The 138,502-nt window shown below is 38.0% G+C and overlaps 2 protein-coding genes across 6 annotated transcripts; both read right to left on the reverse strand.

Moving 5' to 3' along the window:
* Nucleotides 1-576: 576 nt before the first annotated feature.
* On the reverse strand, nt 577-68,766 carry Ubn2 (ubinuclein 2). Of its 3 annotated transcripts, XM_074062190.1 has the most exons (19): nt 67,956-68,118; nt 66,612-66,650; nt 62,660-62,752; nt 50,644-50,745; nt 42,536-42,673; nt 41,544-41,647; nt 38,624-39,113; nt 32,675-32,745; nt 28,923-29,052; nt 26,681-26,799; nt 25,984-26,097; nt 25,353-25,496; nt 24,424-24,474; nt 19,968-20,010; nt 16,957-17,007; nt 14,092-15,642; nt 7,710-7,941; nt 7,242-7,331; nt 577-5,175 (listed from the first exon to the last, which is right to left on the reverse strand). In XM_074062190.1, exons 3-19 carry the CDS (start codon nt 62,687-62,689, stop codon nt 5,126-5,128), a joined length of 3,510 nt encoding a protein of 1,169 aa, XP_073918291.1. In that variant the 5' UTR covers nt 62,690-62,752; nt 66,612-66,650; nt 67,956-68,118; the 3' UTR covers nt 577-5,125. The 3 variants fall into 3 exon arrangements, with proteins under 3 accessions (XP_073918291.1, XP_020016014.2, XP_020016028.2); XM_020160425.2 differs by lacking the exon at nt 66,612-66,650 and having other exon boundaries at nt 67,956-68,766; XM_020160439.2 differs by lacking the exons at nt 16,957-17,007; nt 66,612-66,650 and having other exon boundaries at nt 67,956-68,766.
* Nucleotides 68,767-87,131: 18,365 nt separating this feature from the next.
* Ift56 (intraflagellar transport 56) lies at nt 87,132-137,514 on the reverse strand. Of its 3 annotated transcripts, XM_020160450.2 has the most exons (18): nt 137,082-137,514; nt 136,531-136,668; nt 133,855-133,947; nt 131,828-131,942; nt 130,295-130,344; nt 124,263-124,408; nt 122,438-122,609; nt 113,508-113,582; nt 109,371-109,473; nt 102,965-103,020; nt 101,910-101,963; nt 100,679-100,742; nt 98,982-99,070; nt 98,683-98,766; nt 97,818-97,887; nt 96,305-96,411; nt 91,209-91,342; nt 87,132-89,343 (listed from the first exon to the last, which is right to left on the reverse strand). In XM_020160450.2, the coding sequence occupies exons 1-18, from the start codon at nt 137,082-137,084 to the stop codon at nt 89,232-89,234; spliced, it is 1,665 nt and encodes a 554-aa protein (XP_020016039.1). In that variant the 5' UTR covers nt 137,085-137,514; the 3' UTR covers nt 87,132-89,231. The 3 variants fall into 3 exon arrangements, with proteins under 3 accessions (XP_020016039.1, XP_020016046.1, XP_073918301.1); XM_020160457.2 differs by lacking the exon at nt 91,209-91,342; XM_074062200.1 differs by lacking the exon at nt 137,082-137,514 and having other exon boundaries at nt 131,828-131,991; nt 136,531-136,667.
* Nucleotides 137,515-138,502: the final 988 nt, after the last annotated feature.

Genomic DNA, 138,502 nt, shown 5'->3' on the forward strand with positions numbered 1-138,502 from the left:
AAATGTAATTATCTGGCAAACAAAAACAGAACTGAAAATCTCTGAAGTATGCTATAGATTATATGAGTGTTTTCCTCAGTATCTTAAGTCTTTCTACTTTTAAGTTTAATTATGTTGTAACAGATATGCAGCTCCATGATTTCTTAAGAAATCATTTTCTAGAAGGAAATACATTTTGAATGCTGACAGTTGCTGACTTCCTTAAATGTATTCAGATGCCACCCCATGACTCCAGTAGCCCTCCACGCATGTTTAGTCTTGTCTGCCCCAGTGCACCTTTATCAACTTAACCCAAAAGATACTCCTGTTATTCCAACGCTTTCTCCTATCTTACTTTCTGCCAAGTTTGAAGGTCACAAGGCAGTAGGTTACATCCAGGGATGGTCACTGAGTCTACTAAATTTATTTTACAACCTACATATATTTGTAACTTCTATAGATATTCAAAGGAGGAAGGTAGCATATTGTAAAAAGACTTTCCCAATTTGCTCATTTTAGTCAACTAAAAACAAGGCAGAAGTTTTGCAAATGTTGAGAGGGGAGTGTTTAGAAAGGATACAGTGGTACAGCAGCTACTAGCTTTATACATGTGCATGTATTTTACACACATATCCATAGATGCACAAAGAAGAGTATTACAGCATGATATGACGTTGGCAAGTTTGAGATTCTTCCTTCTGAATCCCCTGACTTATTAGTCTGTACTTGAGGATGTCTGAGAACAGTTTCAAAAGAAGGAAAAAAAGAAAGAAAAAAAAGGCACTTAACAAAGACAAAGGCCTGAATTGAATATGTTTTAGAGGAGTAATATAATCATTTTACCAAAGCTAAGAAATTATTTACAAAGAGTTAAACTTTCCCTTAAACTTTTATAGAATAAAATTGTGTAACATGCTTGTGATTATTCATCTACTACTGCACTTTTCTTCTGCTCCATTTTCACAAAGCCAAAGCCTCCCACAACAGCAAAACCCATACATGCACAATAAAGTAAAAGTGCCCCATGAGAGCATTAGGCCAGCAGAAATTATGATGCTAAAGCGCAGGGAAAGTTCTCAAGTTTGGCCTGATTATAGATTTTTCTTTCTTCTATTTTCAACTTGAAAAACAAAACAAAATGAAAACCACAAAGCAAAGCAAACAAATTCAAAACTTAAATGATAAAAACAATACAAGGACCAGTGTGCTTTTATGGTACACTACTAAAATAAAGTATCCTAATTCTACACATGGGTGAAATTATATGACAAAAACTCCTAGAAATAAAGAACTGTAAATTAAAGTCAACCAATACAGGCAAAGGTCATTTTACAAACATAGCAGCAAATACAGATAACTGGAGCTCTAGAGATGATCCCAAGGGACAGTTTCCCATCATCAATGGCAGTTTGAATAACAGCAGAATTTTCATTTTAGAAAATGTCTTGAACCACATAGAGGTGGAAAGGGGTGTGGGAGAGGACCACCAGAGAAGAGACTAGAGGTGCCTGCCCTTTCCATCCCTGGGTAGTAAACAATTTAGAACTGCTTTGGGAAAAAAATTTCCTGGGTTAAAAACCAGTTCCAATAAGTTGTTTTCACACAGATGTCAAACCCACAGTATTCAAAACATGTATGTGCCGGGTTCTTCCCCTTACCTTGGTGGTTCAATAAACCCTACACAGTGTTTATGACACAAAACAATGGAATTTGGGCTAACAACATCCATCAAAGGGGTGGTGGGCATAAAGGAATGTAGTTATACAATCTTCTTGATTTTCTCAAAGTATCAAGATGTTCTGACTACAAATTAACCTTCTTCTCCCAAAACCTTTTCTTCAGTCTGTTTTAAAATCAAGATTTCTTACCCTCTGTTCTCAGAAGCATATGAAAAAGAATTATAATTTAATTATAATGGAAATTATTGCTTGAATTTACTTTGGAGGCTCTGAATGAGCTTGACACTTTGCTCCCAAACAGTCTCCAACTGAGGTCTAGCACTGCTGTCTCAGAGGACAGCTCTACTGACCATTATTGCTTGTGAATACTGAGGAATACCTTGTATGTACAGTAACAGCTTATATATCAGAGAAGGCAATTTCAAACATAAGACAGTTGGAAACAAACGGCTTCATCTTCCTGAATCAAGATTCCCGCTGAGTGGGATGTAATTAAGTGTGCTGATTAATTTTGCATTTGGATGTTGCTAATGCTCTTTAGAAATAGACTACAAATATCCTTTCCAATTACTCACCATTTTAAAAAATAACATAATTTGATTTTAAGTGCAAAAATACAGTATGAGTCAAGTCTCTGTGTTAAAAAATAACCAACTTATGTTTGTGTTTTAGTAATAAAAGCTGTAAAGACAGATGGCCATAAAATATGGATACCATTGTCAATGTTATGATCTAGAAAAGAAATGCTTGTATTTACATGTAGAAACTCTCTGATCATACCTTAACAATGGAGAAAGACAAGGATTTTAACCCATTTGTACAACATAAAAAGAGGGTTTTTGATTGAAATGGCTGTAACTTGATCAGTGAAAATGGGGGGGGGAGAGGAATCATTGAGGTGGGGTCTGACAGCAGTCCTCACTCAAGGAATCAAGACTGAAGAGAATAGAATATAATCTCCATATCTTAGTCTCAGAGCCAAGGGCCTTTAAGAAAAATTTTTATCAAATGACATGGGGAGAGAATTAGTAATCCTATTCTTTTCTAATGATGACAGAGTTAGCAGGGATCTTCATATAGCATAATTCAGAATTGACGAATTTAAGAAATTACAATTATTATTCTTTTGATTTATACTAGTGATTTATATGAATATCTATATATGTAAGCACACATATACACACACAAACATGTGCACAGTTATCAGTAGATAGAGGGATTAATATGCACTTTTGACTTCTCTCCTGTTAAGGAAGTAAAGCAAAAGCTACCTTCCCAAAAGAAAACTCCCACCACCAACCCAGGTAGAATTAGCAAAGGCAAAAGCAAGAGGTCCCTTACAATGGTTGTGTAAGCTTCCCCAATTAAAAAACAAACGAGCCTTAATCAATGTACTAAATTCAAGTCAAATCTCTTTCCAACATCCCAGTTTCTTCCAATATATTTACTGGGGTTCATACATAAGCATACTCATCTCACTGGCAAATTAAATTCTTAGAATGAAGACATTATGTCGATGGGTTTTTTTTTGTTTGTTTAGTTTTTTTCAGACAGGGTTTTGCTATGTAGCCCAGGCTTGTCTGGAACTCAGTTATGTAGCCCAGCATGGCCTTGAACTTGGTATCCTCCTGCCTCAGCCTTCTGAGTGCTGAGATTACAGGTCTGGACCATCATACCCAGCTTCAATGATTCCTTTGAAATAATCATTTCCCTTTACTGTAACATGTTCTTGGAACATGGCTTGCTACAAAGCAAGCCAATATGACTTTGAAGTCGAGATACAGGCATATGGATCTGAACAGACCTGTGGTTATTTATTTATAGTCCTGTAAGATATTTGGGACTTTTGCTTATTAAAGGAAAAAAAAGAAGGCCTAGTTAACTCTCTTAATTGAATAAACTTAATAGCATAGGATTATATGTAATGAAAACAGGAACAAAATCTTGCTACAACCAGTCTAGTGCTGTTTTGGGGGTTAGTCTGTCATAAATAGACCACAGTTACACCACTTAGAGCTTATAACATCATCCTTGGGTATAGTTTGAAAATAATCAAAAGTTTAAATTTCAAGAGAAACAAGAATGATGATGAGGCAAAATAATATAAAATGTATTCAATGAAAATTATAACATTTCCCTTAACATCCTTTGTTGACTATATTTGCATACAGAATCTATAACCAAGGAATCTTATCTGGTTTACTCAAATATCAATACTCTGAGTAAATATTAGTAAAGCTTTAAGATTCCAAATGCTCCAATTTCACTACACTCAATACAAGGAACAAAACTATGTTATGATTGTTATAAAAGATAATCCCTTGTACACATAATGATCTTGATATAATTCCTCCCTTTAAAAATACCATCTTAAAAATTAAAAAAATTATATATATACTATTTAGATGACCAATGAAGAAACAAATGTAGCACACACTTCTGTCTGTTTACGCCATAGCTAATGATCACCTGAAGTACCACTACCTGACAGAACAGAAAGAGCAGTGTGACGTGAGGTGAACCAGGGAAAGATGTCGGTTCTTGCTGGCAGGCCTGCAAGGGCGAAGGCAGCAAAGCAGCAGCCCTGTAACAAAGACTCCCTTTTCTCCAGAGAAAAATGTGAACAGAGCCACATTTTAGCATCAAGACTAGAAATAAAAATTAACCAGTCAATACTGGATGCACAAACCACCTGAAGAAGAGTTAAGTACCTGCTTCTGAATGAAAGATGAATTTGACCCTTTTACAAAAAGGGGACATCTAAATTTTGTCTGTTAAGAGCAACAGGCTCAATTTCTTGACTTAAAAATCAAGATGATTTAGTAATATACATCACTGTGCTAAAATAACTTTCCTGAAGTATCTTTAGTCCACTGATTTACACCGGGAGTTGCTACATACTGGAGAAGATTCAAGTTTGCTCAGGATATTTGAGGGTACAGTATTTCTTCAGCTACTGTCTGTATCAGACATGGGGTCATTCTTTGTTTTGTAGCAAATTTGCTACATTGTCCACTTAAACAGATATGATAACTTCTGACAAACTGGCCTAATTCCAGATCTAATTGCTTTTATTAATGCAATTATGTCTAGAGTGCTCAGATCCAACCCCCAGGATGGATGACATTTACCCAAATCCTCTCAACTTCTTTCTTCCTCCCCCGGAAAAAAATCAAATTTGTACTTCTGTGGGTTTGACAGCTGAGTCTCTTTCAAGTCAGTTAACATGGTAACTTTATCTTTCATTAGAAAAGACCAAAGGTCACTAACTTTGCACAAAAGCATTTCTTCCTCCTGCACCTGCTTTGCTCAAGTAACATTTCTTTTCCTTTTCCTCCTCTCACCACAGTGCTTGGGACGAGAATGTAAACATCGACAGAAACAGCAGCCCCGAGACCACGTGAGGACTTTCCCGTCAGGTAGATCCCATCAGTCAGCTAAATACGTCATCTCTGCTTGCCGGGAAGTCACTGAGATTTCCGTGGTAACTTAGTGTCCCCTTTACTTTGGCCTCCATCTGAGAAAAAGAGATGTTATATTGGTATGGTTTGGTGTGTTATTAAAAAAAAAACAGATTAAAAAATTAAAATTAACTTTTAATTTTTATGTGAATGACATCTCTAAAAAGATAACCTTTAATATCTCACATTTGTATAGTATTATAGAGGTTGATTAAACATAAAGGAGATAAAACCAATGACTGATCCTCTTATCTCAAATGACTGTCTTTCTGCTGGCTTTCAGCCCTATGAAAACAACTTCAGCAAATGTTTACTATTTACCTCACAGCCAGCTGTGGGGATAAGAAAGGAATCAGAAGACATGATGCCCCATTTCAACGGCCCTCCCACACCTTCTGATTCCTTTGGGAGATAAGGTCAATGTTATCTTCTGATAAGTAAAATTATTATTATTATTTTGCCATGATAGAACCCCAGTTAAACCTTGGCTAAATCCTATGAAAGCTGGGTGAAGAAAGAAAAAAGTGGTATCTGGACAGGAGTAGGAACCAATGACCACGACAGCCAACAGAATACAGAGAAAGTCCCCAACAGAAGACATAGTAAGGAAAATGAAGCCCCAAAGACAACCCAGGCCTGGGAGAGAAAACAGATGGGAAGAGGCATGATTGGTAAAATAGATGAAAAGGAACAACTTACTACAGTACAATAACTGGACATTTTCTTTTCTTTAAATTTTTTTTCCCTTTCTTGTAGTACTGGGGTTTGAACTCAGGACCTCCTACGTGAGAGGCTGGGGCTCTACCACTTAAGTTATGCTCCCAGCTCATTTCATTTTTTAAATGAAAAAAATTTAATTTTTTAACTTCAGTTATTTAGAAAGCACTGAGTCACATTTCCTTTCTTATTCTGGAATTATGGCATTGACCATTCACACAAGAGCTGGAATACTAAGATCTTTTGAGCCACAAGAATCCTGTTGAATTCCTTGCAGGTGATCACATTCATGGTAATCTGCCCCATAAGCTCATGTCCTCGTCAGCTGGATTTAGGATACTAAACAGCTATCCACACTCAGGGCGTGCTACTTCAGGAACAGAGCAATAATGCATTTAAGCCTCATTAAGTTTAGGAAAATCAGGATTGCTGGTATGCTGCCCATTTTGCACAACTGGTTTACACCAATGAGTCTGGGACAGGTTAGCACAGGTCTTTTAGAAAATTACTGACAGTCTACTGCTACACAGCACCCTTGTGGTCAATAATGAACTGATTCAAAGATCACTCAATGCAATGGCCAGAAAGGATAGTGAGGTCCTAGTCAGTTTCCAAAGTTAAGAGGGTAGCTAAGCAGTTATTTCTCCTCAAAAGATCCTGAAGATGGCCTTCAGAAAGAACAGCTTATTAAAAGTCCATTGAGATCAAGTGCTGGTCTAAGCAAGGAAGAACCTGGAGGCTGACATGTGCCCATACTATCCAACATCAGATTTCAGAGAGGACTAGTTGGGATACTGTACATAATGCATAATTTGGACCATATTAACTTAATCACTGCTAGGTACAGAAAAGCTTAATGGCTAACACCACATAGGCTGACTGTGAGTGTAGCACAGTGGTAGAACACATGCATTATATGTGCAAAGCCCTGGGTTCAATCCCCATCACTAATATGTATATGCTTCCTGGGTTTGAATCTCAGATCAAACACTTACTTGACTCAATATTCTGATCAGTAAAATGGGGATTGTTACCTATCATTCATAGTATTGCTATAAGGATTCAATTAGCTAATACATATAATCAGTGGTAAGATTATATGGCACTTAGTAAACTTCCATAAATAAAAATTATAATTACATTACAGGACTTTTGAACTATCTATGCATCCTTTTCTTAGCCATCACTTTCATATAACAGAAACCTTCAAAATGGTTTAACAACAGATCTCATTTATCCATTTATTTTCTCTTAAAAGGAGCTTGTTGCTGGTGAGGATCCAGCCACATGAAAACTTCTTTTTCCCTATCTTTGTCATTCCATTCACATTGTTTTCCGAAAAGTATAATCTGTTTCTGTAAACATATATAAACACGAAGAGAAGAAGAAATAGGTGCTTTCTTACCATTAAACGTCTGCTGTAAATGTGTGGGCAGAGGTGAGTGGGAAAGTGTTGCTGAGTGCTGAGCTCCTGGCTGTAAACCCTTTAGTAAATCTGAGAAGAAAACAGACTTGTCAGTGATCTTGAAAGTAAGATTTGAACCCCCTTAGAGTAAACCAAAAAATGACTTATCTATTGCCAGCACAAGTACTGATTTCAAGGATCTTCTAAAAACTAGAGCATATAACATTTAAAAAATTTTACATATAAAATGTATGTACGTGTATGCAAAAGCACCCCAAACTTTGACTCCCTCTTCTACATTTCGTTAAGACATAAATGAGCTCATTTAAAAAATTGTAAATATACTTTGGCACCTATCAAAGTCAGTGCAAAGCCGTAATTTCAAACTCCAGTACCACCAAAAAAAAAAGTGAAAGGATCCAATAATTTGAGTAATAAACAGGCAAAGTAACAAAAGGCCCCACTTACTCTGAGTTAGGCTGTGGTGGAAAGCGGCTGAGGTAGATCCTGAGGTGCTTGTCACTCCAGCTGTGTCCGTTCCAAAGCCAAGTAGCTCCAAGGGAAACTGGAAGGGCATGGTCACTGGAACAAGGCCACCCAGCATCCCAAAAGGAGTCACATTTTGATTTGTTACAGACAAAGGTGATGTCATGAGAGTCAGAGGTGAGGCATTAGCCAATAATGATGCTCCTGCTGTGGACTGTGCAGAAACCAGGGGTCAAAATAGGTAAGAATAAAGTATTTCACCTAAATTGACTTATTTTCTTTAGGATCCCCATGGATACAAGACTGTGTCTTTTATCTGCTCTAACAAACTGTGAGACAGAAATTAAGACTGAAGTGAAAAACACAAAGAGCTTAGCAATACTGTTTTGAAAATCCACAAGTTACATCTGGAAATTTTTGTGTTCTTTACTTTCCTGATCCTTTAATTCCAAAACTTACATTTCTCCTTCTCCACTGTTTCTCCAAGCCCACAGACCTGAGTCACTAGGAAATAATTCCATGTGATTTCAGCTGGGACTAAAGACACTCATTTTCCTGTTTGTTACAACTGGTTTTGGCACAATACCGGCAGCCAGTACTCCTGGACTTACTCTTTCCAGCACCTACTCTACAGCCTTTAGTTTCATCACTACACCTTAAAGAGGCCATCGAGCTACTCTTCCTTATCCTTATCCTTCCCTGTCCCTTCCCAAAGCTAGCCCAGACCACCTGATCTATGCCACAAATCCGACCTAGTAGAACTTTCTTAAATGACAGCTAGTATTGCACATTTCCATTGCACAGAGACCTCTTATTCTTTTAATAACCATGCTGTTATTTCTAGATCTTTCCCAGCTCCTTAAAACAATCTAATAATATTTGTATTCCTTTTATTGTCAAACTTACTGAATGACAGCCTCCATTTTCCATATTGTTTACTGTCTCCGTAACCCTGAAAACTGGTTTCCATTTCACCACGTTTTGGAAATGAGACTCCTTAAGGTAAAAAGTCAATTAGAGAGCATTTTCATTCTCCTCCACCTGGGCCTGTCTGAGGCCCTGTTTATGAATAAAAGCACTTAAATCAGAAGTATGCTAACATTGATGAGATTTCATTGGGAAATTATACTCCTTAAGCTAATTTAATTCTTTCAACAATTTTCTACGCAGTAATTAAGTGATTTTTTTTCCCATTTTGACTTTTTTTTCTTTTTGATGTGCATTTATCAACAAAGATTTGATACCATCAAATTTTCTCAGTACCAGACATTAATACTACAGTTTCTGCTATTGTACGTTCTCTTTTGTAGCCTTATTTTTACCTAATCCAAACTTCCCGGCTCAAATATTTTTAGTTTTGGTCAGGAAAACTGAAATCTTTTTTTAATCAGCAATAAATTCTAGCTATGATTAATTTTATTTTACATTATTTCTACCCAAATACTGTATTAATAAAGGTCTGATGGCTTTTTTAAGACACAAGAAAAATGTAGGTAATTCCCCTACATACATGCCCATGCACTGCTAAACAAAAAGTGAAGAGCATCCTCCAGAAGCCTTCTCTTCCCGTTTCCCCACTCTCTCTAATTTCCTCCCCTCCATTGTTATCACTTATATTTACAACCACAATTCTAGCCTGCTAGCCGAACTTTAATCCTTATATATCCAAAGTTTGGTAAATAACCTTGAGTGGGTATCAGACACTCACAAACCTGACATGTCTAAAACTGGAATCACCTTCTGCAACCAGCACCCCCACACCCCCACCTTCTGCTGTGACTACTGGGGCTTACAACCTCAGATCTCAGGCCTCATAAAATGAAGGACAAGATGAACTCATAGTAAACAAACGTGTTCCTCTTTTTTTTTTTAAACCTTAACTTCTCTTACACTTAAGAACAAAATCATTTTATGCTTGGATTTGACAGCTTTTTATTTTTTACTTTTTAATTTGCCAGTCTTTTACTCTATGCCAACAAAGTAGTACACACAAAGTAAGTACATTTGGGAAAACATTATCAAATTAGAAATAATCATGTCTTAAAACAAGCAGAACAGAAAAGATCCTGCATCCATTTAAAAATTAGTAAGAGTATGTCAGACGCCAATGGCTAATGCCTGTAATCCTAGCTACTCAGGAGGCAGAGATCAGGAGGATCTCAGTTCCAAGCCAGCCTGGGCAAATAGTTCACGAGATGCTATTTTGAAAAAAATCCTTCAAAAAAGAAGGGCTGGTGGTGGAGTGGCTCAAGGTGTAGGCCTTGAGCTAAACTCCAGCACTACAAAAAAAAAGAAAAAAAAGCAAGAGTTTCTAATATACTTAAAAAGTTTATACTTTCTAAGAATTTACATATCTAATAGTTTATAAATGTAAACTGAACTGCCAGGTAATTTACATGTTACAAGGGCATTTATAAATTTCTCTATTCTAAGATAGAGACCTTTCAGAAGTGGAGAATTTCACTGTGGACAGAGAACATTTGGGAGCACAGAGAATAAGCTGTCATAGGAAGCAGTAACAGTTCAGGATAGCGCCCCCAAACCAAAAACATTTTCCATGATTGCTACACTTCATTTTCAGGGGAAAATATGAAGGGAAACCTTGCTCTTCCCATGTTGGGCATTAAATTTGTTAAACCACATTCAATTTTGGTGAATGCACCTGTCCTCCATTCTCCCGGACACTCAGAGTAATCTTTTCAAATGTAAATCAGACCACACCATCCCTCCTGTTAAGACCAATGGCTTCCTACTGCACACAGAATAAAGTCTTTATTGTGGCCCACCAGTTCCTCCTGGATACAGTTCTGTTCTCTTCCCACTGTTTGGCTAGGCAGGCTTTCATTTAAGGCACTTTCTCATGTCAGTGCCTGCTATTTCCTCTCCCCTGAATCGATTTTCCCCTCTTCTCTCTACGTGGCTGGCTCCTGTTTATTCGATCCTTAACACAAATATTACTTCCTCCAAGAGGCCTTCCGTAGTCCTCTATTTACCCTGCTTTATTTTGTTCACACGACTTACTGCATTCTTTCACACTTGTGTTTAATTTACCTTCATACCTGTTCCGTGAGACCAGAGACAGTGAATATGCTGTTCCCAGCACCTAGAAGAAGGCCTGGCACATAGCACACACTTAATAAACATTTATTTGATGAATGAATGGGTTTTGAAATTATAAAGTGGCAAAGACAGCATTCATAGAAAATCGGTAAGCTGAGGAGCAAGAAAGAAGAGGAAACCCCTAGGTGGAAAGTTATTAAATAGAAAGCAGGTAGCGTTAATAACTTGAACCCAAAAAGACTTCTGACTTCTGTCTTTGTTTAGATGACCTGTCATTTTCATTCTGTAAATGAACAGAGCTGCAGATGCCTTTCAGACAGGAGGCTAATGCTTCACAGGCACAGGTAGGAAATCTGCTGTCAGCATTAGGGTACAACAGACAGGATCTACAGTCTACATGGTAGCTGATAAGACTGCAATGAGATGCTATGCTCATATAAAAACAGTTAGGCTCACAAAAGGTAGAAACAACCTTATTCAATACAGAAATCTGCTGTCAGCATTAGGGTACAACAGACAGGATCTACAGTCTACATGGTAGCTGATAAGACTGCAATGAGATGCTATGCTCATATAAAAACACTGTTAGGCTCACAAAAGGTAGAAACGACCTTATTCAATACAGTAAAACCAGTAAGACAGAAAAGCAGATCAGATATGAAGGCAGGAAGACTGGGTTTCCAAATCATAAAGCCACTTAGGAGAGGAAGAAAACCAGGAGGGAAAGTCACTTATCACAAACACAAATTTTGCCACGTAGCTTGCTGACAGTGAACCAATTATTTGTTATGGGTTCTTTTGAGATAAATGATTGTAAAATACATGAAGGTCTGGGAAAATAAAGAACTCATAAAGAAAGATTTACCCTTAAGTTCAAAGAAAATGAAGGAAAAAAGAAAGAAAGAAAAAAGCAATTTCTAACTTCAGGACACTCCCCCCCCCACCAAATTTTAAATAAGCAAAATGAAACTACAGTTATGGTATCTAGCTCAACAGAGATATTTATGCCATTATAGATTTAACCAAAAACTGTGATTACTCTTTCAGAAAAATAGGACAGCTATAAGAAAAGTGTAAGTCATATTTTTCACAATGAAAAGTCAAATCATAACATAGTACTAAAACTGATAAAAGTAAGAGTTTTCCACTAATTATTCTTATTTAAAATACTGGGCAGAAAAAGCTGAGAGAGTTAAAGTATTGATGCCAAGGAGGGGATATGGGGTAGGAACTGCCTTTTCTCTTAGAATCCTTCCACTTTCCTTTGATCAAGTTAAAGATTCACTTAAAACAGAGTCAACCTTTTAGTAAATACAAATAGTAAGGAAGATTAATTCCCAGACCTCACCTATAATTAAAAATTTAACACAGAATCCCATTTTATTTGTTCTTTTATAGTGAGACCGGGTCTCACTAGCCTGGTCTGCCCAGGCTTGTCTTGAACTCCTGGGCTCAAGTGATTCTCCCACATCAGCTTCCAGAGCAGCTGGACTATAGGTGTGGCCACCTGCCTGGCTTTATTTTCTTATTTCTGATAAAAGTAAAATTACACAGATAAACACTGATTAATCTGAGATTTCAAGTAGTGAAGTACCAGTTAACTGAATTTGTTCTATATTAGAATTCTGGAACTATGTCATTCTTAAGCCTTCTTAAGTGGCAGAATGATGACTTACTTGGGTAGTAAATGTGTACTGAATACTGAATATAAAGGAACCTCTACAAACAGCAAAGGGAAAAATCTTTTCATCTTATGTTCCTATTCCACAAAAATATTTGAGGCAGTACAAAGTCTAAGACAGCACTTCCTTAGACAACACAATTCTTTAAGTCAATAAAAGTCACATTTTCAAAGAATATTTAGGAACTTAAGTACTTGCATATTGTAAAATGTCACATTCTTTAAAAAGCTGCTTATGAAATATAACATTATGGAAGATACAGTTTCTTAAAAACAATCTGAAAAGTACCTACACATAAAAACAGGGTTGGGATTAGGGTGATTTTTATTTTCTTTAAAATTGTCTAGTGATTAATGAAGCCAAATCACTAATGTGAAGGACCATCTGAGAAAGCCTCAGAATACAAACAAGGCAGAGAAATGAAAACAATAAACATAGAATATATGAATAATAAAGAGTTCTCAAAAAGCCTCGAGTAAGGCGGGGCATGGTGTTACACACTGGAGACTAGATAAGCCTGGGCTGCATGAAAAGACCCTTGTTTCAAACAAAGAAAACAATGAGGATAAGTGAATCAGAAACAATAATCAGACATAAAATAAAATATTCCTGAGCTTAAGAAATAGCCAAATCTGAGGTCAAAAGGCATTACTATGTTCTAGGTACAAAATGAATGAAAACTAGATAAACTCAGTCATAGTCTACAGACACTTGAATTTCAAGGAAAAAGAAAACTCTGATAGCATCTAGGTAGAGACAATACCTAGGAAATAAAGGGGAACAAAATTCAGTATGGCCTCAGACTTTTCTATAATCCTAAAAACTAAGCATGGGTCAGTAGAGCAGTATTTACAGTATTTGGAGTGGAAGAGTTAGTGACCCAAGAAGTCTATTCATACTCAAGTGTGACAGCACAGAAAGAAGTGATCAGGCATGCAAAAGTTTCTTGAACATATGTTTCTTGAACATATGTTAAATTTGTAAGTTACTACTTTGCTCTTGACTTTGTTGTTGTTGTTTGTTTTATTTCTCAAGATAGGGTCTCACTATGTAGCTCAGGCTGGCCTGGAACTTGGGATCCACCTGCCTTAGCCTCCTGAGTGCTGGAATTACAGTCATGCACCATCATGACTGGCGTTCGTGCCTTTTGTTGTTGTTGTTGTTGTTGTTCTTTGTTTTCCAGTGCTGAGGATCGAATCCAAGTTCTTATGTGTAGGAAGTGCTTGAACCCTGAGCTACTAACATCCTCTGTTTTTTTTTTTTTTTTTTTTTTTACTTTGAGACATATTCTAAGTTGCCTAGGCTGGCTTTGAACTTGAGATCCTCAAGCCTCAGTCTCTCATGTGGTAGGTACACCACCACACCCAGCCCAACATGTGAAACTGCTTAAGAACAACAACAAACCCCCCCAAAAAAACCCATATCCCAATAAAAACCTAATCCATAAGTGTGCCCACTGCTGTCATATCACCATCAGGAACATACCATGGCCATAACTGTAATCAGTCTACTATAAACATATAGCATATAAGTTGCATATATTATATGTAAGCTCATTAAAGTGACTCATAAGAAAGACTACAATCTTAAACTTATCACATGAATGTTCAGAACATACATACCTGCACACTGGCTGTTACCACTGAAGACCCTGAGGCAGAGGATGGTCTATGTGGAGTAGACAACGATTTAGTAGCACCCTGTGTTCCACTTCCTGTGCCCCCAGATAGACTAGTCCTATTCGGTCCGCTTGAGTTAAGGTTGCTACCTCTGCTGGCAGGTACATTCATTGCAATTCCACTCAAGCTATTCTTCCCAACGGTTCCAGTGGATGACGAGTTTGCTAGCTTTGAAGGGGCCTGAAGATTTTTTGTAGATGGAAGGCCTGAAGTACGATGGGAGGGCAATAAATTCAAGGTGGGAGACTGTCTGCTGATGTTCATTCCACTGGGTTGTTTATGGACTGGGTTGTTACTGGTGGAGTGGCTACTCTGGGCTACTAGTGCATTTGGACTGGAAGAACTTGGGCATACAGTAGGCTTGGGAGCTGGGTTGGATTTAGAAATCAGTTTAGTTGATACTGAAGGCTTAGCTGACAGAGAGGGCTTGGGTGAGGCAGAAGGCTTAGGTGAGGGTAAGGGTTTGGGAGATGTGGCAGGTTTCGGAGATGCGGCAAGTTTTGGGGATGCAGCCATTGAGAAGGGAGATTTGAAACCCTGCGTGGAGATTTGTGACACCATAGCCTTGGCTAAATAGTTACTAGAGGTAGTGGTGCTCGGTGCTGTCCTAGAAATCAGGGGGTGGGACCCCTGAGAACCATTTCCAGGTGAGGGGGTGGATAAAGGGAGGCGGTACATAAGTGGCTTATCTGAATTCTTAAGTAGTGGGGATGAACAGGAAAGTTGAGGGTTATTACTTAATTTCACCACCGGGTTGGTCTGTGATTTACTAATAGTTGCTTGTAATGGAGACACATAGTTCTGTTGGACAGCTGAATGCTGGTGCACCTTTGTTACTTGTGTTAATGAAGAAGCATCTTGGGTCTCTGATGTTCCCAGAGCATGAGAGGAGGCAGCAACCTGGGCTTGGGAAGAAGAGGAGACATGAGTCTGTGAAGAGGAAGAAGCATGAATCTGGCTTGACCTTTGCAGTCCTTGTTGAAGTAGCCTGGCTGGCAAAGGTTCTAAGGAAACTTTAGGGTTCTGAATTGAAGAACCAGCAATAAGGCCTGAAGAAATGCCAGTATGAGCTAAATCCTGGGGTTTCTTTGGTACTGGCCCTGTGTGACCAGCAATAAGACTTGATGAATGTGCAGTCTGAGTAGAATCTAGTTTTTTGGGAGTAGCCAGTGGCAGCTTACTCATGATGCTCGCTAATTTTTCTTCTCTCAGTCCTGGACGAGGTTTTGTAGTTGACATGCTTATCCTTGAACCAACTGTAGGGCCCTTGTTCCCATTGTTGATGACAGCTAAAGCTTCAGAGACAAGATCCAGGGAAGGTGAGTGGAAAGAAAGGTCTTCATCCAGTGAGTCGTCAAGGCAGATGGTTTCTCGGGCTGCTATGGAGCTGGAGCTGGCTGAGGCAACGACAGATGTGCTGGAGCTTGCAGAAGGACCACCAACTGAAGCCACCAAGGATGCAGGAGCTTTTGGGTCCTTTTTTGGACTACACTCCTAGCAGAAGTATCATTTTTATATTGGAAAAAAATAAATGATATATGAAAAAATTTCAATTTTAGTTTTTAAAGGACTAAGAAATTCTTATGACGACTAAAATTGTTATTCTACAGGAAATCTAGAGAGACTGCCAAAACCAAAATAATTTTTGAGGACAGAGCTCCTAATTGACCTGTCCTCACAAGGTAAAGTATCTGATATACTGTTTTGCCATACCCTAGTACACTATTCTTTTTTTAAATTATTGTATTACTGCTGTACTGGAGGTGCATTGTAACATTTACCAAAGTTCTTACAATACCTCATAGTTGAATTCACCCCCTCTACCATTCTCTTTATCCCCTGCTTCCCCCTACCTAGTACACTATTCTAAGATGACGACTGAAGACGAAGTCCAAGGAGCACTCACATGAAGTGACATTAAACACAACTTCAGATCCTACTCCAAATCCATCTGGTCTAGCACTTTATTCTTCTGGGCCTCAGGAGAAACTCTGCCTTTATATTGACTGTACAGCTCTCGTCCAATTAGGTTTGCTGGAAGGCTGACTCTTGGGTTCTCTGCTTCCTTGCACTTCTGCCACCTTGAAGGCCCTGTTCTGTGCCACCAACAGCCAGTATACATGGAAACTGCTATGCCAAACTGGCGCTTGAATCAGTCCAAGCACACACACATGCACGTGCATGCACACATGTGTAGGTGGGACTGGGTTTTGAACTCAGGGCTTCATGCTTATGAAGTAGCACTCTACCACTTGAGCTACATCTCTAGTCTATTTTCCTCTGGTTATTTTGGAGATAGAGTCTCTTGAACCATTTGCCCAGGCTAGCATTGAACTGTGATCCTCCTAATCTCAGCCTCCCAAGTAGCTAAGATTACAGGTGTGAGCCACCAGCCATTCTAAGAATTTCAAATCATATTTTCTACTCATTATGGTGGAAGTCATTTATAATTTATTCAATACGTATGCACAAGGTGCCCACTATGAGCAAGGCTCATAGAAAACAAGGGAATTAGAATTAAAACTGAATAAGAGAATATCATCTATTTTCTGAAAAACTTAACTTCCTTAAAATTTAAGGAAGAGATAAGAGAATTAGAATATAATTTAAAATATTTAAAGAGCAAAAGAAAATAATTTAAAAAACTAAAATGCAACTGTTTGTTAACAGAAGTATAAATATTTAACTCATTTTTAAGATTAAGAAAAAGCGATTACATAAATCTAAAGTCTCTACAATTAGTTCCTTAAAAAAAACCCAAGACCCAGTCACATATTATATACTGATTTATACCGCCACAGCACTTACCTTAAGCATAGTGGGGAAAGAGTGGAGAGGAAGGGTCTTTACCATCACCTCCTAAGGTATTACAGTAAGTAAGCTGTTAAGAATGCTGATATGCTCTAACTACCTTAGCATTTTTTCTAAGCTCTGTTTCTAAAGACCCCCAGCTGCAAACCTCACTGCCTATCAGAAGTATAGGATGCAAAAGTATTAGGGTCACAACTGTCTGCTACAAAGAATGGGGAATGTCTATGAGACACATGTTTGTTTTAACATGTCATCCAATTACATGATTAGTGAAAACACCATCATTATAAAGAGCCCAGAACTGAAGTGGGGGAAGATATCAGAATACTATTGTGTTATTAGTAAAAATTTCCATTTTAACTAACTTTATTAATATTTTTTCTTTATAAAAACAATGCTAAATCTACCCAATAAAATACTGTTTAGATTTACAGTGACAGAGAAAGCTGTTCAGGAATATATAACTGATTTATAAAAAAGGTTAACCCACTTATATAGAATATTCCTATTATTAATTTAATGAATGCCTGATTGGAGTAACGGAGGGAGTGAGGGAGGGAGGTCCAGAAGGGAGGACAAAAGTATACCAAAGAGTTGAGTTTTTAAGTCTGAGAAGAAATTTCTTACATACTTTTACTTTCCTCCTTCCTACTTTGTGTTATTTGCATTTTCTATTGCAAGCACTTCCTTATATTACCTTTACAACAAAAAAAAGTATGGTGGGGCCCACACAAGAGATTTAATGAGTGGCTGGGTGCAGTGAATAGCTATAATCTGAGCTACTAAGGAGGCAGAGAGCTGAAGAATCACGGTTTAAGGCCAGCCCAAGCTCATCTCACCCAATAACCTGGGAGTGGCGGAGTACCTCTATAATCCCAGCCACAAAGGAGGCATGGGAAGGAAGATTTCAATCTGATGCTGGCTTGGGTAAAACTGCGAGACCCTGTTTGAAAAATAACTATAGCAAAAAGGGCTGAGGGTGTGGTAGAATGCCTGCCCAGCAAATGCAAGGCTCTAAATTCAAACCCCAGTCCAGATAGAGAGGTAATGAAAAAGTGGCTCGATATTATACACATTGGAAAGCAAAGTAGGTAACTAGGAAAGAAAGGACTATTTGCTTTATATTCAAAGAGGCTCTAGAACCAAAAGCTGAAAAGGTCACAGAGCAATAAACACTGACTTCTGCCCTTCACCTTACATGCAAAAAAGACCATCCATTCAAAGAGATGAAGGCTATGGAGAAAAGTCTGAAATCTAAAAAGTGTGCATTGGCTTTCATTAAAATTACATTTTTAATTCTGGAGGTTATATTTCTCTTTAAAATGTACTTTATTTTTCTGTTACTGTTTTGCTTGTTTGAATCATTCCAGGGTCTCTCTGGCCTCAAACTTGAAGTCCTCCTGTCTCAGCTGAGTGCTGGGATTACTAGCATGAGCCACCGTGCCTGGCTACATGGTCTTTTTTTTTTTTGTGTGGTGGTACTGGGTAGCAAGCCTAGGGCTTTGCACATACTAGGCAAGCACTCTACCATCGAGGACAAACCTAGCCTTTTTTTTTTAAATCTTTTGTTTTAAGACAGGCTCTTGCTAAATTGCCCAGGCTGACCTTGAACTTATGATCTCCTTCCTTAGCCTTCCAAGTAGCTGGAATTATAGGCATGAGTCATCCCACACAACTATTCTGCCCATTTTAGAAGTATATTTTTATTATCTTTTCTACTTTAAGTGTTAAAAAAACTAATTTTATGTTCTAGATCAATAAATCCACCACTTGTCTCCCCCCCAACCCCCCGTTGGCAATAGCAGGGTTTGAACTAAGGACCTCATACTTGCTAGGCAGGCATTCTACCACTTGAGCCACTCCACCAGATCCACCACTTGCTTTTCGTAGGGACCTGACTTTGTTGTTCGCTGTGTCTGTTAACTCCCACTCATAGTAATGTATTCCCCCATATATTCTGTATTTCAGACTATAAGGTGGATTTTTTGTTGTTGATGTTCACTGGGGGTTTTTTGGTTTTTTTGGTGGTGATGGGATTGAACCAGGGCCTCATGCATGTCAAATGCTTGCTCTACCTAAGCCCTGGCTCATGTTGGACATGTTTTATAAGTGGTAAGCCTAGAACCATACATTATACTATAAAAAATTTGCTTTTTCCAGTTGCCTTGTGTCACTAGTAACCCAGTAACTTTAAGTTACTCTAGTATCTTGGGATTTTCTCCAGATTGGGCAGGTAATGTAAATTAAATTCCTAAACCAGGAGAAATATTCAGGGGGGGTTGGGGGTGGCGGAAGGGACTTTCTTTCTCTAATCTAGAATCCAGGCCAAGATAGAAAAAAATTCTTTTGATTTTTTGAGACAGGGCCTTGCTATGCATCCTAGGCTGGCCCCAAACTTCTGATCGGATTCCTAGCCTCAGCTCTGAGTACCAGGATTATAAGCCTGTGTTACAGACCAGTCAGAAAATGGTCTTAATCTCTTTGCTGGTGGGTGACTTTTTCCTAGTTCTTTGTTTTTCTAAAGACGGTACTGTTCGAGAGCCCATCTTCATGCAAATTTCTTTCCAATTTTTGAGCTGTACAGGTCCATGAAAGGCCTATCTGCTATATTCTGAGAAGAAAAGTAGAAAGAAACCACAACGTGACAGATAACAGTTCCAAGGGCAAGCAAGGTTCAGCAATAGATTATTACCCGGCTGTTCCTCCTTTGCTTTTGGCCTTGGAATTTCTCTTATATATTTCCAATCTTAGCTATGTCTTTAAATGACGTTTGTAATATTTTATCCAATATTTCTAAGTAGAATTTTTTTTTTTTTTTGGTAGGACTGGGGTTTGAATTCAGGGCTATGAGCTTGCAAAGTAGGCACTTGCAAAGCAGGCATTTTACCATTTGAGCTACATCTTCAGGCCTCTAAGTAGAATTAAGTTAAACATTATGCATATTTTTTGCCTTTGACATGCATTTCAACTTTGAACTATAACTAACCACCGATTTGGTAGATTCTTACCTTCACTTTGGGTTTGGGTGCAGGAATCACCTTTTTCTTTGCCCTAAAATAAAAGATTGAAATGGAGGCCATTTCAGTAGCAGTTATATCACTTACTAGGAAATTATAGCATATAACCTTGTAAATATGTGGGCAATAATTCCTTCCACTATTTGGGAAGTTCTTTGCAGGAAGTACTCAGTGTATGGATATATTCAGCAACATTGTCCCCCAATTCAGATTAACTAGAAGACCAAATGATTAGTAAAATATAAAATGCTGATGCAATTTTTTTGGTGGTACTGGGGTTTTTAACTTCAGGGCTTTGTGCTTGCAAAGCAGGCACTCTGCCACTTGAGCCACACCTCCAGTACACTTTGCTCTGGTTATTTTGGAGATGGGAAGGTCTCATGAACTATCTGCCCAGGCTGGCTTTGAACCACAATCCTTCTGATCTCTGTTTCCCAAGTAGCTAGGATCAAGGCATGAGCCACCAAGCCAGGTAATGATAAATTTAAAAAGAAAAAAAATGTAAATACATAAAATAACTCAAAACAGGTAAATAAAGCTGCCTAACTTCAAAGAACTGACAAGAATTTACAATTATTTAGAGGAAAAGAAGGGCAAGGAAATCCAAGCTCACATTGAACCACAACAAAGAGGCATAAATGACACTTTGCTTCAAAAAAAAAAAAAAGTCAAGTTTTATAGAAAATTATTTTTTAAATGTAACAAATCCAAATTAAAAAAAGTGAGAATGACAGCAAAACAGAGGGGGTGGGGAGGCAAGAAAAATACTGTAGAACCTTTGGGAACCAATGTAAGAAAAGTTTGAAGATTCAAAAAAATTTTATGGATCTCATAATAAAGTAGGCAAATGTTTGTTGAATAAAGGGCCGACAAGCTAAAACACCTCATCTCATCCAAATGCTAAAATAAAGATAACAAATATACTGAAATTACAAATACATTCATTAAAATTGTCAATATACAGCTTCATAAATGTAATAGTGAGAGTAATGGTTGGTGTATCACAAACCTGATGTCAGATTATATTACAAAACCATAGTAACAAAAACAACATGGTAGCCAGAAGTTAGTGGTTCATACCAGTAATCATAGCTATTTGTGGTTTGAAGCCAGCCTGGGCAAATAGTTAGAGAGACTCTATCTTGAAAATACTCAACACAAAAAATGGCTGGTGGAGTGGCCCAAGTGGTACAGGGTCTGCCTAGCAAGCATGAAGCCCTGAGTTCAAACCCCAGTACTGCCAAAAAAGAAAAAACCCACCCATGGTACAACATAAAAACAGACACGAAGACCCATGGAATGGAATAGAGGACCAAGAAATAAGCCCACAATTACAGCCACCTGATGTTTGATAAAGGTGCAAAAACATAACTTGGAGAAGACAGCTTCTTCAACAAATGGAGTTGGGAAAACTGAATATTCACATGTAGAAGACTAAAATTAAATTCCTATCTTTCACCATGCACAAAAATCACTTCAAAAATGAATCAAAGTCCTTAATGTAAAACCTGAACATTTGCAACTACTATTTGAAGACATAGGTGTAGGCAGGACTCTAATAGCTGAGGAAATAAGAGCAGGACCTGACAAATGGGATTTCATGAAGTTAAAAGACACAACTGTCAGACTGAAGAGACACTCCACAAAACGAGAGAAAAATCTTTGTCAGCTAGTCCTTGGACAAGGGATGAACATTCAGAATATATAAAGTGCTTAAAAAAATTGAACACAAAAAGAATAAATAATCTAATTAATAAACAGGCAAATAAAATGACCAGACAGTTCTCAAAGGAAGTACAAATGAACACCTGAAGAAATGTTCAACATTCTTAGAAATAAAGGAAATGCAAATCAAAACGACACTGAGATTCCATCTCACCCCACTGAGAATGGCTATCATCAAGAAAAAAACACAACAACAAATACTGGTGAGGGTGGTATCCTCCACTATGGGAATGTAAACCAGTAGAGCCACTATGGAAATCAATATGGAAGTTCCTCAAAAACTCAAAGTAGAACAGTTATATGGTCCTGGGCACATATCTGAAAGAATGTAAGTCAGCATACAACAGAGATACCTGTGCACCCATGTTTACTGCAGCAGTCTTCACAATAATTAAGCTATGAAATCAGCTGTAGGGGAAGGAAAATATGGTATATATCCATAATGGAGTATTCGGCCATAAAGAAGAACAAAATTATGTCATTTGCAGGTAAATGGACAGAGGTGGAGAACATCATGTTAAGCAAAATCAGCCAGATTCAGAAAGACATATATCACATTTTTGCTCATACACAGAATCTAGACTAAAAAAGTCAAAACAAAACAAAAATAAAGACATGAATATAAAAGAGGGACTGTGTTTTGGAGGGTGAAAGGAGAGGGTGATGGGAGGTGAATATAACTGAAGTATATTATATACATGTATGAAACAACTGACATTAAAAATAGTAAAAAAAAAAAGATGGGGAGGACTTCTTAAACTTAAAAAAATAGTAAAAAAAAAAAAGGGAGGGGTGAGGTAAGAAAGTAACAAAGGGGTGAATATGATCAAAATACTTAAGATGCATCTGTGGAAATATCACAATGGAACCTATTGTACAATTAAAAAAACAAGTATTTTTTAAAAGGTAGGGAAGAAAAACATTTTTTTAAAAGGCAATGAGAATTTTTTAAGTTTTTTGTTGAAATCACTGGAACAAAAGACCTTTCCAATCACCTATCATATAGATTCCTACTTTCTAGTGCAAAATAAAACAAAACACAAAATTAGCAATAATAATGGAGCTTTTTTTTCTCGTGGAGATTGAACTCAGGGTCTCATGCTTATTAGGCAAGCACCTGCCACTTGAGCCACACCCTAGTCCTTTGCTTTTTATTTTGTTTTTAAATTAGGGGTCTTGGTAACTTTTACTTCGACTGACCTTGAAATTCTATCCCCCTAACTTCCACCTAAGTAGCTGAATCACAAGTGTGCACCGCTACGCCCATTCATAGTGGAGTTATTTTTAAAAAGCTGAAAGGACCGGGCCATGCTGGTACACAGCTGTAGTCCCAGCTACTCAGAAGGCCGAGGAAGAAGGCTCAGGAGTTCCAAGCCAGTGTAGGCAACATGGTGAGATCCTGTGTCAAAAAAAAAAAAAACCCAAACAAAAAACTCCAAAAATGATGAGGGAGAGGACCTAATGTAAACACTTTTAGAATGAAAGGCACTGAGTCATTTATACCTGAATTGTAATATATATGTGGTTTTAGAACTAAAAAAAAAAAAAAAAGGAGCTAGAAGTCTATAGTTCTAGTTAGTACTCAGGAAGCTGAGGCAGAAGGCTCACTTGAGGCAAGCAATCTGAGACCAGCCTGGAAACAAAATAAGACCCACACCTCAAAACACGAAACAGAAACAAACAATACAAGAATATTAAGAACTGAAAACTACAACTAATTTAATTAGACTCCTGTTGATACACTAACTTTCCTAAACACTAAAAATTTCCATCTATTATAACTGCATCCAAGGAAAAGGAAGAATTTTGTAGTGTTGCCCAAAAGATGATAATCAGGCATCTCAGCAGAATATTGAATTACAGTGCTCGGTAAGTTTTGTCTTAATGACTCTTTAGTACTATAGGTTACAGAGAATTAGCCTTAAGTTGTAATTAAAAATGAAATTCTTGTGGAGCTGACCAATATTCACCAAAACAGCAACACAGACAAAGATGTTTAACAGCAATTTCACTGGGCTGTGGGTGTGTATCCGAGGCCCTGAGTTCCACCCCCAGAACAGGAAATCACTAGGTCAATATGTAGTTTTGAACAGAGTAAAGGAGACTAAGAGTAGGCTAATCAACCATGCAGAATGATGTGGAACCCTCTGCAGGGCCAGGCAGGTTAGGGATGCTCATGGGAGTCCCGGGAAGCTCAGGACAGCAATGAAAAGGCCCAGCAACAAAGGAGACTCCCCGAGCATTTGGCTGCACAGCTCCCTTATGCCAGAACCTCAGGTAGTATGCAGCACAATCTATACTCAGGAGGCTTTGAAGAGTAGCCTCAGAATTATTCCAATAGATGTGGACTACGTTCCAAATAGGTAACAGTCAAAATGAGTATTTCTTATTGTGGTGGTACTGGGATTTGAACTCAGGGCCAAGCTCTTGCTAAGCAAGTGCTCTACCACTTGAGCCACATCTCCAGTCCTCATGATGATCTTTAAAAAAAGATGGTGGTGCATCCTTGTAATCCCAGCACTCAGGAGGCTGTGGTAGGAGGATCTTGAGTTCTAGACTAGTATGGGCTACACAGTGAGACCGTCTCAAAAAAACAAAAAAACAAAAAAAAAGGAGATTGCCTAGAGGTATTTTTAAGCCCTATTTCCACTAACATTTAATAAATGATACTTTTTGTTTAACTAAAAATACATGAAGAAATCTGCAGTCTGTGTTTACTCACGGAGCAGAAGTAAGATGGTTATGTACACTCCGGCTTTCCTTAAAAAGCATTCTGGAAAAATCAGAAAGACACAATTATTTTTTTTAATAGCAAATAAAAACATGATAATGTCTTTACTCTTTTTTTTTTTTTTTTTTGAGACAGGGTCTTGCCAGATAGCCCAAGCTGGCTTCGACCTTGTAATTCTCCTACCTCAGCCTCCAGAGTGCTGGGATTACAGACATGCACCCCCACACCTGGCTTCACTTTTTTTTTTTTTTTTCCCTCTCTTTTCTAAATCATTTGATTTTCAATAGGATGTTACTTATTTATTTATCAAGTAAAAGTTGTAATGGCACAATACACTCAATAGTAAATTTTAGGAAGTGTTTTATAACACCTCTGTTTACTTAGAGTTCTTAACACATTGACAGAAAAGATGGCGTCTGTTGATTTAAGATGGAGTATTTATGATGGCTTTATTAATTTTTACACTCTTTAACTTAAAGTTCTTGAGATTTTAAACATGTCTACTCTTTATTTCTGAGACATCCCTCTATATTGACCATTTTTAATAGAACCTAAGTCTGTTTCTTTTTCCCTATGCTTTAAATCCCATATTCAGTTCCTTATCTACATATTGCCCACATTTACTCTTCTAAAGTTTATAGCCATCTTCCCCACCCCCTTTTTCTCTACTAGCAAATTCAGGTACAAAAAAAAGAAAAGGTAATTAAAAAAACCAAAAAACAAATCTCTATGCCTATCTCTTTATCTCTGTGACCCCATGATTAATTGCTTTATCTTTTAAATGCTTGAAGTTTTTAAAGCATAGGATGTTGAATATACTAGGTTCTTAGCAAAATCAATTTCATATGTGTGTGCATGTCTATCTTTAATAACAGCAAAATAGGAAAACAAAATATAATCCAGAAAGTCACATTTCTTACCGTGCCTGCATCCAGCCCTTAGGCCACAATGGCTTCACCTCTGTTTCCATGAAGGATTTGAGATAATCCTCAGCAGACTGGCTTTTATTTGGCTCTAACTCATAACATCCCAACTTGATCTCAACAAGGTTACATAACAAAGTTCTAACAAATAAAAAACATATATTTAGATATCAACCTGGCTGCAAAAGTGTAGAAAACTAGGTCTGAGACTTTTTTTTTAAGACAGCAGTAATACAGACTATTAGTTGAAGAAGTGAGTCAACGACATGAAAATGCTTTCTGACATTCATTACTCACTGCACTATAGTAACCCAGCATGAGCAATTTTCCATGACACCTTTATGTAAGGACCCCTCAAAACACTAAAAGGGGTAGTTCTCTATGTGGGGTATAGAAAAACTGGTAAGAAAGATGGTTGACTTACACAAGGAAACCAGTATGACTTACTCCACTATTATGAAAATAAAACTGCTAATGCTTTAAGGATATTTGAACCAGGTGAATGTTCTCTTGAATATAGCTTTCCTATACGCTAATCTTTGGTTGCTTCCAATCTATTATTGTATTTGCCGCGGATCCTTTGCTGCATGACGTATTTGGTGAAAGGCGAAGACTGGCTAAATCTTACCTAATAGTGTCATCCCAGTGAAATTTCTTTCTTGGTCCTATAACACGTTTCCCTGGTCTCTCCTCATCATCTTCCTCGGATCCATTTTTTTCTCGTTCTTCATCTGTTTGCAACCTAAAAAACAAAAAAGTTTTAACCCAACCTTATCTACAAAATGCTCTATAAACACGTGAATTACTTAAGTAAACGCTAAAACAGAGTAAATGTGGAACCTATCTTTCCTCACAATACTTTGAATTTGGGATGAGGTAGCTTGATAAATAAAGTCCTCAAACTATAATATAAAGATACAAATGTTCATATTTTAGGTCAGAAAATATTTGTGTCCAGCCCCAAATAGTCAAGTTGGTCAACATATGAAATGTCTGACCAGTGTTAGCTCTTGCTTTTAGACAGGGTCTCACTATTTAGTCCAGGTTGGCCTCAAACTCTTAAATTTTCCTGGCTTAGCCTCCCAAGTGCTGGTATTACAGACATGCACCAACACACTAGCTGCAGCTCTTGCTTAGATCACATCTATTAACTAAACCAAAACAAATGAGTGGGAAGTGACATGTCATTTAGAAGATACTCAATGACATTAGCTTAGTGGTATATGTGGGTTTCTACTTGAGGATAAGGACCACTGAAGACCAACCCTTGACAGCTGAAAGTATTGCTCTAATGCCAAAGCCAGTCCATAAAAAGAGGTACATACTTGGCACACTTTGCTTGACTACGAGCCTGGCAGTCTTCCTGGTATTTAAATAGCTGTTCAGGCATAACATTGCTAACAGCCAGTTTCAGTTTTTGCAGAGGTTCTCTTAATCGATCATCCTGAGGAAAAAACATACCAGGTAAGTTTTTTCAAGCATCTTAACAATTTATTACATAAGCAGATTCTCAATAAGTGAAATTTATGTTTCACAAATTGATACAGATTTGAAATGTTAGAGTATCTAAATATGGACATTTCTTCTATGCATTGTCTTTTAAAAGGCACATTTGGACATAAAATTAGGATGATTCCCATTTCCTAGTTTGTCAACAAGAGTCTAGTTTGCCTACTGCCCTACTATAATTATTAGTTTAATTACTGTTTACATTCTTAAAAATTCTCTACATTTCGACCAATAAATTCTATGGACATCTTATAATGATTAAATGATTAAAAACAGAATGAAACCTACATGGTCTGGACTACTGGTTTAGGGCTAGAGAGTGGCTGAAGTGGTAAGAGCACAAGGCTACCAGGCATGAGGCCTGAGTTCAAACCCCAGTATTGCCAAAACAAAACAGAATAGACTGCTGGTTTATTTCCACTATAGTGGTGAAGTGATATCAAAAGAGGACACTGCTCTGGAATACTAGAACACATAATCTGGTTTGGGTAACTACCAACAGGATACTGGCATCCTGTTCTCACAGTTATTGTCAGTAATTGTGACTTCTGCTGAAAGCAAAAATCCAAGCTCAAGGCCAAAGTGAAAGAGGAAATTGGGAAACTTATCCATATGGGTTCAGGGTAAAAAGGAAAGCAAGTAGGTTTATATTTGACAGTTCTAATCAACTGACTTATTTTTATCTTGCAACTAACAAATATGTAGCTATTTAAAACATACTTTTATCACTATTTTATGTGCAGAAATATCACAAGACTTTTTCTTCTCTGAAACAACAGGGTTTTTTTTTTTCTTTTATTGCTGTTCTTTTCCCTAGTGTTGGGGATTGAAACAGGCCCTCACATATACTAAGCAAGTGCTCTACTACTGAGTTATAGCCCCAGTCCCAAAACAACTGAGTTTTTAAAATGAGATTCTTGGCAAAAAGGATTTTTTAGAATATGTGTATTATTACTAATAAGCAGTTTAACCTATTCTATGCATTAATTGATAAAATTAATAAATATTAAGCACAATATAGTGCCTGTTGGAATAACCCATTTTTAAAAATGTTAACATTCAGTATCATCTTCCTGTTCATTTTTTCCTTTTTTTTTTTTTTGTGGTATATAGGGGTTTGAACTCAGAGCTTCGTTCTTGCTAGGCTCTTCAGCTTGAGCCATGTCTCCAGGCCTCATGTTCCTGAATGATCACTTCTGAGGAATTCTGTAGATAACACATGTGCCTGCAAATAACCCAAATATCTACCAGAATAAAACAGTCAATTAGCTGACAGAATCCACGCAACAGAAGACTGAATATGGAGCAGTGACTCTCCACTACACCTAAACATAATTAATCTGAAGCATGTAACACTGAGTAGTAGAAAGCAGGTTGCAGAAGAGATGACAGTATTGTCTCTATTTATATGAAGCTCAAAAAAATGCAAACTAAACAACATCATGTTTAGGAATACAAGATATGTGATAAGAACTATATAAAGAAAAGTAAGGAATTTTAATCAGGCATTCTTATCTAATGGAAGAGTGTTTATAAATTTCTTGTACATAGCACATAGTCAGAATACTTCCACAAAAGCTTATTTAAGGAAAAAGAATAACTGCCTTTCAAGACTGAAACAGACCATTTTTATTATTTGTTCCTCAATTTCTGCTTATCACTGCTAAGACAAAAATATTGCCATTAACTTGCACATCAGAGCAAAATGTTTCTTTTTAAAACAAAATCATTTTTTAAAGATGATGACTTTTAAAGGTCATGTTGGTAAACTGAGTAATGATATTTATCTTTCAAATAAAATGATGTAAAAAAGTGGAAAAAAAAAAAAAAAAGAAGAAAGAAAAGCAAGTAAGGAACTGGGTTGCTCAAACTCCAGTAAGTTTCAATTGTCGAAGAAGTAACTTTTTCAGGGAATCCAAAATGCCTTCAATAACTTCCTATGGTTTTTGAAGACTCAGAATCTCAAAATAAATGCAAAGACCCTAAACAAAAACAATTCTCTCACAAGTTGTGAAATACTTAGCTGCAGATATTATTAATTATTACTCTTCCACTTACCTGGACATTGAGATGTAACTTCTTCAGACGTTTTACCAATGTTTCTTTATTGCATGGCACAAAAGCTTCAAGATGGGAATAGACACCACTACGAATGATAGGGCCTAGTTCTTGCAGCTGTAACTCAATGCTGACCAAAAAAAAAAAACCCCAATAATAAACAGCACAGAATTTGTTTTAGGTGACATCAAAGCAAGGCAGAAAAGGCAGATAATTCTTGTCCTCAATTTATGTTTCCATGATTTCCCAGGTAGTAGTATCTTTTTATAGGAACAACTCCCTCCACCCCCAATGAACAATAATGCTACAGAAAATATTCTATGATGAAGAGTAGAATTTATATGACCACAACAAGTTGACAATACTTTGTGGTGATGGGAAAAAGTCTATTTTTGTGTAGAGCACAGGAACTCCATTTTAACTGACAACTCATTTCTTGGAAGAGATACAGCATCTCTCCACCTGCTGGCAACTGGACAGTCATACAATTTTACTGAATTCCTACAGTATTTTTTCTTAGAGGTCTCTGAAAAAAGTAAAGATTCAGAAAACATAAGCTCCCCCATCTATGCATAAAAACTATTTTATCCATCTTTGTTTCCCTTATTGTGCGTGTATTACACACACGCTATATATTTAATAGTTTATTCAGTTTATTATAATTCTGTAGTTCTCATTACAAATTAGGCTTCTGAGACAGAAAACAAATTGCTAAATATGTATTTAGCCTAACAGTTATTTAAAAGAAAAAGGAAAGCAGTTTTTAACAGTTATCATATTCTCAGCAGGACAAACCTTTAACAAATAAGTAAGGTATTTTTCAAGATGGAAGACATTTTTATACCTGGCAATTGCTACTTTAGCAAGGTAAGAACAGATGTTAATGTGAAAGCCAATACCCAATTGGAGCCCTTGGCAGTAAATTATACCTAAATCACCACATTCTATTACAGGAGAAGGCACAGACGGACTTGAGTATATTTCACAAATGCAAGATGCACCAAAAGATTTAATTAATAGCTTTTGGGGAAGAAAAGAAGCACTACTGTATCAAATATATCCATTGTTAGTAAGATCTATTATAATTTTAGAAAAAGGAAATGTGCAAAATTAATGCTGCTTAGAATGGGTAATAGAAATTTCTTGTGGAAACCAGACAGAAAACAGAAATGACAAGAAGTTTAAGACCTGTAAGTATTGGAAGGCCAAATGCAAGGGTTCACATGGAAACAATCACTATGGTCATGAGCTCTGTGTACAAACATTTGGTTAGATAACATTATGTGGTTACTATAAGTCTAGACTTTGGGTAGGTCTTGTAGGCTTACCTTGTTATTAAAAGTTAGTTGAGGCTAAAAATAAAATAGAAACTCCAAGTACTAAGAGATTCCAGGTAAGGATAGTCTGACTCAATGACCTATTTACAGAAGTCAGTGGTTTTCACAAAAGACAAAAGTCAGTAGTTTCCAAAACGTCAACTCAGGTACAGAAGAGCTGACTGCCTGAAGAGAAACCCTTTACATTGAGATTCAAGTCACTACTCTTTCATGAGCACCTGAAAGGAGCATCTAACAAAGAAATGGCAGACAGGTCTCACTAAAAGTGGCCAGCAGGATTTTAGTACATGCCTATGGCAATTTGTTGAGCAGAACTGATAGGGTGTCATAATTTATTAGCAACATAATTTATTAGGTAATAGGGAAAGAAGTTACATAAGCATGTTGTATATTTGTTGATTCAGGTCAAATTTAATTATAAAAAAAGAAAAAGTATTTGCTAGTTCATCAAATTGATCTTTTTCTGCCCAGCATAAGTAAACAATGGTGAGGCAAAGCCAATCACCTGGACAATTTCATGAGAACTACTAACCAAAAAAATCGTCAAATGCCCGTTAAAAGAGCAATTTGGTCCTAAAAAGTAAAGCACATCTCTTTAGGACAATGGAAGAAGAGGTCCAAGAGAATAACAAAGTGATTGACAGGGGAAAAGAATCCAATTCTGAACCAAAGAGCTTGAGGAACAGGAGGCATATTACCTATGAAATAAATCATGTGGGCGCCCCAAAACAGGAAGATTTGTTTTACCATAGATGCGGGAGGAATAGACAGAGAAGCCTGTTAATAGAATGTCAACAATCTGCTTATTTGAGATCCTATATCCCAATGATGACCTCCTGACTCTCCCAGGGGTGAAACAGTTATTCCCTCTTAGAGAAGAGTAAAATAAGAAAGAGCAGTTTGTCACAAGGCAAAGATTTTTGGGGATTTTTGCATAGAAAGAAAAAAAAGAGTTAGCCAGATCCCCGATTGTAGAATCTGGGAGCTCTGATGAGTAATGGCTACACAGTTTATTGAGTCTGAGGTTTAAAAGACAAACCTAGGTAAAATGCAGTGGCATAGATAGGAAACAACTGCCAAGTTTTGAAGGAAACAAATTCAACCTGAAAATCCCTGGCTAAAACAAAGAACAGGAATGAGAAACTCCTCTGCCACCAAACTAACAGCACACTATGTCACCTGAGTCCTTTGTTTTTTTTGGGCAGGGGGAGGAAGTAGGAGGGGAGAGTGCTGGGGACCAAACTGAGGGCCTTGAACTTGTTAGAGAAGTGCTCTTCCACTCAGCTAAATTCCTAACCCCTTCTGAGTCCATTTTAAGGATATCTGGATAATACAGATTGCAATTAATTACAAATAGTAATCAGAACTAATGAACCCATCAGCCTTTCGTTGACTCTCCTAAGAAATTCTCTCCATCACACAGTAACAAACTTTTTTTTTCTTTTTGGTGGTACCGGGGGTTTGAACTCAGGGCCTCATGCTTGCTAGGCAGGAGCCCTACCACTTGAGTCACTCTGCCAGCCCACCATCATGTATTTAATTATAGTTAGCACAGTATTAGAAACATTGTTTTCTTGTGTCTTTCTATATGATGCTATAAATCACTAAAGAAGTCATACATCATTTTCATCAGGAGTAAAATTTACTGTTTTTCCCATTATCACATTTTTGCACAGTTCTGCCTACAGACAACTGTATACTTACTTCCTGAAAACAATGGTTAAAAAAAATCTATGAGCCAATAGGTTTCACAACAACAGCTTGTTTGACCACAACCTTAGATTCTACAGCTTTATTAGTATCAAACTTGGAGTACAAAATTATTGCTATCTTAAATATAAAACCTACTAATTTAAATATAATCTATCCATATCAGCCTTCATGTTCTCCTTCCAAGTCTAACTTCTGTCACCTTCAAGTTATCTCCATCCTACCCTACAACCAGGATTTCTTCATTAAACCATACTTTCATTTGGCTATAAAAATCTGTATGAATTCTAATTAACTTCACTGGGTATCAGTGGAATTATTTTTCTCAAGTCTGAGGTAATGAAAACAGATGGAAAATTATACCAGTCTATAGAAACATTCTATGCTTTTGCAGAAACTCATTTTCATGTAAGAGGACATAAAACATATTTAAGTCCAGATTAATGTTCAACCTGCACAATGGCCACTTGCTTTAGCAACTATAAATGTTGGAAGATTCAATTATCATAAGCGGTCCAATATATGCAGATGCATAATGTGATTGAGGAACATAATGTTAATCATACTTGCTGCAAGGCTGAAAGGGAAGAGCTGAAGCCTGAGACTAGCCACCTACTCAGCACCTGTAGCACCTCTATCCCACAGTCCTACTATTTCTATAGATGAATAATTCTCAAGATTTTTTAATAGAAGAAAATTACTTACTCCAGAAGAATATTATTCATATCTTGTGTAAAGAATTTTTTCCTTCCTTCTTCATCAAAAAGTTTGGCAGCCTAGAAAAGCATACAAAAGTATCAATGTAACGCACAATAAACAACTATCTGAGATGATCTGATTTAAAAAAAAAGAACTTTATATTAATAGACCCCCACAAGTTATGATCCAGTCAGGAAAAGCCATTTGTGAGAACCAAATCCAAATGGATATAATGTACTTTTGCTGCAGCTGCTGTAAAAAATTACCACAAACTTGATGACGTAAAACAACCAAAATTTATCCTCTCATCTGGAACTGCAAAGTCAGTATCATTTGGTTGAAATGGTAAGGAGCGAGTTCTCCCCCAGAACCTCTGGAAGGGCACAGACCTGCTGACACATTGATTTCAGTCCAGTGTTAGTGATTTTGGTCTTTGAACCAAGCAAATACATTTGTGTTGTCTTAAGCCATGCAGTCTGTGGTGGAGAGCTCACTCCTCAATGCTGCTGGTACTTTTTGCACATGGCTGCAGCACTCCACTCTCCAAGCCTGACATCTCCAGTCACTGTGTGTCTGCCTTCGCATGGCCTTCTCTTCTTCCTCCTTCTTCTAAGGATGCAAGTGATTGCATTTAGGGCCCACAGGATAATTGTAGAAACATCTCAAGTTCCTTAACCTAACTGCACCTAAAAAGAGGCCCATCCTACCTTTTTCCCATGAAAGGTAACATTCACAGGTTCTAGAGGTTAGACTATGGCTATCTTTTGGAGACCATTTTTCATTCTACCTCAGATAAAGTTATGTGATCCTAACAATATGAATGAAAGATCAATTCCTAACAAGGTTAAGGTCTTGAGAATCAAATAGAAAAGATACTTAGAATATTACAGATGAAAGAAATGTGAAGTGCAATCTTGTGGTCTACCCAAGTTGAAGCTACAGATTCCTGATAGTAGACCAAAGAGTTTGGAAACCTACCTAACTTGAATCCAAGACAATAACCTCCATATGACCATGTCCTTAAGTTATGGAGTCACTGCAGAGTTCAAAGAATTCTATTGGGATTGTTGACTAGACTACAGTCAATATTACAGCTTGGGGAAGAGGCTTTATACAAAGGGAAAAAATTAACCTGTGTTATAACCATTAAAAAATTAGTAGAGTTGGAATCTCCAAGAGGAACTTACAAGCAGTAAGTAAGTACAGAAATACTGAACTGATTACCCAAATGCTGAGACAAAATATTTAAAAAATGTTTTTATTCTTTGTGGTGCTGGGGATCAAACCCAGGGCCCTGCATATGTTAGACAAGTACTCTACCACTGAGCTACATCCCCAGCCAAAACAAAGGATTTTTTAAAAGGCCATTTAATTGATGGGTCAGCATAGGAAAATACAATGTTTCAAAAGAAGCAATGTAAGTAATAAAGCAGCAACATCTATTGTCAGATTTCATCATAATCACAGACCACAGAAAGTATAAAACTGAAAACTAAGTAATAATCTTCTCTTCATGATACATATAGTACCTATCAAAAGTCTAAAGTGAATAAATATTTCCTTTCAATAAAAACACATATACATAAGAATTTCTGATGAATTTTTAAACTTTCTAACTTTAAAAGCTTTAATATGACCCCATTACTGAAAATTAGATTCACCAAGTAATCACAAATGAGTATGTATGCATGTGTATACACAAATGTGGCAGGTGCCTGTGATCCTAGCTACTTGGGAGGCTGAGATTGGGAGGATCAAGGTTCAAGGCCAACGCAGGCAAATATTTCACAAGATACCCCCCCCCCCATCTTCAAAATAACAGAGCAAAAAACAGACTGAGGTAGAGAGCCTACTTTGCAAAGCAAAGCCCTGAGTTCAAACCCCAGTATCACCAAAAAATAAGATAAAACAAAAAGTCCTTGGGGGTGGGGTGATAACTTATTTAACTTTGTATTCTCACACTCCATTATGTACATTATACTTATTATTACATTTAATTCTCATAACAGCCCCAGGTTACAGAGAAGGAACCTAAACCTTAGAAAGGGTCCATAAATTTGTGCCCCGATATCTGACTTAGTTATGGATGCATGATTTAGAACAAAGCCTTCTGATGTCAGCTGTGCAACACTACCACCAATACAAAGATACTGATTTCCTGCAGTCACTCTGGGCTCTACTTAACTAATAGCAATGAAAAAATTAGCCAAGGTTATTATTAAGGAACAAGCAAAAATTAATTAAATGAGTTTAAGAATAATATTTTTAACACTATGTTTCTCACCATAACGGGTTAACTAGAAATAAAGTTGTGGAATGCAGACATTTTGCCATAATCATTTGGAGAAAAATTTACTGAGGAAATCAAGGACACAATTCATCCTAAGATCCTTGATATGTAAAACACTGAGAGAGGACTAGAGAGGCTCAAACATTAGAGCACCTGCTTTGTAAGCCTGAAGCTGAGTACAAACCTCACTTCCAAAAAAAAAAGAGAAAGACCATTCCAAATTTGGGGTACAATATAGTATATATGAAAATGTCACAATGAAACCCCTCTGTAAACTATCATATACCAATAAAAACATTAAAAAAACCAAAACAAAACACTGAGAGAACTGGCTTAATACATTTGAGCAAACCACACACTAACTCTTAACAATTTTACATGCTACAAGTAGAGGCAAATTTCTAAGACACACTTCTTAGGCAGGATGAAGGTTGGGTGTGTATTGGGGGGTGAGGGGCTGAGGAGAAATATAGGAAGAAAGCCATAATGAAAAGCAGACATCAGGAAGGAAATCAGTCAAGAGGTTTAGTATGGAAGGACATTACAAAGACAGTAAGAAGAAAATGCTTGTCAGACAGAATCTTACTGTGATAATTTCCTACAAACAGATTAGGAATAAGCATGATGAATCCTGGCATGCCTACTACAAACACAGATGGTTTTGATATGAGATCTGACAACTTTACAAGACTGAAGCACTCATCACTACTTAATTATGAGTGAGAATGGAAGGCATGTAACACAGTAGGCAGTGTGCACTCCATGAAGCACCACAATCCTGACTTCAAATACTGACTCTGTATCTTGGCTCCACCACTTAAAATCATGTGGCTTTAGCTATCTTGCACTTCAGTTTCCTAGTCCACCAAACAGGAAAAGCACTACCAGCTCACATGAATGTTGAGCAAACTGGACAATGAAGTATGTAGAGTGTATTAAAGTCAGTCAGGTTCACTGTCTCCTGTGGCTATTATACTAATAATTCCAGCTTGGAAAACCTGAGTCACATTACTAGCACCTTTTAAAAGCCAGAAAAAACTCCAGAGTTTAGAGACAGGGCAAAGGTAGTCAGTGAATCCTGGTGTTTGGACTCTGGCTCCACCACTCATAAGCTGTGTGGCCTTGACCTGTCTCCACTTCAGTTTTTTCTGGTAAGGGGTGGGGCAGTGCTGGGGTTTGAACTCAGGGCCTTAAACTTTCTAGGCAAGTGCTCTACCACTTGAGCACTTCCCTAGGCCTCCACTTCTGCTTATTAAAACAGAAATAATACCTACACTTTAAATACAGAATTGTTGAGAAGATTAAACAAAAACTCAGATTAGGTCAACAAACTTTCATTTACATGATATCTATAAGAAAAAGAGCTAAGCTGCCTGCGTGGCTCAAGTGATAAAAGCACCTGCCTAGCAAGTATGAGGCCTTGAGTTCAAACCTCAGTACCACCCAAAATAAAACAAAACCTTAAGAGAGAGAGAGAATGCACTAAAATAAAGGAGCTGAAAAAGATTTAAAGCAAATGATGGAAAAAGCTACATCAAAAATTAAGAGCATACAGTAGTCACACAAAACTGAGTTCACAGTGAAAAGCATTAATAGGACAAAAAGGGTCATCTTCAAATGATAATCATCACAGGGAAGATGCAGCCATCAAAAATCTTATGAATCAGAGACAGCAAAGAAATAAACACTAAAACCATGGTAAATACTTTGCAACTAAAAGAAACATTTGCAATGAGATACTTTCACCATACTCCCTCTAAATTCTGGACTGATGAGGTAGATTAAAATAAGTAAAAACAAAGCACAACTAACTAGTAAGTCATTATTCAGAAAAAACACTAAAGAACAACAACAAAAATTGTTAACAAAACCTAAAAAGAAGTTGTTAAAATTGGATAAATCTATTGCTCCCCTGCTCAGATACTTAAAATTCAGGAAGAGTTAAGAGGGAAAAAAACAAAATACAATTTAAGAGCTGCTTTAACTGGCAAAATCACAGGAGGAAAAGCAGGATATGCAACAGCCTACACATTAACCCACATTAACAATGATTTTTAGTTTTTCTCTTTTTTTTTTTTTGGCAGTATTGGGGTTTGAACTCAAGACCTAACACTTGCTAGGCAGACGCTCTAGAACTTGAGCCACTCAGCCAGCCCAACAATGAATTTTTAAAATGTAACATTTATAAATTCATGGATTATATTCCAAAATATACTAGTTTAAAAATGGTTATCTCTGTTGGGGACAGACAATGTCAAATAATGGAGTTCTTTCCCTAAGTATGAAATACAGTCTATATTGTTTGTATTATTTCTACTTATTTTTAAAAATTTTTATGACATCTTCCTACAGCCCAGGCTATCGTCAATCTTAAAATCCTCTGGCCTCAGACTCTTGAGTGCTGGGATTACAGTCATGCACCATCACACCTGGAATCATCAAAAAATAAAATAAACAGAATAAAAAAAAATAAAATAAGATGTCAATGTAGTTTGGAATAAGTTCAGGTACACTTCTGCAATGTTATTATTTGATCCATTATGTTTTTTTTAATCTTTACAAATAAATTTAATCTTGAAATAAAGGAACATCTGAACACAGTAATTGAGGATTATTAGAATATAAAAGACAGATGATGCATTTAAATTACCTAAAGGGTAACATAAAAAGTGTTATGTATCTTTTATATACTCTCAGAGCAAAATGTTCGTCAGAAACTTTTTTTTTTTTTTTTTTGCCAGTACTGGAGCTTGAACTCAGAGCCTTCACCTTGAGCCACTCTACTAGTCCTATTTTTGTGAAAGATTTTTCGAGATAGGGTCTCCTGAAGTACTTGCCCAAGATAGCTTCAAACCACAACCCTCCTGATCTCTGCCTCCTGAGTAGCTAGGATTATAGACATAAGCCACCAGCGCCTGGCCAGAAACTTTGTTTTTTTGGCAATGACCAATTCCATTTATTTTGATAAACTGTATGAACATAAATATTCTACTTGATCAATGTCTGTATGTATAAACATATATTATTCTATTATATTTTACTCATTATGGTCCCACGATGTTTTCTCTGTACTTGCTCCTTTCTATGTTCTATTTTCTTTACTTGACTATGTAGTTAGGAAAAACTGTGGTATGAAATCAGTATGAAAAAAATCTCTATAAGTAAACTAAAAAAAAATCAACTGGAGGACTAGGGCATGGCTCAGTAGTAGAGCACTTGCCTAACATACAAAGCCCTAGACTGGATCCCCAGCAATGGAAAAACAAAACAAAGCAAAAAAAAAACTGTATCCGTGTTGTAACTATAATTATTTCAATTTAAAAGAATGTAGGCATATAGCCAACACCTACAAGAGAACATGGAAAATAAAAGTAGTTATAACAGTGTTTGAATTATGGGTCATTTTTGTCTTTAAAAAATGAAGCGTTGGGAGCCTGAGATCTGTACTATTTTGAGGCCAGCCCAGGCAAACAGTTTGTGAGACCCCCATCTTCAAAATAATCAGACCAAAATGGACTGGAGATATGGCTCAAGTAGTAGAGCGCCTGCTTTACAAGTGAAAATCCCTGAGTTCAAATCCCAGTCCTACCAATAAACAAAAAAATGAAGCATTTATTGTTATATTTGTGTAGCAAATACAAACCAAAGAGAATTATTACACTTACTACACGGAGGTCCTCGATGCGTTTTTCGAGAAGTACAGGTAGACCCTCTGGGAGTGTAGGTACCACCTTGGGCATAACCTGAGAGGCAAAGGTTGGCTGGTTGGTGTTTCCATTTTCTCCCCCCGACTCAGAGAGGGGGCTACCATCAGAAGCGGCATCCAGTAATCTGTCAAAGTCAAAATCATCTAGCATCTCTAGGGCATTTTCAGCTTCCTGAAACAGTTCGTGTTCATTTGTGCTAACAAAAATGGGGAGATCTGGATCAGTGCTGTTCAGATTTAAGTCTGGGACATCATTCCCCAATGCTGTGGCAGCACAAGGGGGCTTAGTCAGAGAAGAGGTCTGTAAGGTCACTGGGACTTTAGGGTTAGATTCCTTCTTTAATGCATCCTTCTCTTTCTGAAATTTTCGTATCATGGCAGCTAAAGAGAGAGAATCTTTATATCGCTTCTTCTTTTTTTCAGACTTGTGTGAATTTAGAGCCACAACTCTGTGAAGACAAAAGTGATCAGTGAGGCTATATGTAATTTTAAAGGCTAATGCCCACTGTAAGTAAGTAAACATGGAAATAAAATAAGCATTTGAGAAGTGACCAAGCAAACATTTTCTTAATTTCTTATTCAGCTGTACTTTTATGACAGCATCTTTTCTGAAGTCATCTGGATATCAAAGGCAGATATGTAAATGGTCATTATAGCTAAGAAAAAATCAACAGAAAGAAATAAAACTCAATGTAGCTCAAGTTTATTAAAATATACTAAGCTAAATATGCTAATCTACTACTTGTTTTAGAATGTTCACATTCTTTAGCCCATCTATAAAGTTGTTACCTAAAGAATGAACCAAATAAAAAAGTATGTTTTTGGCTAGGGGCATGTCTCAAGTGGTAAAGCACCTAACAAATGTGAGGCTCTGAGGTTCAAATCCAAATATCAACACAAAAAAGAAAAGGGGAAAAAAAAGTGTTTTGCTGAAAACAGAGTTGCTTACAACCAGACATCCATTACTGCCCATCTTTAAACTGGGAGCACAGGTGATTTATGCTACAAATTGCTGAAGAAATACAGAAGCTGCTGTGTCTCAACCTCTGAGACTTATACACAGCCACCATCTTCTAGATCCTATTCTAACTGCTATTACCTTCTGAACATCTTTCACTTTCCGTTCTAGGAAGAGCTGCATTAGGAAACAGATATGTAATTCTCAATGATAACCTCCTCCCTACATGAACTATGGGCAGGTTACTATCATTTCCTCTAAGAAATGTTTTCTAAATCCGAGAGCTTAAATCTTTCTGTGTGTGCTACAAAACCTGAAAGATTATTACCTTGAAGACAGGCCATGTTTCAGTTATTGTTATATACTGCAAACCTATAACAGTACTGAATGTACAAGAGGCACTTATTTGCTGAGTAACTTTTAAGTTTAAATAACAATAAATTTGATTAAAGGCATTATTTACAGTTATGTTCCCCAATAAATTTACTTGTAAATAATGAACATTCAAGACAACCATTAGTAATGCATACATTTTTATCTCAGTAATTTTTTTTTTGAGTCAGAGTTTCACTATGTAGCCCAAGCTGATCTGGAGCTTGTGATCCTCCCCAGTGCTAGGATTACGTGTATATACCATCAAGCCTGACTTTCTCAATAATTTCTTTTTTTTTTCTTTTCTTTTCTTTTTTGGTGGTACTGGGGTTTGAACTCAGGCCTCAACTTGCTAGGTTGGTACTCTACCACTTGAGCCACTCCACCAGCCCTCAATAATTTCTTAATGACTTCAGGTTATGATTATAACTACCATCCCATCTTCAGGAGGGAAGAAATACCTCCCTGCACCAATATTTCAGACGCAGATTGTACCAAATACAGGGGCTAAGGAGGGAAGAAAAGCCAGTCTCTCAGAAGTCTTTCCTTTAGCTCTGTAAAATAGGCACAGAAAAGTAAAGGCAAATAGCCATTTTTGACAGCATCTTACAAATATTTTATTCTTCCAACTTAAGGCTTTTGAGAAATTATTTTTTTCCTTTTTTAAACATTTTTTATTAGGACATATACATTATATGGGGGGAATTGATAGTGACAATTTCGACTAGACTTTTATTGTACATTATTTACATTGCCCCCATCATCTCTCCCCCTCAATCCCTTCCCCATCCCATTTAAAGCAACTGCAAGAGGTTTCTTAGTTCTGTTTCATATAGGTATATGCAGTCCATCTACCATATACCCTCACCTTAATCTTCTTCCTTCAATGCCCCTCCCTTTTATTTTCTTTTAGGAGCAATATGTCTCTTAAAGTCATAAACATTAAGAATAAAATAAAATCAACGAAAAAAAATTTTTTTTGCAGTGCTGAGGATGGAACCCAGAGCCCACACGTTAGATAATGGTGTACCACTGAGCCACATTGCCAACCCATGAAATTTTTTTCTAGCATAGATCACAAATTGTTTACAGGCTATTGTTAATCTCTAAACCTTGGGCACCAGTTTAGGGCTAAAAGATTAAAGCGCTCTGTTCTATGCTCATAACTATCTTTTTAAGATGGTTCTTTGGGTGTGGGTGTGTGTGTTACTAGGATTTGAACTCAAGGCTTTGAGTTTGCTAGGCTGGCATCCTACCACTAAGCCTAAAACCACAGTTTTAGACCCCAGCCCTTATTGGCAATAAGCAAAATCTTCAATGAACCAATCTGAAAACACTATCTAAAGTCTCTAAGATGACAAAGCCTTCTGCTTATTAATATATAACCTAACATTATTACAACATATGTTAATAGGTCATTAATATTTTTTTGAAAATATATTAAACAGACCCAGCTAAGCTGAATCAATTAATGGTGACTATATCTCTCTGAAAGGAGAAACAGTCATACTGTGACACTAATTCCCTCATTTGGTTCAATTTAACATACCCCAGTTGTTTGGGTACTTTTTTCCTTGGCTTCTTCTCCTTTTCCCCTTCCTCTTTCCGCTTCCGCTTCTTCATCTCAATATCATCTTCTTTTATTTTAGGAACCTGAAAAAAAACAAAATAGTACATTTTCAATGCTATCCTCTTTGGTGTAAATAATCCAGCATCCAGGGCAGTAGTTTTTCTCAAATGTCAGTGTGTATTAGAACTATTTGCTAAAACTTCAGGTTCCTGCAGGGTCGGGGGAGGGGGGGGTTTCATGAGCATTCTCACTCATGATTTTGATTTAGTTCTCTGAGGTACGGCCTTAGAATTTGCACTTTTTTTTTCTTTTTTTTTATCATTTTTACATTTACTTACATGTGTATACATTGTTTGAGCCACCTCCCCTCTCCTCCTGCCCACCCCCTCACTCCCCTACCCCCACCAGAATTTGCACTTTTAAGGAGAATTTTGGTGATGCTTGTACAAGTAAGTCTTTGCACCACATATCAGGAAACATATATAGACACTATTCATTTCCCAAATACAGTGTATCCAATTCTATAGAATGTGTTAAAAATTAGATCTTAGGAAAGGTATCCGTTTTTAACAGTCATTTCTATACCAAGTCTTAACCTATCTTAGTAAACTTATTGCAGAAATAGTAGACTCTCAGAACACATACGAGAGACAAAAATACTTGAAAAATGATGTATTTACTATGATGTAAATACCAATTTTTCCATATCTTCACAATTTTATTTTAAACATGTAATGAAGACTTATTAACCAATGGTTAGTTTTACTTTTCCTTACATTCATAATTATGGCATAAGTAACATCAAAAAAGTATATCCTGGGCTAGGGATATAGCTCAGTGTTAGGGCGCTTGCCCAGAATGTATGGGGACCTGAGCTTCATCTTCAGCACTGCAAAAAACAAACAAAAAAACAACTATATATGCTATTAATTCAATGTTCTCCTCACTGTTGCAATGTTGCATAAACTTACCTTGGGTGGTTTGTGCTTTTGGTTGTCTGTAATATCTTCTTCTTCAGTATCTGAAGCTTGGCGAAACTGCAGAGTACCAGTATTGATGTAAAAGCCTCCATATTTTGTTGTTAGAGAAGCAGGAACTAATTCATCATACTAGATTTAAAAGAGATTCAGATATATTCTACTGTCTATAATTCTATAAATATGTCAAAGAAACTCATTCACCATAATAGTGTCTTCCTCACATACTAAATGCAAAACTGATGCAAATCCAGCAATTCCACTACTGGGTACACATCCAAGAGAATCAACATCAGTACTGCACTCCTATTCACAATAGCCAAGACTTCGAAACAGCCTACGTGTCCATCAGTAAATGAATGGATTTTTAAAATGTGGCATATCTACACAATGGAATATTATTCAGCCTTAAAAAGAAAAACAAGAAATTTCATCATTTGCAACAATACAGATGAATCTAGAGGACATGTTAAGTGAAATAAGTCAGGCACAGAGAGACAAATATCATTATGAGCTCCCTTATATGTGGAATCTTAGTGGCTAAAAGAGAGGATTTAGAATGTTCTCACCAAAAAGAAATGGTGTCTGATGTGACAGATATATTAATTACCCTGATCATTACAAAAATATATACATTATCAAAACATTATTGTGCCCCATAAGTATGCACAATTGTTTGTAAATTTAAAAAAAACTAAAAAAAGGACTGCAAGGAGGATGCTTGTGGAATAAATTTAGTTAATATCTGAAATAAAAAGTAGTTCTGATCATTCAGTATATTTAAAAGAGGATATTTTCAAAATGAGGTGAATATATACCGCCTGCTGGGAAAAAGCTGCATTCACTTCCACAATTCCTTTTGTTCTTGTTGTTTGTGGTGCTGGGGATTGAACACAGGGCCTTGCATATGCTAAGCAAGTACTCTACCGCCAAGCTACATCCCCAGGGCCCCCACCCCTCCTTTTTGAGACAGGGTCTCATTATGTAGCTCAGGCTGGCCTTAAACTTGTCATATACCCCAGGCTGACTGTGTAAGCTTGCCATTCTCCTGCCTCCACCTCCTGAGTGTCAGAATTACAGGCATGCCCCACTATACTTGGCTCCTCTGCGGAACTGAATGTCCACATAAGGAGTAAGTTTAATTTCCTACCTTATCACTATATAATTTAATCAACAAGGAGGTTATAAAGAATAATACAGGACTGGAGATATGGCTCAAACACATCTCCAGATGTGTAGAGTGACTGCTTTGCAAGCATGAGGCCAAGTTCAAACCCCAATCCCACAAGAAAAAAAAAAGAAAAAAAGAAAGAAATGTACTTTCAGGCTGACGGAGTGGCTCACGTGGTAGAAAGTCTGCCTAGGAAGTGTGAAGCCCTGAGTTCAATACTCAGTAACATTATAATTTTAGTTCCATTCACAAGTGGGGACAAGTTTTTAAATGTTTCAGTGAAAAACAGCTATGTCTTAATGTGAAGCAGAAAAATAACTGCTCAGTAAGAATATACTTAAGGATATAGAATGAGCTAGGCACTATACTGGGGACAAGGGACTCAAACTGTCTGAATTAGACTATGTCCTCAAAGTCTGTATTTGCAGGCTTATCATTACCTTCCCCATGAAGATGGACAAAAAGCAAACATTAAATGAAGATCAATCTTAACCAAACGAAACTGTTCACATGGTAATGAGAAAAGGAACTCCACATCAAACAGTATAGGATATCTGCTACCTGGGATCCCCATAACTGCTGTTGGGGCTCTTCATATTATATAACTAGATTTTGAGTCAGTACTTCTTCAACGAAAAATTCTTTTTCTTTTTGATATATTGTACATTACTAAAAAGAGATTTCATTGTGATAATTCCATATATGCACACAGCGTACCTTGAACAAATTCCCCTTCCATTATATTCCTATAAACCCCTCTTTCTTCCCCGCCTCATCCGTCCCCGTCCTTCAGTTTGGTGGGTTTGGTGGGTTTCCATTATGCTGCTACTTTCATATGTATATATGCAATGCACTTCCATCCTCCTTGCCTCTCAGTATCTTTTCCTTTTTCTCTTCCTCCTTCCGCTGATCCCCACCTACATTCATGTCCTGTGATCATCGTCACCACCATCACCACCATCATCATCATCCTAGGTTTAGGTTCCATAAGTGAGAACATGTGCTATTTGGCCTTTTGAACTTGGCTTATTTCATTCAGCACAATGATCTTCAGATCCATCCAGTTTCTTGCAAACGACATAATTTCATTTTCTTTATTGCTAAGTAACATCCCATGGTGTATGTGTATAATATTTTCTTTATTCATTCATTCATTGTTGTGTGGCACCTCGGCTGATTCCACAGTTTAGCTATTGTGAAGAGAGATGCAATAAACATGGCTATACCTACAGGTATCTCTCTTGTATACTGACTTACATTCCTTTGGGTACATGTCCAAGAGTAGTTTGGCAGGGTCATATGGTAAGTTTATTTTAGTTTTTCGAGGAACCTCCATACTGATTTCCATAGTGGTTGCAACAGTTTACAAACCAAGAAAAGTATATGTGGACTCCCACCACACACACACACACACACACACACACACACACACACACACACACACACACACACTTCACCAGTATTTATTGTTTGTTTTCATGATGATGGCCAGTCACACACACACACACACACACACACACACACACACACACACACACACTTCACCAGTATTTATTGTTTTCATGATGATGGCCAGTCACACACACACACACACACACTTCACCAGTATTTATTGTTTGTTTTCATGATGATGGCCAGTCTGACTGGGGTGAGATAGAATCTTAGTGTAGTTCTGATTTCCATTTCTTTTAATGGCTAAGATGTTGAATACTTCTTCATGTAGTTATTAGTCATTTGTATTTCTTCTAAGGACTGTCTGTTCAATTCATTTGCCCTTTATTAATTGCATTATTTGTTCTGCCATTTATATTTTTGAGCTCTTTGTATATTCTGGATATTAATCCCTTATCTGTTGAATAGCTGATAGGTGATAGGGTGAAGGTTTTCTCCCATTCTGTGTGTTGTTTTGTGGTTCTGATAACTATTCCTTTTGATGTGCAAGAAAAATTCTTTGCCATGGGCAAGGAATATACATATCCTACTAGTCACTATAAGACTATTAAGGCTAGGGATGGTGGAGTGGCTCAAGTGGTAGAGTACCTGCCTAGCAAGAGAGACCCTCAGTTCAAACCCCAGCACCACCACCAAAAAAGAAAAAAAAAGTTAAGACTAGGGATGGGGGTCAGGTGTGGCTAAAGGGGCAGAGTGCCTACATTAAGGCTAAGTACATAAATTGTGATTTTAATCTGAATCCTTTCAAATTATATGGAGAATGGAAAAACAAAAAGCACCAGTTTAATCATGCTCACTTAAAAAGAAATGAAATGAAGACTAAAAAAGAAAGAAATGAACAACTTTCTTGTTGCTCTTCTTGATTTGCTACTCTGATGATCTCTGTGGATCTTACAGAAAAGGACCAGTACTATCTGCAAGGAGTCATGTGCAGAAACATTAAAGAGAAGTAATTTGTGGTAATTATTTTGAAAATGTATGTGATAAGATAAATACACTTGTATCTTTGTATATATTGTATAATGCACCTAGTTTTCTTTTGTTTTTTTTTTTTTGCACTACTGGGGCTTGAACTCAGGACCTACACCTTGAGTCACTCCACCAGCCCTTTTTTGTGATGTTTTTTCGAGACAGGGTCTTACAAACTATTTGCCCTGGCTGACTGTGAACCATGATTCTCCTGATCTCTGCCTTCAGTGGCTAGGATTACAGGGGTGAGCCACCAGTGCCCGGCTTGCTTCTAGTTTTCAATACTTCATACAAATGATTTCATTTGGTCCCCATGACACCATTATGAGGCAAGGAAGGTAAATATTAATTCCATTTTACAAGTGAAAGCCAGGTAAGAACCTTAGCAAAGTAATTTTATATGTTGATAGCAAAGTCACTGGCCAATCTCAATCATCCATTACACCAAATAGTTTCTTTGTGAGGGAAACACATTCATCATCAGGTATTTAGGACAATTTTGATTGCTTGCAGTATGTCTGATGCAATATTCTGCCGATCTTTCTCTATTCTAGTATTCTTTAGGAAAGTAAACCCCTTATAAATATTTAATTTATCCATTTAAGTGGAATGTGTTAAGAGGCAAAGGACACTGAACTTCAGAATCAGAAGGCCCAGACCCTTGACCACTGACTAGCTATTCTGACTTTGGGGAAATTAGTTAACATCCATTTTTTGGGAAAGATTATAAAACAGGGACAATATCACTTGTTTCACAAAGTCCTAGTGAAATTGAAAAAGCACAACCTAAATAGAAGTATTGTTCATACTGGTATTATTTATTAATAACAAATAAAAACATTTTCTTTCAGTTCCTTTACAATTTGGCAGCATAAATGTAAGATTAAAAATAATCTTCAAAAGCATTTACTTGAGGCATTTTTTTAGTAATTAGTACATGATTCTGAAAATTAATTAGGATCAGATTATTTTCAGTCTCTGAAATAATTTATGAACATGGAAATTATACAATACAATCAATGAGAACAAGGACAGGAATCATTTGATTGGATTATAATTGCTATATGTCTGTATTATCATAAAAATACAAAATAATTTGTCAAGGACAATGACACTAACTTATTTTGCAAGTCAAATGACCTGTATTTTAGTTCAACTTCCTCTTATAAAACAGGAACCTACACTGTTTTACAAATGTCAGCAGCTAATCATAGTACTCAACAACTTATACCTACAAAATTTATCCTTCTGAAAGAAGTACCTTTCAAATTTTTTTCACCAAAATTCAAGTGAAACTACATAATACATCAAAACCCAGTACACACACAATAAAAATTTTATAAATCAAGGGCTGCAGATGTGCTCAAATGGTAGAGCACCTGCCTAGCAGGCACAAACCCCTATGTTCAAACCCCAGTACTGTACCCCCAAAAAACGTTTTTAAAAAATTATATAATCAATGACAGATTCTATTATATTTGACTTCATTTTCTTTAAAAAATACTAGTCCCACCCCCTAAATTGACATATAATCCAATAATAGGTTATAAAATTCAGTTTGAAAAATATTTCATATATGAAATAGAACAATCAAACCTTCTGCCATTGTTTCAGTGGGGTGGGAACCAGGAGGAGGGAGAGAGACAGTGGGGGTGAACTTAACCAATTTACAATGTAAGGCTATTCAGAAATGTCACAAAGAATCCCTCTGTACAACTAATGTATGCTAATAAAAATGAAAATAAAATTAAAATAAAAAGTCAAAAAAAGAAAAATACTTTTCAAATGTTCTGAATGCTAGAAAAGAAAATATTAAAAATGCTACTTATGAAAGTCTACATACTAATTATTTCAACCATAAGATAGTCTAGCAAAGGCAAAACTACGAAGACAGTTAAGATTAGTGGTTGACAAGGGTTGGAAGGAGGGAGGAACAGGCAGAGCTCACAGGAGTTTTAGAGAAGTAAAAGTACCCTGTAGAACAGTGTAACAGCGGAACTGTGTCTATATATTTGTTCAAGAATGTACACCAATGGGGAACACTAATGTAAACTTTGGACTTCAGGAACAATGGTGTATCAATGTAAGTTTATCAATGGTAACAAATGTACCCCTGTGGCTTACGATGGATTGTAAGGGAGGTGTGTGTGAATAGAGGAAGGGGTTTATTGAAGCTCTCTACATTTTCAGTTTTCCCGTGAATCTAAAACTGCCTTAAAACACAAATTTTGTTAATTTTTTTCTAAAAGCTACTTAGGTAAGCATGAGTACATGCAATAGCCATGACTGAGTTCCTTTTTGAGTTATTTAGAATTTAAAATCTACATATAATGTTAACACTATGATGTTCTTCAACATGTTTAAATTCATTACTATTTGAGCCTCAGAATAATTCTAGGCAATAAGCAAGTCATGGCAGAGAAAACAAGGTGGCTTTACATCAGAAGCCATTACAGGACTAAAATTCAGGACTTCCGCACTGAGTTTCAAATAACAGTCAAGACTCTTGGAACATTCCCTGCCCTAACCTTCTGGTTGGCAACCTTCTTGGTAACAGGATGGTCTCTCTACTTAGCTATGTTAAGTCTAGTCAGGACACTACAGATAATTTAGGAGTATGGCAGGGTGTCCAGTATGCATCAATAACTCCTTTGGATTGTTCTCTTATAAGTATAGGTTCTGTCATTGTTTATTCAACCAAGTACTGTAGTAAAAAAATGTGCTCATCTATGGGTAGTTTAATAGTTAAATAGCGTTATTTTGTATATATTCTAAGTAATCACTGCACACTACAGAAGATATCATAATTTCAAAGAGTAGATTCTCTAATACCCAGACAAGAATGGAAGAACATACACCTTACCCAGTGCAGAACATGACATGCCATCATTTATTTACTCTATGGCCAATGACTACTGCAATCCTTAAAAGCTGCCCTAAATTCCTCTTTTTAATTTATTTATTTTTTAAATAAGAGAAAGAGAATACCAGAGAAAAAGCTATAGAACTTGACCAAAACAAGCCTAGTGATAAAGGCTGATACTTAATATACCACCATTTTAGTAAGACTTGCAGCAATTAAAACAAATTTAAGTATATTATTTACATACGTATATCTATTATGTAAGTATATTATATTAAATATATATATATCTGCCAGATTAACTTCAACCCAGTAGCACTAATCTTCATGATCACCTGGTTCTCATCCTGGAAGTCATTTCAAAATACATCTTTCTGAGTTTAGGACTACCAATAAAAATTAAAGATACAAATACCCTTTGACCAATAAATTCACTACTAAAAAATTATCTTACCCATATATTTGCACTCTATAAATATCCTGCATACACCTTTATTTACTTAGATGAATGCACACAAGATGCTCAACTTCTTGCAAACATGTAATACTGGAAACCATTTAGATGTACATTAAGTAGGCAGGATTAGTTAAATATATTACACAATTTACATATAATTCCCTACTGACTTTTAAAAAGGAATTATATCTGTAAATATCAATAGCATTCTTGTTAATTTTTCAAAAGGATATGTAAGTTGTATGTTCACCATACACAGAAATTTCTGCTGACTATTTGGGAAGCTTTATCTTCTACTTCACAACCACCCTGTATTTTATTAGTGTTTTTCATAAGCATATGTTGATCTTATTTTAAAAAAATAAATAAAACAAAAAACCAACAGCAAAAGTCATGTGTTTAAGCCTCATCTCCAGAAATTATAATTTACTGAGTCTTAGTTAAGACAATTATACCAATATTTCTCACCCCTGGTCGAGAACCATTACTTTCATGTAATGATTTTCAGCATTTGGTTAGAATATTTTTCCTTTTCCCTTTAAAAACTTACTTTTGGTCTTAGTTTGGGCAAAGGGTGACAGTGGAATTAATACTAACTACTGAAAACAAGTAACTGCTAAGATCCTTAACAAAGTCTTGTAGGACCTGGAGAGGAGCAAGGCATAGTGGTCTAATAGGGGGTTAGCAAACCACAACTGGCTGGCTTATTTTATCCAGCCTGGTAGGAATGGATTCCACATTTTTTTAATGGTTGAAAATATCAAAATGGTTAATACACCGTGACATATGAAAATTACATGAATTTAAATTTCAGAGTCCATAAAGTTTTACTGTAATACTGCCTACTAATTCACTTACATATTATCTAGAGCTGCTCTCACATTACACCAGGTTTGCTGTAACAGAGACCATGGCCAGCAGTCTAAAATGTTTACCATGTAACTCTTTACAGAAAAAAATGTTTGCCAAAACCTGGTCTAGTTCAATAGTATAACAACTCACCATGAACCAATACAGTATTACAAAAATTTAAATGTGCAGTATTCTTTTTTTAAAAAGTTCAAATTTTTAAGCAGTGAGCATGGCTTGAAAAAGCACAAGCAAAGCATTCATTAACTTATTTATGTTACTTTCCCTTGACTTCCACTATCCCAAAGAATTTGCTGCCATATTAAAGATACATTACTCACAGCCTCTGAGTTATCAATAAACGGATCTGTCTCATCATAGCCAAAGCCTATATCAATTAAATCTTGTAGCCGATCCTTCCGGTGTTTACGGGGTTTCCCACCCTGCAAAAAAACAGATACGTTAGACTGATTCAGTACACATGCTGTTTCCATAAAGTTTAAAAAGACATGTTAGAAGAATTCAAATAATTTTTGTAGGTAAGCTCTCTGCAGGAAGTTTGAATTTAAGTCTCCCCACACATTGCATGTAGGCTGTACTTAGTGATTCTCTTCCATAGAGTAGAGTATGAGAAGGGGGACAAAGTAACTTTACACTGGAAAACCTGCCAACGTTATCTCCGCCAGGTGACAGTCAACATCAACAGTGATCCTTAGCATGATATGATAAAAATTGCAGTTTACCTTTGTGGTCTTACTTAAAAAATCTAGTTCAGTCATGAGAAAAACCACAAGGAAAATCTGAAAAAACATTATAGCTCAGATAAGCATAAGGAAACACAATGACCAAATGAGTTCTGGTATCCTTGATAGAATCTAGAAACTGAAAAAGGGCATTAGGGGAAAACTAGTAAGATCCAAATAAGGCACAGAGTTCTATTAGTGGAAATGTACCAGTGTGGTTCCTCAATTTTAATGAATACAGTACATGAATGGGAGATCTTTACAACCGGGGGAAGTGGGTGACAACCTTACGAGAAACTCTGTGTTATCTTTGCAACATTTTCTGTTACTTTAAAACTTTTTTTTTTTTTTTTTTGAGACAAGGCCTCACTTTGCAGCCCCAGCTAGCCTCAAACTCACAATCCTCCTGCCTCTGCCTCCTGAGGGCCTCACTTTGCAGCCCCAGCTAGCCTCAAACTCACAATCCTCCTGCCTCTGCCTCCTGAGTGCTAGAATTAGAGAAATGCACCACCACACCCCAGCTAAAACTATGCCTAAATTATTTTTTGAATGTCATAAAATAATACAGAGTGTGTGCAAAAACTGCTGAAACCAGAGTGAAGTCTGTTATCTAGTCAGTCAACTGTATTGTCAATTCCCAAGTTGTAATAAGTATAGTTACATGAGATATTACAATAGGGGACACTGGGTGATGGACACAAGAGTCTTCTCTACTACAGTGAATTACAGTGAATCTGTAATTCCTTCTAAATGAAAATTCTAAAAGTAAAACACTGACAAACCAAACAAACCAGTCTGTGTAGATTCCATTATTCAGGTCATACTTTACAGAGTCTTTTGACTCTGGGTGCTCACAATATAAAGAACCCATTTATCTCAGGTATAAAAGGCTAAAGTACTCTCAAGGTTTTGTGTAAGTAGTTTAAATGAGCAGATTATGGCACTGCTAAAATAAGTTTGCTAGCTCAGTCTCTAAATCTTATTTTGAATATTTAAATTTACAAACTAAAATTCAACCATACTTTCTAAGCAATCTTCTAACATCTCCTCACTCCTTGTTTCTTTTGGTGTAACAATCAGGGATGGGAAGGAAAGGAGAGGAGGGAGGACTAAATGCTATGGAATTCTGACTAAATTAAGAAAAAGTAACACACAAACAGTCATATATATGAGGGACAATTTCATCCTGAGAAGGGAGTGGAGCGACATACCTAAGAGGCATATAAAAACCCATAGATAAAGCCAACGAATATGAGTAAACCTGCTACTTCTGTAGACCTGCAAGACCCTTCCTTAAAAATAATGAATGCAAAAGAGGGTTGGGAAGTGGCTCAAGTGGTAGAATGCCTGCCTGACACTCAGTTCATACTGTAGTACTGCCAAAAAAGAAAAAAGCAATCTGAAAGCCTCTGCCAAAAGATTTGTAATACTCTTACATTTTCTTTTGCTTTTGTTTTCCAAATTTTCTCTGAAGTATTAATATCATAATGGAAATATGCTAAAATAGGGGTAGAAGATGGTGGCACATGCCTGTAAACCCAGCCATTGTGAGATAGAGGTAGGAAGGTTGCAGCCCAAGGCTGACTCTGGCAAAAACACAAGATCCTATTTGAAAAGTAACTAAAAAAAAAAAAAGGGCTGGAATGTGGCTAAAAGGGTACAGCGCCTGCCTAGCAAGTCCAAGGCCCTGAGTTCAAAAAAACCAACCAAACAAAAATGATACTAAAATAATTTTTAAGGTTCTTCATCTTATTTGACCCAATAACCCTAGTAACAGAAAGTTTATTTCAAAATCCTACTTAGATTCAAAAACACCTTTAAGGACTGGGGGTGTAGATCAATGGTAGAGTGCATGCTTAGCATGTATGAGATCCTGGGTTCAACCTCCCACATCAAGACCAAAGAAAGTATCTTTTAAGAACTCATGCTATAGAAAACAATGTTAAAATATCAGAAAGAATTTCAGAGCCAGGCACTGGTGGCTCATGCCTGTAATCCTAGCTACTCAGGAGGCAAAGATCAGGAGGATTGCAGTTCAAAGCCAGCCTGGGCAAAAAAGGGTTAATGGAGTGGCTCAAGGTGTTAGGCCCTGAGTTCAAGCCCCAGTACTGGAAAAAAAAAAAAAAAGAGAGAATTTTAGTATAAAAAGGTCCTTATTTTTTGGGGAGAGTACTAGGGTTTCAACTTAGGGCCTCATGCTTGCTAGGAGGTACTCTACCTCTTGAGCCACTCTGCCAGCCCTTTTTAGTGTTGGGTATTTTTGAGACAGGGTCTTTCTAACTATTGTCTGGGTTGGCCTCGAACCACAGTCCTCCTGATCTCTGCCTCTCAAGTAGCTAGGATTATAGGCATGAACCACTAACGTTGTCTGGCTTAAAATGTCCTCGTTTGAGCAACTTAAAACAAGATACCTTGCTCAACAAATTCACTGCACACCTACCATGTGCCAGCCTTTATGGATTTATAATACTGTGGAAAGGAGAAAGAGTAAACAAATAAGTATTGTAATCACAAACAATCTAAGGGAAAACTGTAGGTTGCATGGATACCTTTGTAACAAAGAACTCAGTCAAAGCTTTCCTAAGATATTTATAACCAGACAAGGAAAATAGAATTAAGCACTTAGGAAAGCCAATGAAGGAATTAGGAAAAGAAGGTAAATCCCCAAGATCAGTGTTTAACAAAAATCACTATAGCTATTACATGGGGAATGAACACAGATCAGCTAGAAAGGAAGAAATGCAGAGATCTGAAAATTACAAGTTACTGGAAGCACAGAACATATATTTAAGTCCCAATCAATCATGATGATGATAGTTACCATTCACTAAGTGCTAACTTTGCATCAGATCTATATGAAGTACAGATCTTTTATTGTATTTCACACTAAACAAATGCAAAAAACTAAAGCTTAGAAAGTATGTAAGTAAAACTTGCTATGGTCACAAAGAAAGTAGCAGAAATCTTCTCATGTGTGTCTAGAAATTCCATGAAGAAGTTACAAAGCCTAGGAGGTCATTTTCTAGTCAGACACCTTAAACTTAATACACCAAAACTAAAATCAGTGTCTATGCAGTCACTTATTGACAAATTAGCTTCTCTCACTTCACATTCTCATTTTGCTCACTCATTACTCTTCTGCCTTAAAACTTCAGTATTGGCTAAAATTAAAAGTGGTAATACCCACTATAAACAAAGATGTGGAACTGAACATCTCCTACACCACTGGTGGGAATACAAAGTGATTCAGCAGGTAGGCATGGTGGCACACCTGTAATACCAGTACTCTGGAGGCAAAGGCAGGAGCATTGTGAGTTTAAGGCCAGCCTGAGCTACAGAGTGGGACCCTTTCTCCAAAACAAGACAGACATGGTGGTACACACCTGTCATACCAGCTACTTGGGAGATAGAGGAAGGAGGATTGCAAGTTCAAGGCCAACTTAAGCTACATAGTGAGACTTTGTCTCAAAAACGAAATAATATAGGAAAGGCTGATGGCATAACTCAAGCAGTAAAGCACTTGCCTAGGAAGTGTGAGGCACTGAGTTCAATCCCCAGGACAACAAAACAAAACAAAATAGTGATATGGCCACTTTGTAAAAGTTTGGTAGTTTCTTATAAAGTCAAATATAGTTATCATATGTCCTAATAATCCCACTCTGACATATACCTAAGAGAAATAAAAACACACATTTACATGAAACTTGCATCACAAATTTAATATGGCACCAGTTAAATGCTTTGTACATGTTGATTCAAACTGCTTATCCAACTGTTTTACTTACAATTTTCTAACACCAACTTGTTGATCCATTCAAACTACCTATCCACTCTCCCCAAAAAGCACCTGCTTATCTTTCCTGTTTTCACCTTATCACTCCTCACTGGATCCTTCTACCCTTCACAGCTCAGTCTAAGCTTTAAATCTGTTCTCCAGTTGGTTTGCTAATTCAAGTCACAACCATTTTTTTCTGCTGCTCTCCTAATAAATTTTTTGTCTAGGCACAACTAGCTGACTCTTAAGATGAACCTAGGGGGAAAAAAAAAACCAAAAAACAAAAAACCCAGGCCAAGCTCAGTTGTAATGAGCACATAACAGAAGAGCAAATGGTTTACTGGTAACTAGATTTAAGAACCCATATGGAGTCAAGGTAACCAGTTTGTTGCTTCCAAATGTGACAGCTGTTAATCGATCTGAGTTCATACCTGAATATATGCAATATGCAAAATGATAGTACGAATCGTATTTATTTTGAGACAGGCTAGTCCAGACTGGCCTCAAACTTTCAATCCCCCTGCCTCAGTCTCCCCACAGCTGGGATTCCAGGTGTGCACCACCATGACCAGCGTATTCTTAATCAATGAGAGCACACAAAAGAGCTATGGCTTTACTTGATTATTAATCTGAGTCAGGTGCAGTGGCTTACCCCTGTAATTCCAGCTACTCAGGAGTTGGATCAGAGGGTCACAGATCAAGGACAGCACCAAGAAAAATTTAATGAGACCCCATCTCAACCAATAAAAAGCTGGGTGTGATGCCACATGCCTGTCATTCTAGCTACCTGGGAGGCATACACAGGAGGATTGTAGACCAGGCCACCAAGGCAAAAACTTCAGACATTCAAAAACTTCTGAATATTCAGAAAAGTAAAAGCAAAAAGGGCTGGAAGAATGGCTCAAATGGTAAGAGTGCTTGAGCATGAGGCAGCAAGGCAAACTCAAACTCCAGTACTGTCAAAAAAAAGAAAAAAAGTATTAATCTGACCATGACCTCAACAAGCATCATAATAATCACAGAAGTATAAGTTATATAAACTATGACCTGGCAGAAGAATATTTATTAATGTGGGGAGTAAGAAAAGCATTTTACCAAATGTTATTTACAGATCGATCAGGTTATTCTCAGAAAGGACACTATCTATAGGTGTTCAACCCAACAGGTATTCATGTAGACGACATTTAAATGGCAAGATACATACTGTTTTTTCCTCTATCATATGAACAGGATAATCTCATTTGTGAAAAACACAGCAATAAATATAAAATGCTCAAAAAAAACCTAACAAGCAGATAACCATATTTATTACTGATGGAGAAAGGATACAACTGGAGGCTGTAGTGAAAATTTGGCTTAGTAGGTATCATATGAATTTGTTTTTGGTAACAGGAACATATTCATGTACTACTCTGGCAGTTACAAGTTTTCAATTTGGTTAGGGCCATAAGTCAGTGGTAGAGCACTTGCCTAGCATGCATCTTGTGCTTGACACCCCAACACTTGAATAAACTTTTTTTGGGAGGGGTCATATGGGGTTTTGAACTCAGGGCCACACACTTGCTAGGGAGGTCTTGTACCACTCAAGCTATGCCTCAAAGCCACTCCACCCCTCCCCCACCCCAATTTTTTAAAAAGTACATATATAATCACCTTCTTTTTTTGTGTGTGGGAACTGGGTTTTGAACTCAGGGCTTTGCACTTACAAAACAGGCAATCTACCACTTGAGCCATACCTCCAGTCCTATAATCACATATGTATTTTTAAAGCCCTGAAAGGACTACACATTAAACTATCAAATTATTATCAGTTCATGTCTGCCAGTGGACTTATAAATGACTAGGTACCTCATTCTACTTCTTGGCTTTTTTTCCTCCTTTTCTTTTTCTGAGACAGGGTCTCACTTTTTTTGAGACAGACTGGCCTCAAACTCACTACCCTCCTGCCTCAGCTTCCTGAGGGTAGGGATTTTACAGATGTGTACCGCACTCTGCCTGGATATTAGCTGATTTTTATTTATCTTTACTTATTCATTCTTCTACCACAAACAAAACAAAAATCTTTGAAATGTACAAATGCCTATATACATACAGCTTCCTGGGATGAGAAACTCAAACAGAGACGGTCTTAGAGAAGGAACTGGTTAGCAGTCGGGAGTAGGGACTTTACACATATCACCTTTTATATTTTTTCAGTTTCTATTAAGTACACGTTATCAACCAAAAATCTATTTGGTTAGCTGGGTGAGGTGGTACGTGCCTATAATCCTAGAACTCAGGAGGTAGAGGCAGGAGAATTGTGAGTTTGAAGCCAACCTGAGCTACATACAGAGCAAGTTCAGCCCAAGTAGTGAGACCTATCTCAAAAACTCAGGGCTAGGGATATAGCTCAATGGTAGAGTGCTTGCCTAGCATGTACAAGCTGGGTTACCAGCATTGCACAAATAATAATAAAAATAATAATTATTACAGTATTTTCTTAGATCTGATTTCACCACATGTTCAACACCAAAGTTCTGAACTTCTTCTTCTGTGGTTCAGCCTCCCATGCCACTGTAGGAAAGAGCTCTGGATAGCCTGTATCTGACACACTCATACCTGAGCAGCTCTTTCTTAAAATCACTCCCCAACATCCAGGATGCCAAAGGCTTGGCTCCACCAATTCACAGCTTCCTGCCAAAGTATTTTCTACTAGGTAAATCTCAGTTCTCTCCCTCTTCACTGAAGTCATCACTGAAGAATATAGTTTTCTAGCCTCAGTTTACTTTCCCTTACCTCTGGAAAAACTACCCCTGATCTTCCTTTTCTATCTTCAACCTTCAGTTCCCTAATTATGATGAAATTCAGTGATGTGCAAATTATATAAACTGGATCTAAACTTTTGACAGCTGCCAAAAAAGAACATATATATTAATTCACAAACATTAAAATTTTACCTAAAGGTACTCAAGACAGACAAAGGGTTATACTGATGTCTTCCCTACCAGACAGATCCATTCTGAGTTACTGTTTTTTACCATCTTTAGCAAGAATACTCCTTTCCTTATAGCAGAATTAAAGCCTTAGCTGGTTAAGTTTTCCGGACCTTTGCAGTTATTATTACACTGTTTATATGCCATATATATGTATTATAAAAATCAACATTTATTTACAAATAAGTTTTAAAATCCTGAATTTTACTACATCTGAAATGCAATATCTATTCTTCTAGGGACTACTTCAGTATGACTCAGAGTATATTACTTACTGAGTCATTAGTACCTGTTTAACCTGATAATCAGTGTCTTAAGCCAATGGAGAATAATTATGCTGTAACACTGAGGTGGAAAACAAATAAACAAGATACTCTTATTATAGGACCCTCCCTCCCTCCAATTGCCTCTAACTAATAGTAAATGGAAATAACATTCACTGATTATTTATGGTAGTCACAGTAAACATGACACTAATTGCTAAGATTTTAACCTTATAACTAAGAAAACATTTCTTCATCACAAAGCTTCTCTATTGGTCCCAGGCTTGTCAACAACAATCTTATCTCTTTCCATCTATGCTAATTTCTTCAACCTATCAATGGAAAGGGGTAAAATTTTAAGTCAATGAAAAGACAGTCCAGGCTGACTATACAGCAGAGAAACAACAGACACAGATTTCTATAATCACCACTTATAGTGGTTCTTCCCAAATACCCTAAAAGTGTTGATTCTTAATAGTTCAACAGGGGTATAAGGAAAAGAATTTACTTAGCTCAAAGAGGTCACAGAATTAAAAAAGCATGCCATTGCAAGTGATCAGAACTGGTACCTTCAATCAAAAAAAAAAAAAGCTACTATTTCAGCCAGGAATTCTTCTTTTCCTTTTACTTAAGACCCCCCTCTCCTCTCCAATATGTTTAAAAAGCTTATTTTATTGTTTTACTACACAGTCATCCCCTCAGTATCCTGGATTGGTTCCAGGACCCCTTACAGATGCCACAACCCACAGGTGCTCAAATGAAGTATTTACATATAGCCTACTCATATTCCCCTGAATACTTCAAAAACTGAGTTGGAACCTGGGTTGTATAGCCTAAACATCTGGAGCTTTAACAGGATGTGGGAGGAAAGCATGGGAGCCTCTTTTAACTGAATCCTGCTTCTTTCCTTTAGTAACCAAGAAGACTTATTTGGATCTTAGATAATAGAAGAAGTATCAAAATTTGGACTCAGCTATTTAGCAAGATTTATATACAATGCTCAATTTAGTGTGGTACGGGTACAAGTAAGTACTTAATAGTCATATTATACTTTACCCTCCAAAAAATTTAACAACTGCTGCCAAATATGGTCTTTTTTTTTTTTTTTTTTTTTTGTGGTACTGGGGTTTGAACTCAGGGCCTCAAATTTGCTAGGCAAGAGTTCTACTACTTGAGCCACTCTACCAGCCCTCAACTGTCACATTATCTAAGCATTACAAGCAACAAAAAAGGAAACAGGATATGCCATAAAATGGAGGAAAACCCCATGAATTCAATATATAGTGCTCCTTTATAATTTTATACTCTCTATATTTTGATTTTCAACTCAACTTGATACCCCTGAATATCTGCTTAAGAGAGACTTTATATTTGTTTGTTTGTTTATTTTTGAAATGGAGTCTCCCTGTGGCCCGGCCTGGTGTCAAACTTGAAGGATCAAGAGTTCCTTGGATGACAGGCATGCGCCATCATGCCTTATCTTCTGTCAGGTTTCTTTTGGCCTAAAGAATTTTTTAAAAGTTTCCAGATAATTTGTTTTTATATATTTAACACTCACAGATATAATACTTTACGATGCAAGATATTTCAAATCTCTAATTAGAAATTATAGTGAAAAAATAAAAATCTAAGAAACAGTACATTAATCTGGATTTTAATAAGAGTATTTTATTCCTGCACAATGCCAATCTCTAGATATATCCAAGTTGTTTAGAACTCAATTTCACATATCACACAACTTCAGAAATAGGTTTTTCTATGCCAAGTACTGTCCTACAGGTCAGATTTAATGCTGCCTCAGGAGTAGTATTTCCTAAACTAAGTCACATTACTTACAGGATCATGTGTTAGGAATTTTCCTGTTTGCAAATGCAATTATAACTCTTGGTTTTATAATTCACGGCAAAAAAGACACTGGCAATTTGGTGATAAATAGCAAAATTACGACAGCAAAAATCCACTGACTTAAATCTTCCATTTCTAGGAATTCGTCCAGATTAAACTTGAAAATGTGTGAATAACAGTTTACAAAGTACTACAGCACATTCATAGCAGCAACTTTAAATTTTATTTTATGGTTATTTTTGAAAGAGGATTTGGCTATGTAGCCCAGGCTGGCCTCAAACTTGCAATTCTCCAGCTTCAGTCTCTGGAGTGCTGGAATGACAGGCGTGTGCCACCTTGCCTAAAGCTAAGTTTTATACCTAAATCATTTGGAGGACTGATTAAATAAACTGTGGTATTTCCATACGATGAAATACCATGCAGCCTCTGCAAAACAAGACATAGAGAGAAAGCCCTCTCTGGTCTGAGGAATGGGAGAAAATTCTCTAAGATACAGTAAATGCAGAAAGTAAAGTGCAAATGTGTGTACAGTATTCTATAGCATGTGTAAAAAGGAGGTGGCAGTGAAATGGATGATATAGAGATATACAAGAATAATAACAAAAATATAATATCTCTAGAACTCACCCAAAATGTTCCTTGCCTAGGAAATAGGATTAGGTGGATGGACAAAACAATTAAAGAAAAAAATGTGCCACTGTACTTTTTTTTACATATCAACCCATGTACTGCTTTGTTAAAATATTAAATTAAACCACTGTATAACTTGTATGAAAATACAATCAGTATTTCAGTATTTACACATTGTGATACAGTATAATCTCAGAAGATTATATTGTTATTAAACACTTACAAATTAGAGTAACAATTTTTGCTATCCCTTCTACTAAAACATCCACAGTTCAGCCATATAATTAAATGAACAGAATAAAGGCTCTTAGGGTCTTGGAAAAATCTCAAACCTCTTAGTTCACAGATTAAGACTATGGACCAAAGAGCAAAAAAATCCCATCCAAAGGACACAATTTAAAGGTAATAAGGCAAGCTTAGAACCTAATTCAAATTCCAATATACTGTCAACTACGTCTCTCACCCCAAAAAGGGTTTCTTAATTGCCACAAAAGCCAGCAAGTGTCAACCCAGATTCTAGTTGCATTTTGAGAATAATATGAATGGCAAGAGTACTGTGAGCTGATATCCTATCTTTGTGAAACAATTCTTAATGCTCTTGGGAGGAACCAGAAGGAAGGGGTACAATCTTGCTTCTCAACTGGGGTATGTTTCAGCAAAGTGCCAAGAGGAGTAAAGTCAAAGAATAAACATAGGGTTGGGGGTGGAGTTTCCAACAGTTAATTATACTAGAAAATTTGAGAAATAAAAGCAGCAACCAGATAATTAAAAATTACTTTTTTTCATTCATTAAGACCCTTTTTAAAAACTTTTATTATTGTTGGGCTGGGGGTACACTGTGATACTTATCAAAGTTCTTCTTTTTTTTTTTTTTTTAATGAAAGGTTAGTATTACTCTTTTTATTATCTCTTTTCTATATGTACATATATATCTCAAAACATAGTTACATTTACTTCTATAATTAAATAATACATTTTTAATGTAGGAAGAAAGCAAGATACAGATAAGCAATGGTCTTATTATACTCTTCCAGATTTTTCCTCTGGATGTACATGTGTGTATTTTGTTACAACAATTCATGTCCCTCAAAAAAACAAACAAACAAACAAAAACCTCCTCAAAAATCCACTAGGTGCTAATGGCTCATGCTTGTAATCTTAGCTACTTGGGAGGCTGAGATTGGGAGGATCGTGGTTCCAGGCCAGACTCCATCGCCAAAATAATCAGAGTAAAATGAGCTGGAGGCATAGCTCAAGCAGTAGAATGCCTGCTTTGCAAGTGCAAAGCCCTGAGTTCAAACTCCTGTCCAAAATATCAAAGTTCTTAACAATATTTCATAGTTGAATTCACCCCCTCCATAAAAATTATTTTTGTACTAAAACAAAAACCAAAGCCAGGAGCTGGTGGCACATGTCTGTAATCCTAGCTACTTGGGAGGCAGCAATCAGGAGGCTCAAGGTTCAAAGCCAGCCCAGGCAAATAGTTCTCGAGACCCTATCTTAAAAAACCTTTCACAAAAACAGGGCTGGTGGAGTAGGTGAAGGCCTGAGTTCAAGCCCCTGTACCACAAAAAACAAACAAACAAAAAAACCCCTCAAATATGTGGCACAGAATATAGGACTTACATAAATATTTAAGGTAAATGGGACACTTTCAAAGAAGTTTCATGCTGCTTCTGAGTCTGATCCAAGGATCCGAGAAGTATGGTAACTACACTTGCTGTCTTAAACTTTTAAGAGGCAGGATGTTTTGAGAACCATCCATAGTAATAAGAAGGGCTCAGGTCAGAGCTACACAGACCTGAATGTGTTGCTTGTACTTGCTACTGTATGGTCATAGATTATTTAACCTTGGACTCAGAGCCTCAGTTTCTTCATCTGTAAAACGTGATGATATACATAAGGCAAACTCCCTGGACTCTAGAAAGACTGTAAGAAATGGTGGACACTACCAAAGCCACTACAAACTAGCAAACTCATTATCTGACTGTCTAACCATTCACTTAGCTTCAATTTGTGAGAACAAGACAAAGCAAGCAATGGTATGGCCCTCCTAACCAGTCAGTCATAGAAAGAAAATAGGCCAACAGGACCAAATCATGTAGGTGAACACTGCTTATTATACTCACATATTTCATTTCAAATTTCTTAGCCAACATTTCCACTTCTTGCCTCTCCTGATGCGCATCATTAAATGGGTCTTCTGTCTGAACCAGCTTCTTCTGATTCATAGTAAATGGGAGAAAAAATAGAAATATTAGTATTACTTCAACTATTATTGCTACTAATAATACATAATTATTATTGCTACTAATATTACATAATAATAATTATGGCAATTATATTTCACCATAATTAAATATATAATTATATTCAATAACATATCAATGATATATTCGATAACATTACATATTTTATAAGTACTTCAATTATTATTCAGAGTTGAATTAAATTTTATCAATAATGAGTCCATTTTTCCTAATACTAACAGAAAGAGAGAAGCATTAAAAATAAAAAGAAATGTTGATTCATAACAAAAAAATGTGTAGGTTCTCCTTTTTTTTTTTTTTGTGGGACTGGCTGAGGTTTGAACTCAGGACTTTGCACCTGCAAAGCAGCTGCTCTATTTAAGCCACACATCCAGTCCATTTTGCTTGGTTATTTTGGAGATTGGGTATTGAGAACTGTTTGCCCAGGCTGGCCTTGAATCATGTTCCTCCCAACCTGAGCTTCCCAAATAGCTAGGATTACAGGTGTGAGCCACCAGCACCTGGCAATATTTGCAGTTTTAATAGACATACAAATTCCATAGTTTTTTTTGGTGGTCACAAACTCAATAACCCAAATTGATTCTACCTGAAAAATGATCAATCACTCCCCCACACATTAGGTAAAAATGAAAACATATATAACTGTAGCTATGACATCATCTCTAACAAAGATTATCTGCTTTGGTTAGGAAAAAAATCTCCAAATAATTAATTATAGTCAACGTTTAATTGACTGCCTATGAATTACCACTCAAGTATCTGCAGCTACCTTTGCCTTTCTGCTAAGACCCAGAATCAACAATTTCTACATCAACTACGTCCTGTCAATGGATAGTCACCAGGGAATACACACTAATTTTATACAAAGCTAGGAGAATGCAAGAGTTGCAAAAAGATTTACATTACCATGACTTCCTTCTTGCAGGGGAGAGTGAAAGTTTATTATAAAATATATAGCTTAACATACACACAGAAACACAATGAAATAGTATGTCACATTTACCATATATTTGCCAAAACAGATAAGTCACATGCTATTTTAGTAGTACCATTTTATATGTGGTTCTTATATTTAAAAAAAGGAGCTACTTAAATACTATTTTTATCCAATTTCAGACAACTGACTTGAAAATAAATTTTTAGAAAGGCTAAATGTTTTTACTAAAGTAGCAGCTTCATGTAATTACAACTGAAAGTATATTACGGCCAATATACTGGATAGATTTGGCTGACAGTCAAGGGCAAGGAGAAAAAAAAACGCAGAAGAGACAAAGATTTGGAATGGAGGCACTTCTTCCTAGATATAAAGGCTGAGATATGATCAGCCTAAAACACATGTCAGGAAAATATGGACAGAATGAATACAAAACAATCCATCATACATATTCATACGCAGACATATTCAACATGTCATAATAGGACACTAGAACAAAGCTGTTCCTTAAAATTTTAAAACAATTTTTATAATCAATTTTCAAAATTGTAATAAGTAATAAACATATAGACTCCCTTATCCTAATTAGAATTGTGAATGGAAAATATAAACATACTCTAAAAGGAAATAAACTAGCAAGCAGAGACTGGTAAGAAAATAAAGAATGCTAGTCATGTTCAGGGGACAGCCTTCATTTGAGGCTGAAGTTAGAACAGTGAGCAATCAGTGTTTTGTTATCATATATATGGGTATAAACTGCCCATCATGTAATTGTGACGTCAAGTACTAGGTCTGACTCATCTTATATATGTAAATACAAACACATGAACCTACATTTTAGTAAGAAGCAGCTTTATATGTCATGCTAAAATATTTTATTGTACTTTATACAGACATCAAAAGTACACCTCTTATTTACACTTCGTGGTCTATGAAATTAAAGAAAACAGACTCACTTTTCTTTTAAGAATAACTCCCATCTCCCAATTAAAATTATGGAAGCTTCTTCGTGTAAGAAAATTAACTACTCATACATAAAATGAACAATTTTGTCCTTTGATATTATTAACACCATTTGCAAATCTTTCATACATCTTACCCAACATATGCAATACGACAGCAATGGAGTACCACAGGCTTCTGTAACAATATAGTTACATTAACACAATAATCCCTTATTTTTCTCTTTATAGTAAATATTCAATTAGTTCTCAAACGGGTGCTCTGGTTTACTAAGAGTTAATTTTTTTTTTTCTTATATCAACCATCGCCTAAACTTATTTCTAAAGTGCACTATCATCCTTTATCCAGAAATGGTGAACAAATTAAATCTTTCAGGAGAGAAATTATTGCAATGCCTCAGTCATCATGCAGGCCACCTCAATCACAGCACAGCGCTGCACAGAGATAAAGAGGTTAAGGATTTAGCTAACCTGCATCCTACCAGCCAGGAAGGAAGTTTTGTTCTTCATATTTAACGAAGACATGTTATTTAATTATGCTTTTCTCATAAACATAGCAGAGAAAAATTATGTTTCAGTTACTTAGGGCTTTTACTCTTCATTTAGCATGTATGAAGCGGGCTGATGAAATGCATCCCAATGTAGATGGAATCTATACAGAACACTTTTTTTTTTTTCTTTTTTACAGCCCCACATATATGAACCTTGGAATCTAGAGCTAGCTTGATAGAAGGCTATTTAAAAAATTTAGAGACTTTTTTTCCTTCTAATTTTGTAAGAGCTCCTCTTCCCCTTTCTATTCAGCAATACAATTACAAGATCTCAAAATTAAAAGTAGCTTGGAAATATTACATTTTTAAAAATAACTGGTCTTTTCCCAAAGGGAAAAGGGAAGAAAACCCAAATTTGGGGAATCACTATTTTCCAGGCCAATTCTAATGTACGCCTTTTGCTTTCCAATCTTCTAGGCTTTCCTTTCATGAAACTATAACAATTTTACCTAAACAGGGATTTTGTTATACTTTCTTATGTAATCAGTACATTAGCTGGAAGTAATTAGCTACAAAGACATGCTGTATGGAGCTCTTTTTTGTGTGTGGCATGTCAAAAGATATGTAGCCGAATACACCATGAGAAAATTAGGCCAAGACGCCCCTAAATTGATATATGTATAAAGTAAACATAAAAATTGAACAGAATTACCCATCTTTCTCCTAGAACATAAAAGTACAGTCTTGCTCCACAGAACAATGTTTTGGTCAACACAGACTATGTATACAATGGTATACACTATATTGCCCAGCTAGGTAGGTTATACCATCTCGGTTCCTGTAGGTACATTCTACAATGTTTACACAGTGATGGAAATGTCTAATAACACATTTTTCAGAATGTACCCTGCCCTAAAGTACCGAAGGATTGCAACAGTTCTGGTATTATCAAAGTTAACAAGCTAGGGCATCAAAATGAACTTTTTCCCCGAACTTTTCATTTTGTAATTAAAAAGACACAAATCTACTATTAATTTTCTTGGCATGAGCATTACAGCGCAGAGTCCTAACAGTGGTCTCTACATTTCTACTATGACTAACTACATATTGTCAAGGATCCTCTAAATTTAAACTGTACCAGTTAACTGTAGGACATATAGTTTTACTAAGCATTGGTACTACAATGACAATAAGTACTAATAAAATTAAGTATAACCACTCTGGATGTTAACTTCATTTGTTAAACAGAGTTCTGCTGGATTAAACTAGATAAATCCTGTAAACTGCTTATGGCAGTGTCCAGAACAAAGTAAGAACTCAGTGAACCGCTTCCTAGCATTACCCAAAGATATTTTGAACCTGTAACTCACGAAAATTATAAAAACTGCAAACCTTCTTAGATCAGCAGGTCAAATACAACTTACTTGGGGAAAAAAATGCTCCAATTCACTATTTTCAAGAATCTAGTTTGGAAAAAAAAAAAAGACATCACGTTTATGAAGAGGGCACTAAAGTACATCTAGAGAGCCAAATGTTATGTGAAACTAACCAAAATAGTCAATTCGATTTGACTGAACCATTCAGTAATGATTTGACCACACAACAGTATTTGTTACTAATGATCAAAGATTAGCTGGCTACAAAATAAACAGTATCTAGTGACACTGCTTAATGTGATACATTTTGACTAAGGAGTCATTCAACTACAAAGATAGCTGAGGATGAAAAAAAGAACACAAGTGACTTCTGCTAAAAAGCACAACCTAATAAAAACCATAATCACTAAACAGAGGGCGGTGTTCTGTTTTTATTTTATCTCCCTTTCTTACTCCTAAAGATCACCAACCCACAACAATAAAAATTACAAATACCAACAAACCGCTGTCCTAAGCCCCATTGTTCACCAGTTCCATCAAAGGCACACCTACATATTTTCAAAAAGTTTTTAAAAATTCAAAGCCAGGATTTATTCTTCGTTCTCCAAAAATTACAGTGGCCAAATACAATATTCTCTAACTCGGATCAATAACGTGACACGCTCAAATAAGAATACCATGGGCGGATGCCCAGTTAGACAGGAGAGACACCTTCCTATTCCGCGACAATATGACCAAACGCCACACACACACACACAGCTAAAAAGATTTACCAATACTAACCAGATAACTGACCACCTCTCCATGCCTAAAGGGGATCCTTACTCTCTAAAGATATCTAATTACTCTTAAATCCCCTTCAATCAAGAGGGGAGGGAAAAAAAGCCACCAGCACGCAAGCATCTCAGCAGCCTCGGCGCCCTGCACGACAGACAGGGATGAGGATGAACAGAGAGGTTGCACCATCTCCCCGCTTCAGACCGGGGGGCGTGTCCCCCCAAGGGTTTAGCTTCCCTTCTACAGGAACCGCAGCTCGAGCGCCGCAACGAGAGCCCAGCCGCATCGCTCGCGGGGCCCCAGGATTTCGTGCGGGGAACAGAAAGGGAAAGGAGGAAAACGTGAGGTTTCGAAAGGTGCAGAGGGAAACAGGCAGGGCGCGTGTCGGGGGCAGAGCGAGCCTCGGCCACCCGGGGAGTGGGGGGACCCGAGCTGGCAATGCTCCCGCCCCCTCTCCCCGTTCGGCCCACCCTGGGGGCGACCTGGACGAGCCCGGCGATTGGGATTGGGGGCGGGGTGGGGTGGGGGCATCCGAATGTGCAAACCAGCTCGGGGAGGCGGCGGGTCCGGAGAAGGCTCCCGGGGTCTAGGGCGGGAGGGAGGAATCCTCTGTACCCGTTGTTCTCCGCACAGCAGCAGCTCCGGGTAGCTGAACTCCACGCAGCTCTCGTCCGTGGGGTCCTTGAGCACCAGCTCCAGGCGCACCGTCTCCCGCGGCGGCCGCGGCGGCCGCTCGGCCCGCGAAGCCGACTCCCGCGGCGGGGGCGGCTGTAGGGGCAGCTGCGGGAGCGGCGGCGGCGGCGGCGGCGGCGGCTCGGGCCGCGGGGGTTCGCGCTGCAGCGACATGGGCGGCTCGGCGCGGCTGACCTCGCGCTGGGGGAGCGGCTTCTCCCGCGGCGGGGGCTGCGCGTCCGAGCGGGGGGCTGGCTCCCGCGGGGCGGGCGGCTCCACCCGGGCCGGCTCGCGGTACGGCTGCGGCTCCAGGCGGGGGGGTTCCCGGAGGTACTCGGGCTCGCGCTCCGTCCCCGGGTACTCGGCCTCGCGCCGCCTCACCGGTGACAGGCTAATGAACGCTACTCTGCGCGGCTCCGCCATCCCCACTGTTCTGGCTCTCCGCTTTCGCTCGAGCCGGCGCTCGCTTCTACGTCGCGCTGCGTGCCTGCCCGCCCTTCCTCTGCCTCTCCGTCGCTTTTCTTCCCTCCACCACCCTCAGCAGTCTCCGCCGGCGCCACCGTGAGTGCGGACCGTGCCCCCTTCCCCGCTACTCTGTTCTCATGGGCTCCACCGCCATCGCCAGGGTCGCCGCAGCCGCCATGTTGGATCCCCCACATAAATAGAAGCAGGCCGCTGAGCGGGCGCATGCGCAGAGAGCAGACGCTCGCGTTCACCGTCGTGGCTGTTGCTCAGTTTTCCTCTTTTCCTCTCAACAGTCTGGAGTCCAGACAGGTCGGCGGAAGTGATGTCACGACACGGCCCGTTTCCTTGGAGACGGGGACGCTGTCTGCTCCTTTCCTCCCAGGGAGGAGTCCGAGGTTTCTCGTGTAGCTTCCTATTTGGACCCGGAAACCGAAGCGCGCTTGGAGCTCTCCCAGGGCGAGTGCCCTGGATGTGCCTGAGACCGACCCAGCCATGGCGCCGGGTTCCGCCCGAGGCTTGCCTTCCGCTGTCCGCGTGGAGCAGTTGAGGTTGTCAACTAGGTATTCAAGGCGGACACCTTCAAGGGAACAGGGTCTTGGAAGACTGGCCGTAGTGCCTGGCAGCCCGAAATTTCCAGGGAAAAAAACCCGAAATGGCCAGCTTCAGCCGGACTCATCCACATGGCGTCCCTTTAGAAAGCGCCACGCAGACTCCCACACGCCTCCCCTGCCCACACCAAATCCTGCTTTCCTCGCGCGGTCGCGGTGGGCACGGTAGTGAAACGCTCCATAACGCCCCGCTTTCGGAAAATTGAACAAGCAAATAAAAGGTTCTCGGTTCATTCGTAAGGCCTATCCTGTTGAAATCAATAGAATTCAAACTTCCTAGGAGGGATTGGTGGTGGTTTAGGGACGTGAAAGAAGGTAAATGATGCATTCCAGGCGTTGATTGGGCACGCCTTGTTGGCGCACCTGTGATTAATTGGATTTCAGACTTTAAAGGATGATAATTACTGGCCGTTTTACTCCACTCAATAGAAAGTAAATTTGAGGGCTCGCTCACCACATCCTCAAGGGAACCCAACCCTTCTGTTAGATGCATTAACTAGACTGACTGTTGAAGTCTCTTGAGTCATGTGACCTCATAGACATTCTGAGCAGGTTCAGGTTTTTGCCCGACTATTACTTTCCCAATTTGTACCAAGATGGTGGTGGAATGATGATTCCAAAGATTCTTCTAGCTCAAAATGCTCTCATCCCTTCCCCACGTCCTTGGCACCGTTCATTTCCTCTCCTACTGCTCTCCTCTTCTGATTCCTATTAAGAGTCCCATTTTTGGACTGTCTTAGCAACACTTAAATGACCTTTTTGCCCTCAGACTCTATTTCTGTCAGTCTTGCAATGGGGCCATATTAAAAGTGCTTCCAAAGCACTTTTTATTGTATTGTTCTCTTAGTTACTATTCACCTGCAAAGCAATTTCTGTACCTAAACTCATATTTAACGTCCTCTACAATTTAGCCCAGAGACTGCAAACTCTTGGTCCTTGGGCCAAACCATCTTCAGGTGTGTCACTTACTCATTATCTTCTGCTAGCTTCTAACTCAGTGGGTGTTTTTAAAAAAAAAAAAAATTTGTGTGTGGCTGCACTGTGGTTTGAACTCAGGGTTTCACACTTGCTAGACAAGTGTTTTACCTCTTCAGCCACACCTCCAGCCCCGTGTTTCCAATTTTTTGAACCACAACCCACAGTAAGAAATAAATGTTACCTTGTAACCCAATGTACATACATGTACATACTTGAAGTACAATTTTGACAGTACTTTACTGTGTAGAGTAAAATTAATATTGATACAAGAATAAAATATTTTGCAATATAATGTAGGAACAAATCATAAATGAAACAAATTAGGAAACATTTCAGGCAATATCACTTTTGGAAGTTTATTCCAGTCCAGAACGCATAAGGACATGTCAACATACACATACAGCCTACTGTTGAACTTGATCTTTTATCTTATAAATGGGTCAAAACTCCTAGTTCGCATACTTAGGCATCATAATATGTATCCCATGTTTTTCCTAGCAATAAATTCTTTAATCTTTATCCAACCTGATAAGTTTCAAGGATGGCATCATTATTTCTGTGTAAATGAAGTATTAAATTGTAATAATATATTCATGGAACACCAAATTGAATCCAATTTTTTAAGTTTTGAAAACCAAATAATCTTACATGTTTGTTTTTATCTAGTGTTTCAAATGATCTTGTTTTTGTAGTTTGTTACAATTTTTGCATCTGTACACATTGATCATTTTTCTGTTCCATCATTTGAAATTCCATTATAAATTGTATAGTTTAGTCTTTATTGACCTAAATGCTATTTTCTAATTCTGAATTTATTTTTCTCTCTACAGACAATAATAATTCTATACAATTGTCTTGCTACATATATTTGGTATAAAAGCGTTCTGCAACTTGTATTAGTAGCTTCTTAATATTCTGTGATTAGAGAGTTGATATGATGACCTCACCAAGAAGTACAGTTTTTTCATTTACTATACCCATCAGTGCTGGACAAAGAGATTTGGGGTCCCAAGTATGATCCATTTTCCTTTTGCCACATCAGGAGACAACTTAATGCAAAGATTGTCTTTCTTTTTAAGATTGTGGAACAACTGAAGAATCGCATCTTTTCTTAAGGATGTAATTGAGGTACTTATTGACATCCTGTTGAAGCTTCAGATGTCCTTGACAGTAGTAAGCTTTCATTTGCAGGAAAATGCAGTTTTCCTTTTTAGAGCTAGTTATAAAATCAACATCTACTGATTTTCTCAATATTTTCATTATTTACAATTCTAATCCAACAGTTAAATTTGGTCATGTTTCTGTATTTTTCACTTTTCGTATTTCCTTTTCTTCTATTAATAAAACAACTTCTTTGAGAGCATTTTGTATTATTTTGAGTACTGTATTACAGTCGACACACAGATACCACACTGGTGACATCCTTTTTTCCCAAAAACATACTTAAAAGTTCTTCATTGGAACTTACTTGTAAATTCTGGGTTTTCCAGCAGCAAATAAAATTCCAATGTACTTCATTTCATAAGTTACAAGGAGTAGTGATAATATAAAATTAGGCTGTACAATAGTATTTGCCCAACACATGACCCCAGGAATTCCAGTGTGTGAATTCATCCCACCCTCCCTGACCCAAACCCTGATCTTTACCAACAGATAAGCCATCAGTAGTTCTAGATCAGGGTTGGTATGTGCATGTTGATATTCCCTGTTATATTGTGTTCTCATCTATTTCATGTTTTTCAAATGCTACTTGTGACCTCAAAGTTAATTTCCTAACCCTCCAAATGGTTGCAAACACCAGTTTGAAGCAATGTACAACTTAACAGTTAAACACTAAACAGGAGAGGAAAAAATAATTTTATTGCTGGGGTAGAAGATGTCTACCTATGCATTTCTATAAGAATTTGGAAAATCCTAAATAGTCTTGTTGAATATTGGGGCCCCAAAGGGGGCTGGGAAGAGGTCAAAGTAAATTCCTAGTCAAAGAGTATCTCTAATGTTACTTAACTATATGTATAAGATCAGATCCTGTATGCTTGTGTGCGTACATACAAAAATTATATGACATATTCTGTGAGAGCAAGCTGCCAAGTTATTCATACCTTCTTGACAACATTAGTGCAAAGACCAGAATGTCTTGGAAACAGCCAAAGGAAGAGAGTGAGAAAAGCAAGTGGATAGTCTAGGGACTGGGAGCTGGGAGCACTGGAAGAAAGGCAAGTGAGCCTGCAGTGCAGTGTACAAGAAGGTAAAGTGATAAAAGATGAAATTTGAGTGTGAAAGTGGGGCCAGACCACGGAATGGCTACGAGGAGTTTGGATTTTATTGCAAATGAAACTAGAAACCACTGGAAATTTTCAAGTAGAGAAGGGAAATAATATTACAGGAAAAACATTTTAAGAAAGTTGGTGTAGTCAGCTGTGTCCAATGCTACCAAGAATTCTGGGAATATGAGGTCAAAAAGATGGTGGCTAGATTTGGCAAAATGGACATTATTGGCAACCTTGATGAGCTTTCTTTTTTTCCTTTTAATTTCAAGGCAAAGAAGGTTGAATTAATCATATTTCATAGTTTCTGGCATAGTTATCATCCATTGTCTGCTCAAGTCACTTTCATTTTTTGGTGTTATAGCATTTGAACTCAGAGCTTCATGTTTATAAAGCACACACTCTACCACTTGAGCCATGCCTCCAGTCCAGTTTTCTCTGGTTATGTTTGGAGAAGGTGTCTTGTGAAGTACTTGCCTGAGCTGGCCTTGAATTGTGATCCTCCTGATCTCGGCCTCCCAAGCAGCTAGGATTATAAGTGTGAGCCACCAGCAGCTGGCTTCAGGGCCCTTCTTTTTTTGTAGGCACTGGAGTTTGAACTCAGGGCCTCAAACTTGCTAGGCAGAAACATTTACCCCTTGAGCCTCTCCACCAGCCTTCAAAGCCATTGTCTGTCTCTGTCACTGCTGTCTGTCTCTCTCCTTGAAATTTCTCTTCATTTTCACTATTTGCCTCCAATATAAAAATTCTGAAATTTATTTTTTTGTTCACATGTGACCTTGTATGTGCGTGTATTATAATTTTAAGTTTGTGACTTTGCTATTATGTTACTTACCTAATTCTGTCTCTTCTGTTGCTTTGCTAAATACTATTATTTTAAAGGCCCACCCATGTTGCTGTTTGTAATAATCTAGTTTATAACTTTTGAATACTACTCTGCAATAGTATACTTTGTCTCTGTGCCTATATATAAATACTCATCTTATCTCTGAATCCATAATCACAATACTGAGACCTACTCTGGGGAGAGATGCTCTGTGGCCCACTTTCCAAAACAGATGTGACATCCATAGGTTTAACTATGGAGTCAGCCAAGCTGTGCTTGTTTTGCTTTGGAGCCAACTCTTACAGCTTTTAAAACATTTAAAATTTAGAAATTCTTAACATACAGGAAAATGCATGTAACTTGAACTGTTCCTTTTGCACACCCCCTTTAGCCATTATCCACTTCAACATACATAAGACTTCCATCACCCCAGAAGGGTCCATCTTGCCTTTCCTAGCCAGTATCCTCCCAGAGGTAACCCCATTCTGACTTCTGTCACCCAGATCAGTTTTTTTTTTATTGTGGTACTGGGGTTTGAACTCAGAGCCTATACCTTGAGCCACTCCACCCACCTTTTCTTTTCAAGATAGGGTTTCCCAAACTATTTACTAGGGCTGGCTTCGAAATGTGATCTTCCTAATCTCTGCCTCCTGAGTACCTAGGATTACAGGAGTGAGCCACCAGTCCCTGGCAGTTTTGCCTGTTCTTGAACTTTGTACACACAGAGACATGCAATATGTACTTACAGATATTATTTCAACATAATGGCTTTAAAATCCATTGCTTATCATCAGTACAGTAATTATTCCTTTTTCTTACCGTGTAGTATTCCTTTGATGAATATCCTATAATTTATTTGTATTAGGAATTATTAATGGCCATTTTATATACTATTCAATTTTAGTGCTTATATAGTTTCACATGTATGGAAATATCACAATGAAACCCCTTTGTACAATTAATATATGCTAATAAAAAAGAGAAAAAAATAAGTACAGTTTTCTGTTTTCCAAGTTTTGAGGAAATGTTATGGAATTAATGTCAATCAGTTCAGGTCCCTAGAGTAGAGCTTGTTTTGTTGTAAACTGGGCTTTAAGTAGTGAAATACTGAACTAATAGTAGATTTACTCTTGAATAGGTTCATGAGAGCAGTATTAAAAGATTGCGTGAAAGTCAGTCAGATGCTTCAGATGGAAAACATTTTAAGTGTTCTTTTGCATAGATGGACAAATATTTTGCAGCTGTTCCCCCAATGCACAAATGTGACATGGAAATGCAGAGGAGGGAGAGATCAAAGAGGTTTGGAAAACTTCATAAAGGAATGCGTATATACTTGTTTTGGTGGTACTGGGGTTCGAACTCAGGGCCTCACGCTTGCTAAGCAGGTGCTCTACCACTTGAGCCACTCCACCAGCCTGAGGACTTACTTTTCAAGGCTTATCAGAGAACATGGGTATACAGAATGGACAGCCATGACTGTAGAACTTGAGGTGGACTTGGCCTGGGAGGATGACAGGAGCTGCCCTGTCATGACAGACTTGGAAGAAGAGCAGTGGAAATTAGGACTGAATAATATTTTAGAGCTTTTGCTTGCAAGCACCATAAAATAAGTCAATTTATGCTAGTGAAAAAGATGAATGTATGTGGGGATGAACAAAAAAAAAGATGAATGTATTAAGCAAATTTTATAAGAGTATCTCCCAGAACCCAAGGGAAGGAATGCAGCCAAACTCCAAGAAGATGGGACCAGAATTAGGAACTAAAAAATGCCTTGTGGACTCCAGGCAATATTCTTTCAGTCTCACCTCTGCTTCTCTCTTTGGTCTCCTCTCTGTGGCTTAGCTTTCTCTGCTCCCCAAATTACATAGTGTGATTGTCAACTTGATTGGATTTGTAAAGCACACATCAGGGTTTGACTGTGAGGCAGTTGCTAGAGAGAATTAACTGGGGGTGGGGGGTTAGGGGAACCATACTAAATGTGGTCATCACATAGGCTGGGGCCAAGATGGAATGAAAGAGGAAAAGGAGTAGAGGAGGCGCTAGCACAGATATTTCTCTCTCTGCCTCCTGGCCAACATGATGTGGGCAACTCTGCTCGGCATGCCCTCCCCACCGTGATGAACTGGAACCTTTGAAACCATGAGCTCAAATAAATCCTCAGGATGTTTACTCAGGCATGTAGTCACAAGGATGAGAAGTCTAACAAGTACACATGGTTAAAAAATATAACTTCAGTGTAATCCCTTTCTCCTTTTTAAAGACATCTTGGTTAGAAAGACCAGCCTAGATTAAAGACTGCAAATCCTTACATCTAGCTCCAAAATCCTAGGAAAAGATCTGTGATTGACCTGATAATCCCCAGGTCAATCAACACCAAGGAAAGGTCTGGTTATTAGAAACTCTAGTGTGGTGGATGAGGCTTGGAGAACAGAACCCAGTTCCAGGACATTTGATAAGCCTGTCAGGCGATCCCCCTCAGGTCTACAACATAAGATACCAGAACAAAATCATAGATCATATGTGGTAAAATGAATCACAGTGATGGCCTACCCAAAGGAAAAATGTATAACAAAACTCAGCTCAGAAAGAACAGAAATCCAGACCAATTGTTATAGAAGAAATCAAGAATGTTGCCCAAGAGTTAATAACTTCCCCTCCGCAAAGAAAAAAAAAAAAAAAAGACTGGTATCAGACAGTTTCATGGGAAAATTCAATCAGTCACAGGTAACAGGAGAAAGATTCCAAATTCTTTTCATGTCCCAAGCAAAACACCAATTCCAGTTCTAGCAAAGACCGCACCTGCAAAATGAAGCAAAAGGATAAAACCTATACTGAGATAGTATTTTCGTCTACTACATTGGTAAAGATCTTAATACTTTTGAGGGTATGGAGAAAAATCACTTTCACTCATTGCTGGTGTAGATGGAAATTGGAATAACCTCTGAATATGGTAAAATTGCAAATGTACCTATTCATTAACCCGTAGTTCTGTCTCTGTGAATGTATGCAAGACCTATAAAATTTTGTACTTCCTGTCCACTTGATTGGTTAGATAAAGGCTTATCTATTTTATTGGTTTAAATTATTTTTCAAAGAATCTGCTACTTCACATTTATTTTTAATACTATAATTTTTGTATTCCCTTTTTTTTTGGTGGGGCTGGGGTTTGAACTCATGGTACACTCCACTGCTTGAGCCATGCCTCCAGTCCATTTTACTCTGGTTATTTTAGAGTTGGGGTCTTGCAAACTACTTGCCCAGGCTGGCCTTGAACTGAGATTCTCCAGATCTCAACCTCCCAGGTAGCCACTGGTATGAACCACCTGCACCCAGCCATTTTTTCTTGAGATAGAAGACTGGCCTGGAACTTGCAATCCTCCTGATTCAACCTCCTGTGTGCTAGGATTACAGACATGCACCACCACACACACTGCTTCTATTTTTAAATTCATTAATTTCAGAGTTCATTGTTGTTGTTTTTTTTTCTTTGTGGAGTCCTTAGGTTTAATTCTCAAGCTTCTTTTTTGTAGTAAAAATAATAGCAAAGTTTATTAGGAAAGGAATTTAGTATAACAGGATAGAAGTGGAAAGAAATGGGGAAAAAGAGAGAAACATTTCCTGCTCCCCATTTAGGAAATAGGAATAAAGACTCTTCACTAACTCCTTGATAAGATCCTTAAGTCAGTCATTTTCATTTTTTCTTATAATGTGGACTTTCACTGGGCCTTTGTGCTTTAATCTAATCTAGATTTAATTTTCTCTTTTACTTAAATGGTAAAATAAATTTTTTGTCTAGGTATTGTTTCTTTGGTTGGTTGGCCGGTAGTTGGTTTTTTTCCTTTTCTTTCATCTTTTTTTTTTTTTCCAGTTGATTTAGGACGGGAATGTAGTTCAGTGGTAGAGTGCTTGCCTGGCATGTGCAAGACTTCAGGTTCGATCCCTGGACTACGCGCACACGCGCACACACACACTAAAATTGTGGTGCATACCTGCAATCCCAGCACTCAGAAGGCTGAGGTAGGAGGATTGCAAGTTTGAGGCCAGCCAGGGCTACATACTGAGTTCCAGATCAGCCTGAGTCACAACCTCAAAAAAAAAAAATCACCGAACAAAATAAATTACAAATAATACTATGCAGGCAGGGTGTCTAGTGTTTTTGTTTGTCTTAATATTAATTTCTACTTTTATGCCACTGTGATTAGAAAAGCATTTGCTGAAGAGGGTCTTCATGCGTGGGTGAGAGCACGGCGTGGGAACAAGCTGTGTGGATCAAACTCCAGTTCTGCTGCTTCTTAGCGTGAGCTGTAGGTCCTTGGTACAAACAACTTTGGTTTTTCCATCTGCAGATGGGAGTAATAATACACATACTTTTAAAAGGTGTTGGGTTCAAGTGAATTAATACAGGTAAAGTGCTTAGAAGAGAGGCTGGTGAGTAGTAAGTGTGTGATGTTATTTTCTTTGTAACCTAATGTTCAGTCAGTTTTATTGATGGTCTCTGGGTCCATGAAAGAGAAATGGTTCTTTGTTTTGAAGGCATAAGCCATATTAATCTATTCTTTGTTATTTGTAATATTTAGATTACTTCCAGTCTTTACATTTTTTATCTCACTCTCATGAACTGTTATTTTCTGCTACTTCTATCTTTATGAGTCTCACGAGTTTTGGGTTTTGAATATTGACACTATCTTCTTTGTTGCATATTCATAACAATTGTATCTTCATTGAGAAATGGACCCTTTATCATTTAAAATGTGATTCTTTGACTTGCTGAATGATTTTGTCCCAGATTCAGTGGATTGATGTGACACCTGTTCTTTTCCTTTGTATTTGCCTAATTGTACTAGTGCCATATTTTTATTGGTAACATTTGTGTATCACTTTGTTCTCAGTAAAACAAATGGCCCAGAGTTCCATTTTGCTTTGTGATCCAATCTGCCACTTTTTTTCTTTTAATGGATGAGTTAAGCCCATTTACATTTTTGACATGAGAGGCGTGTTTGAGCATAGGTCTATCATATTATTTTATGTCATTCTTTCTCCTTTAAATCTTTTAAAAACTCCATGAAATTCTCGATTGCTTTGTTTTATGTAGGTTACTTTTGATAATTTGAACAATTTATATTTTTGTTTTAATGAGATAATTTTAGGGCTTGTGGAGTTGCTCCAATGGTAAGAGTCTGCCCAGTAAGGGTTGAGGCCCCGAGTTCAAACCCCAATGGTGGCAAAGGAATAAAAAGAATATGAAATAATTTTAAAATGACCTTTATCCTTAATTTATTTTTCCAGTGATGAAATTAATGTATTTTCTCTTTTGATACACTTTGTGTTTAACTTTGCCTTGTAAAAACATTCATACACCTGTGACTGAGCTTACATTTAAATGCTATCTTGAAGATACCAATGTACTAAGACTACTTTCTTTCTGTCAGAGTAAAATACTTGGTAGCTTTCATATACCAGTTTTCATAACTGTTCTAGTGATATGCTTTTTATCTAACATTTGGTTTTCTTGTTCTTTTCCCTATTTTCCCTTCATGTTAAATTGTTACAGAGTCTAAGCTATGCTGTCTCTTGGGTTTGGTAACTCATCTTTGAGAAGATGAGTTTTTGGGGACAGCTGTTTTAGCAAGCATGCATGTGGGGGGATGTCGAGGACCTGTGCCCACCCAGCAGGCATTTACCTTCTGACTCAGAGTTTGCATTTATTCTTCACCATTTCACTTGAAAAGCAGCTGGGAGCTGTTCACCATGATGTCTTTTCTGCCGTAGGGCAAAGCAATTTCTACAAATATGGCTTGTCTGTGATTATTTTGCTCAGTTTCTTCTGCTTCTTACAATTAAATTTTAGACATTTCAGGTCTAAATGTATTACACTTATCATATTGCAACAAAATAGGAAGATTTAACTCTCTCACATACACAACAAACACTAAAAAAAAGCCCTCCATACATGTGGACATGTCCCATCTCCCAGTATAGATGGAACAATTTTTTGATTGGATGAGGTCATTTTCATGACCATGTCAGTGATCTTTACAGCTTAGCCATGAAGTTCAAGTAGTTTTCCTTCCTCATACAACTTGATAAATGTCTTCTCATTTGTTCAGTTTTTGTATAACTTACCTCTAACTTACACCTATACTCTCTGCTTGGTGTGTAAATAAGTGAGGTAGTCTAGTGTTTAATCTTGAAGTTTTGTATTGTGATGTCTGCAGCAGTTGTATGGCTGTCTTGTAAATACGTCCCCATCCTTCTCCAGGGCATTCCTGTCACCCCTCTTTTAAGCTGAAGCTCTGTTTCCTGTTTCTTATATGACTTGTCTTCATGTCTTCTTTTTCCCTTGGTTTGTTCCCATATTTTTGATATGGACACATTATTCAGGAGATATTATTATGTTATATACATGTCTTAAAAAGACATTTGCTCTACTGCATATTTAAATGGCAGCTTCTAGTTGAAAACATTTCTCCCTCAGAATTCTGAAGGAGTTTTTATAGTGTCTAGAGTTACAATTGAGAAGTCCAGTGTCATCTATCAATCTGTTAATTATTTGCAGTTTGGCCCCATCTCCCCCCACCAGCTGTTTGAGTTCTATTGTCTCTTGTGTTCTTGTAAATTTCTTTTTCACTTTTACTGGTGCCCTGGACTGATGCCCAAGGTCTAATTCTGATCTCTGAAGAGTAGTTGTGATCATAAAGAACGAGCATGATTTAAATTTAGGATTCTCTTTTCAAAAGTAGCCTTTTAAACCAGGCATGGTGTTATAATCCCAGCACTTGGGAGACTGAGGCAGGATGACTGCAAGTTTGAAACCAGCCTGGGCTACATAGGAGACTCTGTCTCTAACAAACAAAGCCTTAGTATACACAACGTCACCTTTTAAATGTTTAATTCTATGAGTTTGGGCGAATGTATGTACTTCCCCAGTCATTTCCCACAAAGACTTATGGCCATTTATACAAATGACAGTACATTAGGAATACTCAGCTATTCTGAGGACTATGAGACCTGGAATGTCACTGTGGCCCTCTGTTGGAGTTGGGGCACCAAGTAGTAAATGTAGTCCTGGCCAAAGTCCATCTTACTGTGGGTTTATTAGATCTGCATACCCACCTAGTGGTCATTTCCCCTTATACTGAACTTGTACCAATAACCACCTACCCTGGCCTTTTGATTATAAGACAAGAAAAAAAACTTATTTTTACAGCTACTATTAGATAGATGCATAATGATTATTAATAAAAGTCTGAATTTAACTTTTCTTGAACATTCTTGACTGCTGTATGCACATACATACAAATATACACACAAAACATGGATCCATGCCTTTTTTAGTTCATTTTGTGCTGTTATGACAAAACACCTGAGACTAGATAATTTATAAATAACAGAAGCATATTCCCTCACAGTTTTGGAGGCTGGAAAGTCCAAGATCAAGGTTCCAGAACTGGTGAGGGTTTGTGCTGTATCCTCATATGTTGGAAGTCAGAATGGTAAGATACAGACACAGTCTCTGAACCAACATGCACAAGCTTTTTCCTTTTTTTTTTTCTTTTCAGTGCTGGGGATCAAACCCAGGGCCTTGTGCACACTAGGCAAGCTCGGCAAGCTCTTTACCACTGAGCCATACCCCGCCTCCAGCCTTCTGTAAACTAATTTTTTTTTTTTTTTGTAGGACTGGGGTTTGAACTCAGGGTTTTGCACTTGCAAAGCAGGCGCTCTACCACTTGAGCCACACCTCCAGCTTATTTTGTTCTGGTTATTTTGGAGATGGAGTCTTGTGAACTATTTGCCCTGGCTGGCCTTCAACCTGGATTCTCCCAATCTCAGACTCCCAAGTAGCAAGGATTGGAAGGAAGAGGCACCAGTCCCCGGTTTATAAACTGTTTATAGCAGCATTAATCCATCCATGAGCTAAACATATAAACACCTCCCAAATGCCCAGCTCCTAACATTGTGGCATTTGGGGTTAAGTTTCCAATAAATGAAGTTTGATTGATACTTTCAAACTATTGTAATCCCAAAATATTATTTTGTAATTTACTTTTTTTTTTTTTTTTTTGGTACTGGGGTTTGAACTCAGGGCCTACACCTTGACCCATTCTACCAACATTTATTTGTGAAGGGTTTTTCGAAATAGGGTCTCTCGAACTACTTGCCTGGGCTGGCTTCCTACTGTGATCCTCCTGATTTCTGCTCCCTGAGTAGATAGGATTACAGGCATGAGCCTCTGGGCTCCAGGCTGTAATTTACTTTTTAAACTCAACAATGTAATTTATAACTATTTCTGTGTTGCATTCATTTCCTATTGCTCCTAACAGATTGCCACAAACTTAATGACCGAAAGAAATACAATTTACCCTGTATGAGTCAGAAGCGTGAAAATGGTCTAACTCATAACATCCAGTTGTTGGCAGGGCCACATTCTTTCTGGAAACTCTAGGGGAGAATTCATTTTCTTCCCCTTTCCGGTTTCAGGAGGTCACCTCCATTGCTTGGTTCATGACTCCCTCCTTCCATTTTCAAAGCCAGCCGCCTGGCTGAGTCATTCTCGGGTTGTGTCTCTTTTCCTTCTTCCACTTTTAAGGACTTCTGCGATTAATTGGGTCCACCTATCTTAGATAATGCAGACTAATCTCCTCCTTAGTAAGGTCATCTGATTGGAAATGTTACTTCTCTCTGCACCCTTAATTCTCCTATGCCATTGTAGCTGGAAATACCCAAATAGGTTCTGGGGTTTTGAGTACGGACATCTTTAGGGATCGTTATTCTGTCCACCACAGTCATTAAATACAGATCTATCATACCACGTTTTACGACTGCAAAGTATTACATTACACAGACGTACCTGCATTTGTTTAACCAGCACCTCATTGAGGACATTCATTTATTCCTTCACTTAATAAACATTCATTGGACACATACTACGTTCTATGTTAGGCAGGGATGTATTTTGGAGCAATCATTTGTGTTGCTTCCCTTTTTCATTCTTATAAACAAGAAACAGTTTCAACCATCAGTCTTGTGCATGTATCTCCAATTATTTCCTTAGAATTATTTCCTAGATTTAGAAATTATGGATGAAAGGATATTTTACTTTTTTTTTTTTTTCTGGTGCTGGAGTTTGAACTCAGCCCTCACACTTGCTAGGCAGGTGCTCTACCACTTGAATCATGACCTCAGTTCTATCAGTAAATTTTTTTTAAGTTCACAAGATCCATTTGAAAGGCACTCTTGTTGGCTTAATAGTAAACAACTTGAGTATGAAAATCAACAATGTTTGAAATTAATAAACTATTAAAATCCCAGGGTTTCATAATGAAGCTATGGGAGAGAGAGAGCTTTTGGGGCTGGGGGCGTAGCACGGTGGGACAGTGCTTGCCTAGCCTGGGTAAGGGAGCAAGCCTACTGATCACTCCCAGAGCTTGCTAGGGCACCAATGTGTTTCTTTGAACATTGTGAAGAGAGTTTTTTTTTTTTTTCTCTACCCACCTTTCCTGTGTAAAGATTTGGAGAGTAATCAAATAGGTAAGTGAGAAAATTCTTCTTTGTAGAATTTTAATCAGAGCAGAGAAGGAGTGATAGAATTTGAAAGCCACCATTCTGCCACCTGAATGAAGGGATGGACCTCGATCATGCTAAAGCCATTAAACCAGACTGCACCAGAGGGATTTGGGGATTAAATTGGCTGTATCCAGCCAACTGGTCATCTTAGCATCGAGAGAGAGAAATTGTAAGTTCCTGACAGGATGCAGTAGGAAGTACCTAGGCCTGCACAAGGAGCGTAAAACTTGAGTCTACTCAGGTTCAGTTAGATCTAACTGCCAGTTTAAAGGCAATGTGAGTGATGGCGAAACAAGTTCTATAATACTATAAAGAAGTGATCCACCAAATTTATTTATTTATTTATTTACTTTTAAATTGGGTTTTTTTTTTCATTTTTCTTTTATTATTCATATGTGCATACAAGCCTTGGTTCATTTCTCCCCCCTGCCCCCACACCCTCCCTTACCACCCACTCCGCCCCTTCCCTCTCCCCTCTCCTCAATACCCAGCAGAAACTATTTTGCCCTTATTTCTAATTTTGTTGTAGAGAGAGTATAAGCAATAATAGGGAGGAACAAGGGTTTTTGCTGGTTGAGATAAGGATATCTATACAGGGCATTGACTCACATTGATTTCCTGTGCCTGGGTGTTACCTTCTAGGTTAATTCTTTTTGATCTAACCTTTTCTCTAGTACCTGTTCCCCTTTTCCTGTTGGCCTCAGTTGCTTTAAGGTATCTGCTTTAGTTTCTCTGCGTTAAGGGCAACAAATGCTAGCTAGTTTTTTAGGTGTCTTACCTATCCTCACCCCTCCCTTGTGTGCTCTCGCTTTTATCATGTGCTCATAGTCCAATCCCCTTGTTGTGTATAACCTTGATCTAATGTCCACATATGAGGGAGAACATACGATTTTTGGTCTTTTGATCCACCAAATTTAGAATGTGTATATCCCACAACACAAATGGTCCAGCTTCTTCACCAAGTCAATGGCCTGAGAAAAAATGGGGAGATTTCCATTAAAAAAAAAGATAAGGAATATGTAATAGTTAAATACAATGCTGTACTTTGGATCCTAAGCCACTTTGAAGACAATAGTGAAAATTTAAGTAAAGACTGGGCATAAGATAAGATGAAGAAATTATTTTCTTAAGTGCAAACTGAAAATTTCTTTCATTCAAAAATATTTTAAAGCTGGGCATTGGTAGCTCACAACTCGAGAGGCAGAAATGAGGAGGACAGTGGTTCCAGGCCAACCTGGGTTTAAAACAAACAAAACAAAAGAAATCAAGACCCTATTTCAAAAATACACAATACAGGATAGGCATTGGTGGCTCAAACCTGTAATCCTAGCTACTTGGCTGCTGAGATTGGGAGGATTGTAGTTAGATGATAGCCAGGGCAAATACTTTGTGAGACCCCATCACCAAAACAACCAGATCAAAATGGACTGGTGGTGTGGCTCAAGTGATAGAGTGCAAAGCCCTGAGTTCAAACCTCAGTCCCACCAAAAAACAAACAAAATAAACACAAAGAAACAAAAACAAAAATAAATCCAACACAATAAAAGAGCTGACAGAGTGGCTCAAGTGGTAGATTGCCTGCTTAGCAAGTGTGAGGCCCTGTGTTCAAACACCAGTACCACCTCCCAAAAAATAAAAAATTATTTTAACGGTATTTGTGCTAATACAAGTGACATGTGATCTTTGTAGAGAACTGGAGAATCCAGAAAGAAAAGAACAGCATTACCCAGTTCTACCATTTGGAGACAATGAGTGTTTACATTAGGCGTATTTCCTTCTAGTTACAGATTTATGTGTTCTGTTGTACTCTCAGATACCCAAGGCCGTGGTTGGTCAGAATCTTTGGCTCACGTCACACTCTCACCATTGGTCCTCGTCTATTTGCCATTCAGAGGTTAACAGTCTATTTATGGTCCAGTAAGGGTGCACCCCATGACTCAGTGTCCACACAAAGACTGGAACTTGAGGATGTGACCTCTTCTCCATCTCAGCTCCCTGTCTCTCCTAATCTGCCTCTGGTGTTCATCCTCCCCCAGCTTTCCTTTTGAGCACACCTGGATATTTTAGTTGTCTTTTACTTATAAAATGTTACTGCTGTAAAGATTCATTCTAGTGGTTGCAAGAAGCTGTAACTCATTTTTTTTTTGGTGGGACTCATTTTGTATGGTATGCCATTGTGACTTTGCCAGTTTATCAGCTGTCCTGTCTGTGGGTATCTGGGCTGTCTCCAGGTCTTTCCTGGGAACAGTGCGGAGAGGATCTTTCCTGTACGTGTTTCCCGATGTAGTTATTTAGGGGTGTCTTTCAGGCATAAAGCTAAGAGTGAGATTGCCAAATTGTAGCGTAAAACAAGTTTACAAGGAAAGGCGATGTGGCTTTCTTAAAGAACAAGTTAATCTCTATATGAAAATAAAGGATAGCACAATTAAAATTAACATTAAATCCAAGCTCTTGGAAAACTGAGGTAGGAGGATTATGAGTTCTAAATCAGCCTGAGTGATATGTGAGACCATGTCTTAATAAACAAATAAAGAAAATAAAGTTAACATTAACCATCTGTGAATTTCTACTCAAGGCTTCATTTACGTTGTTTTTTTGTTTCATTTTGTTTTTTTTAGATGGGCACAGATTGGCCTGGATTACGATCTTCCTATTCATGCTTCTTGTGTAACTCGGATGACAAGCACATACCACTGTTCAGCTTTTTATTGATTGAGATGGGGTCTTGTAGTTCCACCCCACACCTGCAGGCTGGCCTTGAACCACCATCCTCCTGATCTCTGCCTCCAGAGTAGTTGGGATTATAGATGCAACCACTGTGTCCAGCTATACAGATATTTTCTTTTTCTTGTGGCATTATTTACTTATTTTTTGCTTAAATTCTATATTTCAAATTTTAGCTTAAGAAAAGGCACGTGGCCTTTTCTATTCAACCTACTCCCCAGCATTTTCCCCCTTTGAATCTCTCAGTAAATGTGCAAGCTACTATCCCCTCGTTTCATTGTTTTCAAGTTTTTACATTCCTTACAATCTATTCTTCAGGATGCTGTTATTTATACTTCCATCCTAACATATGCTTGTGATTTTGAAAACCTGAAGATGTCTTAGTTCCACCATATTAATTACTCCTCAGTAAAAAATTGGCAAAGGAGAATGTAACTAATTATATGTTTGTAGATAAAAATTAAAAGTGGAAGGGCAAGTGTAATTATTTAACTGTCCAACTGTCTTTCAATGGGAAAGACCTGGGCTAAAATCAAGATTCCCTTGACATCTTTCCAAGTGTCTAGTTCTGTCCAACTTTAGTGCAAAAACCTAACTCAGAAACCTATGAGCGATCAGAATCACTGAGAGGCCCTGGCTTTTCTTCCCTGTAGGCAGCTCACTGACAGATGGACTGTGAGGCTGCAGCTGTTTCACCCTTTGCTTTCATGGGTGAGAAACCTGAATTCTGGTCCATCTTTAGTAATTTGATATATACTTTTGTGCATTAACTTTATGCTTGCTGTTCTTTACTCTGAAATGCCCTCTTCTTTTCCATTATTGTCATTGAGACAGGGTCTTGCTATGTAGCCAGGCTGGTCTGTTGCTTGTGATCCCTTTGTCTCAGCCTCCCAAGTGCTGGGATTACAAACATGCCCCAGCACCACACCCAGCTCTTAACATGCCTCCATCTATTGAGATTTTGTTACATAGTTTTTGGTAATTTACCTCCAAACCTTTCTGGTATGCAGTGAGATGGATATAAGTAACTTACCAAATAACTATATGAAGGAATACACACAAAATATGATAAACAAGTGAGATAAAATGGACCTACTGCTCTTTCAACTGAGGCTCGCCTAGCAGGATACTTTTTCCTATATCTGAGGCCTGTAAATTGTGCTACCCTCTTTCTGATGACCTCAATCACATCTTACTGTGTTCAGTTGTGCCTGCTTCTCTTAGACTGACTTCCTTAAGGGCAGGACTGTGCCTTCTTTACTTAGCCTCCCTCACATCCTGCATAGGCTTAGCACATGGCACAACAATAATTAAATGTGAATCAGAACATGTGAGGCCAGATCTCATGAGTCCCTTGCTCTACCAGTTGTTATGTGTTTAGTCATTTAGTTCGCCGGTATTTGGAAATTTTCTATGTGTGAGGTATTGCATATGCACTGGTCATACAACTTCTGAATGAGCTGTAATTCGGCAAAGAGTCAAATCTAATATAACTCAGCAGGAACTACCAGCCTCGTAGTGGAAAAGACTTCTTAGGGAATACCTGTTTTCCTCTTGAAAATGATAACCTATGAGGTCCAAAACTTTATTTTTCTTCCTTCATCCTAGGGTCAGTAAAGAAAGGGAGCTGGCACATGACATCCCAAGTCCTGCATTAACACTCATCACATAACACAGAACACCATGAGAGGAACCAAATAATAAATTTTAATTTAAATATATACAGTGGTTTGTAATAATTACTTTGAGGTACAAAAATAATTGTAAAAGATTTTTTTCCATTTGCTTCAGTAATGTATGCTTCAGCCTATAGATAATACACTGATGCTGTAAACTGTACATGTACGCTACATTCCTAAGCCTGGGCCTTCCTCTCTCCTGTGTCACCCTATGAAAAACAACATGCCACTTGAAACCCTCTGAAGACACTTCACAAGTAGTTATCCTTAAATAGAATTGGATGTATTTTTCTTTAAACTAGTTTTTATGTTCCTGACTCAATCCTATAGATTAAAAACTTTAAAAAAATTATCCTAAAATTTGCTATTTTGGGAATATATTTTTCCCCCAAAAGATAAGAAAATGTCAGAAAGAATCTTGAGTGTTAAATTCAACAAAAGCTCATTAAAGCTAAATCATCATCGTTGGAAAAAATTTTCAAGTAAAGGAAATTTGAAAATAATGGTGATTCACTGGAAGACAAGTTTAATTGCCAAAAGCTACCGAGGTGTTCCATCTGCCTCTTCCACTATTGTCTTTCCTAATATTTTTAGCAGGTCTGCCCAGATCTGACTCACCCAGTACCACTGATGCTGAGAACCACTTATTATTGAAAAAGTAGGAGCAACCAAATAAGGAAACAGAAACTTTGGTGTGTGAAATGATGTAGCTTTGTTTCCTAGAATTCATTTATTCTGATTTATGCTCTGTACTGATTACAAGTCAGTCTATCATACAAGACAGGAATCCTGGTCATCTTCCCAAGTAGAGATGAAGAGCCATGCAACTGTCCAGATGTAAGGGCATCTTCAATTGATCTTTCTCCTCTGCTGCCTTTCCCTAGCCAGGTTCCCCTCCCCCGCTATATAGCGCCTTCCTCTGCGGTGGGATGTTGGGAATAAGAGGAAAAACTCACACAGTGCTCTTAGGGAGTCTTCTGACTTCCTGCCTAAAGGAGTTCTGACTTTCAGTTCTCTGCTAGACAGGAATGGCTCTGCACTTTCTAGTCTTGTTACACTGGGTACAGAAACAAAGGTAATCTAATATATAAAAGAATGTGATCTGTTTTCTGAAAATAGGCCATGAATCTGAAATGCTCAGTTGTAGAGGAGGTTTATGTTGGGAGAGCTCAAGAAATATGACTGAAGACAGAGAGTCCAGCCATTCAGAGACCCCTCAAAGGTCTTCACACCATCCATGACTTATCAGCATGTTAATAAATGCTCACAGTAAATATATGTAACCTTAGTGGTCCTACTTTTCAAGTGGAACTTTATTCAGCAGCTACATAAGGAAAAAACCTCACCTGCTTTGTTACCTAAAATACAGTGGTGAAGTGACTGAGATTTATATACTTGGTTTCTTGAGTACCTCAGAGGCACTGCACAGATATTTTTCATAGTATTCACCTTTTAAAAAAACTGTGGAACTCAACTTACTTCACTGTGCCATTAACATTGTAATCGTCAACAATTCAATTACCACAAGGGTAACCCCATAATCTATTAATGGCTGGGCAAACTGATAGAGGGTCTTATTGCTGTGTTTACACTCACACAGCTAGTTAACACCACTGTTCTTGCAAGGTTCAGAGAGGTACTACAAAACTCTTTATGGAATTTCTCAATAAACTGGAATCATGTGCAGAGATGAGAGATGATAAGATGACAGAATGACAGCGACTCTTTATCATTAGACACTTGTTATTACAGTTAGGAGAAAATGCCATGAAATGTTAACATGAAAAGAAAAGAAACCAAAACTATGCTGTTCTCCTTGAAGTCAGTAAATTACAGGAGTACTCTGAGTACTTTTGGAAGAAAGGCACCAGTAAGTCCAAAGTCTTATTGCTAGTAGGATCACACAGGGGCCACAGCACAGACTGGTACTTTTTTTCAGCCAGGAGGCAAGGGCTAAGCAAATCAGTTACTGATCTTCAGCCTCGAAGAACAAGGAAGGAAAATGTCCATCAAATAGAGCCCACTATCTTCCATTCAACTTGAGGAAAATGATTTCCAGTTTCAGGTCAAAGCTGAAGCTGGCCTCAGGGTTAGGGCTCTGGAGTTAGTTAGATAGGCACTCTGTTTTCTTTGGCCCATTTCTTCATGATTCGGATGATGTACTCTACCTGGGTGTTACCTGTGCTTCTCAGTAAATGGAGCACTTCACGAAGGGTCTCTCTGAGGAGAAGATTTGAAAGGACAAAGTGTTTCAATAAAGAATGAAAATTAACAAATAAAACTTGTAACTTTATTCTGTACTTCAAAAAGACATCTTTGGTAATGGACTCCACTGTGTATCTATAAGCCAATTACAAACTTATTCTCTTTCTATTCTTATAGTAAATGGAAATTCTATGAGCTCCTCTTGTCAATGTCAGTTTTCCTTGCTTACCTCTTCTACCTGTGCACATACTGTTCATCTTTGGTCCTCTTGAGATGACCATTCTATGCTTATTTTGTATGACAGGGTAGAAAGTATTTATCTACAAGCATGAGGCCCTGAGTTCAACCCCCAGTCCAGCAACAACAAAAAAAACAAAACAAAACAACAATATATATACAGGAATTAGATTTAGGGAGTTGGATTCAAATTGTAGCTCCATTGCTAACAAATCATGTAACTTGTCTAAGTTTTAGATTTCTCCTTTGTGGCAATCACTTTAGATTTATAAAATTTTACAAAGCCAGAGGAATGGGTGATTCCTTCAAGAAATGTATTCAAGAAAGGCCCAAATACACTAATAAAAGCAGAAGATAGCAGCATTAAGGATTGAGACTGACAAATTCCCAGCATTTATGTTTTAACTAGTTCAATTTTAGCTAAAATTTAATTTTAAGTAATCAGCCAGGTACAGTGACTCACAATTGTAATCCTAGCTACTCGGGAGATAGAGATCAGAAGGACTGCTGTTCAAGGGCAGACCAAGCAAAATGCTCACAGGATCCCATCTCAACCACTTGCTGGGCAGTGGTGCATGCCTGTTATCTCCAGCTGGGAGGGGAAGTACAAATAGGAGGACCATGGTCCAGGCTGGCCTTGACATAAAACAAGACCCTATCTCAAAAACAACAGCACATGGGCTGGTGGAGTGGTTCAAGCGGTAGAGCACCTGGCTAGCAGGTGTGAAGCCCTGCATTCAAACACCAGTCCTGCCAAAGAAAATAAATTAAATAAAAATAACCAACACAAAAAAGGCAGGCAGAGGGACTCAAGTGGTAGCCCACCTGCCTAGCAAGCGTGAAATTTTAAGTAATGTGCACTAAAACTTACTTATTGTCTCATCAAATCTATAGGTGACTGTCTACAGAGCCACTCTCCTCTGTCATCTCATATTCTGCTCCTTTTTCCCCACAAGAAACTTCCTTCACCTGACCAAATGCTTTTAAACTTTTCTTTAGGATGGAAGTAGATACAAGGCAGGAAGTAATTTTTGATAAATTATTTGCTTACAAAATTATATTTCCTATTCATTTATATCAGTAACAAACACATTATATAAAATCACTTTTTGAATCTGAGTTTACTTGTTTTTTTAATTTACTTTTTAAGTATTTTAAATGGAACTATAAACCATTTAATTACATGTAACTTAATGTCTCAGCACTTCCTAGAACATAAGAAGGCAGAAGAAAAAAATCAGAATTATTAACTATATCCACTCTATTACTAATTCTTTGAGACATAAACTAAAAAAAGACACACACAGACATACCCGCAACAGGCAAAGAAAAGAGTCAAAGAGTGAAAAACATTTTGTTTATGAAAATGGCTCTTCATTTGGAACCAAATATACATTTTGCCCTAATATTTGAGAGCTGTAGTATACTTGATATCCTCAGTAACTATTATTTAAAATGATTTTATTCTATAAAATAGGACATTTCTGTAGGAAAATGATTATTTAAAATTTTAACATCTCTTTTTTTTTGATCATTCTAAAGCATCTAGTTTTTAGTTTTCAGAAGATAGCATCCAAGAAGACAGTTACTTTCCCACACGCCAGGAAATAAATAGAGATAGTATCTTCTGTCTGCTTACTTACTTGGGTTCTCTCCCAGCTAAGATCATTTGGAAAATGCCCACGCAGGCACCCCTTTTGCCTTCCCAATATTCAGGGTTGGGATCCAGCCTCTCTAGGACATCAAAAGCTTTGGCTGAATAGTAAAACTGGCCCATCTGAATAAAACAAAGTGCTGTGGTAATACTTGTAGTCAAAAGATTGGACAGAATGAAATTAAACATACAGGTAACATGAAGCAGAACTGTGTGAAACAAGTCTGTGGGTAACATTTCCAGTTAGCAACTTAGGTAAATGTCACGCCCTAACCAAACAAGAAGGAACATCAGTTTGAGTTCATCAGTTCAGTGTAAGCCAGCTTCGTTCCATTCAGTTTTCAATCACAGAACATTTTTCTACATAGAATTAAGTTATTCTGTCATCAACACAGTTGTCACTTCTAATTACATTCTAATCTTGAGGATAAACTCTGATGATGATGAGCTGAACTGGGTATTTTTCAAGTCTCCTCAATACATTCTTTTTAGATGTCTACTCTCATTCATTTTATGTTAATCTGATCACTCAAGAGTGGTCTATCCCCGATTATGTTCCTAAATTTTCAGAACGTCTAGGCTGACTACACTCTGAATACTAAACTTCCTAAATAGTTCGTTCAGTTTCACAGGCGTCTTCCCCAAATAAGCTACTCATTTGCCTGGCTTCATAGAACATGCTAAAGGCCATTAAATTTTCTTTCTTGCTTGCTTGCTTGTTTACTTGCTTTCTCTCTCTTTCTTTTTGGGAAGACAGGGGTTTGAACTCAGGGCTTCGTTTTTACAGCTTGATCCACACCTTCAGTACATTTTGCTCTGGTTATTTTGGAGATGGGGAACTGTTTGCCTGGGCTGGTTTAGAACCACGATCCTCCCGATCTCAGCCTCCCAAGTAGCTAGGATTACAGGTGTGAGTCACTGGCACCAGGCTGAAGGCCATTAAATTTTGCTTAGAAGAGTTTTTTAGATTGTCTATAGTAAAAGCATACTGTTACCAGTTTTCCTTAAAGCTCTAAATGGCGGGGCAACCTTCTTCATTCCTAGTAACTGTTTTTCTAAATTTCTGGCAATTTCCTTAAGACCTCTACATTCTTAGCTTAACTTTATTCACTTCATGGAGGAAAAAACAACTTTTTTCCATTCAGTTCAAATAATACTTACACTTTCTGCCTATATTACAAGAAAAGGTCTTCTTATTTTTTCAAGGTTAATCCATCTATTTATGCTTTCTTACATTTTTTTATTGCAATGAAAAAAATGGAAGACTGGGGATGTGGCTCAAGTGGTACAGTGTCTGCCTAGTAAGCTTGAGGCCCTGAGTTCAAACTCCCATACTGGAAATTACATATATGTATATATCAAAATAATACACATATAGAACGGTGCATGAAACACACATGTGCAGCTTACTAATTATAATGTAAATACAAGTCTATCCATCACCCAGGTCCTTGACACTGAAGCAAAACAAAAACTCTCTGTATGTCACTTCCAGACTCTAACCCCACCCCTTCTTTCCCCACCTAGAAGTAACTAATTGCAACTTTTTTTTTTGTACTGGGGTTTGAACTCAGGACCTTGCTCTTGCTAGACAAGTGCATTACCACTTGCATCAAGCTCAATTCCTTTTTCCTTTAGTTATTTTTGAGGTTCATTTATATTACTATATATAGCACTAATTGGTTCATTAAAAAAACCTTCTATGTTGAAATAACTATAGGTCCATAGGAAGTTATCCCATGTACCTCTCACCAAGTTTCCCCCAATAGATATTGTACAATATCACAATATCAAAATCAGGAAATAAGACTTTGGTGGTGTGTTGATGACAATCCTATCACTTCATCACAGGTGTAGATTCATGTAAGCACCTCCACTATCGAGATACAAAGCTGTCCCATCACCTCAAAGATTTCCCTTTCACCACTTTAGTCACGTGCATGCCCTCCCATGCTCACCATCCCTGATCCCTAATTTGTTCTCCATCTACATATTATTGTCATTTAAGAATGTTACAGGCATGAAATCAAACAGATGGAGCCCTCTGAAATTGGCTTTTTTCACTCAGCATAATATCCTTGATAGTCCTTGTTAATCCAAGTCAATGTTTATATGAATAAGCTGCTTTTGTTACGGTCATCCTGCAAAGCAGAAGGGACCTCCTCACACGAATTTGGCTTGGATTTTGAGATTATTGATGTCACACACATTTCAAGGGGTATGAGAAAGTGTCTTGCCTACCTAATTGAGGTCTTAGATTGAACAAAGCAGGGTCCTCAAATAGGTCTGAAGTGGCCTAAGAAAGCAGAGAAAAAGCCCTGGCCTTTGTGTTTACTGTTGTTAGGGGTGAGGTCAGAGTGAGCGGTCCTAAGGTAGGGCAAGGCTTTATGGTTTGAACCACCCAATGGAACCAAAGAAGGCAGCGCCCAGGCTTTCTTATCATTTTGTCCAGATGTGGGACACAAGGGGAGAGGTGAAGCTTTTAAGGTTTGTCAGCAGTTGCACGCCAGTGGCTCATGCCTGTAATCCTAGCTAATCAGGAGGCAGATGTAGGAGGATTGCAGTTTCAAGCCAGACTGGACTAACAGTTCGAGAGACCCTATCTTGAAAAAACTCATCACAAAAAAGGACTGGTAGAGTGGCTCAAGGTGTAGGCCCTGAGTTCAAACCTCAGTATCCCCCCAAAAAAAAAAATTGTCAGGAGCCAAACACCAAGAAATGGTGTCAGAGTTCTCATTACAGTTTGCTTAACCATTCACGTATTAGAAGACTCTGACACTTTCCAATGTATGCAATTACAAATAAAGTGGCTATTAACATGTGAGTATCCATTTCTCTAGGGTAAATGTACAGGGGTGCAATTGCTGGGTCATATGGTAAGTGTATGTTTGTGTGAGTCCTTCTAGTAAGTCACCAGATTAGTGGTTGTGGGACCACTGAGACACTAGATAGTACCAAATTATTTTCAAAGTAGTTATGTTCCCTTCAGCTTATCCCTTCCCCTCATCTCCTTTAGGACCTTATTCCACTGAAAATGCCCACACTGTCAGGCACTGGTGGCTCCCACTTGTAATCCTTGCTGCTACTTGGGAGGCTGAGATGAGGAGGACTACAGTTCCAGGCCAGCCCAGACAAATAGTTCACTAGATCCAATCTCCAAAAATAATCACAGCAAAATGGACTGGAGGTATGGCTAAAGCAGTAGAGTACCTGCCTTGCAAGTGGGAAGCCCAGAGTTCAAACCCCAGTGCCACTAAAAAAAAAAAAATGCCCCCACTCTCTCTAATCTGTGTGTGTGTGTGTGTGTGTGTGTGAGAGAGAGAGAGAGAGAGAGGGAGAGAGAGAGAGAGAGAGAGAGAGAGAGAGAGAGAGAGCGCACGAGAGCACTTGATTAGGGACCTTGCCTATATTGGGCAAGTGCTCTACCACTACATCCGCACCACTCTTGGTCTTAGTCTCCCTATTCAATGCCTCCTTTTCTTCAGCCTATGGATACACTTCCAGCCATCCTTCTAAAAGAAAAAGAATTCTCCACCACACTTTAAAAAATCCCAAGCCCTGTTTTCCCTTTTGAGTTAGTACCACATTTTCCTCCTTATCCTTAGTACCAATTTCTTAAGGCTATGGTCTACAATCCCTGCCTCTGCTTTCTAACGTGACTGTCTTCTATTGCTAACTGCTATACTCATGTACTTCTGTTTAGCATAGCTCTGGAATTCTCCTTCCTTGGCTTTTGATAAAAATAGGAACAAGACAAAAAGGAAAGAGAAACAGTTTTCTAATTGCTTATGAACTATTATTAATGTTTTCCTTTTCTTTATTTCTTCTTTTTCCAATATTGAGGCTTGAACTCAGGGCCTCACGCTTGCTAGGCAGGTGCTCTACCACTTGAGCCACTCCTCCAGCCCCTATTGTTTTTTTTTTTTTTTTCTTGAGTTGGTGTCTTACTATGTTGCACATAATGGTCTCAAACTTTCTGGCTCAAGTGACCATCCTGCTTCAGCCTCCTAAGTGTTGAGGCTACAGGTATTCCTGGTTCTTTTCTTTCTTCTATGTTCATCTCTGTCTGTCACTTATTCTTCTATTTCTGTCCCTTAAATGCTGGTGATCCAATTGGTCCCTTTTTCTGTTTCTTGGTTACTCTTAACTCTCTCTCACTCTCTGCTACTACTCCTGGCAATACTATTACCACCCTCATTGCTGGGCTTTTTTTTTTTTTGAGACATGGTCTCACTATGCAGCCCTGGCTGGCCTATTTCTGTCTCCAGAGTATTGGGATTATAGCTGTGTGGCATCGTGCCCAGCTTCTGGCTATTAACTTCAAAAACTATATCTCTAATACTGATCTCTCACGTGAATACCTAAGATTCGGTCTCTCCCTGATAATTTCCCATTGGATTATCTCTATGGGGAACCCCAAAGACACTTCAGATTTTAATACATCTAAAATTGAAGTCATTTCCTGGCTTTTAATGTTTTCTTTCCCTCTGTCTCCCCTAATAACTTAACATCATTACCATCCACCAAATCATGTTAAACTATTATTTTCAATCTTCCATAGTCTTGAAACCCTTTCCATTTTTGGTGACTCACTTCTTTTTTTTGGTAATGATTCACTTTGAAATGAGCAGATGTTGATTAAAGTAATACTAGATACAACTGCTTTAGTCTTTTTTTTTGTGGTTCCTTTGTTTTTTCTGTCTGCCATTTAGAACTTAGTATTTCTTATGGTTTGGTGTGCAACTCTTCGTACTTTAAACCTTGCTTTGAGGGCTTTAATTACTACTGAAAAGCTAATGATGATTCTTAATCTATGTTTCCAGATGTCAAGAGACGTATTTCTTGAGTTCTAACCACCAGATGATCTCTCTACTTAGATAGTACCTAAGAATTCATAGCCTTCAGAAATCTAAAACTTCCTCTCTACATCGTATTTCACATATAGGTACAATTCTAAATCTGCCTTTTCTGAGTTTAGTTAATCCATAAAAATGATGACATTTTAGGACACTTTTTCCTAATACTTAGCCATCACAGCAGTGTAATGTTATCTTCCTTGTTCCCTTTGCTGTCACTCAAACTTACCTTGTAACAGTCATTAGCAATGAGCTGTAAGAGACTAAAGGACTCGCCAGAGGTTTCCATCTTGAGATAAAGTTCCCATGCTAGTCTTGGTTTCTTATTCATAATATCTACAAAAGGAAACAAAGATTTAAACTTCTTATTGCTTTAATTTTATTTTTTCTTTTGGTGGACTGGGGTTTAAATGCAGGGCTTCATGCTTACAAAGAAGGCACTCTACTACTTGAACCATACCTCCAGTCCAGTTTGCTCTGGTTGTTTTGAGCTTAGGGTCTCAAGAATTACTTGCCTGGGCTGGCCTGGATCTGTGATCCTCCTGATCTCAACCTCCCAAGAAGCTAGGATTACAGGCGTGAACCAGAGGTGCCTAGCCTTTTTTGTTTGTTTGTTTTTTGAGGCAATGTCTCACTATTTTTTTCAGCTGGCCTGGAACTCAAGATCCTCCTGCCTTAACCTCCCAAGGGCTGGGATTACAGGGTTTCCACGACCATACCCAGCTGAGGCTTTTTAAATGTGTAAGAAATAACTTCAGCATCTCGTTATTCAATGAATTTGGAGCTACAACCAAATATACAAGCACTAGTAGAATACCTCCTACATAGGAAGCATGCAGTGTTGGCATTAAGATGGCTTCCTATCAAAATTCTACCATATTTAAAATATTGACGATTCACTTGATTATGTCTTTTAGATCGGGCTGATTTCTAGCAGCTCCTGCTTTGCTACTTTGCAGTGGAGACCTATCACTTACTCATCCTACTCATAGTTTTAGCCTCACTTAGACTAGCTACTTGCTAAGATTTTCCTATAACTATAAAAACTCAATGAATACTTTAAATCTCAGTGGAAAAAAATGAAAAAGAAAACATAAGTGAAACTGAGAGAGATTGATTATAGGCTATGTAATGTACAACAAAATTATGTTTTGATATTTCACCACTGTTCAGGACTAAAAAATGAAAAGTTAAAATCACGTTTTAGAAACAACATTGTACACGGAGAGCCTGGAAACTAACAGAGCTAAAAGAAGACTTTGAAATCTTTGAAGAATATAAGTGGTAGGTCAATGTGGGATGGTGGAACTAATCATAGGTTAAAGTGACATAGCACAGTCACATAGCACCTCTTACACTTACAACCCTTAGTTTCAGCATTTACTCATTCTACACAACAAAATCCAAAGTAAGATTAGGAAACACTTTTTTTTGCGGGAGGAGGGACTAGAGTTTGAACTCAGGGCTTCATACTTGCTAAGTGAGCGCTCACAAAGCAGGCTCTTTACTGCTTGAAGCACACCTCCAGGCCATTTTGCTCTGGTTATTTTGCGAGATGAGGTCTTTCAAACCACTTGCCCTGGCTGGCCTCAAAGCACAATCCTCCTGATCTCAGCTTCCCAAGTAGTTTATAAGTGTGAACCACCAGCGCCTGGCTAGCTTAGAAAAAACGTAATTTCCAAACAGATTATGTGACAAAAGAAAAAGAGGATTTGTGTTGTAACATTTAAAAGAAGACTCACAGCACCGAGCTAGCCAACTGAGGTAAATGTAATCATTTTTCATCTTCTCACTTTGAATCAAAAGGAACACCTGCAACAACAGGAAAGAAAGGGAATAAACATGAGGTTGGCTTTGCAATAAAAATATACAGTATCAGTTTGCCTTAGGCTGATGATCACTGTTACCTTCCAGATTAGTAACAGAACTGAAGAATTCACACAAATCCTTCTATGGAGTTTGAGGTCAGGATAGTAGTTAGCCCTGAGGGAAGGGATTAATTTAAAAGAAGACAAGGGGTTCTTGGGTTATGATAATATTGTTTCATGACCTGTGTACCAGATGGGATGGTTGATCTTGTGAAAATCCAAGTGGTATGCTTATCATTTGTATATTTCTTTGCACATATGTTATACTTCTATAAAACTTATCAAAAAACAGAACACATTACTGTTATAAAATCTATGTCTATTTACAACAATTACAGCTTTTAATATAACCTAAAAACAAAGGAATCTTCAATGGTCACTTACCTTTGACCATTTTATTTATTTTTACTTCTTAAATTTTTTGGTGGTATTAGGGGTTGCCTTGTGTTGCTGGCCAAGCACTCTACCACTAAGCCACACTTCTAGCCCCTTTTGCCTTAGTTTATTTTTTAGATAGGGACTAATGCTTTTTTCCCAGGATGGCCTTAAACCACAAGCAACCCATCTCCACCTCCCTTGTAGATGGGATTGCAGGATGTACCACCACACCTGGCTTAACCATTTTATTTTAGTAAGAAAAGGTAAGGATACTTTTAGATAGAATCCTTCAAATGCCTTCAAAAGCATTACTAAATGTCATCATTAAAAAAAACAATAACAAGAAAAAATAGGTACTCACCTCTTCCCCTTCGCTGGTATTGCCTGTTGCAGCTTTGGCTTGGGCGTAATTAAAGTTAAACACATCATCATTGTAGAAGTAACTCTGAACAATCCAAGAAGAGGTCATGTTATGTATTAACATGTAAATATAAAACCATCAGTTATATTAGAGAAACATAAAAAAATCTTAAGCAATTAGACTAATTCCTTGACGTCACTAATGGCACCAGAGAAAAAGGGCTCTAAGAGTATCTTAACTTGTGACACATCGTTTACACTATTTCATACAAAAAGTCACATACTTAATGCTCTACTGACCTTAAATGAGTTGAGGTAAATCAAGACATCATCAAATTGCTTAAGCAGAAAGAAACATGAAGCCATGCATTGCCTCCCTGGTATTGTATCTGAAATGGAGGCAGAAAAGACACCATAGAAATTCATGAATCTAGTACTTGTCTTTAGTTGAAATTTGAGTTATGTTATCCCTAGATTCTGAATTATGGGTTCTGTAGAGTGGAATGAACCCCAGCATAATGGAGGGTTAACTCCCAGAGTCTAAAGAGGACACATGCCTTGCAGATATGGGCACTGGCTACCATAGTCTGCTAGCCATTTTCTTAGGGCTTTATTTCTTTCATCCAACTCCAACATCTATCCATGCAATGAATGTGGCTTTTTGGTCTCCATTTTCACATGTCTAAGCCAGGCTGACACCTCCAGTTGTGGATGGAGAAATAATTGGCACTGAACCAGCTGATGCTGATCCTGACTCAACTTTTTGTCTGATAGCAGATTCTTGTTGAGGTAAAGAGGCTAGCATGACCCCAACCTCTGTCCCAGGTGTTCCCAAGATTACTCTGTTCAATTTTCCCCATACTACTTATCACAGTCTGATGTACTATATAATCTACTTATGTATTATGTTACCCATCCGTCTGTGTCCCTCTGGACTACAAGCTCCACAAATGTAGGGAGTTTTCTTTGTTTACTGCTACATCTCATCACCTCAATAAATTTATGTTGTCTGAATGAATGAATGAATGAATGAATGAAATGGGAAAATAAAATATTATTCATATAAATGGAGTTGATTTAATTTTGTGAATATCCAGGCATTACAAAAAAACATTTAACAATCAGTTCAGCATAAACACTATTAATCAGACTAGATGACATTTACAGACAACTGGCACAGGCAGCCATATTGGACTACCCTGGCCATCAGGCCTTTTTGCAGTCCTCTCAAATCTGACACTCAATCTTTTTTATTTATTTATATTTTTGAGACAGGGTTTCACTAACAACCTAAACTGTTCTTAAACTCACAATCCTCCTGTCTCAGCCTCCCAAGTGCTGGGATTATAGGCACACACTACCATGCCTTGCTTTGAATCTTTTAATATACAAAAAAAATATCTGGCCGCTGGTGGCTCATGCCTACAATCCTAGCTACTTGGGAGGCTGAGATTCGGAGGATCACAGTTCAAAGTCACTCCAGGAAAACAGTTCACAAGACCCCATCTCCAATATAACCAGAGCAAAATGGACTGGAGGTGTGGCTCAAGCAGGAGAGAGCCTGCTTTGCAAGCACGAAGCCCTGCGTTCAAAACCAAATCCCACCAAAAAAAGAAAATAATAATAGTAAGAAGAAGAAGATAATACAGGGAAAATTTAAAGGCAAATGACCTACTTAAAAAACACCTGAAATGTGACAAAGACTAAAATATAAGGAGCTATTGAAAACTCAATAAAAGTTAACATTTCATATCTAAAGCTGGTTCAATTTTAAAAACTTCTCAGGAACTAAAGAGTAAATGTATTCTCCTTTATTTATCTTCTCATCCCACTTTAGCTGACATGTTCAGGAGAACTAATTCAAAGTTCTCCACTTCTGACTCCCCACCTCATAATGTAAAGCCTAATGTGTCCCAGACAGAGAATCAAACTCCAGCAGTCCGTATTGTCCAGCCCCAATTACGAGTGAGGCTTACAGGCACAGATTTCAGACATACCACATTCACTGGCTGATCCTCCCACCAACTGGAAAAACTGCTGGGCAATCTTCATATGATCCCTCTGAAAAGCAAAACAGAATTGTTAGAGAGGAGTCAGGTGAAACCATTTTATTCATATCACACTTTATGGTTCTCCTGTATTTGTCATTCTGTAATGTAATATATACCCTTGTTTTTTAAATCATGCCCAAAACAACATTATTATTATCTTTTTTTTTGCAGTACTGGAGTTTGAACTCAGGGCCTACACCTTGAGCCACTCCACCAGTCCTTTTTGTGAAGGGTCTTTTCGAGATTGGGTCTCTCGAACTATTGGTCAGCTGGCTTCAAACTGCAATCCTCCTGATCTCTGCCTCCTGAGTAGCTAGGATTACAGGCATGAGCCACAGGTGCCTGGCTTTTTTAAATTTGGGGGTGGGGGCACTGGATTTTGAACTCAGGGCTTCACACTTGCAAAACAGCAGCTCTACCTCTTGAGCCAGACCCCCAGTTCATTTTGCTGTGGCTATTTTGTAGGTGGGCTCTTACAAACTATTTGCCCAGGCTGGCCTCAAACCTTGATCCTCCTGATCTCAGCTTCCCAAGTAGCATTACAGGTTTAAGCCCCTTGGCTCTTGGCTTAGACAGCATTTTGATGTTTATAAAAAGCTTTGCTAGCAGAGATAGCTCAGTAGTAGAGTGCATGTGAGGCCCTGAGTTAGCCCCAGCAACTTAAAAAAAGATTTCTTAGAGAAAAAAAATTTTCAAATTTTCTTCCTTTTTATAGACGCCAGATTACAAGTCAGAGATGTATAACATTTAAGAAAAGGTCACTGCAAATGAAAATAAATTTGTGCAATGATCTTTTTTGTTATTAAATGTAAGCAAGCACTATATTAAAATTTTTTAAACAGTAACTTTTAAAGCTAAAACTTATTTTTGTCTTTAAATCATGGGTTTTTTTATACAGTATGTACTCTTTTATTGTCTGGCTTCTTTTTTGTGTATTTTTAAAATTTTGTTTTATCATTTTTACATTTACTTACACGTGTACACACTGTTTGGGCCACCTCTCCCCACAGTATTGTTTTAAATGGAGTCTAGACAGGGATTTGGAGAGGTGACGGGAACCGCAGAAGAATCTGTTTATGTGTAAGCTTGTTTCTGGGTTCACTTTAATACCCATTTGGGTCTTTTCCACTTGTCTACAACTTTGCAAAGTATGGATTAGCAGGGATTTCATACTCACTGAACCCATTTCCTGACCAAGTGCTGCATTCACCACTCCTTTGAGGATGTACTCCTGGAAATATGGAATGATACTGATTAATTAAAGAGGAATGCAGAGCTATGCAATATGTTTCTTATTCATTCCTTGCATCAAATCAATACTTCATATATTGAGATACTCTTTTCTGTTCTATCCCTGGCTTGAATGGAAGAATTAGGAGACTTTAATTTCCAGCAGGCAAGTATCCTCTAGCAGAATTCATCGTATTTGTAAATTGTCAATATTAAGAAGAAATAACTCAGTGGAAGCTCAAGAAAATAAATTTTATTTTACTTCAATTCAAGGGAAAAAAAACAGTAAAAGTCTCCCTTTCTAATGTTATAATAATCTTCCTTGGCTAGTAATCCTTTTCCTCAAAAAAAAAAAAATGTCCTCTGATTCCCACTTACAAGATAGTCTCTCTTTTGGAGTCCTGGGGCCTCCTTTTTGTCCTGTTTTTCAGACTTGCTTCAATTTTTTTTTTTTTGGTAGCACTGGGATTTGAACTCAGGTCCTACATCTTGGCCACTCCACCATCCCTTTTCTGTGGTGGGCTATTTGCCCAGGATGGCTTCAAACTGCGATCCTCTTGATCAGTAGCTAGGTTTATAGGCGTGAGCCACTGGCACCCAGTGTGGTTCAATTCTTTAATGGACAACTTCCTTAACTGTTTTATTAATTTATATTTAAAGGGAATCATTAAACAGAATACCAAAAGAAATGCTAAAGCTTTTAATACACTGAGAGATATACTTGTTTAGACTCTATGGGGTCTGGAAGGATTTTCCATTCATAAAAGAAATGCATACAACGTACTCAGTGTTGAAGATACATATAAATAATATGGTCCCTGACTACAAGGAGTTATTACTTAATAGAAGAAAAGACCAGCCTCACAAAGCATCCCTAGATCAATCTAAGATCTTTCCTGGGTTCTACAAGCAGGAATCTTCTCTATTATGCCTTTCAGCTCCATCTCTGGGTCCATGTTCCACAGTACTTGTTTAGTAAAAATGTGAAAGCTTTCCAACTACCTGAGGAGTTGAAGGCTCCAGATCTTTAATTAAGTTGTAAGCTTCTTGTACATCATCTGAAATATAAAAAATAAGGAGGGTTACTAGTTTGTATTCCAGCATACCCCTCTGAAGTAATCCCAAGAAAGATAATATCCTTCAGTATTCAAATATTAACAAAAAACAGGGTTGAAGTGCAACTCAGTGGGAGAGTGTTGTCTAGCTTGCTCAGGGCCCTGGGGTTGATTCCTAGTGCAGTATATATGTGTATATACATATCTATATATACATATATCTATACATCTATACATATGTGTATAGATACATCTATATATATAGATACACAGTACATATCTAGTATGTATATGTATTTTATATGTATGTGAGGTGTTTCATGGCTCAATATGAATTCTATAAGAATACTTAGTTATCTTTAGGAAAACTACAAAACACTGAACTTGATGGAGAATTAGAGGGCAAACAGATCAAATGTTCTTTGAATATATGGGTATATATATGCACATATGTGATATGTATATATAATATATAAACACACATATATATGGATATATTGCATACAAGATACATGTATACTTGCATATATGCACATTCATTATCTATACACACATATATTCAAAGAAAATATACATGTATACACACTTGTAATCATATATATTCATATATGTGTATATATATGTGGTATGTATTTGTATATACACATTCATATATATTCAAAGAAAATATGATGTTTCATTTGTCTTCTAATTCTCCATCAAGTTCAATGTTGTGTAGTTATCCTAAACATAACCAAGTATCCTTAGAAAATTTATACTGGGGCATAAGACACCTAAAAAAAATGTTTAAGCTAAGAATATGGACTGGTGCCATAAGTAAATGGCTTTGTATTTAGATAAGAAAAAAGGCCATTTAGGAGAAAGAGATATATTAAATATATAGGAATAAAATGACATAAAGTCTGAGATTTGCTTTAATTTTTGGGGGAGGTTTCAAGGGATGGGACTGCTGTTTGAACTCAGGGCTTCATGCTTGCAAAGCAGGCACTCTACCACTTGAGCCATACCTCCAATCTTTTTTGCTCTGATTATTTTGGTTTTGTTTTTTTTTTTTTTGCTTTTATTTATTTATTTATTCATATGTGCATACAATGTTTGGGTCATTTCTCCCCCTTTCCCCCACCCCCTTCCTAAACCCCCCACTCATTCCCTCTCCCCCTCATTCCCTAATTACCTGGCAGAAACTATTTTGCCCTTATCTCTAATTTTGCTGTAGAGAGAGTATAAGCAATAATAGGAAGGACCAAGGGTTTTTGCTAGTTGAGGTAAGGATAGCTATACAGGGCATTGACTCACATTGATTTCCTGTGCGTGGGTGTTACCTTCTAGGTTAATTCTTTTTGATATAACCTTTTCTCTAGTTCCTGGCCCCCTTTTCCTATTGGCCTCAGTTGCTTTTAAGGTATCTGCTTTAGTTTCTCTGTGTTAAGAGCAACAAATGCTAGCTGATTTTTTAGGTGTCTTACTTATCCTCACCCCTCCCTTGTGTGCTCTCGCTTTATCATGTGATCAAAGTTCAATCCCCTTGTTGTGTTTGCCCTTGATGTAATGTCTCCATATGAGGGAGAACATACAATTTCTGGTCTTTTGGGGCCAGGCTTCTCAGAATGATGTTCTCCAATTCCATCCAGCAAATGATAACATTCCATTCTTCTTCATGGCTGCATAAAATTCCATTGTGTATAAATACCACATTTTCTTAATCCAAACATCAGTAGTGGGGCATCTTGGCTGTTTCCATAACTTGGTTATTGTGAATAGTGCTGCAATAAACATGGGTGTGCAGGTGCCTCTGGAATAACCTGTGTCACATTCTTTTGGGTATATCCCCAAGAGTGGTATTGCTGGATCATATGGTAGATCAATGTTTAGCTTTTTAAGTAGTCTCCAAATTTTTTTCCAGAGTGGTTGTACTAGTTTACATTCCCACCAGCAGTGTAAGAGGGTTCCTTTTTCCTCACATCCTCGCCAACACCTGTTGTTGGTGGTGTTGCTGATGATGGCTATTCTAACAGGGGTGAGGTGGAATCTTAGTGTGGTTTTAATTTGCATTTCCTTTATTGCTAGGGATGTGAGCATTTTTTCATGGTTTTTTTTTTTGGCCATTTAAATTTCTTCTTTTGAGAAAGTTCTCTTTAGTTCACTTGCTCATTTCTTTATTGGTTCATTAATTTTAGGATAATTTAGTTTTTTAAGTTCCCTATATATTCTGGTTATCAGTCCTTTGTCTGATGTGTAGCTGCCAAGTATTTTCTCCCACTCTGTGGGTGGTATCCTCAGTTTAGAGACCATTTCTGTTGTTGAGCAGAAGCTTTTTGGTTTTATGAAGTCCCATTTATCTATGCTATCTCCTAGTTGCTGTGCTGCTGGGGTTCCATTGAGAAAGTTCTTGCCTATACCTATTAGTTCCAAAGTATTTCCTACTCTTTCCTGTACCAATTTTAGAGTTTGGGGTCTGATATTAAGAGCCTTGATCCATTTTGAGTTAATATTGGTATAGGGTGATATACATGGATCTAGTTTCAGTTTTTTGCAGACTGCTAGCCAGTTTTCCCAGCAGTTTTTGTTGAAGAGGCTGTCTTTTATCCATCAAATATTTTTAGTGCCTTTGTCAAAGACAAGTTGGTTATAGTTGTGTGGCTTCATATCCGGGTCCTCTAATACTGTTTCACTGGTCTTCATGTCTGTTTTTGTGCCAGTACCATGCTGTTTTTATTGTTATTGCTTTGTAATATAGTTTGAAGTCAGGTATTGTGATACCTCCTGCATTGTTCTTTTGACTGAGTATTGCCTTGGCTATTCGTGGCCTCTTGTGTTTCCATATAAATTTAACAGTAGATTTTTCAATCTCTTTAATGAATGTCATTGGAATTTTGATGAGAATTGCATTAAACATGTAGATTCCTTTTGGGAGTACAGACATTTTTACTATGTGGATTCTACCAATCCATGAGCATGGGAGATCTCTCCACTTTCTACAGTCTTCCTCAATCTCTTTCTTCAGGAGTTTATAGTTTACTTGTAGAGGTCGTTCACATCCTTTTTAGGTTTACACCTAGGTATTTGATTTTTTTTGAGGCTATTGTAAATGGAATTGTTTTCATATATTCTTTCTCAGTTTGTTCATTATTAGTGTATAGAAATGCTAATGATAAGTATTGCTACTCCTGCCTGTTTCCGGGGCCATTGGCTTGGTAAACCTTCTTCCAGCCTTTCATCCTGAGCCTATGCTTATTTTTGTCAGTGAGATGGGTCTCCTGTAAGCAACAAATTGTTGGATCTTCCTTTTTAATCCAGTTCATCAAACAGTGCCTTTTGATGGGTGAATTAAGTCCGTTAACAATTAAGTGTTAGTACTGATAGGTTTGTGGTGATTCCTGTCATTTAGTTGTCTTAGTTGTTTGAAGGGTTGATTGTGTGTACCTAAGTTGAGGTTACTCTCTACTTTCTTGCTTTTTCTTTTCCTGTAGTTTGGTGCTGCCTGCCCTTTCATGGTTATGTTGGGGTTCACTTTCTGTGTGCAGAATCCCTTGAAGAATCTTTTGTAGTGGTGGCTTTGTGGTCACATCTTGTTTTAGTTTCTGCTTATCATGGAAGATTTTTATTGTTCCATCTATTTGGAATGATAGTTTTGCTGGGTAGAGTATCCTGGGGTTGAAGTCAGTTTCATTCAGTGCCCGGAAGATCTCACCCCAAGCTCTTCTTGCTTTTAATGTTTCTGTTGAGAAGTCTGCTGTGATTTTGATGAGTTTACCTTTGTATGTTATTTGTTTTTTCTCTCTTACAGCCTTCAATATTCTTTCTTGGGTCTCTGTATTTGTTGTTTTAATGATGATATGCCGTGGGGTAGATCTATTTTGGTCTAGTCTGTTTGGTGTTCTGGAGGCCTCTTGCATCTGTATGGGGTAGATTTCTCTAGATTTGGGAAATTTTCTGTTATTATTTTGTTGAATATATTACGCATTCCCTTTGCTTGCACCTCTTCTCCTTCTTCAATGCCCATGATTCTCAGGTTTGGTCTTTTGATGGAGATGTTGAGATCTTGCATTTTCTTTTCACAGGTCTTGGGTTGTTTAACTAATAGTTCTTCTGTTTTTCCTTTAATTACCATTTCATCTTTGAGTTCTGAGATGCTGTCTTCTGTTTGTTCTATTCTGCTGGATTGACCTTCCATTTTGTTTTGCAATTCTGTTTTGTTCTTTTTTCTGAGGTTTTCCATATCCTGAGTCCTTCCTCTTTAATGTTGTCTATTTTTATCCTGAGTTCATTTATCTCTTTATTAATCGTGTTCTTTGTTTCACTTTGGTGTTTATACAGTGCTTCTATGGTTTCTTTTATTTCTTCTTGTGCTTTCTCAAATTCTCTATTTTTGTTCTTTTGGAATTTCTTGAGTGTCTCCTGTACATTTTGATTGACCATATCCAGTATCATCTCTATAAAATTCTCATTGATTAGTTGCAGGATTTCTTCCTTCAGGTTGTTCTTGTGGGCTTCATTGGGTTCTTTGGCATAGTTTATCTTCATTTTGTTGGAGTCTGGATCTAAGTATCTGTTTTCTTCATTTCCCTCTGGTTCCTGTACCAATTTTTTGCTGTGGGGAAACTGGTTTCCCTGTTTTTTCTGTCTTCCTGTCATTGCCCTTAGTGTTGTTATTGTCCCTGTACTGTGTGCAATTAAGTATTTTCTAGCTTGTAATAATAACAATGGTGATATTTAGAATGGAAGGGTGAGAGGAAATGGAAAGCAAAGAAGTTAAAAAAAAAGGAAAAACAAACAAACAAGTAGAAAAAAAAAACCAAACAAACAAACAAACAAAAGTTTCAAAGATATAAACAGGGAGAGATAGTGTACTAATCAACATTAAGCTTGTGGTCTGAGTCTTCCCAAGCCATATGGGCGCTGCCATCTGGCGGCGGTGTGGGAGCCCTCCTGGTTTCTCCATTTAACGTGAAATGGAGATGCTATGCACAGGCTGGAGGTGTGGAGGAGTCAAAGTTTTGCCTCTTCTCAGTGGTTTTTCCTGTAAGGTCTATCTCCAGCATCTCTCCAAGATTTTACTTTAGAAAACACGCTTTCTGCTTCCTCCCTCTAGCCACCATCTTGGAATATGCTCTGGTTATTTTGGAGATGAGGGTCTCATGAACTATTTGCCTAGGCTGACCTCAAACTGTGATCCTCCTGATCTCAGCCTCCCAAGTAGCTAGGATTATAGGTGTGAGCCTATGGCACCTGGCTTGCTTTAAAATTTTTAGGGGATAAAAGCAGTGATGGATAAAAATGATTGATAATATCTTGAAAAATCATTGAATCTAGGGTGGTTATTGGTTGTTTATTATACTGTCTGCTTTGGTTTATGTTTGAAATTTTTCTTAATAACTTAAAAAATATACACTTTGTTTAATTCTTACCCCAAAGCATATTTCTTTATGCTTACAAACAGAGTACTGTTTCTAACTTCACATTCTCATTTTAATAAACACTTTTTCCTCAGTGAGGAATGTGTTGTCTGGTTGATTTCTATCAAGTACCTAAAAAGACAAGCACTTATAATCTGAGATCCATGACAGTATGTCACTACTAGTGCATGGTAGCTACTACCCTGTAAAGTTGCTGGAGAAACTGCTTCAGACAAATGTCTAACATTTGTAACCTTATTTAGGGGCAACAAATATCACATTCTCTTTGAATCCTAGAATTTCTTACAAGATGCCAAGTATACAAAGAAAGAGAAGGGCAGGTGCATGTAAAAAACAGTCAACAATTAAAAAAAAAAAGGAAGAAAATGTGGATGTATAGTATAAGTGGAAAACAGACAAATGAGTAAAAACTACAGGGGAATGGGAAGAAAAATAAGGAAACCCAAAGAATGACTAGGGAGTAAAGGACAGCATAGGAAAAAGAAAAACAGAGGTAGGTAGCATCAGAAAAGAGAAGATAAACAGAAAAGGTATAACAAGCACCAAAAATTTTGTTTTGTCCTATGAACTTATTTGCAAACGTATCTTTAGAAGTATTATGTATTTAAAACTTATGCAAGTAGTTCAATCAGAGATTAAATATTTAGAATATCTCTACCAGTAAGACCAAGACAAATTTTTCTACATTTGGGTCAACAGTGTAAAGGAAATAGAGAGAACAATCACTTTACTATAATTCAAGTGAAGAATTGAAGTATTATCTCCACAGCTTTGTCATTATAGAAAAGGTGAAAATAGTATTGTTAAATATATAATGATGCTATGACAGTGTGGTACCTTTACCAACATGATTATATGCATTTAGGAAACAAATATGTCTGTAAAATAAAAAGCTGAATAAGTCAAAAAAAAAAAAAAAAGACAAATTTTTCTTACCTTGACGAAGGTAGTAAATGACTAGGTTCAGCCTCGCTTCAGGGATGACATCAACTAGGGGAGGTAAAACCTGCAAAGCCCCTTCACCTCCTCGGAAAACAACCTGGGCATAGAGAAACTGTGTTATTGTGGCAATAAGAATCTACATGCTCATGGAAACATTAAGAAGTATCATGTATAACCAGGTTCATGATAGCCACTAAAATAGCTCTGGGACTCAGTCAACAATGCTAGGTTGGCTGAATTTTATTATTACCTAACCAATCCCATGCTTTTTGCCCTTTCTTCTTTTGCTTCCCCTCTGTTTTTGATCCTTCTTAAAAAACCCTGTCATAGTTAAACATTTCATTTGCACTCTACCTAAAATCTATCTTTACCATCACTCTCTATACTCCTTCCCTTCTTTATTTTTATTCATAGCACATTTTATTACATTTTTCTTCATTCATCTGTTTATGTTACACCTACCAAAATATAAATGACACATGACAAAGAACTTTGTGCTTACTATGTGCTCCCAGACCCAAGAACTGTGATTGATCTAGTCATCACTTGGTTATTTTTTGAAAGGATGAATTTATTTTTGACACTTTCTGTAGACAAATGACCTTCACCTCATTGAACAAAAACCATTATCTAAATTATAATAAACAAAATAAGGTAGAACCCACCCTTCCTTCCTTTCTTTTTTCCTTCCTTCCTTCCTTCCCCTCCTTCCTTTTTTCCTTCCTTCAGTGTTTTTGAGATAGGTTGTTGCCATGTATCCCAGGATGGTCTCAAACTCACGATCCTCCTGCCTCTACCTCCTGAGTGCTGGGATTACAGATGTGTGCTATCATGCCTGCCAAAGCATAATTCTTTTTTTGGGGGGGTGGGGGAGTACTGAGAGTTGAACTCAGGGCCTCACACTTTTTAGGTGGGTGCTCTACCACTTGAGTCATGCCCCTAGCTGTTTTAGCTTTAGTTATGATGATTAAATGAGTTAAAGTGGGCTAAATGTGTGCTACATAGCAGGTAATATTTAATTGATTCAGTAAATATTCATTCAGCACAACCTCCCCTGGTGGCAGGGGAAGGAACAAGTCACTCCCCTGCCACCATATAAGCTAGTCAAGTGCAGAGAGGCCTTCAAAAAGAATACAAATAAATATGCTGTCAGATGATAATAAATGCTACAGAGAAAAGCTAAAAAATGAAAGCCAACCAGACAAACAAAAATCCATGGCAGTACAATTGGTTTTGCACATTGTTGTATTTCCAGAGCTGAGCACAGTATCTGACACACAGTAAGTTGTTTCACAAATATACAGAAATCAGGTCATCGGATATGAATTACATAATCTCTTTTCCACCTCAAAATACTTATTTTGGTCACCTTTTGTGGTTCCTCTTTGCAAGATTCCGTTCTTTTGCCAAGGTTAATTCCTTCACCTGGCTTTGTGGTCCCATGACTTCTAACTCCATCTGGACTTTGTATATATCTTCTGTTTTGTGAAGCACTGGTCCTACTTCTCAACTTCAAACACACACAGGGGTTTTGTTTTTTTGAAAACCTTCCACTTAGGCCCACTGTTCCCTCTGGATAGTGCCCTAGTTTTCTCCTTTCTTTCAGTGCTATACTTCAAAAGTATGGCTTACTGCTTCTGATTTCTTCTCACCCTCTCACTTCTTCACCTCCTCCCAAATTGGGTTTTGCTCCCAGTACACTAGTAAACTTACTCTCACAAATCACAAATTAATCCTTTTAACCAAATCAAAGGACTTCTCTGTCTGCTTGCTCCATGTGTGTCTGCAGTTTTGACACTGCTGGCTGTAAGATAACAAGAATAACAGTACTAAATGTTTGCTACAAGTTGAACATCCCTAGTCCAAAATACACTATCTGAAACTTTTCTCTTTTTTGGTGGTAGTGGGGTTTGAACTCAGAACTTCATGATTTTTAGGCAGACACTGAACCACTTGAGCAACACCTCCAGTCAAAGAGACTAGTACTTTGATTTTTCCTAGTCTACCTATGAGAACACTGAAACTCAGCCATGTTAGGTAACTTACATGAAGTTACAAAACTAATATATGGTATAGCTTGATTTTGACCTAATTTGACTTTAAATGTTGATTTTTTTTAAATAACTATTCATATTGCTTCAACATTTTTCAGGCATTAAAAAATTACAAAAGTACCAGGAATTAGAGAAAAGGTTAGTTCAAGAAGAATTAATTTAGAAGTTAACACACATGCACAGGAAAGCAATGCAAGGCAACTCCCTGTGTAGCTATCCTTATCTCAACTAGCAAAAACCCTTGCTCCTTCCTATTATTGCTTATACTCTCTCTTCAACAAAATTAGAGATAAGGGCAAAATAGTTTCTGCCTAGTAGCGAGGGGGTAGGGGAGGAGGGGGGGTAAGGGAGGGGGGGGTAAGGGAGGGGGCGGGGGGAAGGGGGGAGAAATGACCCAAACATTGTATGTACAGATGAATAAAAGAAAAAAGAATTACAAAAGTAATGTGTTTATTGGGGAAAAAGACTTAAATATGGCATTTCAAAAGGAAAAAAAGAAAATTCCCTATTCTTACTTCTCTAATTCCACTTTCCAAAGATACTTCAAGGATAATTCCAAGGATATGTTCCTTCTAGTCATACACACAGATAGTGTTTCTGTACCTTCAGCTGTATATTATAGCCATCTGGGAGGTTTTAAGAAAATATTGTACCAGGGACCCAGTTCAACCACTAAATAAGAATCCCTGGAGGGCTAGGTAGGGTGATATGCACTCATAGTCTCATCTCCTTAGGAGACGGAGGCAGGAGGACTGCTACAGTCCAGGAGTTCTAGGCCAGCCTGGCTAACATGGTAAGACCTGGAGAATCCCTGGGGACAGTAAGGTGGCGGGGGGCACATCATCAGTTTCAATCCTCCCAGGTGATTAACATGCGCAGTTGTAAAGAACATTAAATTATCTAGGTACCCTGTCTGTTGAGTCTTTCTTGTTTCACCTACTGATTCTCCTTCCTCCAGCCATGAATACTGATGCTCTTTTGGAATCATTTTTCTGAGTTTTTAATCCTTTTTTCTGTGCTTAATTACTAGGATTAGCAACTGAAAATCTTCCATATTTGTCAAGGCTTTTACAATCATTCCTAAACCTATGCTCAAGTTCTGATCTCTCTTTAAGCTTAAATTCTAGCACATTACTTTTAAAGCATCATTTGCCATAAAAAGTAACTTGGCTTCTACCTATAAACTAGATTAGAAATTAGAAGATTACAATTAGAGCCCATAATAAAATCCATCCAAATAAAACCGTACCTGTAACAGAGGCCTGACATAGAGAAGGCATAGAATAAATGAGATATTACCTAGAAAGTAGTACTAGGATTTAGTGGGTGCTACAGATAAAGGGAGAGGGCCTAAAAGAGCTGTGCTTTTTAGTTTGGTTACAGGGAGAATCAGTACTCCCCAAGAAACAAAGAAACCAGGACTATTATCTCCTTTTTAGATGAAGAAGTTGAGACTCAGCAATACTAGATCACTTCCCAGGAGTCTGAGTGAAGGCAGCTTCTCTGCATCCTCCCATGTTGCATTATTACACATCAGTACAACCAAACTCAACCTGAGCTTAGGTGTTTTTGCTTTTTTTAGCAATAGTCATTATATTCTAGCCCTGAACTTAACCACCCATCCACCTTTACTTTCACTGTTCCCCAGTGCAAACTTACTGTTCCACCACAATAAATCTGTATGTCACTCTTGTTCCACTCCATATCCTGGATTAGAATGAACTCTTTAGATCTCAGCCACCCTTCAAAGATTATTGTGGGTTATACCCACAAGGATATGTCCCTTTGTCTTTGCAAACAACAACAACGAAATAAAATAGAAAAACAATAAAACAACCCAAACATTTGGATCTACACTGGATTTGCACTTGTTTCCAAATGTGAGATACACTTCAGCCCTCCCAATACAGATTTCCCAAAAGCAAGAGACTAACTACTGTTTCCTTCCACAGTAGGAAGCATTCCCTTGGAGAGAGACACATTTGCTGGGGCTTCTTTTACTCATCTTTCTAATTGCTGCGATGTACCAAAATAGAGTAGGACTAAAGTCAGTCAAGACAAGAAACTGTTAATTCACCAGATTGTGCCTGATGAGCTCTTTAGCAAATTCAAAGGGTGAAGAAGCATTGTCCATCAAGCTTTTGAGCTCCGCCTGAAAGGTAAAAAGGAAAGACTTATGAAAGTCACATGTACATAGTGCTTATACCACATACCCATATACAATACTTTCCAGTTTACAAAGAATTTAACATACTGTTTAATTTAATCCTCCCAACTCTAAGTCAATATAATTATTATTACCTTCACCTTCACTTTACAGATGAGAACACTGAAGCTTATAAAAAGTGTCGTGAGCCTTATATTCAGCAACAAGTTTGAATGCTAGTGTGCTTAAGTCTGAAGTCTCCTAGAATTAGTGCCAAGGGTTGAGGAGCTAACAAGCCTTTAACAATGCGGTTGATTCTTCAATCTGGTCTTTCCATGTATTCTGACCAGATCGGGCACGTTCAGGGTGGTATGGCCATAGACTCCATGTATTCTGAATCCTCATGATTTCCTTCCTGTTGAACTCTGCTTCATTCACATAACATAATTCTGTCACTTCTCCCTCCTGTTTCATTACTTATCAGATCTATCATATCTCTTCTTTATTCTCTAGTCCCCTTCACTCACTTTAGAACAAATGGTCAGTCATTTCCACAATGTCTTCACTAAGACCCTAGTCTTATCATACCCTTCCTTGGCTTTCTGCTACTCCTACCTTGCCAATAATCTTCCCTTATCCTTTTTCTATTTCTATCAGTAGGTAGCTAAGCTTTTCTGCATGAAAATCATTAAATTCTTGATTGTTCTCACTAGCCTCTAGAAACTCGTTCTACCAGATCTCAGCTGGGAGTACGCAACTGTTCAGCAATCCTTTTGTTGACAGCATCAATTCTAAAGTTTTGGATAATACTAGGCTAGGTCAGCAGTTTTCAAGCTTTTTGTACTCAAGATTCCTTTTTATACTATTAAAAATAATACTAAGGCTCTCAAAGGGCTTTTGTTTATATAGGTTATAGTCATTAATATTTGGGGATGTAGTTCAGTAGTTGAGTGTTTGTCTAGCATGCACTGGGTTCAATCCCCAGTACTGAAAAAAAAAAACAAACCCCAAAGTACCCAATTAATCAAAAAATTAACATGTTGCCATATGTTAACATAAATATTTATCTAAATATTTTTAATTTATATTTACCAACAAAAATTTAGTGAGAGGAATGGCTCTATTTTAGCTTGTTCACAAGTCTCTTTAATGTCTGGCTTAATAGAGAACAGCTAAAGTGGCAGGGCCAGCAGGGACTGAGGGTGATAAGTGAGGTGCCCAGGGACAAAATTTAAGGGAATACTCATTCTGTTGATTGCCTTGTTGACAGTCTTGACAAATAAGAAGGACCAAAAGCAAGCCTAGAGCCAGCACAAGGTGGGAAACCACCATGTAAAAGTAGGCAAAGAACATGACTAGCTATCACTGCAAAGATGATCGAGTGGCCACCAAGCACATGACATGGTGTTTAGCATCACTAATCATCAGGAAAACAAATCAGAACAGGGATATTCCATTTTGTACCCACTAGAATGGCTAGAGTCAAAGTCAGAAAATAACTGCTGGCAAGGATTTAGAAAAACAGAAGCCCTTATACATGCTGGTGGGAATAGAAAATAGTTCAGTTACCTTGGAAAACAGCCTGGTAGCTCCTCAAACAATTAACTGTGGATTTACTGTATGACCCAGAGATTGCACTGTATTTATATATCCAAATGAAATGAAAACATGTGCCCAAACAAAAACTTGGACAAGAATGTTTATAGCAACACTGTTCATAAGACAAAAGGTGGAAACAACCCAGCTGTTCATTGACTGATGAATGGAAAAACAAAATGTGGAATATGCAAACAAATGAAAATTATTTGGTCATAAAAATGAATGAAATGCTGGTACATGCTACAACATGATAAACTTATAAAACATTATGCTAAGCAAAAGAAACCAGTTATAAAGACCACATACTGCATGATTTCTTTAAATGAAATATCCAGAATAGGCAAGTACATGGTTATAGAGTCAATTAGCAGGTTCTTGGGGTTGGCAGAATGGGTACAGAGGGATCGATAGCTAAGGAGTATAGCATTTCTTTTTATAATGATGGAAATGCTGTAAGATTGTGGTCATAGTTACAAATAACCTGTGAATATACTAAAAACCATTGAATTGTCCACTTTAAAAAGATGAATTATATAGTATGTTAATTGTATCTCAATAAGGCTGTTTAAAAATAAAACTGTAAACAGAAGATACGGTTATTTTATATCTACGTTAGAGTGAAAATGACCTTTCTAAAAGCATGACACAAATGCTACAAACCACGTAAGAAATATTCCATATGAAACATCCTTTTACATTCAAATTTTCTGTTCTCCTATTTAAAGCATATATTAATTAGGATTTTGTCTTTTCTCATGTACTAATCTTTGTCTTTTAATTGGAGAAATTAATCCTTTTTTTTGCAAGTAAAGTGGGAGAGTAGAACCCCCACAGTGGCGGAGGGGAGGGGTGGTCCCAAGAGAGGGTGCCACAGAAATTAATCTTTTTAAATCTAGCAAAATTACATGTAATTTTTTTTTATTTATATGTGCATACAATGTTTGGCTCACATGTAATTTTTTGTTTGTTTGTGTTGGTGGTACTGAAGTTTGAACTCAGGGCCTCATGCTTGCTAGGCAGGTGTTCTAACACTTGAGCCTCTCCACCACTTGGGTTAAGAAATTATTTCCTTCCTTCCTTCCTTCCCTCCCTTCCTCCCCACTCCCTCTCTCCCTCCCTCCTCCCTTCCTTCTTTCCTTTCTTCTTCCCTCCCTCCTTCCCTTCTTCCCCATTCCTTCTCTCCCTTCCTCCCTCCCTCCTTCTCTCCCTCCTTCCTTTCTTTTTATGCAATGTTGGTGCAAACCCAAGGCCTCATGCATGCTAGATAGGCACTCTACTCCTGAGATACATTCCTAGCCCCTATGTCTTAAACAAGATATAGAAAGCATTAAACACAAAGAAAAAAATTAATGTGACTATATTTCAGCCTATAAAATCTTTGATAGTTGCTAATATTTGCTGAGAGTTTGCTGTGTATCTCAAGCTAAGGACTTTACACAATCATATTATTGAATCCTCACAACAACCTACAATGGATCAGTATTATGGTTTCCCTAAACTGCTGAAGGAGGTTAATTATTTCACCTACAGTCACATATCTACTAAATCAAGATTAAAATTTGGGTATACATGATTCTAATCTTAAATTTTTTTAATTCATTTATTCATATGTGCATACATTGTTTGGGCCATTTCTCCCCCCTGCCCCCACCCCCTCCTTTTCTTCCCCCTTACCCCCCCCCCCCCCCCGCTTCTAGGCAGAACAGGTTCTGCCCTTTTCTCCAATTTTGTTGAAGAGAAGACATAAGCAATAATAAGAAAGACAAAGCGTTTTTGCTAGTTGAGATAAGGGTAGCTATACAGAGATTCCTAGCATTGCTAGGACCTTAATATCAAATTCTTAATCACTACCCAAAAATGCCTTCCCAGTTTAAGAGGAAAAGTTCTTCAGCCTCTGAAATCAGTGGTGTTCTCCTTACTTTTACCAGCATCCTACATTTGGTGCTGTTCCTTCTTTTTCTTTCCTTCTTTCTTTTTCTCTCTCCTTCCTTCTTTTCCTTCCTCCCTCTCTCTCTTTCCTTCTTTCCCTCCCTCGCTGCCTCCCTTTCTTCCTTTTTTTGTGGGACTGGGGTTTGAATGCAGGCCTTCGTGCTTACAAAGCAGGCCCTGGCGATTTTGTTATTTTTTTCACTTTTATTAGCATACATTAATTGTACAGGGGGCATTTATTGTGACATTTCTGAAGAGCCTTACATTGTATATTGGTTAGGTTCGCCTCCACCATCTCTCCCCCTCATCCCCCTCCCTGCCCCACCTAAAACAACTGCAAAAGATTTCAATGTTCTACTTCATACATGTGTACAAAGCACACCAACTATATGCATTCTCTTTCATCTCCACTTACCCTCCCCCCACCACAAGTCCCCCCCCAGGACCTATTTTACAGTCCTGTCTTTCATTTTTAATTCCAAAATCAGCGTTCAAAGAGGTGTCTCAATGTATCCCAGTTGTGAATATACTGTACTTTGGTTAGTCTAACCCCCGCTATTACTCTCCCTTACCCCTTCTCTCCCACCCCCTATTATTCAACAGCTTTCAGTATCTATTTTGGAGATGGGGTCTTGCAAGCTACTTGCCTGGACTGGCCTCAAACCGAGATCCTCCAGATCTTAGCCTTCCAAGTAGCTAGAATTCCAGGCATGAGCCACTGGCTCCCAATCACCTATTTGTCATTCCTTCACCACATCCTTTAATTCCCAATCTGGGTTGTCACTCCTTATTTCCTTGCAACCTGGCTTCAAGCCCAAATAATAATGATATCCTAATGAGAGTAAAAATGTAGAAATCATAGCACAGGCTGAACCCAAAAGTCCAAGCTCCAACATGCTCTGAAACCTGAAACTTTGTGAGCATTGACATGAATTTCAGATTACAGATGCTCAACTGGAAAAATCTGTACAAATATTCCAAAATGCAAAAACCTGAACTCTTCCCTTCTGGACCCAAGTACTGTGGATAAAGGATACTCTACTTGAAATGAAAACAAATGGCCTTTTCTCAATCTTCATCCTTACTGACCTCTTTTGCCCCTCTTCCTTTAAAGGTAATTCTCTTTGAGTCTTACTTTTAATTTCTCCTTCAATCAATACATATTTGGCATTAACTGTGTACATGTATTGTGCCTGGTCCTGGGACACAAATGTCTAACATGCAGTCTTTACCTGCCATGAGCTACCTAGATTGAAGACAACTAGAAGCTCCAAATAATACACATGACAGTAGAGATATGTGTATATATATATATATATATGTATATATATAGGGGTATGTGTGTATATTAAGAGCAAGAGGAAAGTACCCCTAAATTTGCAGTAAGTTTCAGTGAATAAGTCTATATGCTTTAGTATTAGTTAGACAAGGATTTGAGACCTGAATTTGCCATGTGTTATGTTAATTATGTGACTTTGAGTGAGTTACTAAAACTACTTTAAGAGTAAAGTCAATCATTACAGACTGTTTCATGCTTACTACAGAAAAACAGAACATTACTAGTATTTGTGAGAGACTAAACAGGGCTCTAGAAGTTACAAGATACAGAAAACAATAAACATAAAGAAAAAGGATAGATTTGACTATGTTTCAAATACAGTTACTAGAAGAATGCCTGATTTTAAATGGCTTTAAAAAATGATATAATTAGTTACAAATTACATCCTAGTGGTACTGGAGGGGGTAGTCCTTAAGGTTCCTTTGACATAGCCATCTGCTACTGGAATGTATTATAAAATGGACATGTATGCTGCACTGACAGAATTTCAGGAGAAAAAGCCTGCCATTGGGATTGGAAAGTACAGTCCAGCATCCCGACCCAGAGAGCTCCAGGTCTACAGAGGACTGAGCCATAATGCCATCCAGACCAGACCTCGTGCAGAGAGGACATGAAACGTAAACATTTAACAAGCTGGGCCTTACACACAATTGGCAAGGTTCCCAAGACTAGCTCAAGCTAGGAAGGCAAGAATATACTTCTTTTATCTGTTCTGACTGAAGGGTAAAATTCAGAGATCAAATCATAAATCTAGTCTACTCTTAAGTGCTGTTGCTGGAAACACTAGCCCATTAGGCAGATTTAGGGGACTCTTGACTTGAAATGGCTATTATCCCAAGAATTTTAGATTTGTTTGTTTGTTTATTTTGAGACTAAGTCTCAGGTCTTGCTATGTGGGTCAGGCTGTCCTAGAACTCACTATATAGCCCAGGCTGGCCTCTATCTCAAGATCCTCTCTCTGCCTTAGCCTCCCGAGTGCTGGGATTACAGATGTGCACCACCATGCTCAGTTCTGAATGTATTTTTTTATAATATATAAATGGACCTCAGTTGCATATGAAGTAATTTAATTGCCAAGTACTTATTTTGACCACCTTTATTTATGTGAGCCAGGAAATGTGAATCTGGGTTTATGCTAAGGACATGTGTGTGCCCTCCTTCCACTACTTCCTCACCCACTCCTGAACACTGTGTACTCAGGGGTTAAATTCACTGTCAGAAGGACTGATAACCAGAATATACTGGGAACTTAAAAAACTAAATTCTCCCAAAACTAATGAACCAATAAAGAAATGGGCATGTGAACTAAACAGAACTTTCTCAAAAGAAGAAATTCAAATGGCCAGAAAACACATGAAAAAATGCTCACCATCTCTAGCAATAAAGGAAATGCAAATTAAAACCACACTAAGATTCCACCTCACCCCTGTTAGAATAGCCATCATCAGCAACACCACCAACAACAGGTGTTGGCGAGGATGTGGGGAAAAAGGAACCCTTTTACACTGTTGGTGGGAATGTAGACTAGTACAACCACTCTGGAAAAAAATTTGGAGGCTACTTAAAAAGATGGACATCGATCTACCATTTGATCCAGCAATACCACTCTTGGGGATATACCCAAAAGACTGTTACTCCAGAGGCACCTGCACATCCATGTTTATTGCGGCACTATTCACAATAGCCAAGTTATGGAAACAGCCAAGATGCCCCACCACTGACGAATGGATTAAGAAAATGTGGTATCTATACACAATGGAATTTTATGCAGCCATGAAGAAGAACGAAATGTTATCATTCGCTGGTAAATGGATGGAATTGGAGAACATCATTCTGAGTGAGGTTAGCCTGGCTCAAAAGACCAAAAATCGTATGTTCTCCCTCATATGTGGACATTAGATCAAGGGCAAACACAACAAGGGGATTGGACTATGAGCACATGATAAAAGCGAGAGTACACAAGGGAGGGGTGAGGATAGGTAAGACACCTAAAAAACTAGCTAGCATTTGTTGCCCTTAACGCAGAGAAACTAAAGCAGATGCCTTAAAGCAACTGAGGCCAATAGGAAAAGGGGACTAGGAACTAGAGAAAAGGTTAGATCAAAAAGAATTAACCTAGAAGGTAACACCCATGCACAGGAAATCAATGTGAGTCAATGCCCTGTATAGCTATCCTTATCTCAACCAGCAAAACCCCTTGTTCCTTCCTATTATTGCTTCTACTCTCTCTACAACAAAATTAGAGATAAGGGCAAAATAGTTTCTGCTGGGTATTGAGGGGGGGAGCGGGAGGGGGTGGAGTGGGTGGTAAGGGAGGGGGTGGGGGCAGGGGGGAGAAATAAACCAAGCCTTGTATGCACATATGAATAATAAAAGAAAAATGAAAAAAAAAAAAAAAAAAATAAATTCACTGTCAGTGTGAAGTCTGCCCACAGTTCTCCTTGTTGTTACACTTCCTCAATAAATCTTGTTTTCACAGTTAATTTGCTGGTTTAAAAGTTTCCTTCTCTCTCCTCCTCTACCTAAAGGTGGCATGAAGCCTACTGGAACTACTTTTGGGGCAAGGGTACGATTTAAAAATTTTGACAGATATAGAAATTTTACACTTAAATTTTGGTTGTCAAATCAACTAAAATAACAGTCATGGAAGTAATTTCAAAGCATGGTTCCCTCTTAGGGATAACCTAAAAACACCATTTTTATCTATATATTTATGTATGCTATGTGTACATACTATAGAACACATTCTCTCTTTTATGTCTATATATGCACGCATATGTACACAAGTATATATTTACCACATATGTATATATGTATATGTGTATACATAACATTAAGTAACATTATATTATTTAAAATGTTTTTTAAATTATATTTTATTTTGAAAATGTTAAATAAAATAAGAAGATAATGCACGGCCTTCTATATTCTCTCAGTTTCCTACAGAAGGAGAGCTCTAACAGAATTTATCCACAGGCTTGTCAGGGAAAATAAGGAATAGATATGAAGTATTCTTCACAGTGACTATAAGTGAGCCAATTTTTAAGTATTTATGAAACGTCTACCACGTTTACCTCTTGGGGTAATCTTAAAGGAGAAGTTGAAGTGTATCAGTCAGAGACAGAAGGCAAGGACTTCATTCCAGGAATGATACTTCTGAAGCTATGGAGATAAGACAGTAATGGCACGTGCAACAAATTCCATGGCTGGACTGAAGAGCTAGGAAAACTAGTTAAAGAGCCAAAAGGAGAGGTGACCAACTCCTGAACTAGCACAGTAGCAAGGGAGGAGAGGGTATTGATAAAAGAGAACTGTAGAGCTGGGGTATGGCTCAGTGGTAATGTTTGCCTAGCATATACCAGGCCTTAGGTCAGTACCCCCAGCATTGCAGCAACAACAACAACAACAAAAAAACAAAACCCCCAAAAAACAGAGTGAGAGAGAGAGAGAGAGAGAGAGATTTTCAATGTAGAACTGGTAGGATCTGGTATCCACCAGTTCTACAGTGAAGATCTTTCTACAAGTTGATGAAGGAGGAGAGAGTGACAGAGATCCCAGTTTTCTGATGTGGTTTGCTGGGCATATGTTGGTGATATTCAGTCACATCTTAAAGGAAGAAACTGAAGCATTTGGTTTTAAACATATTTAACACAAGGCATGTAGGTAAAACCATCCATACCATATTAGATACAACACAGAATTAAAAAATCCATTCTTTTTAGAATATGTGATAAATAAAAATATTTATACCATTAGGTTCCTATAGAATCATACTGGCAATGAGCAAGGGAAATTTTTTTTCGTGGCAGTACTGAGGTTTGCACTCAGGGACTCATGCTTGCTGGGTGGGCATTCTGCCACTTAAGCCACACCCCCAGTCTAGCAAGGGATATTAATGAAAAGTTACAGATAATAGAGTTTAATGAGTATCAGGGAAGTTATAAAGTAGTTTGGAATAGAAGTAAGTCAGTTAGAAACACATCTGCATCACTACCTCAGCTGCTCTGCCGTTGTAAAGGCGAAAGTGATTACAGGCCTTAAGGTTGAGTGCGATGGTGCTGTCAGGAATCTGCTGAAGATAAACAGCCAGGACTTCCTGAGATACATCATAGTAATCCAACTTGTAGTAGCAGAGGGCCACGTAGACATTGAGAGCAAGGTACTCCCTAAGAGAGGAAAGAATCAAGGGTGAACGCTTTATGATGGCTTCTCAGAAATGTCAAACTACAAAGCTCAACTGGACAACAGGGCAAAGAGGACAGGTCAAGAATTTGCCTTCTGAAGGAAGAAGTCAAGATATAACCAAAGCAATTTTTTTCTCTCTTTGCATTGTAATAGCAGGGTACTTTTAATTAATTTATTTATTTATTTAGGCCTGAAATCAATGGACCTCCTGCTTTAGCTCCGAGTAGCTGGGTATTACAGGTATGCCTCACCTTGCGTGGCTTATTTTAGGTGTTTTGATATAAGTACAGTAAAAGATGACAATTAGAAAAGCAAGGGAAAAGGTCATGCTGTTCATTCTGAAAAATGAACGCATGCTGGAATTGAGCATAAAAACAAATTCACAGCCAGCATAGAGAGGACAGACAGACAAGCTTGAAGACTGGAAATGGAAACAGGTGGGAGACTGTGGAGGAACGCGAAAGAGGGAAGAAGGAAGGTGGTGAGATGCTCAGGGGCATGGGACAGACTGAGGGCTTAGTGAAAAGTAGGAATGCTAATTTTTCAAGAAGATCGGTTCCTGATTGTTTCAGCAAGTTACTTTCAATGTCCCTGTACTGCTGAGATACATCTAGACCTGCATTTTCTTTCTTTTTCTCCATTTGTTGGTTTTTTTTTTGGTGGGGGGGGTGTGTGGCTGGTTCTAGGGATTGAAACTCAGACCTTGAACATGCTAGGTAAGCCCTCTACCATTTGAGTCACATCCCCAGCCTTTTGATATTTATTGATTAATTGATTGACTGTGGTACTGGGGTTTGAACTTAGGACTTCATGCTTACTATGCACTTGAGTCATACATCCAGCCTGTTTTAGTTTATTTTTAGATAGGGTCCTATGCATTTGCCTGGCCAACCTCAGGCCAACCTCAGACCAAGATCCTCCTACCTTTGCCTCTTAAGTAAGTGGGACCACAAGTGGGCACCATCACACCTGACTTGTTTTGGTTTTTTTTGCTTTTAAGATAGGGTCTCAGTTAACTTTTTTGCCCACTGGCCTGGAACAGTGATCTTCCTATCTCTGCCTCCAAAGTACCTGTGTCATTTTATTTTATTTTGGAGACAGACTTTGGCTACCTTTGCCTAGACTTACCTGGGACTCTCAATTCTCCTGCCTCTGCCTCCTGAGTAGCTAGGATTATAAGCATGTCCCACCATGCCTGGCCTAGACCATGCATTTCCAACACGTATGTTGTTGTTATAGGTTATCAACTCAATGTTACTCCAAAAGGGGAAAAAAGTAGTTCTTATGGGCCAGGGAGATGTGAAAAAATTGTACTCATTTTATATGAAAGCACAGGTATATAGTATACAAACATATATAATATTTATAATCAAATGTAGCATCTTATTAAGTATTTATCAGTATATATATATCAGTATCTATCATGGCAATTGGGAGAAAAAGCAGTCTAACATGCTCCTTGGAAGGGTGATAATGAAGAAGACAGAGAGAGCCTGACTTGAATACTATTGAAAGATTCTTAACCTCACCAGATTGTCCACTAAACAGATCTGAACACATAGCCATATGAGATCCAAAGGACACTATGAGAAATTAACAAAACAAGGTTTCAAGCAGGCATCAAAGACATAGACCTGTTATCCAGCAGTATTCGCTTATATATATCAATAGCTTCTTGATAATGAGATCGCATATAGTGGATTGAGGCCAAACTGAGTTGGTCTTCTGTGATATCCTGAAGATTTTGATGAAAGTTCATCAATTTTTTCTCATCATTAAACTAAAATTGTGAGAGAAAACAAGACACAGAAAGATGCACATTAGTGTACAGTGAAATCACACCTGTGTGATGGAGATTTTTAACTCCTCTTCATCCTCCTTCCAGCTGCTGTGTCTCTATTTTCTCCCTATTCCTTACTTCCTTGTCTTTCTCCTCTCTCCTCCAGGGAAAGAACATAAAAGCCTCTGGAGACAATCTTGCAATGAAAAGTCTTGAAGACACAACTTGTATTAATTATGTGACACTCCTATACCCTTGCCTTTTTTTTTCTTTGCTTTCTTTATATTTTCTCCCCTTTTTTTCCCCCTACATCTCTTTGCTCTCACCCTTTAACAATTATTTATCTGCTATTTTGTATCTCTCTCCTTGGTGGATTATATATGATCAGAATGTATTTCTCATCATGTAACTTAGTGAATGCAATTTTTAATTTCTGTTCCAGATTTTTTCACCCTCTCTTCAGTTACTATACATTGTTGTTGTTTTAGGTTGTCAGAATTCCATTCTAACCTTGCATGCTGATCTTATTAAATGATGTCTGCAAATAATAGCTGCCTTTCGCTCATATGTTTTTGACAGTGACTCTTAATATGGATATTGTTCACTCCTACCTGCTGTACAGATTGGCTTATTCACTTAAAAATTTCTTAAAGTGGGGGAGGGAGGGGGAATGAAGGAGATTAAGATGAGGAAATACGGTTAATGTATTTCACATATTTATATGAAATAGAACAAAGAAACCTCTTGGAATAGTTTTAAGTGGGGCGGGGGGGTCAAGAGGGAGAGAAGTGGGGGTGATCTAAGCAATGTACAATATAAGCCTACACGGAATTGTCACAATGAATCCCCTCTGTACAATGAACATATGATAATAAAAAATAAAAACTTATATTCCAATAAAAAATTTCTTAAAGAATCTATTTCCACAAAATAATAAATTCTGAAGCTGACTTACAGTCAAGTCACTGATATATTATGGGGTGTGTGTATGTGTGTGTGTGGTGCTCTATCACTGAGCTATGGACCCAGCCCTATTACAGATAATATTTATAAGTTATTTCAATCTTAATGTGGTAGACAAATAGATATAACTACTATATTCTAAAGTCCTCTCACCAAGAACATCTACAAGTTTAAAAACTACCAAAAATTTACATGAAGACATCAAAGAGCTACCAAGGTAATAAAGATTTGAGACGCCAAGATCCAATGCGAGTTAAAAGGTGGGAGGTAAGGCTGATAGTTTGCACTGGTTTTCTCTCAAGACATCTGCCAGTTCCCAATTGGTGACTGAGATGCTGAAGACTTAAGCAGAGTTTCAAAAGTCTTATGGAGTTCATGAACAAGTTTATTAGGAGTCAGGGTCCACCGAGGCTGTTCATTAAGACCCCTGGCAAGAGGTAAATGGAAATAGACTAGTGCTCAGAATAACTGAAGCTCAGCTTCAAATCAGTGAAAACCCTGACAGGAATGAGTTGATTTCCTGTATCCTCTACACCTATCAGAGGCAAAAGTAAATCCTCTCTGGAAGAAGACAAACTTACCCAGTGCCTCAAATCATCTCTGTATCTTTCCATACACAATAGCCACCACTAAATGAAACACCACCAAGCACACCAGGAGATAAGACCATTTGACCAAAACCCTGTATCAACTGTCAAGAGACATGGTTACTAGAATTACTAGGCATAGCTGAAAATTTATTAGAGTTAGTGCCAAGCTGGCCTGGGCAGAAACCATGAGACTGTGAGAAATGAACAGCAATAGAAGGACAAATAGGAGTAAGTGAGTCCCCTTCATAAAACAATGTAACACTATCGCATGAGGTTAAAAGCACACAGAAATGATCAAGTGCATTTTAAATCTGCATAAAGGATGGAAAGGAGCAAATGAGGTAAAATGATCCATGGCTCTTTAATTGTACAGAAACTCACAAAAGTCACAGTAATATATTAGGTTTCAATATGCAAAAGATATGTGTTCTAATATTAAAAGTCTGCAGAGCTGGCAAGCCAATGGAGGGCAAGTATGGACTTTTAAAAATCAGTTCAAAAAGTACAGAAGGACAGAGTGGGGAATACAGGCCAGCTGCGACAAACAGAAAACAAACAGTAAGATGGCAGCTACTGAGCTGATTCATTCATTTTTTAATGAATGAAATACTAGAGGTTTTTCTTTAACGAATATTTTACTGGATTAAAAAACTCACAAAACTCATTCCTATATTATTTAAAAGGGAACACTTGGGCCAGGCGTGATGACCAGTAAATGGGCCAGGCATCCCATCTACTCAGGAGGTGGTGATTAGGAAGATTATGGTTTGAGGCCAGCACAGGCAAAAATCTCAGCCAACAAGCAGGGCACGGTGGGTTGCTCCTGTGATCCATGCTATGCAGGAGGCCTATGTAGGAAGATGGCAGTCCAAGGCTTGCCCCAGACAAAAAAATAACTAAAGCATAAAAGGGCTCCTTGAGGCTCAAGTGACTGAGCAGCACTTGCCTATCAAGCAGGAGGCCTGAGTTCAAGCTCCAGTAAAGTGAAACAAAACAACGAAAAGTCAAAGGGGCTCACAGAAAGTGAGAAAGACACAATAGGCAAACACTGACAAGAGTTGGTATATGCACACGGATGAGACAGGAGGAAATCTCCAGAGTTAGACATTTCCTGACAATAAATGTTTCAATCTACTAGACAGACATAAAAATTCTAAATTTGTATGTATTTAATGACAGGGTATAAAAAACATGAAAAGTGAGTCGACAAAACTACTAAAAAGAGACAGGTATGGTGGTACATGCCTGTAATCTCAGCACTCAGGACACTATGGGAGGAAGATCATGAGTTCAAGGTCAGCCTGAGCTGATCCTGCCTCAAAAAGCCAAAGGCTGGGGAAATTGGTGGTGGAGATCTTGCCTAACATGTGCAAGGCTCTGGGTTGAATTCCTAGCATGGCAAAAAAGAAAGGGTGATGACAATAGTGTGAAATTCTTAAATACTGCCCATAGGTGATATTAGTGAAAAGATTTAATTCACCCAGCAAGTCAATTCCTAGCACGTTCATAATGACATTTTTATAAGTAAAAATAAGAAACCATCTAAAAGTCAAACAACAAGGAACTGTTAAAGAATATATGGCATGGTGCTTATGATGGAACACTATAGAGCCATTTGAAAGATCATGATTTGAAGTCTGCTAAGTGACTCAGAATATGCTCATAGTATAAAGATAAGTTAAATAAAGCAAGTTCAAAAATATATATTCAGTATGAATCTCATTCTGTGCTGGAAAGAAACAAATGGAGACGTATACATATAAAAACAAGTATTCTAAAAGAAAATATACTAAAAGGCTTAAAGGTACTTATTTTTAAGATATGGTAGATACAATTTCCTTTAGGTTTTTTTTTGTTTTATGTATATTTTCTTTGATAAAATAAGTGTGCATATGTGAACGACCTCTACAAGGAAAACTATACACTTCTGAAGAAAGAGATTGAGGAAGACTATAGAAAGTGGACAGATCTCCCATGCTCATGGATTGGCAGAATCAACATAGTAAAAATGTCTATACTCCCAAAAGTAATCTACATGTTTAATGCAATTCCCATCAAAATCCCAATGACATTCATTGAAGAGATTGAAAAATCTACCGTTAAATTTATATGGAAACACAAGAAGCCACGAATAGCCAAGGCAATACTCAGTCAAAAGAATAATGCTGGAGGTATCACAATACCCAACTTCAAACTATATTACAAAGCAACAACAGTAAAAACAGCATGGTACTGGCACAAAAACAGACACGAAGACCAGTGGGACAGAATAGAGGACCCGGATATGAAACCACACAACTATAACCAACTTGTCTTTGACAAAGGAACTAAAAATATACAATGGAGAAAAGACAGCTTCTTCAACAAAAACTGCTGGGAAAACTGGTTAACAGTCTGCAAAAAACTGAAACTAGATCCATGTTTATCACCCTATACTGATATCAATTCAAAATGGATCAAGGATTTTAATATCAGACCACAAACTCTAAAGTTGATACAGGAAAGAGTAGGAAATACTTTGGAACTAATAGGTATAGGCAAGAACTTTCTCAATGGAACCCTAGCAGCTCAGCAACTGAGAGATAGCATAGATAAATGGGACTTCATAAAACTAAAAAGCTTCCACTCAACAAAAGAAATGGTCTCTAAACTGAAGAGAACACCCACAGAGTGGGAGAAAATATTTGCCAGCTACACATCAGACAAAGGACTGATAACCAGAATATATAGGGAACTTAAAAAACTAAATTCTCCCAAAACTAATGAACCAATAAAGAAATGGGCAAGTAAACTAAACAGAACTTTCTCAAAAGAAGAAATTCAAATGGCCAAAAAACACATGAAAAATGCTCACCATCTCTAGCAATAAAGGAAATGCAAATTAAAACCACACTAAGATTCCACCTCACCCCTGTTAGAATAGCCATCATTAGCAACACCACTAACAACAGGTGTTGGTGAGGATGCGGGGAAAAAGGAACCCTCTTACACTGCTGGTGGGAATGTAAACTAGCACAACCACTCTGGAAAAAAATTTGGAGGCTTCTTAAAATTCTAAACATAGATCTACCATATGATCCAGCAATACCACTCTTGGGGATATACCCAAAAGAATGTGACACAGGTTACTCCAGAGGCACCTGCACACCCATGTTTATTGCAGCACTATTCACAATAGCCAAGTTATGGGAACAGCCAAGATGCCCCACTACTGATGTTTGGATTAAGAAAATGTGTTTATACACAATGGAATTTTATGCAGCCATGAAGAATGGAATGTTATCATTCACATGTAAATGGATAGAACTGGAGAACATTATTCTGAGTGAGGTTAGCCTGGCCCAAAAGACCAAAAATCATATGTTCTCCCTCATATGCAGACATTAGATCAAGGGCAAACACAACAAGGGGATTGGACTTTGAGCACATGATAAAAGCGAGAGCACACAAGGGAGGGGTGAGGATAGGTAAGACACCCAAAAAACTAGATAGCATTTGTTGCCCTGAACACAGAGAAACTAAAGCAGATACTTTAAAGTGACTGAGGCCAATAGGAGAAGGGGACCAGGAACTAGAGAAAAGGTTAGATCAAGAAGAATTAACCTAGAAGGTAACAAACATGTACAGGAAAGCAATGCGAGTCAACTCCCTGTATAGCTATCCTTATCTCAACTAGCAAAAACCCTTGGTCTTTTCTATTACTGCTTATACTCTCTCTTCAACAAAATTATAGATAAGGGCAAAATAGTTTTTGCCTGGTAGCGAGGGATTAGGGCAAGGGAGGGGTTGGGGGAGGGATAAGCGAGGGGGTGGGGGGAAGGGGGTAGAAATGACCCAAACATTGTATGCACATATGAATAAAATTTTTAAAAATTAAAAAAAATAAGTGTGCATAACTTTTATAATGTGAAAATTTATTATTAAAAAAATCATTTTGGGGCTTGGGACATGGCTTAAGTGGTAGAGCCCCTGCCTAGTAAGCAAGAGGTCCTGAGTTCAAAACCCAGTACTTTATAATGATTAAAGTTATTGCCATGAGGAAAGTGTAAATCTACTCCCAGGATCACAACAAGGTGTCTCTGAGTCCGTCTCCTAAGAGAGAACAGGAAAGCTGACACAGTAAGCTTCTGAAGTGACTGCTGAGTATGTCTGAATTAAGAGATAAAGACCAATGACGGGGAAAAGTCTACAAAATTAGCATCTATATTCCACTTGTTCTAGTAATACCATAAACAGGAATTTCTAGATAAGTATCCTTCATTATTGTTGATGGTTAGATGGAAGTAAGAGAAAAATATTTTAAGACAAAAATGTAAAATGAGAACATAAACACCTTGTGAGCCAAATGGAACAGCAGGCGGTTTTGGAGCCGACTCTTTGGAGCTGAAAAAAAAAAAAAAACCCAAGCTGCTTATTACAGAACTCAATAGTCTACAGCACTTAGTCCCTCTCAAGAATAAAATGAGACTCAGATGAATCTCCCCAAATCCTTACCTCTCTGGTCCTGATAGTTCTGTGCTGTAATAAATATGGTTTTGTCTGCTCTCCAGTTGTAGCAACACCAGCACCATCAAGCACTAGCAGAGACAGGTCCTAAGATTCAGCACAGCACTCCACACACACCCAGCTGTAACAGCCCACCTCTGTGGTGTTCAACATTGAACCAAGCAGCACAGGTATCTCAGGAGATGCAGAAGTCCACTCCTGTTTGCTTCTCATCCAGTATTCTCTCTTGGTTCCTTCTGAAATCTCCTTTCCCAAAATTATATTGTTTTATTTTTCCTAAAAACTAGCCCAATCTTTACACACGGGTCTTCTATCATAATAATGTATCACACTTAAACAAAAGGTTAATGCTTTTCAAGTTCCAATCTCCTTTATACTCCTTGAAAATTTCCTGATTCGGGACACCAATTCTATACCTCTTTTACAGAAAAAAATTCATGAATCCATGCACTAAATATGAAAATGGAAGGGCTGGGGGCACAGTTCAAGTGGTAGAGCACCTGCCTTAGAAGTTCAAGACTCGTGAGTTCAAACACCAGTACCGCCAAAAAAAGGAATATGGAAAATGGCGAGAGCTACCTCAATCACTTTTTAGGTGTCTAACCCTCTGCTAGGCACAGAGTCTAGAAACATGAAATAACATATATCCTTTAAAAGACCCTAGGACTAAATTAGGAGAAACTACACTAGTACCTACAATTCAGCTTGGGTACAAATCAAGAAAGGCTTCAAGTTCCACATTTCCCATTCTATATATGAATTCTACCCTGGAATAGATTCCTTCCTAATAAATCTCCTCACAAACATTCCCTTGCCCACTTTCTCTGCATTTCCTTGAATTTAACTTGATTTATACTCTAGTTAAGCTTAATCTTTTCTCCCACATTTCCCTTTTCCCTCACTCTTATTTGCAAATCTGAGTATAATTCTCCTGGGACAACTGTCATGATAAGAAAGAAAGCAGAAGGGAAGGCATCTGGATTGTTTGAGCTGAAATTACTGTGTTTCTCACTTAGAAACTGGCTGCTATGCAAACCACAATCATGAGAGCTTCAACAACTGCACCTACGCACTGTACTCCTAACAGCAGGACTGTCTTCCCATGATGGGGCCTAACAAAGATGCTTTGCTCTTTTTCTTCTTTCATCCTTCTGCTTTTCAGCTCTAACTTCTTGGGGTGGGGCATTGCAGGGAAGATGAAAGGAACTGATTCTCTCTTTAAGCACAAAGTTGACCAAATCCAACATTTTTCAAGGAGTATAGCTACTTTTTAGCTTTCTAATGTCAGTTGGCTTTATCCTCCTTAAAAAAAGGAATAAAATCTCCAAAATGACTCAGATATAAAAAGAGCCCCTCTTACCTTTAAATCCAGCTGCTTCCGCTTGTTTATACATCCCAAGAAAAAAGTAGGTGCAGGCGAGATTCACCCAGACTTCAGGGTTGCAATTTTCCTCCTTCGTTGCATTTTCATATTCCTGAAATATGTATCGAGTGATGATCTCATTGGGCAGTAACGCCATTTTTCTATAATGGAATTGAGTTTCTCCCTGAGATATGGCAACTTCACATTTGGGGAATCCTACCCCTGAAAGGGTTAAATTCTGAAACTGAGCTCAATCCCACCTGTGAGGGCTATGTCCCTGTAATAAGACACTTGTCTTCACCATGCTTAGCAATCATATGGACTAACAAATGTCAGAAATGAAAAGCAACACAAATATGCTATTTTTTCTAACTTAAAAAGACATGCCAAAGATATTAAATACATAGGTTGAATTAACTTTAACTCCTATAACTTTAATACACTATAAATTTAATTTCATTCTAATATTTTCCTGCTTTGATGATTGTTTTGACTTGGTTTTACATTTAGAGGTATTGTTTTCTGCCAAGGATACTTTCTGAGATTCATTCTGTCAACCACATTTTCTGTATGTTCTTCCTTTTGGTCAGTCTGTCTCAGGTGACTTAATTTATTTTTCTTCCTGTATTAGGGCACCCTTTCTTTCCTCCTCTATCTTTTATCAATTCTATCAGCCTCGACTCTATCCTTTTTCACATCTTCCCTTTTCCTTCAACAATTTTTCTTCTTCACCTCGCCTCTTTATTACCTGGTCATGAATATTTTCATTTTTTAATGGAGATTCTTAAAATTCCCCTAGATTACATTTTTTTTGGAGTTTTTTTGGGACAAAGCCTCACTATATAGATCACTCTGGCTTCAAACTTGCTATATAGCCTTGGCTAGTCTTTAACTTACTATGTACCTGAAACTGGCCCCAAACTCACAATCTTCCTGCCTCAGTCCCCTGAGTGCTGGGATTACAGTTGTGCACCAGCATACTAGGCTTTCCTTAGATTACACTCTGGGATAGGAATATGTAGGAAGCCAGGCATGGTGGTACATGCCTGTAATCTCAGCACTTAGGAGGCTGAGATAGGGGGATAATGAGTTTGAGGTCACCCTGGGCTACAAAGTGAGTTCAAGGCCAACCTGAGCTACAAGAGAAAGACTCTGTCTCAATAAATAAATAAGAACTGTTTAAGCAGATTCTTTTTTAAATTAAAAACTGCTTGACATAAGGCACCTATAATTTTATTTAGATCCACAATCCTAGCTGGGCTTCAGTGGCTCAAGCCTGCAATCCTAGCTACTTCAGGAGGCAGAGATCAGGAGGATCGAGGGAGGTTCCAAGCCAGTCAGGGCAAACAGTTTGTGAGGTCCTATCTCAGAAAAAAAAAATATCACCAAAAAAGGGCTAATCAAGTGGCTTAAGGTGTAGGCCCTGAGTTCAACCACCAGTACCAGAAAAAAAAAAAAAAAAATCCTACAGATTAATCATTGCAGATGGATAAGCTATGCAATGACCAAGGAAAACAATTTCCAAAACAATTACACTGACAAAAATTTTAAAAGATTATGTCTGACAACCATCTAATAAAATAAAAGCGAAATTCTTTTGAGAAAAGACTCGTGGAAGTTTCCATCAAAATGGATCCCGTTCCCTCTTCGGAACGTGTAGTTAAGAAGTATGCATGTGGCTGGGAGTAAAGCTCAGTCGGAGAGCACCTGCCTAGGCTGCATGAGACCGTGTTTAATCTCATACTAATGCTAATACGTCGTACAGTCTTGTCAGTGTCCATGTAAGAATCAAAAGTAAATGAGATACTTATTCACATGCTACAATACAGAGAGGAGACTTCTAAACCAATCCATTAAAAAGGCCCTTAACAAGGTAGGATTAGGTGAGGTAGATATGGTGGGTTTTTTTCTTTTTACTTTGTTTCCTTCTGTGCTGTTTGCATTTTACCATGAGTGTGTATTGTTACTACACAAAGTTGAATATCCTTTTAAATACACTCCCATTAGATATTTTTCTAACGCACCTCCAGAGCTCTCTTGTAGTCACCCAAGTGAAAGGCACAATAGCCAATCCACAAGTTTGTATCCTCTTCTTGTTCCCCAACATGGCGTTTGAACTGCAGGTTAAAAATTCATGAAAAAACATCATGAAAAACTTTGGAAGGTAAATCGTTGGTTTAAAACAAATGCTGTGTTAAGTTACTGATGAATATTCAGCAATCTAAGTAAAAGAAACAGGACAATGTACAGTTTAATTAAGCCTATACCTATAGGACTCAGCACAATTACTTTCCAATTGTCACAGAAACTTATATTTTCAAAAGTTTCACAGTTGTTTTTCTGTATTTACTGACATCTTACTCTAGAAAGTATTTACGTTATCTAACAATTCTGGTTGATGTGAAAGGAACAGAAGAATTATGTGAAATATTTGAAGCTGATAAGTGAAAGGTTCAGCATGAATCCAAGGCCACATAGCTAGTGTATATGGCAATAGGGACTTAAAATGATGTCTGCTTCCAAAGCCGGTGTTCCTACCCTCCATGCTCTCCTGCATGTAACCTCACACTTCTACCCTTTCGCTTTAGAACACATATACATTCACACATACATATACATTCTTCTACGACTTTTGACCAGGCTTGGTCAATATATATAAAGGCTTGGTCTTACAGTTACAAGAGTTAAGGATGTACAGAAGATTGGCCTCATGTATGTCCACTGTGAAAAAATGTTTATGAATTCCTCAGTCAACAAAAGAAAAATCTTATTTTAGAGGAAAGGAATGAGACTCTGAAGGAGGATTCTGAATTACTATGGTAAAGTAAGACGTTTTCTTCACTCCAATCAGGTGATAAACCCAATAGAGAGCCAACACATATTCAACAGAGTATCACTTCAGTGCCTTAGTCATTACAGGATGAAGACATCCCTTTGGTACTATTTTACTATTTTGTCTGGGATAAGAATTTACTCTTCCACTAAATGCTGTGAATTAGGTCCAGTGCCTTAAGTCTGGGGAAATTCTTGAAGACTCCTTGAATTGGTTCCAGGAATTCCCTGGAGCTACAGGAGAGCCCATGAAGTTTGCCCACCCCAAATCATAATAGTCCCCATTCCCCTGTAACATGGCATTTCAACTAGCTACCTAAGAGTGCAGGCATACAGCAGTCACCCTGCCAACTTAAAGTATTTAGTCTGGGATTTCACAAAAAGAAAAATGTGGTCACTGTCTTACAGACAAGAGAGAAAAAAAACTAAACTGACAAAAACAGACATATACATAGCACTTAGTCCACTGACTTACAGAGCTAGAAGGTCTTTCCAAGTCAACTTTCCCAATTTAAGAGAGAGAAAGGTGACACCAAAAAGGCTAAACAATGTGCTTAGACATCTAACACAGGACTATACATGGAAGATCGAGAAATATACGTAAAGCTAAATGCAACAATTATTGAAAGATTCACAGTAACATGATTAAAGAGTAGTGCTCTGGAGAAATGCAAAACAATGCAATAAGCTGGGTGCCAGTGGCTCACGCCTGTAATCTTAGCTACTCAGGAGGCAGAGATCAGGAGGACTGTGGTTCGATGCCAGCCTGGGTAAATAGTTCGTGCGATCCTACCACAAAAAATTGGGCTGGTGGAGTCACTCAAGGTGAAGGCCCTGGGTTCAAGACCCAGTACCGCAAAGAAAAAAAAAACAAAAGCAATGCAATGTAATATAATACAAACAAGAACATGCTGTTGAAACTCTTCATGCTTGGGTTGGTACACCCAGCACTCTCCTCTAACTTGTGCTTCCAACTGAGTAGTTTTTCAAAGTGCAGTTTCCTTGGATCATTTACATCAGAAGCACTTAGACTACTAACCTAAAATGCAGATTCCCCAGCACTTACTGCAGACCTAGAGAATCTGAATTGTTAAGGTAGGAGCCCAGGAAAACACACATAACTACCCTAATTACTTTTAACATGTATTAAAAGATGAGAGCTACTGAGGTTGGGCACATAGATCAGATGTAGAGCACGTGTATGAGGCCCTGGATTTGACACCAGGCACTATTTTTGTTTTTAGGTGAGAACTACTGAGATATTTGGAAATTTGAAATATTTTCTGGGGATACAGTATTTTTAAAATAATCACAGAAGTAAACTTGAAAAAATTATAAAATAGTAAGAATAGTTTATAAATTGATCTGGAGTTAGGATAAACAACGTGTGAACTGACAGTATATTAAGTGCCACTATTTTTAGGTTGGATCCAACATCAATGGGACTAGATATAATCAAAAGTTGGCCCTCAAGAAATACTAATTTTTTTTTATTGGGAGGCTGAGATTGGGAGGATGGAAGTTCAGGTCAGAAGGGACAAATAGTTTGTGAGACCCCCATCTCCAAAATAACCAGAGCAAAATACATTGGAGGTGTGGCTCAAGCAGTAGAGCACCTGTTCTGCAAATGCAAAGCCCTGAGTTCAAATCCCAACTTCCTCCCATCCCCCCCCAAAAAAACCTTTTTTTTTTTTAGTTCATCTTTAATCAAGTTTATACTTAACTTGGAATCTGGGATCCGTGGCTGACTAGATTTACTACGGGGCTTCCTTGAAGCCCCTCCAGAATGCACCCACCTGTTTTAACTCCTTAGCAACCAGCAATCACCCCAGTATTCATCAGACATGACAATCTTCTGCAGACATTACCTCCAAGAGGGTAATAGCGCCAGTGAAATCTCTTTGTGAAAGCAGCTCCTCTAGCTTTGGAATCTTCCTACCCTTCTTCTTTCTTTTATCAGAGTGCGCCAGTTCCCCGCCTACAGCAGGTTTGGCCCTTGAAAGCATCTGTAAGAGAAAAAACAACAAAGAAAACTGTTTGGTCCAATTCTCTGACGGTCAGTTTTAAACGGAGAGTGACAGCTCCACGACTGACAAGTCGAATCCTTTAGCTACAAGCCCCGCGGGAGCCTATTCAAATTCTTTTGTATTTTACTAAAAGGACCACCATCCTGCACTCGAACTTCTGTCACCCACGTGAAACGCTCTCTCGCAGCTTCTGTCATCTCGGCCTCCCACGTGCAGCTCGGGTGCGTGGAAACGGAGAAGCAGGAGGGAAGAAAGCATCAAGTCACGGCGTCTGCCTCCCTCCCTATGCCCCGTGGGAACACAGGGAGGTCACCCCAAAGCGTGCTGGGAATCCCTAACCTCCAGGCCCAGGACCTACTCGAAGTTCTCCCTCCCGATCCCGAGTCACTAACCATCTTGGCGTCGGTCCCGGGAGCCTCCTCTGCACAGAGGCAGCGAAGGTCGCGCCAGAGCGAGTCGCAGCATCCACACGGCGCGCCGGGTCTCCACGGCAACCCCGCCGGGAGGCTGGTCCGTCCGGAGAAGAGCACGACGGAGAACCAGTGCCCTCGGCTTCTCGGTTCCGCTCTGCTGCCGCCGCTTGGAGAGGAAGGTTCCTTCCTTGGGAGGAGACTGTGGTTCTCTGTGCAGAAAGCGAAAGTTTTGTTGTGTCTCTCCGAGTTAACTTGAGGAAAACGCGAATTAGAAACTCATTGTTTTTCAAGTGCAAGTTTCCCGGGAAAGTAATTTTGGAGGACCACTTCCGTTTTGGACTCTGTGGGGCTTCAAAACAGCCCGCGGCTCTTGTCTGGCGCAGTCTCTCTCCCGATGGTGGGAAGTGTTGAAATTTTTTTCTGCTGAACCGAGGAGGTGGACGTTTCGAGGCGGAAGTGGCACCAAAATAGTTCCTCATCTGGCCAAATTCACCTACGCGCAATGAGAGACTGTAATCACTGTTTGCTTATTGGACGACTGAATTGAGTAATTCCTGGATTCAGTTAACACGGCTGCAAAGGTAGCCTGTAAAATAACAGAATCATGGAATGTTGAAGCTGCCACGGACCTTAGAGGACATCCAGTCCAGTCCTCAAATTCACAGATGCGGCCGCGCACAGTGGCTCACAGCTGTAATCCCAGCTAATCCTGAGGCGGCGATCGGGAGGATCGTGGTTCGAGGCTAACCTGGGCAAAAAGTTCACGAAACAACCCCCAATCCCCTTCGACCAATTTAAATAAAAAAAAAAAAATCTGGGCGTGGTGACTCACCTGTCATCCCAGCTAAGTGTAAATAGGAGAAAGGTGGTCCAGGCCTGCCCTGCCAGGCTTAGTCAAAAAATAACTAAAGCAAGGATCTGGAGAAAGTGGTACAGCTCATGCCTGTACCACTGAGGCTGAGATGAGGATCTTGGTTTGAGGCCAACCAGGGCAAATAGTTCAGAGACCACCATAACCACAGCAAAGTGGACTGGAGGTGTGGTTCAAGCAGTAGAGCATCTGCTTTGCAAGTGCTGAAGCCCTGACTTCAAACCCCACTCCTACTTAAAAAAAAAAAAGCTCTTAGAATTCTCAGGCATTGCAGAGAGATCTAACCCCAACCCTCAGCACACCACACGCCACCCCTCTCTTCTCACCCCAGTACAAGGGCTTTGTGCATGTATTCGAACACAGCGCACAGATCCAAGCTTCCTGGATCACCCAACTTTCCTGGGAGCTATCACACGCTCTGACAGACCTAAAAGAAGGACAGACCCAAGGAGGAGACCTGCTCCAATGTAGAAACAGGCTTGAAGTGGTATGGACAGGGAATTCAGAGTCCTACCATCAAGGCATGGTT

The sequence above is a fragment of the Castor canadensis genome, chromosome 2 (assembly GCF_047511655.1).
Source record: "Castor canadensis chromosome 2, mCasCan1.hap1v2, whole genome shotgun sequence".
Classification (NCBI taxonomy): domain Eukaryota; kingdom Metazoa; phylum Chordata; class Mammalia; order Rodentia; family Castoridae; genus Castor; species Castor canadensis.

Excerpts from the sequence above, each read along its gene's own strand:
- Ift56 (XM_020160450.2), bottom strand. Across the intron at positions 133,948-136,530 it reads GCGCTATTACCCTCTTGGAG|TTCAAACGCCATGTTGGGGA; the intron begins GTAATGTCTGCA and ends TTTAACCTGCAG. Across the intron at positions 99,071-100,678 it reads AGGATCAGCCAGTGAATGTG|ATACAATACCAGGGAGGCAA; the intron begins GTATGTCTGAAA and ends CCTCCATTTCAG.
- Ubn2 (XM_020160425.2), bottom strand. The coding sequence starts at position 68,435 with ATGGCGGAGCCGCGCAGAGTAGCGTTCATTAGCCTGTCACCGGTGAGG. Across the intron at positions 42,674-50,643 it reads TTATTGATAACTCAGAGGCT|TATGATGAATTAGTTCCTGC; the intron begins GTGAGTAATGTA and ends TTTTAAATCTAG. Across the intron at positions 15,643-16,956 it reads CTTTCCCCACTATGCTTAAG|GAGTGTAGTCCAAAAAAGGA; the intron begins GTAAGTGCTGTG and ends TACTTCTGCTAG.